The 139,815-nt window shown below is 39.2% G+C and overlaps 4 protein-coding genes, 1 long non-coding RNA gene and 1 pseudogene across 11 annotated transcripts; 4 read left to right on the top strand and 2 right to left on the bottom strand.

Annotated features, from left to right (window-relative positions):
* The first annotated feature begins 5,757 nt into the window (after nt 1-5,757).
* On the top strand, nt 5,758-35,628 carry Pcf11 (PCF11 cleavage and polyadenylation factor subunit). 3 transcript variants are annotated; one of them, XM_070034895.1, is made up of 16 exons: nt 5,758-6,267; nt 10,007-10,132; nt 11,818-12,006; nt 12,300-12,494; nt 14,135-15,255; nt 16,517-16,655; nt 16,764-17,247; nt 17,760-19,318; nt 22,004-22,103; nt 26,115-26,234; nt 26,939-27,044; nt 30,688-30,871; nt 31,683-31,838; nt 32,193-32,285; nt 32,940-32,975; nt 34,563-35,628. In XM_070034895.1, the coding sequence occupies exons 1-16, from the start codon at nt 6,076-6,078 to the stop codon at nt 34,776-34,778; spliced, it is 5,016 nt and encodes a 1,671-aa protein (XP_069890996.1). In that variant the 5' UTR covers nt 5,758-6,075; the 3' UTR covers nt 34,779-35,628. The 3 variants fall into 3 exon arrangements, with proteins under 3 accessions (XP_069890996.1, XP_069890997.1, XP_069890995.1); XM_070034896.1 differs by having other exon boundaries at nt 16,475-16,655; nt 16,764-16,854; XM_070034894.1 differs by having other exon boundaries at nt 16,475-16,655.
* Nucleotides 35,629-39,255: 3,627 nt separating this feature from the next.
* LOC138836153 (uncharacterized) lies at nt 39,256-43,239 on the bottom strand. The gene is made up of 3 exons (XR_011374917.1): nt 42,548-43,239; nt 42,346-42,388; nt 39,256-41,935 (listed from the first exon to the last, which is right to left on the bottom strand). It is a non-coding gene; the product is annotated as an uncharacterized lncRNA (long non-coding RNA).
* Nucleotides 43,240-43,342: 103 nt separating this feature from the next.
* On the top strand, nt 43,343-105,466 carry Ankrd42 (ankyrin repeat domain 42; the record flags this gene model as incomplete). Its single annotated transcript, XM_070035337.1, has 12 exons — nt 43,343-44,459; nt 49,467-49,630; nt 56,174-56,281; nt 61,594-61,713; nt 63,834-63,969; nt 72,017-72,217; nt 77,856-77,981; nt 81,128-81,233; nt 87,387-87,562; nt 97,692-97,818; nt 101,419-101,563; nt 105,337-105,466. Coding segments are annotated over 12 exons (2,613 nt in total), but the record flags the coding sequence as incomplete, so codon positions are not given.
* Nucleotides 49,700-50,474, top strand: LOC138836348 (small ribosomal subunit protein eS1 pseudogene; annotated as a pseudogene).
* Nucleotides 92,409-93,817, top strand: LOC138836341 (lactoylglutathione lyase). Its single transcript, XM_070034859.1, has one exon. The coding sequence runs from the start codon at nt 92,446-92,448 to the stop codon at nt 92,998-93,000; it is 555 nt and encodes a 184-aa protein (XP_069890960.1). The 5' UTR covers nt 92,409-92,445; the 3' UTR covers nt 93,001-93,817.
* An 8,004-nt stretch (nt 105,467-113,470) lies between the features above and the next one.
* On the bottom strand, nt 113,471-132,182 carry Ccdc90b (coiled-coil domain containing 90B). Of its 5 annotated transcripts, none has more exons than XM_070034889.1 (9): nt 132,014-132,171; nt 125,602-125,721; nt 124,907-125,010; nt 122,751-122,852; nt 121,872-121,913; nt 121,717-121,788; nt 121,575-121,628; nt 119,388-119,502; nt 113,471-113,935 (listed from the first exon to the last, which is right to left on the bottom strand). In XM_070034889.1, exons 1-9 carry the CDS (start codon nt 132,111-132,113, stop codon nt 113,874-113,876), a joined length of 771 nt encoding a protein of 256 aa, XP_069890990.1. In that variant the 5' UTR covers nt 132,114-132,171; the 3' UTR covers nt 113,471-113,873. The 5 variants fall into 5 exon arrangements, with proteins under 5 accessions (XP_069890990.1, XP_069890991.1, XP_069890992.1 ...); XM_070034890.1 differs by lacking the exon at nt 132,014-132,171 and adding an exon at nt 131,618-131,738; XM_070034891.1 differs by lacking the exon at nt 122,751-122,852 and having other exon boundaries at nt 132,014-132,182.
* Between the last annotated feature and the right edge of the window lie 7,633 nt (nt 132,183-139,815).

The raw sequence follows: 139,815 nt of genomic DNA, 5'->3' as shown, positions 1-139,815 counted from the left end.
GAGGCAACATTAGTTTTATTTATTTATTTATTTATTTATTTTGGTCGTGGGGCTTGAACTCTGGGCCTGGGCGCTGTCCCTCAGCTCTTCAGCTCAAGGCAAGCGCTCTACCACTTGAGCTACAGCGCCACTTCCAACATTAGTTTTCTTAAGGACACAGAACAGAACACTGATTTGTGTGTGTGTGTGTGTGTGTGTGTGTGTGTGTGTGTATGTATGCACGTGCGTGCGTGCATGTGTGCATGTTTGACAAACCTGGGGCTTGAACTCAGGGCCTGTGCTCTGTCCCTGAGCTTCATTTTTCTCAAAGCTAGTGCTCTAGCACTTGAGCCACACTTCCACTTCTGCCTTTTTCTGAGTAGTTTATTGGAGATGAGTATCATGGACATTCCTGTATGGGCTAACTTTGAACCATGTTCCTCAGATCTCAGCCTTCTGAGTAGATAGGATTACAGGCAGGAGCCACCAGCACCTGGCTTGAACATTGAATATTTTTTAAGAGATGTAAAATAGGGACTGAGGTGTAGTTCAGTGGTAGCACACTTGCCTAACATGCAAGTGTCCCTGGGTTTAGTGCCCAGCATTGCCCTGTACTCTCCAAAAGAAATGTGAATCATTAAACCTGGATATTAGAATTTGTAATTTTTTTTTGGGGGGGGTCTGGTCGTGGGGCCTGAACTCTGGGCCTGGGGGCTGTCCCTCAGCTCTTCAGCTCAAGGCTAGCGCTCTACCACTTGAGCCACAGCACCACTTCCGGCTTTTTTCTTTTTGCTTATGTGGAGCTGAGGATTCGAACCCAGGGCCTCAGGCATGCAAGGCAAGCGCTCTACCACTGAGCCACCTTCCCAGCTCCAGAATTTGTACTTTTTTAAAAATACAAAACATGGCTAATATATCTTACAACTTCTTCCACTGATTCCTATTTTCCATACTATAAACCTCAAAAGAAGTAACCTATGAATGGATCATGGATCATCCTTTTTCATATACTCAAATCTTTTTTGTTGTTGTTGGTTGTGGGGCTTGAACTCTGGGCCTGGGCACTGCTCTTCATCTCTTCAGCTCCAGGCTAGTGCTCTACCGCTTGAGCCACAGCCCCACTTCCTGTTTTCTGAATGGTTTATTGGAGATAAGAGTCTCATGGATTTTCCTGCCCTGGCTGGCTTTGAACTGGGATCCTCAGATCTCAGCCTCCTGAGTAGCTAGGATTACAGGTGTGAGCCACCAGAGCCCAGCTCTCAAATCTTTTTTTTTTTTTTTTTGTACCAGGGATTGAATTTAGGGCCTCATGCCCTCATGCTGGCTTAGCTTTTGCTCAACTATTAGAGCCATGTCTCCAGTGCTGCTTTTCTTTCTGGTTAACTGGAGATGAAGTCTCAGAAATTTTCTGCCTAGGCTGATGTTGAACCTTGATCTTCTCTCAGCCACCTGAACAGCTAGGATTACCAGGGAGAGTCAGCAGTTCCTGGCTCCCATAGACATCTTTTGATCTGTTTTGAAACAATCTTTTTTTGAATATCTTTGAATATAGGTTGTATGTATGTATGTATGTATGTACGTACATACGTATGTATGTATGTATGTATGTACGTATATTGCTGTTTTATTGTGGGCCTTGAACTCAGGGCCTTACGTTATTGACTTAAAAAATTATTGTAAAGATGCTGTACAGAGGGGTTACAGTTACATGAGTAAGGTAATGAGCACATTTCTTGTCAGGCAAGAAATTTGTTGTTCTCCCACTATCCCTTCCCTCCCTGTCTTGCTTGACTTTCTTGCTTATAGTTACAGTAGTCTACCACTTGTGCCACACCAACAGTTCAGCATTTTTCTGCTTAACTGAAGATGGAGTCTCAGATTTTGAACCACTGTCCTCTAGGTTTCAGCTTCCTGAGTAGCTCCGATTACAGGGTTGAACCACTGGTGCCCTGTCCTTTTTTTGTTGTTGTTGTTAGGATTTTGTAGTCCAGGCTGGCCTTGAACTTAGTGTCTTCCTACCTCCACCTTCCGAGTAGTGCCACTATGCCTGGTTTGATTAGGTCTCTGAAGCTGCATATTCACTGTGCAACATCATTTACATATTTACATAAGCCACATCATTTAGTATTTTCAATTTTGTGTTTGGTTTCTTAAAGTTCTTCCATATTGTCTATTTTTCCTTCCCAACAAAATCTAGATCTCTATTTTTTGGGAGGTAGTGGAATTCCCCTTTCTCCTTTTACCTAATTACTCCAAAACTGGCAGTCAACTTTTCAGCAGGTCATCCCTAACCACCTCCAGTCTGATTTAAATGCTTCTTTTCATGCTTCTAGTCCATCCTGCTATCATGACTCTTGTCATACTGTACAGCAATTGTGAGTTTAATTGCTTATCTCTCCCAACAGACTGAGCTCTGGGAGAGTGTGAGACAGTTTTAAGAACAGATAAACAGAAACTTTTACCCAAGAAAATGTCTCTTTCAGTCTCTTCTTTCCAAACATTTCCCACAGAAAATAGTAGAAAATAACATTATAGTTTGATTTAAAATCATATTTTGGAAGTTTTCCATTTGTTTGAGTTTTCTATTCTCTATTTCTATGAGGGAAAAATACATTATTCTATGCTATTTGTTATGAGATCATACTTTGGAAAGTTTGTTTATTCATTTGCTGTGTATTCTTTTGCCTTTAAAAAATTTGTATTTGGAAAGAAATGCCAAATAATTAAAATATTTGAAAGTAAAAAATATTTGAAGGCAAACCTAAGAAATGTTGTCCATTAAATCGTTTTTTTTCTGCAAACAAAAGATGGTTGGCAAAACAATTCTAAAGTCCTATAACTATTAATTTGGTTTTTGGAATGTGTGGCTAATCCAGGATTCCTCCCTGATAATCCATCCCTAAACTCATCAAGTCCTTTAAGCCAGCTACTGCCCCGTGTTCCCAAAGTTTCATTAGCCTATTAGAACTAGTGAGATATAGCAAGATGAAATTGACTGCAGAAGGATTCTTGAAGTATTATTGGCTAATATATATATATATATATATATATATATATATATATATATATGAGCTTCATTACAGCTAACACTAAAAGAACTTAATTCTTGTCAGCTATCCTAATACATCACAAATGTTAAAAACAAATGCATAAAAATGCTTTAAATTATATGTAGCCTTAAGGATGTTCATCAAAGAACATTCAAGTACACGAAAAGAAAGCTACGATATTTTTGACTTAAAAGTTATGGGGGGCTGGGAAGCTGGTTCAGTGGTAGAGTGCTTGCCTTGTATGCATGAGGCCCCAGGTTTGATTCCTCAGCACCACATAAGCAGAAAAAGCCAGATGTGATGTTGTGGCTCAAGTGGTAGGATGCTAGTCTTGAGCTGAAGAGCTGAGGGACAGCGCCCAGGCCCAGAGTGCAGGCCCCATGACCTACCAAAAAAAAAAAAAAGTTATGGACTATATATTTCTGTATTTATCCCATTTTTAATAAAACAAAAAAAGCAGTCCACATTGTTTGTACATTCATTGAAAAAGGCCTAGAAGTATACATGTTAAACTATGTAACCAATGTTAATGGTGGAATTCATTCTTGGAAACAAAGGAAGAACATGTTTTGTTCAAAAACAGTGTTTTCATAGTCTAGAAAAATGCGATAATCAGCCGTTTTGATAATTGAAAATTATCTCTGAGACAATCATTTTATTCCATGAGATTATATTTTCACGTAAGCAGGCCAAGGAGTTATTGTTGTTCACTACCGCACCTAGCAAGGAGACAGGCAGATATCTGGGGCTTGATATTGTTTGAAAAGGAATCAATTGCATATTCTGTTGAAATAATTGGCACAGAAAACCCCTGGGAGAGCTTTCATGCATGCAAGTGTAAACTCAAAAATACTGATTTTTTTGTTGTCCCTAGTAAAGGAAAAATCTTGTGCCATATAGCACAAGATTTTTGATTGCTAGTCACTTGTGTTTTCCAGTTGCCTTGTGGGTATGTAGGTTTGCTAATTTATGTGATAAACTATAAATTGAGTATAGTCTGGGAGGGATGCAGGAGAAGACAAATCAGAGCTTTGGAAACGTCTTGATTTTAGACGTTCATATTGTTCAAAGGGTACGTAAACAATGGAAGGAAAGTATTGCCTGTAGTTCTAAGTTTGATAACTAAACTTGCCTTTAAAATTACAAAACAAACAATCCTTTCAGAGAACTGTTTTACCCTGGCCATTTCCTTCCAGAATACAGCAACTTCCAAAGTTATAACTTGTATGTGGTTATTGAGGTCTTGACTACCTAGCTTCAAATTTGAAGACACGCTTTCTTCCTTAGGTTTTACTTTCTATTTGTGTCTTGCCATGCTAAGAACAAATGAAAAACTTAGCCTTGTTGTACCCATTATGTGTAATTGATGACATCCTAGTTACACCTCAACCAAGCTGCTGAAAGCAAACAAAAGGAGAAATTCTTTCGCAGAACAACTAATTCTCCCTTAGAGCCCAGTGGTCTACCAGGGCCACGGTGAAACAGATTTATGTAATGAATACTCCTTTACGTTTATATTTGTTACCATCGCTAGTGAAAAATTTACATATTGTATTGTGCCCAGCGCCACAGAACTGAATATTCTGTATTTTAAGAACCTAATTCCCAGAGTCTCCCTACAATCTAGAAACCCAAGAACCGAGTCTCAGATATTCACACGCACATACACACCTGTATTCTTTTCCCTCGTGTCCTAAATAGTGGAAGGGAGCTGGGTGTGGCTGCCGTGAGATGCCCTTCCTAGAGACCCGAGCGGGCTCCCCAAAGACCTCCAGCCGCCTAGGAAAAACCTTTCAGGCCCCGCTAAATAAAGGGGATTTTTCTCGGGGGACTCGACTCCCTGGAGCCGGCCAAGGTGTGGGTCGGTGCGGGAAGCGGCGTGGAAGAGGCCGCCCCGCGCAGTGACTTCCCCGGGTTCCCGGCAAATGGGACGCCACCCTCCCTCCTCCCCGGGAGTCAGTTCCCCGGGGCGCGGCGGGGTGGAGTTGGAGGGGGCTGTCCCGCCCAGACTCGCGGGAACACCTGAGACGGGGACGAGGCGGGTGCGGGGGACCCCGAGCCTCGGCTGCCCCGCCCCTCTCCCCTCCGCCCGGGCCCGCGCGCTTCCCGCCCCTCGGCCCCCGCTCCTCTCCCAGCCAGGGCCCGCACGCCCCACCACCCCGCCCCCTCGGTCCGCGTCCCTTTCCTCGCCCCGGCCGGGACGCTCCCGCCCCTCTCTCCTTCCCTCTCCTCACATCTCTTCCCGAGCCCCCCCATACGGTTTCCCTTCCCCGCCGTCCCAGCCCGTACTTCCCCCCGCCCCTCTCCCCTCCGCCCGGGTCGCCGCTGTCTGGGAAGGCGGGAGGCAGGATGATTGACGGAGCCGCTCAGTGGCTGGGAGACTGCAGAGGGAGGGGTGTAAGGTAGACCATGGAGCTTTCTTAAAACTGGTTGGGTTGGTCCTCAGACAGCCTTTTCCCAACCTTATTGGTTTTCCCGATTGGGTTGTTATGGTAACAAATGACGGAACAGTCCCTTATGAACCGGCCAATGAGAAGCGCCCTCTTTTGCGCCGCGCCTCCGAGCTGTCGGCATTGCGAAAGCCCTGGTTGGGGCCGGAAAGAAGGCGGTGCCAGGACGTCCTGCGGAAGGGGCGGGGGCGGGGCCTGTGACGCAGCCGGGTCAGCCAATCGCGCTTGGTTTCACCAACGGCCCCGCCCTTTTACCGCACATCTCCCCTCCCCTAGTTCATTTCGCACGACGCAGCGGTTGGGAACACAGACATTTTCGGAGCTGGAGCCGCCACTGCCGCCGCCATTTTGTGTCTGTGGAGAAAGAAGCTTCTTTGGCGGCTGGAAGCGGACAGAGATCACCCGTGAGACGGCGGCGCTTCATCCCCGAGGTTCCCCTGGTGTCGTCCCCCACCCCCCCCTCCGCGGTCAGCATGTGGTGAAGCCGGAGCCGTGAGAGGCCCGGGGAGAGAGGAAGAGGAGTCGGAAGGGAGGCGGGGTGTCGAGAGCGGCTTCAGCTTCAGCTGCGGCGGACCTCGGAGGGGGGCCGCGGCGCAATGTCAGAGCAGACGCCGGCCGAGGCCGGGGCTGCTGGGGCCCGGGAGGACGCCTGTCGGGATTATCAGTCATCGCTCGAAGACCTGACCTTCAATAGCAAACCGCACATCAATATGCTGACCATTCTAGCCGAGGAGAACCTGCCCTTCGCCAAGGAGATCGTCTCTCTCATCGAGGCCCAAACCGCCAAGGTTTTTATACACCCCGCAGCCTCCTATTCTTCTAATACCCCCCTCCCCCCTGATCTTAGTGTCAGCCTCATCCCAGGTCTCGCTTCCATCCCGAGGGGGACGGTGTTCCTCCTCTCCAACCCCCACCCCACCCCCCCTCCCCTCACTCAGGCTCGGTCTTTGGCCCAGGCTTCGAGCGTGGGCCTCGGGGGAGGGGGGGAGTGGGGAGGATAAAGGGTGGAGCCCCATTTCCGCTCACCAACTCCTTATTTAGGCCACCGCATTGTACGTCCCCACACTCCAAACACTCTTTTGAGCAGAGCCCCTCGGGGTGGGCTGGAGGGGGAGACGAGAACTTAAAAGGCAGTTCCGAGTTTTATTTATTTATTTTTTTTCTCGAGAGGGGGGAGTTAAAGAGTTCAAACCGTTTTGAGCCCGTGGGAAGGTGGGGAGTGGTTACCCCGTTTTTCTCCAGTACCCTTTTTGGGGTATTTGTGCTCTGAGGGTTGGAAGGAGGTGAAGGGGGACCTGGGAGAGAGCTGCTGGTGGGCGGGTGTAGAGAATCGGCTCCCCCCCCTCCCCTCCCGGAGTGGAGCAGCGGCCTGTTAGGAGCCCAACATGGCGCCTGAAAAGCACATGATGCGAAAGGGAAGAGAGGAGAATCCATTCCCTGCCAGCCAGGCAGCTGCTCACACCCGTCAGCCCCATTTTGGGGTGGGGGCGGCTATATCAAACTTTGACTCTCTTCTCGGAGGGTCTAATTTGCCCCCAAATAGGGGAAGCTGGGCCAAGGGTGGGGTTTGGGTGGTGGTGGGGGGAAAGAGATCTTATCCAACCTGTAGGTGGAGATCCGGCCCAAAGGGTAACTTAGCCTTCGTAGTTTCTCTAAAAAGTTGAGTCCCTCCTCCTCTTCCTTTTCTCTTATTTTTTTCCTCCCTTCCCTGATAGTGAAGGCGTGCTTTTCCTTCACCCTTTGACAGAAGTGGCCCTCTGCCACCTTTCATTTATTTCCCTGTAGTTCTTCCTCTTCTGTGGATTCATTTGGGATCGATATGTCATTTAAGTAAAGTTACTGTTAAACTTCATTATAAGTTTCAATAGATTCCCAGTACTACGTTTTAAGTTATTTTTCGAGCTGTACTTGCGGTTTAGTTTTTTCTAGTTGTTAGTGATTGCAATGATCAGGATGAGCCTCCTTTTAGCAGAGTGAACCCCTTTTAAAAGGCCACTATTTAACAACAACCACCAATATATTGTTTAGAGACGGTTTCTGTCTAGTGTAAAACTGAGTGGTCTGACTAATAAATGGTTTTGAAATGTGTGACTGGTATTATAAAATTTGTGAATAAAACATATAAAATATGTATTTGTCTTTTTTATTTACCTTTGTAAGGTGTAGAAGTTGTTTCCAAGACTTATTTTTATCTACGTGGTTGTGTGTTGTAAACAAAAGTCTTTAAGTGACTTGGGTTCATTCTTCTTTAGGTTCCATCCACTGTTTTGGGTAAATCAGTTCACAAGATACACGGTTTCAAGTGGTCCTATCATATCTTAAGAGGAAAAAGAAGTGTTTTTTTTTTCTTTTTAAAGGGCTCAACAAGATTACTGTTTTCATTTTGAAAATACAAGTTTTCATTCACCTTTTCCTGTTGACTGAAACAGCTGTTCTTTATAAAGTATGAGATTTAAGAAGGCCGTGTTCCTCATACTCGACATCCTTTTTGTGAATATCACATATTTGTTGGATGTAAACTTTGTTTTTGTCTTGTTAAAAGCTTAATAGGACACTAAATGCCTTTTGAAAAAGCACACTTGCATTTTTAACAAAATAACATTTAAAAAATCGAATTACTTCGATATATTTTGGGTTAATATTCCACAGCACCAAATGTTTAGCAGCATAGATTATCACTCCAAGAATAGCTTCCTTTACTGGTTTTTAGTGGATCCAGAAGACCTTCCAGAACCGAAAACTAAATGCTGGATACAGTGACCACATAAAACTTGTATTTGTGTATTCACTACACAGAGTGGTGAAACTAGATGGACTGTTTGCTGGCAAAAGACAGCTGAAATTTTGGAGGCACATGCTTCCTGGTTTTTTTGTTTGTTTGTTTTTTTTTTGTAAAGCCAGACTTTGTGGGACTATCTTAATCTGGGTTGGAGTTGAGGGTGAGGGGTGGGAGGGTCTTCTGTCATTTGGTTAGCAAACTGGCTTGGTTTTGTGTTTCTGAGGGTTGTTTGTGTCCTTATTTAGCATCTCAGGCATTGCTGAATTTAAGGATTCACACCTAATTAGAATCATCCCATAAGGTAGCAGTACTGAAAGTATTACATAGAAGTACTTCACCTATGCAATAAAAGATTAATCTGTTGGACAGATTATGGTGTTAAGAGAGAGAGCCTGTTAATCCTCAATTGCTTAAATGGTATAAAACAAGACATGGTAAAGTCTCAGCAATACGATGTTTGACATGTTGGCACTAGTTTACCCACATGCAGTGGCCTTGTGGAAAGCTCACCCCCCCCCCCCTTTTTTAAGATAGCACTTTAAAAGAAACTCTTCATACAAGGTTTTTCAAAGGTTTCTTTAGTCACTTGTAAAGGGTGTTACAGAAAGAAGCAAGAGCATTTCCACACACTTGTATGGGCAATTGGTTTTGTGAAATCTGATGGCATTCTGTTTGCCAGAACTGTGGGCCTGCCCTAGCTACAAGTTATGGGTGTGTTCAGGGTTTAGATTTCTAAACACGTCGTCGTGGGGTGGGTAAGTGGGATAACCTGTTTCCTTTTTTTTTGTTTTTGTTTTTTTAAGTCATGGGTGCTCCTGTGTAGTTAGAGTTAACACTTCGTTTATGTGGTATGTCTTAATTCTCCTGAAGTCTGTGAACCTGCTGATGCTTTCTGGAAGCTTGGTGTGCATCCTAGAAGCCAGTTGTGGGTAGGCATTGCAGTTGAACTTGGGGCAACATTACATTGGAAAGGGCTACTTTTATCAGCATCAGCACAAATTTAGAACCTCTGGTTTGTTTGTGCATGCCAGAGGAAAAATAATCGTCGGAGAATTCATGCTGTGAAGAGAATCTTCAGGACATCCAAGTTTCCAGAGTCAAGTTCAACCTGATTTACATGATTCAGCGGCTGCTCCATCCAGTTTTTCTTGTATCAGTGACAAACTTGCACCTTCCTTCATGTTCATGTGCAAGTATTTTAAGTGTCTTGCCATTGACATCAGATGTGAAGTGTGTTTATAATTACTTTATTCATTGGGGTTATAGAGAAGTGATCCTAATTTTACAGGTAACAAAGCTTCACAGACTTAAACATACAAACACACTTTAGAAACTAGGGTTTCTACTTCATTGACTTAGGCACACTGATAAAGTGGGTCCCAAAGCTGATACTTGGGAAAATAATTGTTCCTCTCCTTTTATAGTTAAAACACAGGTTTTTGTTTGTTTGTTTTTTTTAAACAGCCACATGTGCCTGAAATCTTCAGTGGTAGATGAGTACTAGGGCTTATGGTTTGTTTTCCTCCTGATAATTCTGAGCTGTTGTGTGCCCAACTAAATAAAGATTATTGTAAGAGATGAGAACTTGATGGAACACTTAAGTTTCATAAACATTAATAGATCAATTCAAAAGTATTTAGTGCCAACAAAAAGAGGTCTGTATTGTAGGCTTAAAAACTCACTTTAAAAATAATTATTTGGTGGCAATTCATTATACTAAACTTCTCAGTTTCTTTTTATTACTTCAGGCTCCTTCCTCAGAGAAGCTTCCTGTTATGTACCTTATGGATTCTATCGTGAAAAATGTTGGAAGAGAGTATCTCACTGCCTTTACTAAAAATCTTGTTGCAACATTTATTTGTGTTTTTGAAAAGGTATATATACATTTAGAATTTTTTTTAAAGAAATGTGTTCCTGATTAAATAAATTTTGCCTTGTGTTGGGTTTTCTTGGGTGGTAAAAAGTTTTTTCATTTGGACACTTTAACCAAGTACCTTTTCAAGGAAAGTGGCTACTGCTAATATTTTGTTAAATCCTTAAGACACATCCTAGAGTTTTATATTATACTATATATTTACTATACTGTGCTTTTATTCACTTGAATTGTTCATTTTCAAAAAATTGTGCATTGTTCTTTTTATTGAGGATGTTTTATCTCCAATATGGGTAAAAATAAAACTTGTGTACTTTAAAGTTTATTTAAATTTCTAGTATTAGTGGCAAAAAGCACAGATTTATGTCAATCTGTGCTTTATACCTAAAACACCACCTTCCCCCTTTTTAAGAGAAACATTTCTTGTTACATTGTTCAAAGTATGTTTTATGTGAATGTTGTAGATATGTGTGAATGGTGGGGCCACTTTATTAGCTTTAGGTTAATTTTGAAATGCTTTTATTTTGCATTAGTGCTTAGAAGAAAAAGTTGCTATTTTCCATACCTAGAGATTGTGTTGTAACATTGTATCTCGTAGTTTTGATAATACAGTATTAAGTTGAAAGGGATGGATTTGCTGGGTACTCTGCTAGTTAAACTCTTTCATGTACTTAGGACATGATTACGAATTGTTGCCTAAGTAACATTGATAATTTGTAGGTAGTTTTACATTTTTTAAGATGCACTGGACAACTTGTTAGATTCTTTGTTTTTTTTAGAATTGGAAGCTTTAAAAAATACTAGGTTTTACTTATTTTAAGAGAAAAACAGTATATTTAGAAGAAATTTGGAAAACTATTGAAGTACTAAAAATGGCAATAGTTTCTTTGTCGATATTTGCCAAGTACTGTTTACCTGAGGCTTAATCTGAAAAGAAGCTAACCTCACTAATTTTTTTTTTTGGGGGGGAGGGCTTAACCAACCATCAAGTTTCAGTTTCAGTATGGTTAAATTGTTTGTTAGATTTTACTGGATTTAACTTGGGTTTTACAATATAGTTGGTAAAATGACCTTATAGTAAATATACTCTAAAAATAAGAGTATAGTTAAACCCTAAAGTTAAAAACCTAATTGTGTTCCCAAGTGCTAGGTTACTCTGATGGCTAGTTTTTAAAAATTGTTAGGGCAGTACAAATGAGAATAGTTAAGTTATATAAAGCCCATAAGTGATTAAGATTCTGTGCTTTTTCATATCACAGCTTTTCATAGGGACTTATAATTGCATTACAGATTTGTAATAAATGCAAGACAGATTTGTCTTTAACTTGGTTACTACTAAGTAAATAGGTTTAGCTATCAGGTAAACTATCTTCTAGTTATATATAACAGAGTACTACTAGCATTAATATATCAAGCCCTAAAATGTGGAGACATTTTATACTTTTAAAAATAGTCTTGCCTGGGTATTTTTTTCATGAGTACTAGGTAATAACTAATTGTTCTAAATTTTTAAAGAATAAATACATGTACTCATGTACATTTTATAAATTATTACTGTGATATATGTTTACAAGTGAGCAGTATAGTTCTGTATGTGAAATAGAACAGATTTGCCTAACTTTATATTTAATATATAAAACATTCTATAGTAACTTAACAAGCCATAGAATTGTTCTGTTCTTCTAGGTGGATGAAAATACTAGAAAAAGTTTATTTAAATTACGTTCCACATGGGATGAGATATTCCCTTTGAAGAAACTTTATGCCCTGGATGTCAGAGTCAATTCATTAGATCCTGCTTGGCCTATTAAGCCTCTACCCCCCAATGTGAACACATCTAGCATCCATGTGAATCCCAAGTTTTTAAATAAATCGGTAAGTTTTTAACATGAATGGTAAATACTAGTACTTGATTAGATGCTAACTTCTCTAAATGTTTTTTCCAGAAAGCAAAAACAGAAAACTCAGTGCTAGGTCAGTTCAATTTGGAAAAGTAATGGAAATAACATAGACTTGTATAACTTTGATGGTTTTAAATTTGGGAAAAGCTTACCTGTGTTGAAGAATGATTGGATATTAATAATTACTGATAATTCTTGATTATTTTTAGTTAATTCTTAGCTTGTTTTTAAGCTATGTTTTTCTTAAGAAGTTATTTTTTCTTACAGCCTGAGGAGCCTTCAACACCTGGCACAGTGGTCAGTTCTCCCAGCATCTCTACTCCTCCGATTGTTCCTGATATACAAAAGAATCTTACCCAAGAACAATTAATAAGGCAGCAGTTACTGGCAAAACAAAAACAATTGTTAGAACTTCAGCAGAAAAAGCTGGAGCTTGAGTTAGAGCAAGCTAAGGCACAACTGGTAAGTAGGGAAAACTTGGTTATTTTAAGTATTTTAATGGTATAACAGTAGGAAAGCAATCGTGTTTGAGTTGTTGTAACATTTTATTGATAGTGTCTTTTCCATTGCAAATTATGCTGTATTAGTCTGCCAGCAGTGGGATTTAAATTCAGGGCATGGGTTGTGGTCTCTGAGCTTTTGTGCTCAAAGCTAGCACTCTACCGTTTTAGTTACAACTCCACTTACAGCTTTTTGGTGGCTAATTGGAGATGAGCCTCATGGCTTTTTTTCTGCCTGGGCTGGCTGTGAGTCACCACCCTCAGATCTCAGCATCTTGAATAGTTAGCATTACCTCACAACACCTTAGTTTGACCTATTACATTAATGTGGACTTAATATTTCAGTTCTAAGATGGTAGGTGTGTTGGGAATGTTGTTGCATAATAGTTAATGTTTTATGAGCTTTAAGAACAAAGTTCCTAGAATTCTACAAAGTTAGTTAAACATTAAAAGAGATTCAGAAAAGTGTGTGTTTTTATGCATGGATGACTTTGTAATAAGTTCTTTCTTTATCATTGATATTATTAGATTTCCCCACCCCTTTACTAAGGCTTGAACTCAGGGTCTGGTCACTGTCCCAGAGTTTTTTTTTTTTTTTTTTTGCTTAAGCACTCTACCACTTGAGCCACAATTCTACTTCATGGATTTTCCTGTATGGGTTGGTTACAAACTATGATCTTCAGATCTCTGCCTCCTAAGTAGCTAGGAGTACAGGTGTGAGCTACTGGTGCTCAGCTTCAGAAAGAATTTTTTGAGTTCATAAGTAATGACACTGGAGAAAATGAAATCTCATAACATTGAATTTAACCGGAATAACTGGCTCTTGTACAGTGCAACTGGAGTATAGTGTTGAGCAGTTTCTTAGGTATAATCTGGTATAGAAAATTGAAAGGAAGAAGCAGACTGGGGCTGGGAAGGTGGCTCAGTGGTAGAGTGCTTGCCTTGCATGCATGAGGCCCTGGGTTCAATTCCTCAGAACCACATAAGAAAAAAGAAAAAAGCCGGAAGTGGTGCTGTGCCTCAGGTGGTAGAGCGCTAGCTGAAGAGCCTGAGGGACAGCGCCCAGGCCCAGAGTTCAGGCCCCACGACTGGACCCCCCCCCCCCCCCAAAAAAAAGGAAGAAGCAGACTTCCCCCATTCTATAATGGAAGTAACAGACCAGTTAGGTACATGGATTTTTCTTTTCTTTTTTTGCGGGGGGGGGGGGGGGTGAGGGGGGGAGGGGTGTCCGGTCATGGGGCCTGAACTCTGGGCCTGGGCGCTGTCCCTCAGCTCTTCAGCTCAAGGCCAGCGCTGTACCACTTGAGCCACAGTGCCACTTCTGGCTTTTTTTTTTTTTTTTTTTTTTTTTTGCTTATGTGGTGCTGAGGAATCAAACCCAGGGCCTCATGCATGCAAGGCAAGCACTTTACCACTGAGCCACCTTCCCAGCCCCAGATTTTCTTTTCATTATACTTGTACATTAGAAATGTATATAAGATAAATACAGTATTGAGGAAGTATTATTGAAAACGCTGTTTTCTTTATATAATGCCAAGGAATTGAAATAATAACTATATAATATTTTATAGTATTAATATGAACATATATTTTGTATTTCAGGCAGTTTCTCTTAGTGTTCAGCAGGAGACAGCTAACTTGGGTCCTGGATCAACACCATCTAAATTACATGTTTCTCAAATTCCCCCTATGGCAGTTAAAGCTCCTCCCCATCAGGTTCCTGTTCAACCTGAGAAAAGCCGTCCAGGTCCATCCTTACAAATTCAGGATTTGAAAGGAACTAACAGGGATCCTCGACTTAACAGGATGAGCCAACATTCTTCTCATGGTAAAGATCAGAGTCACAGGAAAGACTTTCTAATAAATACGTTGAACCAATCTGATACTAAGACAAGTAAAACTGTATCCTCTGAAAAACTTAATTCATCCAAGCAAGAAAAAAGTAAATCAGGTGAAAAAATAACTAAGAAAGAACTTGACCAATTAGATTCAAAATCAAAATCAAAATCAAAATCACCATCACCTTTGAAAAACAAAGTATCTCACACAAAAGACTTGAAAAATCAAGAATCTGAAAGTGCAAGGTTATCTGATGTGAACAAGAGAGATCCAAGATTAAAAAAACATCTTCAGGATAAGACTGATAGCAAAGATGATGATGTTAAAGAAAAGAGAAAAACGGCAGAAAAAAAAGATAAAGATGAGCACATGAAATCATCTGAACATAGACTAATTGGAAGTAGAAGTAAAATTATAAATGGCATTGTACAAAAACAGGACACAGTCATAGAAGAATTGGAAAAACAGGGGACAAAACCAGGGAGATCAAGTACAAGAAAACGATCAAGATCTCGATCACCCAAGTCTCGATCACCAATTATACATTCCCCCAAAAGAAGAGATAGGAGGTCGCCCAAACGAAGGCAGAGAAGTATGTCTCCAAGTTCGACACCCAAAGCTGGAAAGATTCGCCAATCAGGAGCTAAGCAGTCACATATGGAAGAGTTTACGCCACCGTCCAGGGAAGAAAGAAATGCTAAGAGAAGCACTAAACAGGATATTCGAGATCCAAGGAGAATGAAAAAGACTGAAGAAGAAAGACCACAGGAAACTGCAAATCAACATTCTATGAAGTCAGGCAATGAACCAAAGGAAAATTTAGAAAATTGGCAAAGTTCCAAGTCTGCTAAGAGGTGGAAGTCTGGTTGGGAAGAAAATAAAAGGTATGATTTTAATATTTATTATAATTATGTAATATTGAAAGGTAGTGTTAAAAGTTAGAAAATGTTGAATGTCACAGTATTTTATCTTTCCATTTAATTCTTTTTCTATTTGTGCTGGTCATGGGGCTTGAACTCAGGGTCTGAATGCTGTCCCTGAGCTATGTTGCTCAAGGCTAGTGTTCTACCACCTGAGCCACAGCTCTACTTCGTTTTTTTGTGGTTATTTGGGAAATAACTGGCTTTTTCTGCCTGGCTTTGAACCCCAGTCCTCAGATCTCAGCTTTCTGACTAGCTAGGATTACAGGCGTGAATCACTGGCACCAGGTACCATTTAATTCATAAATCCCTGAAGGTTAAAGATTACTGTCATTCCTATTATAAAGAAAGAAACGGAAGTTTAGGAAGGTGTCATCTTTTTTTTATCAATTTACTTTCTATTTTCTGGGGGTTTTTTTTGTGATTTTTTTTTTTTTTTGTGTGTGTGTGTGTGTCGGTCGTGGGGCTTGAACTCTGGGCCTGGGCGCTGTCCCTCAGCTCTTCAGCTCAAGGCGAGCGCTCTACAAGGAAGGTGTCATCTTAAGGAAGATGAATTCAGGAAATCAGAATTCTTTTGTGTATGTATGTATGTGTGTGTATTTCTGAGAGACAGAGTGTATGTGAGTGTGCTGGTCCTGGGTCTTAAAACTCAGGGCCTAGGTGCTGTTCCTGAGCTTTTGTACTCAAGACTAGCTCTCTACCACTTGAACCACAGTTCCACTTCCAGCTTTTTGGTGGTTGACTAGATTAAATAGTGTCATGGACTTTTCCTACCTTGGCTGGCTTTAGACTGTGATCCTCAGATCTCAGCCTCCTTAGTAGCTATGATTCTAGGTGTGTGAGCCACTGGCACCTGGTAGAATCAGAATTCTTTTTTTTTTTTTAATTGTGAAAATACTGTACAGACGGTTACAATTATATGGGCAAAGTGTAATGAGTGCATTTCTTACCAAGCATTGTTGTCTCCTCCTCTGTTTCCCCTTACCATCCTTTTCCATTCCCCCTCTCCTCCCCCTGAATTCTTTTTTTTCTTGTTTTTTCATGTAGTCCATATTGCTTTTGGAACTTGCTGTTATGTATTGTAACTAGGTCCTTTGAAAAGGAACCTTAAATGAAAGTTCTTAATATTAAAAAACAACAACAAAGAAACACTTGAAGTAACATACAGCTTTTATGGTTTCAGCTTACAGCAAGGTGATGAACATAACAAATCTCCTCATTTAAGGCATAGGGAGAGCTGGTCAAGCACTAAAGGAATTTTGTCACCTCGAGCTCCAAAGCAGCAGCATCGATTAAGTGTAGATGCCAATCTTCAGATTCCTAAGGAGTTAACTCTTGCAAGCAAGAGAGAGTTAATTCAAAAGGTAATTATTATGATTAATCTCATGTCATTCATTCTCTTTTGCCTAATTTTTTTGTAAGTATATTTTTAATATTTAAAATGCATAATTTCTTTTTATCCCCCTCTGCAGACGAGTGAACGTTTAGCATCTGGTGAAATTACACAGGATGAGTTCCTTGTTGTTGTGCATCAAATTCGACAACTATTTCAGTATCAAGAAGGTAAACATAGATGCAGTGTACGGGATAGTCCTACAGAAGAAAATAAAGGTGGATTAAAAAAGAAACCTCTCTTATCTGATGCTGAATTAACCTACTATGAACATAAAGCAAAACTGAAAAGGACACAGGTTCAGCATTCATTTCCAAGACTTGATCTTTTAGATCCTGATATTTTTGACTACCCTTTGACTGATGCCTTGTTGTCTGGAATAGAATGTGAGCCATCCAAAAGTAAACATGCAAATAGGAATAGTGGAGCACAGTTTGACAGAAAAGAACAATTTAGTGAAAGAGCAAGACGTCTTTCTCCTATATCTGGGAGTCGTTCTTATGCTGAGAATCTTTCACCCCATGAGGGCCGGAGAAGACATGACGAGCAAGTCTCTGCTAAAGGTAGAAAAAGTTAAATCAGATTATGCCTATTGAATCACAGCAGTGAAGGGAAAATGAAGAAGCTAAGTGGGGATGGATTTTATTGTTCAGACTACCTTCTTTTTATTTGCTTGTTTCTTTGTTTTGTATTTTTTCCCATGTGGAAAGTGAAGAGAGCTTTTTACAAGGCCTGTTAGGGACTAGGTCCTTTTTATATGTAATTTGATTTAATCCTCACAATAACCTAATGAAATATCCCTGCTTTAAAGATAGGAATCAGAACTGGAGAGGTTAAGTAACTTGCTCTCAAAGTCAGATACAAGTATCTTGACAGAATGGGGGAATTTTTTTTTAACCCCAGGTGTGTCTGAATCTAGAGGGCATCCTATTATCATCTACTGTTTAATAGTCTCTCTTGCCGATCCTCTAATATAGTGAGATAGTTTATATAAATATGTATATGCACATAGAAAGACTTAAGGTAATTTGATATAAACTCAAACTTATTGAAAATATTTTTTTCTTTTTAAAAGGTGTTCGAGAAGAGCAGAGATCGCCATTCAATGATCGTTTTCCACTTAAACGACCTAGATATGAAGATTCAGATAAACCATTTGTAGACAGCCCAGCATCAAGATTTGCTGGCCTTGATACAAATCAGCGACTTACAGCTTTAGCTGAAGACAGACCATTATTTGATGGACCTAGTAGGCCATCAGTAACAAGAGATGGCCCAACCAAGATGATTTTTGAAGGACCTAATAAATTAAGCCCTAGAGTTGATGGACCTCCTACACCAGGTTCTCTTCGGTTTGATGGGTCACCAGGACAAATGGGGGGAGGAGGCCCTTTGAGATTTGAAGGACCACAAGGTCAGATAGGAGGTGGGTGTCCTTTGAGATTTGAGGGGCCTCCAGGACCAGTAGGGACACCTCTGCGATTTGAGGGGCCAATTGGTCAAGCAGGAGGAGGTGGTTTTCGGTTTGAAGGATCCCCTGGTCTGAGGTTTGAGGGATCTGCAGGTGGTTTGCGATTTGAAGGACCAGGGGGTCAGCCTGTGGGTGGTCTCAGGTTTGAAGGTCATCGTGGTCAACCTGTGGGTGGTCTCAGGTTTGAGGGACCTCATGGTCAGCCCGTGGGTGGTCTTAGATTTGATAATCCACGAGGTCAGCCTGTAGGTGGACTTAGATTTGAAGGGGGTCATGGCCCATCAGGGGCTTCGATGAGGTTTGATGGACCTCATGGTCAGCCAGGAAGTGGGATCAGATTTGAGGGTCCTTTGTTACAGCAAGGAGTTGGAATGAGGTTTGAGGGCCCCCATGGCCAGTCTGTAGCTGGCCTGAGATTTGAAGGACAACATAATCAGCTTGGTGGGAACCTTAGGTTTGAGGGTCCACATGGTCAACCAGGGGTTGGGATCAGATTTGAAGGGCCTTTAGTTCAACAAGGAGGTGGCATGAGGTTTGAGGGTCCTGTACCAGGAGGTGGCCTGAGAATTGAAGGGCCTCTGGGTCAAGGTGGTCCAAGATTTGAAGGTTGTCATGCTTTAAGGTTTGATGGGCAGCCAGGTCAACCATCACTTTTGCCAAGATTTGATGGATTGCATGGTCAGCCAGGTCCTAGATTTGAAAGAACTCCTGGTCAGCCAGGCCCACAGAGGTTTGATGGACCACCTGGACAGCAGGTTCAACCAAGATTTGATGGTGTACCTCAAAGATTTGATGGTCCACAACACCAGCAGGCATCAAGGTTTGATATTCCTCTTGGTCTACAAGGCACACGATTTGACAATCATCCTTCACAAAGGCTTGAATCTTTCAATCAGACTGGCCCATATAATGATCCACCTGGCAGTTCTTTTAATGCTCCATCCCAAGGACTACAGTTCCAGAGACATGAACAAATATTTGACTCACCCCAAGGACCAAACTTTAATGGACCACATGGCCCTGGAAACCAGAGTTTCTCAAATCCCCTTAACAGAGCTTCTGGACACTATTTTGATGAAAAGAATCTTCAGAGTTCTCAGTTTGGAAACTTTGGTAATTTACCTGCTCCAATATCAGTAGGAAATATTCAAGGACCTCAACAGGTAAGTCTTACCATTTCTCTGAAATTATGTGATGTGTAGATAAGTTAGCTATTTTGAATGTTTTAAGTCATAATTTATTGTATAAGGAAAGTTTATTATAAAGATGATATACAGGAGTTACAGGTACATAAGTCAGGTAATGAATAATATAACATTTCTTTTTGGACAGTGTCACTCCTTCCTTTGCATTCTCCCAGTTTTCTCCCCCCCATCCCCACTCACAGGTTGTATAGTTCATTTTCAAAGTAGTGTCTAGTCATATTTGTCGTTGCATTTGTTCACTCTTGGTTCTTCCATTTCTGTGTCTCCCTTCTCAAAGGAAAGATTCTTTATGTACTTCATTCAGAACCTCATGTGCTAGGAAATTGGTGTGACAGTCCTTTGGGGATGATACTAGCAGCTTAAATTTAACTCTTCCAAGAGTCAGGGAAATATCTGTTTCTCTTCTTTCCACCTCTTTATTCCTCTCATTACTGTTGGTTACAGATATACTTTTTTGGGGGGGAGGGGTTTGCTTTTTTAAAGTTTTAAGTACTGAAGTTTTAGACCTTTCCTTCATTGGATAACTGTTGAGGCTTGATATGATTGAAAATAACCATTGGAGATGATTTCTTAGACTTTTTTTTTGGTTCTGGTACTGGGGCTTGAACTCAGGGTCTGGGCTTGGCCTTCGGCTTTTTCACTCAAGGCTGTCACTGTGTTACTTGAACCACAGTTCCACTTCTAACTTTTTGCTGGTTAATTGGAGAGGTCAGAGATTCATAGACTTTCCTGCCTGGGCTGGCTTTGAACTGTGAGCCTCAGATCTCAGCCTCCTGCAGAGCTCAGGTTATAAGGCATAAAGCACTGGTACCCAGATTCTCAGATCAAGAACATCCTTATCCTTGAAATCATCCATGCTTTTACTAGTCTTCAGTTCTTTCTATATTTTCACCAATTTTCTACCACTCTTATCAAGTATAGTTGCTTGATTTAATTTCAGCACAGCATATTTGCTGTCTTCCAGATATACTCTATAGATACTTAAGTATATATATATAATCAACTGTTGGTATGCTGGTTTTTGTTATTTTAGATTTTTATGAGTCAGGGTCTCACTGTGTACTCCAGGCTGGCTTGGACATTGCTGTGTAGATCAAGCTGGTCTGAAGCGTATGATCTTCCTGCTTCAGTATCCCAAGTGCTAGGATTTTAACATGCCCAGCTTTTTGATATTCAGTACTTTGTAAAATATATATTGAATTTTTTTTTTTTTTTTTTTGTCAGTCATGGGGTTTGAACTCTGGTAGGGACTGGGCACTGTTCCTGAGCTTTTTTGCTCAAGGCTAGCACTCAGCCACTTTGAATCATAGCTCTATTTCCAGTTTTCTGGTGGTTAACTGGAGGTAAGACTCTCATGGACTTTTCCTGCCGGGGTTGGCTTTAAACATTGATCCTCAGGTCTCAGCCTCCTCAGCAGCTAGGATTATAGGTGTGAGCCACCAGTGCCCAGCATTTGAACTAATTTTAAAGAGATGTTTTTACAATTTGTGATTCGTCCAGTTGATATTCGAATGACTGCTTTGGTTTATTTGCTGAAAATCTTCTGCAGTGAATTTATTATCTCTAACTATTGACCATTTACGAAGACAAATTATAGTAGCGACTTTATATAGAAGAAAATAGAAAATAAGAAAATTTTGGAAAGCATATTATGAACATTTTTGAAAGTATTCTGTTTATGTCCAATAAGTTGAGGAAGAAAATATTTGTCTTAGATTTAAAGTAAATTATTTTAAAGTTAAGATGCTGTTACTGACATATGCCCTATAATGGGGCTTAGTGGCTACAGTATATATAATTGGCAAATTTTTTATTAGATGTATAGTAAATATCACCAAAAATTCACATGGACACCAAACAGAGCTCATAAATGGACACTTATAATATATAACACTTGTGTAGCAGTCCTGCCTTCTAAACTACAAATACGGTATTTATAGGCCAGTATACTACCTACTTTATAATGGTTATTTATTTTAGTGCTGGGGATGGAAGTTGAGGGCCTTGTGCATGTTAGTCAAGTGATTTGTGACCAGGCCATACTCCCAGCCCTGTGTCTTTTCTTTTTTAAAAACATTCTTCTTGATATCTTTTGCAGTCTACTTTGTTCTGATTATAACTTATCAAAAAATGATGGACAGGAAGAATGAGCCATTGAGTTAGATGACAAATGGCTAATAGAAGCAGATTTTCCTTTATGTTTTTTTTTGGAAACAGTCTTGCTGTGTAACCTGGCTGGATTGTATCCTTTATTCCCTTGACTCAGACCTCTTCTAGTGCTAGGATTATTAGTGTGTATTACTATGTCACTAGCTCCTATGATTATGTATAGGTTTCACCACTAGATACCAGTTCTTATATTTGTAAAATACAGAAAAATGTACCCCAAGGTAAAGTGACTTATATAAAGCCATAAACTTCATTGTTAGTTGTGTTATATTTCCGTGGTACCTTAAATTTTTCAAGGAATTTTGAACCCATTTTCAGTTCCTTATAATGATAATAGAAGATATTATTCCTGTTTGTAGAAGATCTAGAAATTAACAGTAGGCCTTATGACATCTATTAATGTTTCACTGTGATTATAATGTGAAAATTTTACTAATAGAAAAGACATTCTTAAAATCAAGGTTTATCTTAAAGGTTCTGACTGGTGTAGCTCAGCCAGTAGCATTTGGCCAAGGACAACAGTTTTTACCAGTTCATCCACAAAATCCAGGAGCATTTGTACAGAATCCTTCAGGTATGTACTCTTTGAACTTTTTTTTTTTTTCCAAAAGACAAATAATTGCTGGTTTGTTCAATAGCTATGTCACTCTGAAACAAAATTTTGAGATAGCATCTTCAATTTATAGAAATGTAAGCTGGCAGAAATGTTTTGGTTTCTTAGAGTTTATGTTGTTGATGTATATTCATGATGACTAGGTTTATAGCTAATGATGATTAGACTGGGGCATCGTAAAAAAGAGAAGGAATTCTATTGAGCGCAAGCTGGAAGGAGATGCTAGAGGCGGTAAAAATTTGTTAATATAGGATGACGTAAATGACAAACTGCAACAACTTTATTTGATATTTTGAGTGTGAGTGTGTGTGTGTGTTAGTGTTATGATCCAGTAAATATTAAGTGAATACTGGGGCTACTACCTTATAAACAATTCATTCTTAAGTTTTTTATGAGCACACAAGTGGAAGAAATGTGATTTCTTAGCCAAGTCCCCTGATTTTAGTTACTGTAGGATAAGTCATAATGAATAATAAGATTTCAAAACGAATTTTAGTTTTACTATGTGGTAAATCGGAAACATATAAATTACAGTGATTTGTAACACAACCGCAAAATCAAACAAGTTGCTTTAGTTTCTAAGTAATTTACTCACCTAGACAAGGGTAGATCATACCTGTAATCCTAGTTACTCAGGAAGCTGAGATCTGAGGATTGTAGTTTGAAACCAGTTTGAGCCGAAAAGTCTATGATCTCCAATTAACTACTGAAAGTCAGAAGTGGAGCTGTGGCTCAGTGGTAGAGCACCAGCCTTGAGCAAAAAAGCTAAGAGATACAATGCCCAGGTCTTGAGTTCAACTACTTGTAAAAAAAAAAGCTCTTTGTGGAACATGATTTTTAGGACAGTGTTAAGTTACTCACATTATTTTATTATTATATTATTTTTTTTTCGGTTGTGTGGCTTTTTTTTACTCAGATTACTAATTTAGGAAATTTTCCCAAATTGCTGAAGTAATTCAGTAAGTCTTTAGCTTTCTTTTTTTTTTTTTTTTGGTCGGTCATGGGGCTTGAACTCTGGGCTTGGGCGCTGTCCGTGTGCTCTTCAGTTCAAGGTGAGTACTCTACCACTTGAGCCACGGTACCACTTCTGGTTTTCTAGTAGTTTATTGGAGATAAGAGTCTCATGGACTTTCCTGCTGGAGCTGGCTTTGAACCACGATCCTCAGATCTCAGCCTCCTGAGTTAGCTAGGATTACAGGCGTGAGCCACCAGCGCCCGGCCAAGGCTTTAGCTTTCTTTTATGCTTTTGGTTTTTACATTGTGATACAGTGCCCAGGTCTTGTTCAAGTCCAACTACTACTAATAAAAGCTCTTTGAGGAACATGGTTTTTGAGATAGCGTTACGTTACTCACATTACTAATTTGGGAATTTCCCAAAATGTCAGAGGTAATTCAGTAAGTTTTTAGCTCTCTTTTATGCTTTGATTCTTAAATGGTTCTTAAATTGTATCAGCTTGAAATTCATTTAATTAATATGAAATAATTTTGCTACTAATTTAAATTTAATTTTTTTGTTATCTTTTAAGTAGTTGTACAAAGAAGTTCCCATTCTACGAAACCGTACATGAGTACAAAGTGTCTGACAACATTGTCACCCATCTCTTAACTACTACTTTCTAATAGACAAACTACTTTGTGATTTTGTTGTTGTTGTTACTGCAAATAAAAGGTACAGAGGGGCTGGGAAGGTGGCTCAGTGGTAGAGCGCTTGCCTTGCATGCCTGAGGCCATGGGTTCGATTCCTCAGGACCACATAAGCAAAAAGAAAAAAGCCAGAAGTGGCCCTGTGGCTCAAGTGGTAGAGCACTAGCCTTGAGCTGAAGAGCTGAGGGACAGCGCCCAGGTTTATGTGGTACTGTGGAATCGAACCCAGGGCCTCAGGCATGCAAGGCAAGTGTTCTACCACTGAGCCACCTTCTCAGCCCTACAGAAAGGATTTGAGATCTAAAGTTAGGAGAGGTCAGGATTAGAACTTCTACCATTTTACTTGGGTAAGGTATATTTTCCTTGCTGTTCAGTTTCTTTCTATGGAATGAGGAGATTGTAGTGTCAGTATTTGCCTGAATCAAATGAGATAGTGCATAGAAGTACTTTGTAACTTCTGAGTGCTATGTTAACATATTTTCCTTTAGAAACCAGTTTTTCTTGTTAAGTACTGTTGGTTGTATTGGGGTTGGTGGCAGGAGTGTCCCCAGATTTTCTTCTGGCTTTCACAATGTTGGGTTATACATATCATATGAAATCATTTTATTCCCTTGGGTTGGGAGTATTGGATGAGATGTTAGGTTTGTCTTCAAGTTCTACTTGCTCATACAAGAGGTATGAACAATATTCATTGGGCTGCCTTCAGCTTCTCTTAGGTTTCCTTCTCTACCTTGAAAGTGAAAATACCATTCTCCTGTGGTTATACTTTTTCTCATTTATTCATTCAGAAATAAATTGTTAGCCAGGCACCTGTGGCTCACGCCTGTAATCCTAGCTACTCAGGAGGCTGAGATCTGAGGATTGTGGTTCAAAGCCAAACCCAGGCAGGAAAGTCCATTAGACTCTTATCTCCGGTTTGGCTAAAGCAGTAGAACGCTCGCCTTGAGCTGAAGAGCACAGGGACAGTGCCCAAGCCCAGAGTTCAAGCCCCATGACCGACAAAAAAAAAAAAAAAAATTCATTTGAGCATTGTACTAGGAAGAATTTAATAAGGTTGATCCCTCAACTTGCTTTTTAGTGTTTACTATTTGATTTATATTTTGCTTTAAATACTGTACATAGTGCCAGATACCTCAGTGCCTGAAAAATATTAACTCATTTAGGTAGAACTAAGATCTTTACAGGCAGGGGGATATTGAGGCACAGCTTGGCAACTTGAACATGTTTCAGTTACAAAGAGATAGCTGGCACGGTAGTCATGTACCTGAGTTCTAATGGGAGTGTAAATATTAGGCTAATGGGTAAAGTACTATTGTAATTAGTTATTGAGCTTGATTTATTCTTTCATGAATTCAGATATTAGCCTACACTGTATAAGATCTGTGATAAGCAAAAAGACTGTATAAAAATGCTTGAGGGTAGGGATTATGCATATTGGGGATACAAATTAAATTTCTATCCTAAAAGGAATATTTAGTGGTTCATAATTTTTCCTCTAAGGTATAGTATCTGTATAATAGTGATTAAAAATATTTTTATTTATTTTTTGGCAGTAGGATCTTAATCCAGGGCCTTGTGCATACTTGGCAAGCTCTTTTAACCACTGAGTTACCAATCCAGCTTGCTTTTACAATTGACACAATTATTAGAAAGAATACTCCTTCACAAAATACAGTATTAGATTGAGTTAACAGAAGAGATTGTTGTCTCTTTTATTCAGATAATTGAATCTTCAGTCAATCTGACACATTAGCAATAGTTTAAGCTGCTGTGCAAGGGCACTTGTACTTAGCACAGGTTGTAGGTGTAGGTGTACTCTTAAATGGCATGGCTCTTGCCATCAGTTCCATTAGATTTCATGTCAGGAGCTGTGGGTCAATATTTCTATTTGGGTTTGGTCTTTTCTAGCTTCTTTTCCTCCTACAAATCTGTAGAAATTATACTGCTTTATCCGGACAAAACTACTTTTTCCAAGTTAGTTAGAATATGAAGACTAAAGAATTACAAAGGTGGAAAGTTCCACCTAAGTGTGGTGTGCTACATTACATAAAAGGGAGGATGAGGCTTTTTGTCCTCTGTATTCTCCTTTTGTGTGTCATGGGATTATTCGACAAAAGGGGACAATGCTGGCATTTTTTCTGTTTAGATAATAAACAGCTAAAGTATTTCTTCCTGTGTTTTTTCAAATGGTGATCTGTCAGTGTAAATGAAAACTAAGCCTTTGAAATAAACACATCATTAATAAGATTTTATCAAATTTATTGTTGAATTTTGAAAATGCTTTGTATAATCTAAGTTCTTTCAACAATGTTAATCCTTTTTTTTAAGGAGCTCTTCCTAAAGCATATCCTGATAATCATCTCAGTCAGGTGGATGTAAATGAATTGTTTTCAAAACTGCTAAAAACAGGAATTCTCAAATTGTCCCAGCCTGATTCAGCTACAACACGTAAGTATGGCTTTATCCTTCATGTATATCAAGTTTTATAAAGTTAGAGATGCATTATATAAGTTAGGATACAAGTTCTTATTGTAACTAAATTTTTAGGTATAATTTTCTTTTCTTTTTTTTTTTTTGTGTGCCTATATTGGGCTTGAACTCAGAGCCTTGCACATTTGCTTGCTCACAACAGGCACTTTACCATTTGGAGCCAGGCCTCTCATCCATCTTTTTTGCTGGTAATTAGAAATAATGCTGTGGTCATTTCTGTTTGGACTAGCTTTGAACCTAGATCCTTAGTCTCACAAGTAGGTCACCAGTGCCTGGCCTAAATTTTCTCTTTCATTATAAAATAGAATTTTACTGTTATTATTAAGGTGTTTTACAGAGGGGTTAACATTTCAGGTAATGTGTACATTTGGACAATATCACCTGTTTTTTGAAAAATAAAACACATGGTTTATAGTGAAATTATTTTGAGTTCCATAGACATTTGTATCAGTTAATTAGCATTGCTGCAAATGTTGTTTAGTAATTATGTAGTGATTATTCTATGTGGTCCTTTTATGAAAATAATTTGTATATTGAGAAAATAATGTTAAGGTACTGTTAGAGTTCTGTAATCAGTAAATTTCAGATCAGAAGCACTGAATAGTAGTGTAATACTTGGAAGATAATATCGGAAAATCTTGTCTCTTTGTTTTTAATTGCAGAGGTAAATGAAGTTGCTGCTCAGCCTCCCGCTGAAGAGGAGGAAGATCAAAATGAAGATCAAGATGTTCCAGATCTTACTAATTTTACAATTGAAGAATTGAAACAGTATGTAGTCTTAATTTTCATAATAGTAGGCACAATTACTATTAGTACTATTTCATCTTGTTCTTTTACTGTTCTGAAATTTAGGAAACTTTCTGTCTTTCCTGAATATGGTATATATATTTATATGTACTCTATACATTTTGTGTCTCTCTCCATATAGGATATGTGTATTTTGTGCCAGTCATGGGGCTTGAACTCTCATGGGGTCTGTCTCTGAGGTTTTTTGCTTGTTGGTTTGTTTGTTTTTTGACTCAAGGCTAGCTCTCTACCACTAGAGCCACAGCTCCACTTTTTCTGTTTTTTTGTGGTTAATTCTAGGTAAGAGTAGTATGGCCTTTCCTGCATGGGCTGATTTCAAACTGCTATCTTAAGATCTCAGCCTCTTTAGTAGCTTGGTTATAGGTGTTAAACAAGCCTCCAATGCACAACATATGTATTCTTTAAATATGTATGTTGCATAAGTGCATATGCCCTCTACATTTCCATTTTTCTGTCTGGTTGGTGGAGATACAGGGAGTGTATTTAAAAACTGATGCTCTTGGGCTAGGAAGGTGGCTCAGTGGTAGAACGCTTGCCTTGCATGCTTGAGGCCCTGGGTTCCATTCCTTAGCACCACATAAGCAGAAAAAAAAAGCCAGAAGTGGTGCTGTGGCTCAAGTGGTAGAGCACTCGCCTTGAGCTGAAGCGCTGAGGGACAGCACCCAGGCCCAGAGTTCAGGCCCCATGACTGGACCCCCCCAAAAAAAACAAACAAAAAAAACGCATGCTCTTATACTTTTGGAGTTTAGAAAATGTATTTTGGTAGTCCAGCATTTTAAATGGATTGAGAAGTCTTGTTTTCCTAAGTATGCTATATATCTACCTCAAACTGTTCTTGAACTACTTTGTAGTTCAGTCTGATCTATAGTTACCTCAGTCTTCTACATGCTGGAATTATAGGACTGTTAGGTGAAATGTTCAGATTTTTTTTTTCTTGGTCCTGGGGCTTCAAACTGAGATCCTCAAATCTCAGTCTCCTGAGTAGCTAGGATTACAGGTGTGAGCCACAAGTGCCAGGCTCAAATTAGACAAACAGGGAGATTTTTTTTTTTTAATTGATCAGTTGTGGGTCTTGGGTACTGGTTCTGAGCTTTTTTTTTGGTTGAGGTTAGAGTTCTACTACTTGAGCTACAGCCCCACTTCTGGGTTTTTTTGGTAGTTAATTGGAAATACTAGTCTTAGGGACTTTCATGCCTGGGCTGTCTTGAACAACCATCCTAAAATCTCAGCCTCCTGAGTAGCTAGAATTACAGGCATGAGCTACTGACCCCCTGGCTGTTCAGAATTTAAAAAAAAAAAAAAGTAATGGTCATTTTGGAAGCTTAGAAAATACAAATAAGTTAATCCTCAATGTCTGCTGGTTTCCCTTGTGGGTGGAAGTATTTTAAAATTGCATTGGTCTGCTGAGTAAAGCCTTTTTTGTGATTATCTCCTAAATAATACAGTATAACAACTGTTTACATAGTATTAACATATTACATCTATAATCTACAGATAGGATTTATGTGAGTAAATACTTATGTGTATAATCCATATGCAAATATGACATGTGCCTTAAGAGACTTTTGAACATCAGTAGATTCTAGCATCCACAGGGTGCCCTAGAACTCCTTCTGTAGAACTATTAACATTTAGTGTATATCTTAAGTAATTTCCTATTGATGATTGCTTATATTACTTATAAAAACCTAGCCAGGTGTTGGTGGCTCTTGCCTGTAATCCTAGCTACTCAGCAGGCTGAGATCTGAGTTCAAAGCCAGTCCTTTTTCTAGCAGGAAAGCCCCTGGGACTCTCATTTTTGTCCATCATGGGGCTTGAACTCAGGGCCTGGGTGCTGCCACTGGGCTTTTTTCCTCAAGGCTAGTGCTGTATCACTTTGAGCCACAGCTCAACTGTCAGTTTTTGAGAGGTTAATTGGAGATAAGTCTCATGAAGACTTTACTGCTCAGATCTCAGCCTCCTGAGTAGCAAGGATTACAGGTTTGAGCCTCCTGTGCCCAGCCCCTGGGACTCTTTATCTTCAGTCCACCGCCAAAATAAATAAATAAATAAATAACAAGTCCAGCACTATCCTTGAGCAAAAAAGTTCAGGGATAGTACCTAGGACCAACACCAAAATAAAACAAAAAACTTTTACTGTTGTTCTATAGTATATGGATTCATGGTATTTTTGAGTATTTTATAAAACATAAAACAGCTCACAGATTCTACTATTATGATTTTCTTATAGGTAAGTCCTCATAATAAAAATGGTTTCTTAGAGGCAACTTTTCTCCTCATACTCATTGAACTATTTTTCCTGACATGTAGTTTTTCAGATATGTTTTAATTTTTTGCTTCATGTTTAGACTTTCTTTTATTTGGTTTCATTCTTTTTTTTCTTCTTCTTCTTTGATGGTCTTGGGATTGACCTCAAGGCCTGGGTGCTGTCTCTGAGCCTCTCTGTGCTCAAGGCTAGTGCTCTATCACTTGAGCCACCACACCACTTCTGAATTTTTCTGAGTAATTTATTGGAGATAAAGAGAATCACAGACTTTTCTACCTGGGCTGGCTTCAAACTGTGATCCTCAGATCTCAGCCTCCTGAGTAGCTAGGATTATAGGCATGAACCACTGGTTACACAGAGTGGTTACCATTTCATAAGTCAGATATTGAATGCATATCTTTTCTGACAGTGTCATCCCTTTCTTCATTCTCTCCTAGATTTTCCTCTCCTTGGCTTTCTGCTATGTACAGGCTGGCATTTAAGTGATCCTCCTACCTCAGCCTCCCAAGTGTACCTCTCAGTGGTATACATCTAGAACTATAGGTGTGCACCACTTTGCCTAACTAGCTAGCTTATATTTTTCATGAAATCAGTATTATGACTGTTTGTTTGTGGAACACACACTGTGCTAATGAATTGCCTTTGTCATTATTTTAATAACTGCCCAATTAATCATACCTATTTCTTTTTTTTTTTTTTGTTGGTCGTGGGGCTTGAACTCAGGGCTTGGGCGCTATCCCTCAGCTCTTCAGCTCAAGGCGAGCGCTCTTGAGCCACAGCCCCACTAATCATACCTATTTCTTAAGTAGGGAACCCAGAATTTTAAAAATGAGTTATTGCCAACCAGTTACCCCATTTTTTTTTTTTTTTGTGCCAGTCCTGGTGATTGGCCTCAGGGCTTGGGAGCAGCTCCTGAGCCTTTTTCCTCAAGGCTAGTGTTCTACCACTTGAATTACAGTTCTATTTCCTGGTTTTTTAGTAGTTACTTGAAGATACAAGTTTGTTTAACAGCTAAATTAGAACTTCAAAGATTTAGAGAGGTGAAATCTGTTCTGCCACGTCTATCTTGACATTAATTCTAAGCTTGTCTTTTGCTGTTGTCTTGTTAGCTGGCATAAGATATTCCAGTTTTAGCCAAAAGGAGATATACACCTCATATATGCCTACCACTAAGTAAAAGAAGGTTAATGACATATAATACATGTGTCAATATTCATGTTTGGTTATTGTTTCAGTCAGCTTTTCTTTTACTCTTTTGAAAAGATGGAAAAATGGTAAGGTTTTTTTTTTTAAGTCACTAATTTTATCCAAACTAAAATTAATTTTTTTTCAAAATAGACGTTATGACAGTGTTATAAATCGACTGTACACTGGTATTCAGTGTTACTCTTGTGGAATGAGGTTTACAACTTCACAGACAGATGTATATGCAGATCACTTGGACTGGCATTATCGGCAAAATAGAACTGAGAAAGATGTTAGCAGAAAAGTCACTCACAGACGTTGGTACTACAGTTTAACAGTAAGTAATCCATGTGCATCTGAATAAACTTGTGGATTTCATTTATATTACTCTTTGAAATAATTTAAATAATTGCTGAGAGCAAATGAGTTTTGTGAACAAAATTTGATACCTAGATTATAAACAGTTTGAAAACCATTTTGAGAAGTGTTTTTGTTGAAATTAGAATACTATACAAACTTGACCTAACTTAAAAACTGTAAGGTGACTGATTTTTTTTTTTTACACTGGTAAAAAGTTTGAAATTTATCTTAAAGTCTAGAGTTTAGTGGAAAATTAATGTTGAGATGTTTTTGCTTTATTAGTAGTACTGGGGTTTGAACTTCATGGCTTCCTGCTTGCTAATAAGCAGGTACATACTTGTAAGCCCAGCAGTTAAGATTTTAAAACTAGTTGGGCGCTGGTGGCTCACACATGTAATCCTAGATACTGAGGAGGGTGAGATCTGAGGATTACACTTTAAAGCCAGCTTGGACAGGAAAGTCCGTGAGACTTATCTCCAACAGACCACCAGAAAACCCGTGGTGCTGTGGCTCAAGTGGTAGAGCACTTGCCTTGAGCTGAAGAGCTGAGGGACAGTGCCCAGGCTGAGTTCAAGCCCTATAACCAACATAAAAAAAAAAAATTTTAAAAACTGTTTATCAATAAGTTCCTACAACTTCTTTCTATGGGTTATAGGGCTCAGAGAAAGTATAATATTAAACAATCTACAAGTATATTGTAGAACAATATGTATCCTTTTCAAGTGGCATTACGTTGAAGCAGTAAAAGTACAGAAACAAAACTATTCTCAAAATCAATTACTTTTAAGGACTGGATAGAATTTGAGGAAATAGCTGACCTGGAAGAACGTGCAAAGAGTCAGTTTTTTGAAAAGGTGCATGAAGAAGTTGTGCTTAAAACTCAGGAGGCTGCTAAAGAAAAGGAGTTCCAAAGTGTACCTGCTGGGCCAGCTGGAGCAGTTGAGGTAAGAGAACTGGTTTTCATCCTCTGTAGATATGATAAGTATATACTTTATGTCCCCTAAATGATCTTAAAGATTCTTTTTGGTAATCTCTATCCTTCAGTTTTACATATATGATCTTGGCTTTGTTTCATAATCACTGTGTTTAGATAGTATCAGTGTCCAGCAGTAGTGAGATGTTAAATTACTATTGCCTGGAATGTTGGTGGAATCCTTAAAATGATCTGTCATATATTGGACACTGTTTAAGTTTTGAGGGTTCTTAAATTTTGAACCTAACATGTTTTTATATTTTTATTTTAATGTGTTTAAGCGTTCTGTCAATTTCATTTTACATATGATTGTTTTCTATTTTAGAGTTGTGAAATCTGTCAAGAACAATTTGAACAGTACTGGGATGAAGAGGAGGAGGAGTGGCACTTAAAAAATGCTATTAGAGTAGATGGAAAGGTAATTTTCAGATTTTTATAAGAGACATATTTTGGTTGGGGGGTTAGCTGACCATTTTGAGTCAAGGCTCATCATTTATTGACTAAAAAAATACTGGACTGTAGAGTTTAGAGAGATGTTAGTAGTCATCTGGTTTTATACTTAACCTTGTAAAAGCAGGCTGCAAAGTAGGTTAATGCTAGATTCACAAGTAAGTGTTCTTAATCTAGTTCTTTTTTTGCCTAATCATATTATTCTTATATTTCATCAGTAAAGAAATTTTTTATGAGCTGGGTGTTGGTGGCTCATGCCTATAATCCTAGCTACTCAGTAGGCTGATATCTGAGGATCATAGTTTGAAGCCAGTGTGGGCAAACAAGTCCCTGAGACTCTTTACCTCCAATAAACTACTTAGAAAAAGCTGGAAGTGTGCTCAAGTGGTAGAGCACTAGCCTTGAGCATAAAGGGGCCCAGGGACAGCTCTACTGAAAATCACAAAGGAACTTTAGAGAACTCAGTGTTTCAAACTCATTACAAGGACAGTTTTAGTTACATCCATTTTTGTGACCAGTTTTCCCAAAGATGGCCATTTTCTTGGTTTGAATTGTGAAGAAAACATTTCAGAGTAGCCTATTAATGAATGTGCATATGAACAACTTTTTCTTTTTTCTTCAGATTTATCATCCATCATGTTATGAAGATTATCAAAATGTAAGTTCTTTTTGGTTACTGTGTTTGTTCTCATTTACCTTAATAAATCTTACTTGTCAGTTATTTTTTGTATTGGAGCAATATTGTTTCAATATATTTAAATATATTTTTGTATTTTGACACACTAGGCTGTTACTGAATATTGGCATTAGGCATATATAAATATATTACCTTCCATAATACACAACTAAATTTTGAATTAAAGTCATTCCTTGCTTTCTATTCACACGAATCTTGACATTTATTTGTAATAGACCGTTAGGCCCAAAGAAATGGGGTAAACTAAAGATGAGAAGGATATTGATGGGTGTATAGGCTTCCAGGGATGTGGCATTTTTTAAAATCTTTTCTTTTTACATGCTCCATTTAGCCATGTAATTTTGAATTTTTCTTTAGTGATCACATTTAAGGCTGGTCTTAAAACTGGCAGTTTTTGTTGGGCATTGGTGGCTGACACCTGTAATCCAAAGCTACTCAGGAGGCTGAGATCTAAGTATTGTGGTTCAAAGCCAGCCTGGACAGGAAAATCTGTGATGCTCTTATCTCCAGTTAACTACCAAAAAGTAAAAGCAAGTGTAGCTGTGTGGCTCAAGTGATAGACTAGTAGCCTTTAACAGAAAAGGTCAGGGAAGGAGCCTAGGTTCCAAGTTCAAGTCCCACAACCAGCAAGTGGGAGAAAAATAATCACATTTTTGTATTTGTAGCTCCTGATTTTTAAACTGGATAGAGGAATCTATTGATTGACAAAGAATGCTTTTGAAATAGTAGTTTGGGAGATATATTTAGGTCATGCTAGTTTCAAATATTATTCAGAATATTCAGATATTCTTCAGAATATTCTTTGAATATTTGAAATTGGGATAGTCATTAAAACCTTAGAATATCCTGTGTTATTTATATAGGAGTTAAATACAGAAGCCTGTCCAGTCCATTTTTGGCTGTGTATCTTTTGACAGTTCTATTACTTGAGCCATGAATACAAACTCTTTTTGATGTGGGATATCTTTCACATCGAATCTTGGGTTAAAAAAAAAAATCTAGGGTTGGGAAGGTGGCTCAGTGGTAGAGCGCTTGCCTTGCATGCATGAGGCCCTGGGTTTGATTCCTCAGCACCACATAAGCAAAAAGAAAAAAGCTGGAAGTGGCGCTGTGGCTCAAGTGGTAGAGCACTAGCCTTGATCTGAAGAGCTGAGGGACAGTGACCAGGCCCAGAGTTCAAGCCCCACAACCGGATCCCCCCTTCTCCCCCCCCCAAAAAAAAAAATCTAGTTTTGCCCTAATTTTGTTTGGGCTAGCATATCTTATCTGGGATTACAGGTATAAGCCACCGTTGAGTGTCAACAGCTCTGCTGTTATGCAGTTACTTTTAGATACTGGGACTTAAACTCAGGGATTTTTGTACTTTCTACTAATCCCAGTTTTGAATGTTCAGTGTGTACTTTACTAGCTTGCTGCCTTTGTGGCATATCTGTGTGGGAAAGTGATTTGGTATGTTTTCCTTGGACCATACAAAGGTCTTAAAAAGCTGTATCGTTTAAAAATAATCTTGAACTTCCATCAGAACTTATAGGGCTTTTCATTTTGTAGACATCTTCATTTGATTGTACACCATCTCCCAGCAAGACACCAGTTGAAAACCCTTTGAACATTATGTTGAACATTGTCAAAAACGAATTGCAGGAACCCTGTGAAAGTCCCAAAGTTAAGGAAGAACGAATTGATACCCCACCAGCTTGTACCGAGGAAAGTGTAACATCAGCCACTGAAATTAAGACAGAAAATGATACAGTTGAGTCAGTTTAAATAAAATGAGAAAGGTATGTTTTTCTTAAAAAAAAAAAAAAAGAAAAAAGAAAAAAAGCTGCTGTTGGATCTAGGTGAAGAATTTTTTAATGTATATATAGACATATATCTATATAAATTGCCTAGCTGAGGCAGGGCCTTCAGCTATCATTTGGTTAATAAATACATTTTAGTATTTGCATTTCCTACTGCCTGCACAGATTCAGGTGCTTGTTGTGTGAAAGTTCTGTAGATGTGTGCAAATTTAACAAAATGAAATTGTATGTGTAAAAATGTACGATTTTCACTTGTGAAACTGTAAATTATAAATAAAAATATTTTTGCTATCCATGGAGTGTAATATTTATGCACACCATCAAATATAGTGTTTCTGTGCTTTTTATTGGGCAAAATGGAACTAAGATTTTTTTTCCTGATAGCGTCCCATAATTAAAGGTGGAAGTTTCATCCTTCAAAAGGGGACTGTGAGAGCATTTCAGGGCTTTTCTCAAATAGAAAAGCCAGATTTGAAAGATTTATAAAATAGGATATACACACATGTATCTCCATATGGTTCTCTGTAGACACCGTTCAGATGTCCGTTTTTGGAAAGCGTCTAATGAAGCAGCTTTCATTCTTGAGATTGGACACTGATATCAAGCGATTAACATGAGTACTGAAGATGATTTTTTTTAGAAGCTATTTTCAAATTGTCAGAACAATTTAATGCAGATGAACATATTTCTATTTTAAATTACAGGGAAACTGTGTTCATTGAAACTTGGTTAACCTTTTTCTTTTGTTGGCTTTGATTGAATTAGATGGATACCATGAGCTGTTAATATTCATACATGTAATAAATAGAATAATGAAGAAACCTCTGGTTTGTATTTATTTGAGTGACTTTGTCTTGAGTGACTTTTGTCTTTTACCTGTTACTAAAACGAGTATGGAACCTAATATCTGCTATTTAAGAGGTAGGCACTTAAAATACTGAGTCTTCATTTTTTGCACTTACTATGTGGTACGCAACGGCAGACTTTCTATATGGTTTCTTTGGCCCTTATGTTTAAGGCTGTATGGTAGACTGCCAGGTGCCTGTGGCTCACGCCTGTAATCCTAGCTACTCAGGAGGCTGAGATCTGAGGATCACAGTTCAAAGCCAACCCAGGCAGGAAAGTCCATGAGATTCTTACCTCCACTAAACCATCAGAAGAACGGAAGTAGCACTGTGGCTCAAGCGGTAGAGCACTCACCTTGAGCTGAGAGCTGAAGGACAGTGCCCCAGGCCAAGTTCAGACCCCATTACTGACCCTACCCCCCCCCCCCCCCCAAAAAAAAATGACACCAACTTTAAAGATTCAAAAGTACAAGCATGAGCCGGGTGCTGGTGGCTCATGCCTGTAATCCTAGCTACTCAGAAGGCTGAGATTATGGTTCGAAGCCAGCCTAGGCAGACAAAATCAGACAAAAAGCTGGAAGTGGAGTTGTGGCTCAAGTGGTAGAATGCTAGCCCCCACACACAATATAAAAATTAGGTGGGACAAGGAAGACTTGAGAGTGCTAATAGCTTTGGATGAAACCAAGTAGTATATATTGATAGGATATTTTTGAAGAGTTAATGTATTACACTGATGATAGGACAGTCACTGGATAGTTTAAACAGAAATGACACCCTATAACAGCAATTAAATGTAGAAATCAAAAGTCCTTTAAACTTGAACATTATCAATATAACAGCAAAACTATTGAGAGAATTGCTTGGGGGGGGTCGTCTATTGAAAGTGCAAGCAAAATTTCCTGCTGTACATATTCTGAGCCTACCTATAGCTTTCTACAAATGCTTAAAGGTACAAGATGTTAGGAAGGCAACATTTAAGCAAAGTGTATTAACTACCTATAATCAGGGCCAAGAGTGGATCTCTGGGAACAAATAGGTGGGTGAGATGAAAAAAGTAAAATAGGAAAACTATGGGGAAAAAAGGTTAAGGGAAGAGTAGTCACACAAATCATATAAAAAATGGTAAGTACTGGGTGCCGGGTGGCTCACGCCTGTAATCCTAGCTACTCAAGAGGCTGAGATCTGAGGATCCTGCTTTGATGCCAGCTTGGGCAGGAAAAGTCCGTGAGACTTTTTTTTGGTCGGTCGTGGGGCTTGAACTCTGGGCTTGGGCATTGTCCCTGCGCTCTTTTCTTTAGCTCAAGGGGAGCCCTCTACCACTTGAGCCATAGCGCCACTTTAAGTTTTCTAGTGGTTTATTGGAGATAAGAGACTCATGGACTTTCTTGCCTGGGCTGGCTTTGAACCTCGATCCTCAGATCTAAGCCTCCTGAATAGTTAGGATTACAGGCGTGAGCCACCAGTGCCTGGCTCCACAAGTCTTATCTCCAAAAAACCATTCAGAAAACCAGAAGAGGTGCAGAGCTCAAGTGGTAGAGCGCTAGCTTTGAGCTGAAGAGCTGACGGACAGCGTTCAGGCCCAGAGTTCAAGCCCCATGACTGACAAAATAAAAAATGGTAAGATTGGGCAGTATTTCTTGCTAATGTATGAACAACAGAGTATGTGCTAATGCCATGCACAATAGGTGGTGTAAATGGAAGATAATGAAATATTCTTAGGAAGTTCAACCAAGATAGTAAACATGTGAAGTGGGCTGGAAGAGCTGATGGATGAGATCAGCTTTGGAATGGAGGCAGAGTTAAAGGAAGTGCTTTGCTTCAACTGGCCACTTATTTCCACTTAGAAATGAAAGTTTAATTCCTATTTTCTCTTTGACATGGGAGGCCAATATGATAGTGATGTAGAACTGCCCTAAATTTATTTGTTCAGAAAATTACAGTGAGTTTTTAAGATTCTCCATCTCTACAGTCTTCTAGTTGATTCTCAGTTGAACACCTCATATTTAAAAAGCTCCAAAAAAGCTGTTAGTTTATACCCCCTACCCTAACTCCTCAGGACGCTGAGATCTGGACTGCAGTTCAAAGCCAGGCCAGGGAAGACCATGAGACTTTGGCCTTGAGCAAAGGAACTGAGGGATAGCACCCAGGCCATGACTTCAAGCCCCATGATGACACACACACACACACACACACACACACACACGCGCGCGCGCACGCACGCACGCACGCACGCACGCACGCAGGCACCCAGGCCATGACTTCAAGCCCCATGACGACACACGCACGCACGCAGGCCATGACACACACACACACACACACACACACACACACACACACACACACACACACACACACACACACACACACACACACACACACACACACACACACACACACACACACACACACACACACACACACCCTGAGGGATAGCACCCAGGCCATGACTTCAAGCCCCATGACGACACACACACACACACACACACACGCCTAAAAACAACAAATTTGATTCTAATGAACAGCCAGATACAGTAGCTAATGTAGAAAGTAAAAGATGTAGACTTCAAACATGGAGCTAGTAATCTAGTCTGCAAAGTGTACCAAGGAAAGCTAAACGAAAATTCAAGAGAAGATGGAATATCTTTTGAATTATTGAGCATACAATATCTAACCAATCTCTAACCTGAAAAGTATAGAGACTGATGACTTGGCTTTAGAATAATTTTTCAACTTAAAACTTCCTAGCTTTGTCATGGGAGGAGGAAGGGATAATGGGTGGGGATGTTATTATCAAAAGTATTATTATATACACATGAAATAGAACAATGAAGCCCATTAAAAATCCTAAAAAGAAAATACAGCAGAGGGGTTGAGTATGTTCGAAGCACATATGCATATATGAGAATACCACAATGAAATTTTTTTTTAACAATGTATGACAATAAGAAACTTTCTAGCTGGGAACCAGTGGCTCACGCCTATAATCCTAGCTACTCAGGAGGCTGAGATCTGAAAATTCTGGTTCGAAGTCAGCCAGGCAGGAAAGTTCATGAAACACTTATCTCCAATTAACCACCAGAAAACTGGAAGTGCTATGGCTCAAGTGGTAGAGTGCTGACCTTGAGCTGAAGAGCTCAGGGACAGTGCCCAGGCCGAGTTCAAGCTCCATGCCCAACCAAAAAAAACCCCAAAAACTTTCTACTTTGATGTTTTGGAAAAGACAAAATAATCTCTTAGCCCGGTGCTGGTGGCTCACGCCGTAGTCCTACGTACTTAGAAGGCTGAGATCTGAGGATCACAATTCAAAACCATCATGGGCAGGAAAGTAAGACTCATCTCCAATTAACCACTAGAAAATTTGAAGTGGTGCTGTGGCTCAAGTGGTAGAGTTGTAGCCTTGAGCTGAAGAGCTCAGTGACAGCACTGAGGCCAGTTCAAGTCCTACAACCAACAACAACAAAAAAAACCAAAACTCAATTCTGGTAAATATAAAGCTTTGTGGAGAAATAACAACATAATGGAATTTTAATTCTCATGTAATAATGAGTTTTTTATATATATTTATTCTAATTATGTGTTTTGGCTGACTAGCCATAATATACTACAAGCACCTCATTATTAAAAGAGGTTTAATAAAAATATTCACAAGTGGGAGGTGTGGCCTAAATGGTGAAGACTCTGCCTAGTAAGTACAAGGCTGAGTTCAGTCTACAGTACCACCAAAAAAGCCAATTAAAAAATCTTTTCAGGAAAAAACAAGGGAATATGTTAACCATGCCTACAACTGGAAAGATGTAGTTGTCTAAAAATGTAAACTGAAAATGGGATGGAAAATTACGTGACTATCCAGCAAGGTGAGAAATAAATGATTGTTGTGTAAGTCAGCTAGTCTACAGTACTGTTACAGCATCCTAAACAGATGTAGAATGTGTCAGCTGCCTGAGGTAATAGGTACTCTGTTGGAGAGGAAGGAAGAATAAAAAATACTGAGTACTTTTTGTTTCTGAATATTTTTTGTAACCCTCTTAGAGCACTTATTTGAGGCTAAGCAATCTAAGGCCAGCCAGCTAAAACGTGTTTATATATATATTATATATATATAAAGTTACACTATTGTATTAATTTGCTTTCCTCATTTCATCAATTGGATGCTTTGAGGGTGGATGCTGAAAGGAGAGCAAAAATGCCTGGGAGAAACACCTAGGCAGATGTGATGGAGGGCAGCCTGAGTAACAAAGTGAGTCTGTCTCATTAAACAAAAAAATCCAACCAGGCCTAGTAGCTCAAGCCCACAATCCTAACTTGGAAGGCAGAGATAAGGAGCACCATAGTTTAATGCCAGGATGGGCAAAAACAAGACTTCCACCTCACTGAATAAGCCAGTCAGTGATATGTGTTTGTCATCCCAGCTAATCTGGAGGATTGTGGCTCACATCTGTAATCCTAGCAACTCAGGAGGCTGAGATCTGAGCACTGTCATTTGAAGCCAGCTCCAGCAAGAAAGGGCCATGAGACTCTTATCCAATTAACCACCATTAAAACTGGAAGTGGGGCTATTGCTCAAGTGGTAGAGCACTATCTTTGAGCAACAAATCTCAGGGACCGTCAGTGCCTAGGCCCTGAGTTCAAGCTCCACAACGCCCAATAAATAAATAAACAAACAATAGAATAAAAATTTTAAAAAGGAGCGTTGTGATTTAGGTTAGCCTGGGGAAAAACTTGAGCCTATATCCCCAAAATGAAAGCAGTAAGGACTGGGGTATGGCTGGCAGAGAACCTGTCTAGCAAGCACAAACCCAATGTTATACCCTAGTAAGTTTTCAGTTCACTGGCAGAAAAGAGTAGAGAAGGTTATAGAACCCACTTGATTTTTTTTTTACCCACTTGATTTTTTTTTTAAATTTTTGCTCTGCCTAGTGTTGGCTGTTTTCTCCTCCTTTGGAATTAGATTCAAATTGCTGACTTACAAGACTGGGTGGGTAGGTGAAGATTGTGCTTTATCATCTCACTAAGAAAAACAGGTGGAGGTGGGAGACTAGTCTCCTAGACACAAAGGATTCTTACTCTCTGGAATGCTATGTCTACTCTGCTGTATTCTGAATTTTTTTTTCAAATGTGCAATTTCTTTTACGGTTAGTCACTTACCTTAAATCCTGTGCATCTGTTTTATCTTCAATTTTACTTAAATTGTTGTCTTGAATATATCAATGACTCATGACTCTTTGCTACACCAGTTGTATTTTTCTCAGCCATTTAATTTGTCCTGGTTCATTACTCTTCAAAACTGTCTTCTTATGCTTTATATGACAGTACAAAAAGATGTTCTAAGATTGAATTTTTTTTCAAAATATAAAAAATATAAGGACAAAAGGTCAAGCCTGCTTTTCATACTTTCTTGCACTATAACCAGAGTAGTATGAATGGTATAGATCGTTATCAAACTTAAAATTCTTTTACAATATTTAGAAATTAAATAAGACTATATATTTTGTACCTGTTATTTTCCAGTATTATGCATTGGTATTGTTGTGAAATATTTTGTATATAAAGATATTTTTGTTAGATATTATTTTGCTGATGAATAATTCATGTTTGTCTAATTACAACTGCAACTGCTGAAGCAACTACATATAGTACAAATCTGATCACACTATGTGAGGACTTATATACTCACACAGTTGCTGCTACATACATATTTTAAGAGTTGTGACCATTATGCTAGCTTCATAGTTTGGAAACATTCCACCCTCTTTTCTGTGTTTTTCCCGGTGATTTTTTTCATGGATAGACTACTTTTTTAATAAGGTTATCTAACTTAAGCCAGGTTTAAAAAACATTGTATTCTCCTAGAAAATTGTCCAAGTCTTATTTCCAGAGAAGGCTACACAAAATAATTCACATGGGATTTTCAAAGACTCTCCTATATATATCCCCTTGCTTTCCAATATTGTCTTCTCCTTTTCTTTCTTAGGTTGAAGAGTACCCAATACTAGGTATTACCAACTTTGACTATTTGAAAATTTTTTTCTTCTTAGTTTTTAAGTTTTATTTTTAAGGATTCTTGCTATTTTCTTCCTTTTTCTATCTTTTCTGCCTGTGTGTATCCTTTAAGGATTTGGCTTATTTATTCAGTGTTTATTTGCTGTATAGCATTAAAAAAATCCTTTGTCATATAAGTGGCTATAAGAACTGTACTAATTTGGAGTCAATCAATGTAGGTTCCAATTTCTCAACTCTTACTTATGTCATCCTGGTTAAATGTGAACTGTTTCTTCATCTGTAAAAATAAAAGTGATACAAATTAAATTTGAAAATATTGGCAAACCATTTTGTACAGACTAGCCCTCTTAAAGGCCTTGTCTCAGTTTTTAAAAATAAGGGGCCTGGAATGATAAATCCGTATTTCCTTTCAAAAGTGAGTTTTTTCATCTACATGACAACCCACCCACCCACTTACAGAATAGTTTCTAAGTAAACAGATATTAGGAATTCCAAGATGAATAAGGTACCATGTCTACCTTTCAGACGTTCAGAGTCCTTGGATGGTGGGGTGAGAGTCAACGGTTAAATAGGTAATTATAATGTGGTAGGATCTAATAAAGGCTAAAGGAATTCAAATTTTGAGCAGGATGTGCAACAAAATCAAGGACCCAGATAGGAAACCTAATTCTGGCATTTGCTACTTACTGGCTGTGGATCGTGCAATTTAGTTCTGTGCCTTTTTCTCCATCTGTCAAATGGAAAAAAATACCTATTTTAGAAGGCTATAGTAACAAGAAAACTAATATAAGGCACTAACAGTGCCAGGCTGATCATATAAACTCGGTAAATAGCAATTACTAACATCACATGCATGCACACGCGTATGAGGAAAAGTAATTTACTGTACCTTTAGACTGAAGAAAGGGTCAAAGGGAATTTTCCAGGTGTGTCCACGGAAACAAGACCAGTTTCTCTCTTCTCGGTACCTGACACAAAACCTGACCCACATACTTGCAACAAATAGTGAACGGAACGAAGTGTTTCAACCATGAGGTCGCAGAGAAAAGATGTGAAAGTAACATGTTACCGCGAGAGAAATCCTTGGATTTCCAGGAGGCTTGAAACAGTCATTCTCACTGACGTGTTGGGGTTTTCACATTGGCTTTAAGAACTTACCTGCTGTGTGCACTAAGCAAATTCTTGGTATCTTGAGTCCCGACAGGTTGAAGGGAGGAAAGCACCCCAAAGGGAATTCTGAGGACTCAGTGATAGCGGTTGCAGCTGCTACCTTCTCTTTAGACTGTTTTTTTTATATGTATGAAACAACAATAATGTAAGAGATTTTCTTGCAACCAGCACTGGGGGAAAATCCAAAAAAAAAAAAAAAAAAATGGTCCCAGGTTTGCCAAGGACGAAAAGGCCCCGCCCGGCCCGCGCTGACCCAGGTCACCGCCGCCAATTGCCGTCCTGGGGGCCCGCATCCGGGTCGCTAAGCACCCAAGAGGGCGAGATCGAAGTCAGGCTGTCCCAGAGACGGGCCTTGGACAGATCTTGGGGTGGGGGGAGACCGACAGGACTCCCCACGAGAACAAGTTCTACACTAGGGCACGGCCAGCCGCACGGGCGAAGCCCTGGAAGAAAAAAAAAAGGGGGGGGGGTGAAAGGGAGGAAGCAGGAAGTGACGCAGACAGGAAGACCCGGATGTGACCGCCCGCGCCGGAAGTTTACTCGTTTCCATGGCTCCGGCTCCGCCTCCACCTTTCCCTCCTGGTGGCCACCCGTTGAGAGGCTGGACAGAGACCCTGGGGAGAGGCTGTCAGGCGCAGGCGGCTGCCGCCTCCGCGACTCGCGTGCGCCGGTGGACGAGGACGGCGGCCGCCTCCCCGGCCCGCACGCGTGGAAGACCGACGGCCGGCACGGTCTGCGCGGCCACCAGTTCAGGGAAAGAGTTAGCGAGGACCAGGAGTTGGGCCGCTGCGACGGCGGGGAGCGGCACCGCGAAGAGCGCCGTCCCCGGCTTCCCGTGGGCAGGATAAACGACGACGTGGGCTTCTCGTGCCGGGACTCGTGGAGAGTCGGCGGAGACCTCGGCCCCCACCGCCATGTCTGTCGGGAGCGGGTCCCGGGCGACGACGGCTACCGGCCCAGCGGCTCCTGGGCGAGAGTGAGGGGGGACCGAGGCTTCCCCCGGAGCTGCGGGGCGAGGGCTGGCGCCGAAGCGGGGCCGTGGCCCAGCGACGCCGGGGAGGCCGTCCGGGAGGGCCGCGGCGGCGGCGGCGGCGGCGGCGGCCTGGGCCTCGGCCTCGGCCTGGGCCTCAGGGGCTCCTGGGACGGCGTCGGGGAAGGCCCGGGCAACCGGGGCCGCGACCAGCGCGGCCGCCCCACGGGCGGCTCCTGGGAGGGGGTCAGCGCGGACGGCAGCAGCCCCGGCCTCAGTAGCTCCTGGGACGGCGTGAGCGACGACCGCGGTTACGTGGCCAGCGACTCCTCGACGGGGAGCTTGGGCGAAGGCGCCAGGCGCCGCTGCCCGAGCGGCTTCTGGGAGAGAGAAAACGAAGACGACGCCTGGGAGAGAAGCGGGAGGGAGGACGGGCCTGCCCGCGCTGACGACGACGGCGACGACGGCGGCGACGACGACGACGACGGCGACAGCCGCAGCCGAAGCAGTGGTTCATGGGTGAGGGCCAGTGAACACCGCCGCAGCAGCCGGGGCCTGGACTCAACGCCTCCCCAGAGCCCCGGGCCGAGGGCACGCGCCATGCCTGGGGTGGACAACTCGGGGGGCTCCTCCGCCTCGGCTGGAGAGACTCCGAACGCGTGTGAGTCCAGACCCCTCTCTGGCCCCTGTCTCTGCCCCCGCTCCCTTCGCTCCCTTCACTTCTGCCCGCAGCAGCCCCAGCACCCGCTCACCCTGTCGCTCCCCTGCCGTCTTATTTTCATCAGTTCCCAAAGCCATTCGCCCTTCCCGCATCCCCTCTCATTTCAGCGTTCCCCCTTGCTTTTTATGTGCACTGTGCCCTTCAGTCTTCTTGAGCAGTTTGACATGAGCTGTTCAGATTTATAAATCCCGTGTGTGTGTGTGTGTGTGTGTGTGTGTGTGTGTGTGTGTGTGTGTGTGTGTGTGTGTGTGTCGGTGTCGGTGTCGGTAGCTTGAAATCAGGGCCTGTGCAATGTCCCTGACCTTTTTTTCTTCTTCTCCTTCCTCTCAAGGCTAGCTCTCTACTACTTGAACCACAGCTCCACTTCAGCTTAGTGGTGGTTAATTGGAGATGAGAGTCTTAGGGACTTTCCTATCCAGGCTGGCTTCGAACCACAACCCTCAGATCTCAGCTTCCTGAGCAGCTAGATTACAAGTGGGAGGCACTGGTGCGTGCATGCCTAGCCTAGCTTTAGTTGGCCGTTTTTTGTTTTTTACCTCTCTCATTTTTATTTATCTATATATTCAATTGTATTTTATTGTAAAGATGCTGTACAGAGGGGTTATAGTTACATGAGTAAGGCAATGAGTACTTTTCTTGTCAAGCATTGTTACCCTCTCCCACTATCCCTTCCCTCCCCTACGTCATTCATTCCTCCCCCCTCCCCCAAGTTGTAAAGTTCATTTCCAATATACTGTCTTGTGGGTATCATTGTTGCAAAGGGTCATCCTGTGTCCTTGTTTCAGCGTTTTTTTTTTTATTCCTCTTCCCCTCCCCAAATCAGACAGATGTATATACAAGATGCAGGGTACCTTAATCAAGTACAGTGACAACAGGGGATAGGGGAAGAAAATACAAAGGAAACAAAAAAAAAGTCACATTAAAAACAACAACAACAAAGAAAGATCTCTTGAATCCATATCTTGGAGCTCATTTCACTTAGCATCATCTTATATGGTCATATGTACATAGCTTTTGAGCTTTTCTGCTCATCTGATAAAATTATCCTAGATGTATACTAATTATTGCAAATGAGGGAAAGCATGGGACCTATATTTCTTTGGGTCTGGCTTACTTCAATTAATAAGATTTTTTTCCAAGTTTTTCCATTTCCTAACAAAAGGGGCGGTGTCATTCTTTCTGATGGAAGCATAGAATTCATATATGTATATCACATTTTTTTGATCCATCTACTGAGGGGCATCAGGGTTGGTTCCATATCTTAGCTATGGTGAATAATGCTGCAATAAACATAATTATGCTGTTAGCTTTAGTATGGCCTTGTTTATGATCATTTGGGTAGATGCCCAGAAGTGGGATTGCTGGGTCATAGGGGAGATCTATGTGTAGTCTTTTGAGGAACCTCCATAATTCCACAGTGGTTGAACAAGTTTACACTCTCACCAACAGTGCAGTTGAGTTCCCTTTGGCCACATCCCCTCTAGCATCTGTTGTTTTTAGATTTCTTATTACCTGGCTATTTTTGAGAGAGAGTCTTGACAACTTTTCTGCCCAGGATAGCTTCAAATCATGATCTTCTGTATCTCATCCTCTTTACTAGCTAGGACTATAGGTGTGAACAACAGGCACTCAGCTTTCCCCTCTCCCCCCTTGCCCTTCCCTTCCCTGTTTCTTTCCTTTCTTCCTCTCTGTTCTTCCTTTTTTTATTTTTGCCAGCCCCGGGGCTTGAACTAAGGGCCTGGGTTCTGTCCCTGAGCCTCTTGTGCTCAAGGCTAGTGCTTTATCACTTGAGCCACAGTGCCATTTCTGGCCTTTTCTGTACCGATGAATTGAATCCAGGGCTTCATGCATGCTAGGCAAGCACTCTACCACTAAGCCACATTCCCAGCCCTTGTCTTTCTTCCTTTTGATTGTGACTCACTATGTAGCACATACAGGCCACCAAATTTCTCTCCTCCTGCCTCAGCCTCCCTAGTGCTGGGATTATAGGAACGTACCACTACACACAGCTTAGAAAAAGCTAAGACAAATCTAACATTGGCACCTAAAACGTACATCTCTTTTTATTTATACATTTCTGTTCTGGTAATCTTTGAGTACTTCAAGATCAACATTATAAAATGTAGTTTTGTTCATATGTCTTCATTTCCTTTAGTATTTGCTACCTCAGTTTACATCACCATAGCACTCCAGTGACTAAGCTAATACACGTTGGAGTTACACCATGCCTCTTCCCTATTTTCAATCACTATAACCATTAAAATTTAGTTCATATTATTTTCTTCAATATTTGTTGAATCTTCATTTCAGTTCCATTGCCACTATCTTATCTATGAGTTCCTGAGGGTAGAGATCATGTCTTCATCTTTTTATACTTTTACTAATCATCAAATTAATCTTAAATGAAAGGATTGGTGAGTTAAAGAATGAATTGGGATGGAATATGGTGAGAAAAAAGGGTTTAAAATTAAGTGGGGGGTCAAATGATGGGGGAAATGAACTGTCATGTTGAGCATTTGGATTTTGTTCTATAGACTACCTGTGGCCACCAGTCACCACTAGAGAAGAGACTTGAAGTGGCCAAGAATAATATTTCTGTATAAAGTAGATTGGAAATACTATTTATAGTAGTTTAAAGGTAAAGAACAAAGATCTAACCCAGTGGACTAGCATCATTGAACATTTACTAGTGTTTGTGTCTTTCTTGCTCCCTTTCCCAGTTGTATATATTCTTATTGTTCTTCAAGGTCTTGCTCTTGTTTCCTTTTTCTCTATAATGTCATTGATTTGTCCTTTTTTTTGCGTGTTGGTATTGGGGCTTGGTCTGGGTGCTGTCCCTTCTTTGCTCAAGGCTAGTGCTCTGCCACTTTGAGCCACACCTCCACTTCTGGTTTTGGGGTAGGTAAATGGAGATAACAGTCTCATGGATTTTCTTGCTCAGGCTGGCTTTGAACCATAATCCTCAGATCTCAATCTCCTGAGTAGCTAGGATTACAAGTGAGAGCCACCAGCTGATTAGTAGTTCTTAATTATTTTTTGTTGTCTAGGTGAGGTATAGAGGGGTTACAGTTATATAAACAAGGTAATAAGTACATTTTTTGTCAAACTTATTACCCTATTCCTCATTTTTTTCCTGCTTTCCCTCCCCCATTCTTAATTTTACTAATCCTCACTGCTGTTAGCTTTTTTTCCCTCATTACATTTATCCAAAAAGATTCTGAAGTGTTGGAGGAAAGGAAATGTATAAAATCCACATGTATTTTTTATAATACATGTGCTTGGTACATGATAGATAGAAATTTTGAGTATATGTAAATCTTTTGCTAAGGGTTAGTATATGGTATGCTTTTATTGTAAGATATGATTCTAGCCTTTGATTACTGGGCTTGGTAGTATGTGCCTGCAGTCCCAGATGCTTGAGGGACAGAGGTGGGAAGATCAATGAAATCTAGCAGTTTGAGCTTAACCTAAATAACATAAGGGAATCCTATCTCAAAAAGAAATTAACATTCTGCTTGTGAAGAAGAAATCCATACAAGTAAATGCTAGTACAAGTGTACATAGCTTATTTGCGTGAATATTGGCTATTTTCAGCGCAAGTAGAGGTTAGGAATCTTGCTTTTTTGTCTTTTTTTTAAGAGAATGTTTTGATTGAAATATTCCTTTTTCAGTAACTATTAATGCTAAATAATTTTATTGTTGCTGGCTTACAGTGCACATTAAAATACTTCACAGTCCAGTAAACTAGATAATGTCTCAATGTTTATAAAAATAAAAATATTGATAAAATATGTCTGTATATGTGAAATAAAGCTTGATGATTTTTTCACTGGTGAGTTGGCTGTTGTTAAAAAGAATTGATTGAGTATACTTTGTCCAAAGTTGTCATGCTCTATTTGCCCTGCCATGATATGAAGTGATTTGTTCTTGGGTTTTTACACTGATACTCTGTGGGGTTTCTGAAGGTAAAAATATAGGGCCTCTCTAAGAGTGAAGACCCTAGGAGTTTCTTTGTGTGTGTGTGTGTGTGTGTGTGTGTGTGTGTGTGTGTGTGTGTGTGTGTGTGTGTGTGTGTGTGTGTGTGCTTGTGTGCTTGTACTTGGGCTTGAACTCAGGGCCTAGGCTCTGTCCCTTAGCATTTTTGGTCAATGCTAGTGCTCTATCACTTGACCCATACCTCCACTTCTGGCTTTTGGTAGTTAATTGGTGATACGAGAATTGGCGTTAAGTGCCTCATAGGTTTTCCTGCCTGGGCTGGTTTTAAACCTCAATTATCAGATTTCAGCTTCTTGAGTAGCTAGGATTGCAGGCATGAGGCTTGAACTGTAGGTCTGGGTGCTGTTCCTCAGCTTTTCAGCTCAAGGCTAGTACTCTACCACTTGAGCCACAGTGCCACTTCCAGTTTTCTGGTGGTTTATTAGAAATAAGAGTCTCATGGCGTTTCCTGGCCATGCTGGCTTTGAACTGCAATCCTCAGATCTCAGCCCCCTGAGTAGCTAGGATTACAGGCATGAGCCACAGGTGCCTGGCTGTGTTTCCCATTTTTAAGAGAGTCAAATCCTGAGCAAGTCATTAGACTAACTACCCAAGCACTTGTACCAATTTATTACTACAGTAGCTTCTGGTTTAAGTAAGCTGAACTTAGCTACATTTGTCTGTACATGTTTTCTTTTCCATATTTGAAAGGGAATTTAGCTTTGAGGTCTCTGTTCTCAGGTCCAAGGAAAGTTGTTGATTTTCTGTCTGTGTATTCAGTTTTTTTCCTATAAGGATGAAAATGACAGCTTTCATGTCAGAACTAAAATGGGAAGTGGAGTTAAGGTGTTCATCACAAATATCTCTGTAATCAGTTATTTGGAAAGCTGATAAGAGTTTGTGGTTTCTATAGAATGATTGGTTTAGTCCTTTTTTGTGTATGTGGTTCTGAAGCATTTGACTTTTCAATAGATTCCAAGAAGAAAGTGCATTTTGGTAGCATTCATGATGCAATACGGGCTGGAGATGTAAAGCAGCTTTCAGAAATTGTAGAACATGGAACCAACATTAATGAAGCTGATCTTCTTCATAAATTTACCCCTTTACAGTGGGCAGCACATTCTGGAAGTTTGGAGGTAAGAAGCTATATATATATAATTAAACTAAGATAGCTTTCTTTTGGCTTTTTGACTAGCACCATAGTGGTAGGGAAGAACAAGCATCTTACAAAAGGCCAAGGGAGCCAAGAAGAAAATGTTTGATCCATTTTCTAAGAAGGATTGGTATGATGTGAAAGCACTGGCCACGTTCAACAAAAGGAATATTTGTAAAACACTAGTCACAAGGACCCAAGGAACCAAAATGGCATCTGATGGCCTCAAAGGTTGGGTGTTTGAGATGGGCCTTGCTGATCTGCAGAATGATGAAGTTGTATTTAGAAAATTCAAGCTAATTACTGTTCAGGGCAAGAAACTGCCTCACCAACTTCCATGGCATGGATCTCAACTGAGACGAAATGTGTTCTATGGTCAAAAAGTAGCAGACCATAATTGAAGCTCATGTTGATGTGAAGACTAAAGATGGTTATTTGCTTCATCTCTTTTGTGTTGGTTTTACTAAAAACCCAACAATCAGATCTGCAAGACCTCCTATGCTCAGCACCAGCAGGTCTGCCGGATCTGGAAGGAGATGATGGAAATCATGACCCAAGAAGTGAAGACAAATGACTTGAAAGAAGTAGCTAATAACATTTGATTCCAGATGCATTGGGAAAGACATAGAAAAGGTTTGCCAGTCTATGTACTTCATGATGTCTTCATTAGCAAACTGAAAATGCTGAAGAAGATCAAGTTTGAATTGGAAAAACTTATTGAGCCTCATGGTGAAGGTGGTAGTTCTGGAAAAGCTACTGGTTACAAGACTGGTGCTAAAGTTGAGCAAGCTGATGGATAAAAACCACCAGTCCAAGAATCTGTTTAAAGTTCAATTTTAATCGTGACAAAAGGGCTATTTGTGAAAAAAAAAACTACTAAGATAACTTTATAACTCTAGCAGTTTTATATTTGCAGTGAATAGGGCTGGGATCTTACGCTAGGTACTGTAAATAGTTTTTTCAATTCAGCCTAATGTTTGGATGTTATGTTTCTATTCGGACTTTATAACAAATTATCCCCAAACTTAGTGTCATAAAATAGCCACTTATTTATGCTCGTTAGTGAACCAATAACTTGGATCCCAGGAATAGCTTATCTCTGCTCCATAATGTCAGCTGGAAGATTCAAGAGCTGGGGCTAGAATTTTCACAAACCTTGCTAACACAGGTACCTGGTAGTTGGCTGGCTTTTGTGTGCCATTTTGTGAGTTATGGCCACTCAGGCTAGCTTCTTCATAATATGGTACCTAGGTTCTAAAAGCAATCACAAGATGATAATTTATACAGGATAACATAATACCTGTCCTAGCATTTTTTTCTATAATAGCTTCAGATATTTAGAAAAAAATATAACATTGTATCCTAAGAACTCTGATGTGAACACTCCTCATTCTAACTCCAAAGATAAATATTTTGTAGACTGGGTTTATTAGTCCCAGCCATGTTTTTGCTATTATTATGCATGATTTTATAATTCTTTTGGTTAGTGTGATATAAATTATATGTATACTTTTCAGCTTGTTTTATTTGTTCAAGGATATGATTTTGAACTTTAATAATGTAGATTAATATATGTAATCTAGTTAATTTCTTTCAACAACATTGTAATAGTCTATTCCTAGACTGAAAATAGTTTTAATTATTCCTTTTTCTAATGATGGTTTTATTTTTTTAGCTTATACAAACAATGCTTAGTAAATTTTTTTTTGGGGGGGGGTCTGGTCGTGGGGCCTGAACTCTGGGCCTGGGCCCTGTCCCTCAGCTGTTCAGCTCAAGGCTAGCGCTCTACCACTTGAGTCACAGCGCCACTTCCGGCTTTTTTTTTCTTTTTGCTTATGTGGTACTGAGAAATCGAACCCAGGGCCTCAGGCATGTAAGGCAAGTGCTCTACCACTGAGCCACCTTCCCAGCCCCTCCTTAGTAAATATTTTTATGCATGTTATCTTCTATTCTTGGCCTGTGTATAAGGACAATGGGAATTTTTCTCATATATCACGACTTAGTGTGATTGGGGTGCTTATTTTAACTGCTACATTTTTGGGTGCATATGCCACAGGCAATCATAAATGTGTCTTCCTCTTCACACACACACACACACACACACACTCACTCAAATATACACATATACAGATACAGATACACAGACACACAGCTTTCTATGAGCATGACTGTTTGATGTGGTTTTTGTCCTTATTTGGACTTCTGCTTCATATAAGCCAGACTGGCTCAGAGAATCTCCTTCTATTTGTGTGCCTCAATTGAAGTAAACAAGACATTTTTACTTTGCCTGTCAGTAATACATATTATGTGGGAGAAATGGTTCTTTATGTTCTTGTATCCCTTCTGTATATTCTCTGTGTCCCTCCCCCACCAAATCTCTATTTGATCTGTATTCCATTATTACCTGTTTTGGATATTTCACATTATTAACATATGTGACAGTATCATATTGATACAGTCAAAACTGGTCAATAGCTCAGTTGATTCTTCCTCATTTTTGTCTCCTGAATTGTTTGATTCTGTCCACCTATTATCCAACTTTATCTCCTGACATACTTTTTATGCTGAAATGACAACTGTCATTTCCCAAACTAGTCCACTGTTTCATATTATCATATACTGCATATATATATATATATGTGTATATATATATATATATGCTATTTCATTTCCTGGGTGTCTCCTCTTTCCCCAGTTTTTCTGGTTAAAGCATGGATCAAGTAGCATCTACTTGGTCAAGACTTCTGTTTCCTCCTTCAGTAACATCCAACTACTTACTTATTCCTGAGTACTACCCCTAAATCATCTTCATTTTCCAAATTGTAATTATCACATTGAGTCATGCTTTCTGTCAGAATTTGAGTTCTTTGAAGGTAGCATTTAAGTTTATTACGTAGTTTATTTCACAACACCTAGCATAGTGTCTAGTATTTAGGTGTTACATCATAGGTTTCAGTCAATGTTTGTTGCACTGCTGAATTTTTTCAGTTAATTTTATATTTGTATGTTTAATATTGAACATATAGTAATAGAGATGTTTAAGAAAAGTTTATTGAAGAAGTAGAGGTGTAGCTCAAGGGATAGAGTGCCACCCTTGAGAGAAAAAAACAGGCAAGAGTGAAAGGTCCTGAGTTTGAGCTCCAGTACTAACATAGCAAAACAAGCAAAAGAAGTTTGTTGAATCTTAGCTAAAGTAATATAAGCCAAAAAGTTTAGTGGTTTTTTTTACATGCATACTAAAAAATGACCTCCTAAATGTTTACTAGAGCACCTTCACATTTTGTTATTCCTTTGATACTTCATGAGCGTTGGGGTCCTTGAACACTGATAGTATGAAGCAATCACTGACTTAACAACTGATGAAAACTATGCTTTATTACCCTTCATTTTTTTCTTTTGTTAGATGAAATCTATTGAACCGCTGTAGAGAACATTCTATTTCAGATATACTTTTCAACTAACAAACTTACATCTAACTTTAAAAAATAATTGTTCTGGGCTGGGAAGGTGGCTCAGTGGTAGAGTGCTTGCCTTGCATGCCTAAGGCCCTGGGTTCGATTCCTCAGCACCACATAAACAAAAAGAAAAAAGCCGGAAGTGGCGCCATGGCTCAAGTGGTAGAGCACTAGCCTTGAGCTGAAGAGCTGAGGGACAGCGCCCAGGCCCAGAGTACAGGCCCCACGACCGGACCCAAAAAAAAAAAAAATAATTGTTCTGTGTTTATCTACATTCTCTATTTGATGAGTCTTTGGTATACTTCCCTTTAATTCTTAAATACAATTATTGTTCTTGAGTATATTTATTTATTTATTTTGGTCTGGTTGTGGAGCCTGAACTCTGGGCCTGGGCGCTGTCCCTCAGTTCTTTTGCTCAAGGCTTAGCGCTCTACCACTTGAGCCACAGTGCCACTTCCGGCTTTTTTCTTTTTGCTTATGTGGTGCTGAGGAATCGAACCCAGAGCCTCATGCATGCAAGGCAAGCACTCTACCACTGAGCCACCTTCCCAGCCCCTTCAGTATATTTATAATAGCTGCTTTGAAATCTCTCTAACTCTAATACCTTGGTCATTTTTCTTTGTCTCAGAATTTTTAAGGTTTTACTTGACATTTTGAAAACTGGGCATTTTAGAGAATAAAGTAATGCTGACATCAGCTGGGCGCTGGTGGCTCACACCAGTAATCCTAGCTACTCAGGAGGCTGAGATCTGAGGGCCACAGGTTCAAAGCCAGCCCGGACAGGAAAGTCCGTGAGACTTATCTCCAAGAAACCACTCAGAAAACCTGAAGTGGCACTGTAGCTCAAGTGGTAGAGTGCTCACCTTGAGCTGAAGAGCTGAGGGACAGTGCCCAGGCCCAGAGTTCAAGCCTCATGACCGATCCCCCCTCCGCCCCCCAAATGCTGGCATCAGATCCTTCTTCCCTGCCCAATGGTGATTTTTGCTAGTTGTTTGTTGTAAGCTGCTTGGACTAATTGTGTGGAGTCTGTTTCCCCCATAGTGTGTGGCCACTGATGTCTCTGCTCAGACTTTAAAAAAAATAGCTTTTATATTAACTTTATTTGTGCTAGTGGTAAGAGTTAAACTCAGGGCCTTAAGCTCTCATGAATCTTTTTCTACTCACTACTAGATCTCTACCACTTGAGACTCACTTCCAGTTCCTCTTTTTTTCTGGTTAATTGGAGATGAAAATCTGCTGACTTTGGACCATGATCCTCAGATCTCAACCTACTGACTAACTGTGACTTTAGATTCACATTTTTGTGCTCAGTTGTTAAATTGATTTTTGATGAAGATGCAAATTCATTTTAATGGGGAACAGATAATATTTTTATTAAGTGATTCTGGCAGTATTAGATTTTTTTTTGTTAGTCATGGGCTTTGAACTCTGGGCCTGGGCGCTGTCCCTGAGTTCTTCATCTTAAGGCTAGCACTCTACCACTTGAGCCACAGCACCACTTCTGGCTTTTTTCTCTTTATGTGGTGTTGAGGAATCAAATTCAGGGCTTCATGCATGCAAAGCAAGCACTCTACCACTGAGCCACCTTCCCAGCCCAATATTAGATATTTATATGTAAAAAAAAAAAATGAACCTTAGCCAGGCGTCGGTGGCTTAGGCCTGTAATCCTAGCTAATCAGGAGGCTGAGATCTGAGGATCGCAGTTCAAAGCCAGCCCGGACAGGAAAGTCCGTGAAACTCTTATCTCCAATAAAACCACCAGAAGACCGGAAGTGGCGCTATAGCTCAAGTGGTAGAGTGCTAGCCTTGAGCCAAAGAGCTGAGGAATAGCGCCCAGGCCCAGAGTTCAAGCCCCATGACCAACAACAACAAAAAATGAACCTTGGCCCACACAAAGCACCATATCCAAAATTTTTCAAAACAGACAAGAAATAAGTATAAAACTTGCAAAATTGTAATTTGTAAAGCTTATAGAAGAAAACCTAGGAGAAAATATTTACAAATCATATACTAAGAACTGTAGCCAGCTTAAATAAAGTACTCTCAGAACTCAACAGTAAAACAAACAAATCTATAAATGGGCAAAACAGTGAATATCTGAGTGCCAGTGCCTTACTTTTGTAATCCTACCTGCTAAGGAGGCTGAGATCTGAGGATTGCGGTTCAGAGCCACCAGGGCAGACAAGTCTGAGAAACACTTATTTCTAATTGGCCAGCAAAAAGCCAGAAGTGGAGCTATAGCTTAAGTGCTAGAGTGCTAGCCTTGAGTAAAAAAGCTAAATGAGAGCTGGAGGCCCTGAGTTCAAGTCTTAGTACCAGCACACACACACAAAAGTAAAATAGACATTTTCTCTAAGAGAACATATAGATGGCAGTTGAATATTCAATATCATTATCCATTAGTGAAATGCAAATTGAAATTATAATGAGATGCCACTCTGAAGCCACAAGAATGTCAAAAATGAAACAAAACATCCCCCCAAAGATGATACCAAATATTGCTAAGAATATGGGGAATCTGGAATTCTAATTTTTGGCTGCTGAGAATGTAAGATAGCCAATTTGTAAAACAGCTGGGCAGGATTTTTTTAAATAAAGCACACATATATTTTCATATCCTTGCAACCTTGTTTCTACATATGAAGAGCAATGTCAAATCAATGTATGAAAGTTTAAAGTGGATTTATTCTCCAGTATCTGAACAATGCCCATGAATACTTATTGAATAAGTAAATTCCTATGATTATTAGTGAGACTGAGCCTTTTAAAATATTTTGTTGGTTTCTGATTTCTGTGACAGACAAAGCATATCATGTTGCTGTGCTTGTGCTTTTGTTTTCCTATTTTTTTTTCTTCCAGTTTTGGGGTTTGACCTGAGGGCCTTGTGCTAACTAGGCAAGTGCTCTTTACACTTGAGCCATACTTCCAGTCCTTGCTTTTATTTTTCTGGTTTATTCAGTCATTTATGATGTTTTTCGCTGGGAATTTCATTATAGTGGACTAACTTTAAAAGCTAAAAAAAATACTAACAACATTCAATTTGTCTCTTGTTAACATGGTTATTTTCTTAGTGTCTTCATTGGCTGCTCTGGCATGGAGCTGATGTCACACAAAGTACTGCAAGAGGCTGGACAGCAGCTCACATAGCTGCAATCAGGGGTCAGGATGCTTGTATGCAGGTAATAATAACTTAGCTTACTTAAAATTTTTTGTTGTTATTATAAAGATGATATACAGAAGGGGTATAGTTATATGTCAGGTAAAGAGTAAGCTTGGCTTACATTTTAAAAATTCAGTGATTTCAATTACTTTAGCATATAGAAATTAGTTATTTCCAGTGATTGATATGTTGGCAATAATTACCAATTCAGACAAATGATATGAACCAGAGATCCTTTAATCTGTGAAGTATGTGGCTGTTTTGGGTGATTGTTGTGGGAGATTTCACAATATTCTCAGAGTATTATCTACTTTATAGCTTGCTGCTGTAGTCCAAATTACCATGTTCAAATCTTTTTTAAATGTTTTTTATTGTAAAAATGCTGTACAGAGGGGTTACAGTTACACGAGCAAGGTAATGAGTACATTTCCTATTGAGTATTGTTGCCTCCTCCTTTGTTAACATGTTCAAATCTTAACCCTCAAATACTGGGTATCAATTTGAGAAGCTAATGAAAGGAAAGAGAAGACTACAGAAGTTACTTCAGAGGCCATCAGGATCAAATAAAGCTTTACTTAATGCTTTCTTCTGCCAACTGTTACTTCAAGTTATTTCCTGTGCTTTGATTATCTTTTTCTTCCTTCTCAGAGCTTTTGTGGTACTTTTTTTTTTTGTCACTCCTGGTGCTTGAACTCAGGGCATGGGCACTGTCTCTGAGTTTATTTTGCTCAAGGCTAGAGCACTCTACTACTTGAGCCACAGCTCCACTTCCAGCTTTTTCTATGTATGTGGTCCTGAGGAATGGAACTCAGGGCTTCACGCATGTTAGGCAAGCACTCTACCACTAAGCCACATTCCCAACACTGTTGTACTTTTTTTTGGTGTGTGTGTGGGTATAGCGATCCTTTATAGCGATTCTAGCTTTTCCTTATTATGGACTGCTATGTATTGTTGATTATCTTGAACTCTGGGCTTTGAGTTCTCCTTTAGCTTTTTCTGCTCAAGGCTGGTAGGTGCTGCTTTACAGTTAGCTACAACTCCCCTGCTGGTTATTTGCTGATAAATTGGAGATCTCCGGGACTTCCTGCCTGGCCTTGCTTTGAACCAGGATCTTCAGATATCAGCCTCCTGAGTAGTTAGGATTATAGGCGTGAGCCACTAGTGCCAGGCTTTGTTGATTATCTTTATCTATGTTTTCTACATCCTAAGTTTTATATTTTTTCATGATTTTGGAACACAGTACGTGCTCAATATATCAGTTGTTTGTTAGTTTTATCATACAAAAATGTGGAAATCATACTTTCTAAAACCCTTCATAGGAGTTATAGCTGAGGAATCCTTTGTCGAGATAATGATAAATAAAGATTGATTAAAAGAGAGAGGAAGGGTTAGGCTTGGTGATATGCTATTGTAATCCTAGAACTCTGGAAGGGGAGACAGGAGAACCACAAGTTCAAAGCTAGCTTGAGCTATCGAGAGAGTCCAGGCTATCTTGACCTACATAATGAGCCACTGCCTCAACACAAAGATAAAAACACAAAAAAGGAAGACAGAGAAAGAAAGAGGAGAGAAGGGAAGGAAAAATAGTGGGGAGAGGAAAGCTGAGGAAGAAACTAATTTAAAAAATATTAACTAGGGATTGGGCATGAAGCTTTGTGATATAATACATGCTTAGTGTGGTGAAGGCCCTGGATTAAATTCTTAGCATCAAAAAGTAAAAATTTGATAGTTTTTTTTTTTATTAAATGCTTTATTTTTTAAGAACAGTTTTAGTTTGAGCAAAGTTGAGCAGGAGGTACGAGGTACAGGGATTTCTCATTGATGAGTGGAAGAACTGATTTCTTAACTGATAAATCTATACTGATACCTCATCTCATAATCATCCCAAGTCTGTAGATTACATTTGAGTTCACTATTGGTTTTGAGATATGTATTATATATTTATCTTTATCTAGAGATATCTCTACTGTTATAATATCATGTAGAGTAGTTTCACTTTAATAAAATTCGTCTTTACTCCATCTGTTCATCCTTCCCTTTCTCCTAACCCCTGACAACCACTACATTTTTTTTTTTTTTTTTTTTTGGTTTGGTCTCGGGGCTTGAATTCTGGGCTTGGACGCTGTCCTTGCATTCTTCAGCTCAAGGTGAGCACTCTACTTGAGGCACAGCGCCAATTTTCTAGCAACCACTAATTTTTTGATTCTCTTTGTAATTTTGCTTTTTCCAGGATGCTATATAATTAAAATTACATGGAACTTGACCTTTCTAGATTATCTTCATTCACTTAATAAAATACATGTTTTTTCATAGGTTGATAGTTCATCTTTCTCTTTCTCTCTTCCTGTTTTATCAGACAGTGTCTCACTATGTAGCCCAACCTGGCCTTGAACTTGTGATCCTCCTGCTTTATTTTCAAAGTGCTGGGATTATAGACATGCAATAGCATATCTGGTACTCATTTCTTTTAGTACTGAATAATGTTCCATTGTATGAATGTACAACTGCTTGATTTTCATTCACCTATTGAAAATTATCTTTGTTGCTTTCAAGTTCTGGCAGTCATGAATAAGGTTGCAATAAACATTCATATTCAGGTTTTTGTGTAAACATAAATTTTCAACCAAGGAGTATGACTTATGGGTTATCAGATTATGTATAGTTACGTGTGTGTGTGTGTGTGTGTGTGTGTGTGTGTGTGTGTGTGTGTGTGTGTGTGTGTGTGTGTGTGTATCCATGTGTCCAATTGGAGCTCTTGCTTGGGTTTTTTGGTTAGCTGGCCTTCTACTACTTGAGCCATACCTCTAGTTTTCTAGAATTTTACTGCTTAGTTGGAGATTATTTCTCAGATTTGTCTTCCCAAGCTGGCTGTGAACTATGGATCCTCAGGTCTTAGCCTCCTGAGTAACTAGTATTACAGGTGTGCACCACCAACATGAATCCTAATGTGTATTTCTTGTTCAGAAATAATTTTCTTTGCTTATCTCCTCAAAAGCATGGCTTCCTTGAGAAGAAAGAGAATGCCTTTTATCTTTGTTTCCAGGATAGTTGGGCACTCTAAGCAGACACTTAGGATATGGTGGAAGGAAGAAAGCTTTTTCCTGGTTGAGCCAGCAATATCTGGATATATTTAGTTTTTTAAGAAACTGCATTTCTTTTTAACCAAAATAGTACCATTTTTTTAGGCTAGCTCCTAACTTGCAACAAATGAGAGTACTTGTTGTTCCTCGTTTCTGCCAGCATGTGACATTTTTGGTGTTAATAATTTTGGTTTTTCTAATAAGTAGGTAGTGGTATCTTAATGTGAGTTTCCCTGATCATATTTGATATATGGAGCATTTTTTCATATCCTGTGTGCCACACATATATCTTCTTTGGTAAGGTGTCTGGCTCCTCTCTCTCTCTTTCTCTCTCTGTCTCTGTTTCTGTCTGTCTCTGTCTGTCTCTGTCTCTGTCTTTTACTGAATGCAAGGTATCCTTCATGTTAAGCAAGCACTGAGCTACATCCCAAGCCATTTTTGCTTTTATTTTTCAGATAAGGTTTCACACTTTTTGCTTGACACAAGCCTGGGACTTCTTGCCTATACCTCCTGTGTAGTGAAGATTACATGCATGTATCACCACACCTCTTCCCCTGCCCCACTGTTATTTGTTTATTTGTTTTGTTGGTCGAGGGCTTGAACTCTAGCTGTCCCTGAACTCTTCAGCTCAAGGCAACCACTCTACCACTTGAGCCACATTGCCACTTCCAGTTTTCTGGTGATTTATTGGAGATAAGAGTCTCCTGGAGCCAGGTGCTGGTGGCTCACACCTGTAATCCTAGCTACTCAGGAGGCTGAGCTCTGAGGATCACTGCTCAAAGCCAGCCCGGGCAGGAAAGTCTGTGAGACTTTTATCTCCAATAAACCACTAGAAAACCAGAAGTGGTGCTGTGGCTCAAGCGGTAGAGTGCTCGCCTTGAGTTGAAGAGCTGAGGGATAGCTCTCAAGCCCAGAGTTCAAGCCCGATGACTGACAAAAAGAAATAAAAGAGTCTCATGGACTTTCTTGCCCAGGCTTTGAACCTTGATCCTCAGATCTCAGCCTCCTGAGTAGCTAGGATTACAGGTGTGAGCCACCAGCTCTTGGCTTATTTATTCATTTTTATTATAAAAGTTATATACGGAGGGAAGGATTACAGTTATATAAATCCCATAAAGAGTACATTTCTTTTTGGACAGTGTCACTCCTTCCCTCACTCCTGCCCCAATTTTTTTTTGTTTTTGTTTTTGTTTTTTTTGGTTGGTCGTGGGGCTTGAACTCTGGGCCTGGGCGCTGTCCCTGCGCTCTTCAGCTCAAGGCGAGTGCTCTACCGCTTGAGCCACAGCGCCACTTCCCTGCCCCAATTTTTAAACCTAAGGCATTAACAAACTTTTACTACTTTATTAAAATACAAATAATCCTTAATACCACAGTCAGTAGAAGTTAACATGCATCTTTCCCCCCCTCTTTTTGTTATACATAAATAGTCCAAGGGTGGTATGTTGTTTCCATTGTGACAAATCCAGAGATGTCTTTTTATTCTCTTGCCAGTGTCTTTGTAGAGCAGCAGTTTTTAAAAATTTTAATGGTGTTCAGTTTGTCAATTCTTTCTTTCTTTCTTTAATTGTGCCTTTGGTGTTGTATTTCAAAAGTTATAACCTATGCTCTTATACTATCTTCTAGGAGTTTTATAGTTTTTCATTTTGTGTGTGATCCATTTTGAGATAACTTTTTGAAGGATGTAACATCTGTGTTTACATTCATCGTTGGTACATGTGAATATCTGGTTGTTCCAGCAACATTTGTTGAAAGGAAAACCTTTTCACTGTATTATTGCCATAGTTTCTCTGTCCAAGTTATAATTCTTTTAAACTAATTACTCTGTATTTTAAAGTGGTGTGCTGTGTATTACATAACCCATATATAGAAACTGAATTGAAAATTAATATTAAACTTGTTTAGATACTTGATCTGGAGCTGAGAACTAGTTAATTTTTAATAATTAAATCATTTTATTAACTTCAAAGCCCAGTTTATGAAAGAATATACCTTTTAAACAGTAAAACTTTATATTTTATTATCTGTGCTTAAAAACTGCCTTATACATTGTTTGTACATGCTCATACCTGCATGTAAAGTCAGGATTGTATCTCCTTAGGCAGTGTTAAGAATGTCTCACAGTTTGCCTATATAACACATATGTAATGAAATAGTAATTTTTGTTATAGGTTAATAAATTGCTTGCCTTCAATCTGTATTTGCATTTATAATTTAACATCTGTACTCATTAAACTCATTTCTCCAATTTTAGGCTCTTATCATCAATGGAGCAAATCTGGCAGCTCGAGATGATCGTGGGTGCACTCCTGTGCACCTTGCTGCAACCCATGGACATTCCTTCACTTTGCAAGTAATGCTCCGAAGTGGAGTGGTAAGGAATCCTATTTCTATATGAAATTATCCAATCATATAGATTGAATACTGCTTGGTGGTCTGATCATTTTTTCCTGACTATTTAAATTCCTTCTTTGACTTGGAGAAGTAATTTAGTTGTTCCCTTTAGCTTTTGGCCTTTAAGCATGGAAGCAATAATTTATTTAAAAAAATTATTGTAAAGGTGATGTTTAGAGGGGTTACGGTTACATAAGTAAGGTAATGAGTAGATTTCTTTTTCAACAGTGTTACCCCTCCCTTGTTTTCTCTCTCTCCCCCCTACCCTAAGTTCATTTCCACATAGTATCTAGTGAGTATCACTGGTTCACTTTTTATCCCACTGTTTTTATAATTCTCCTTCCCTTCCCCAAATCAGATAAACTTATATATATGACAGAGGGTACAGAAATAAAAAACAGTGACAACAGGGAACAAACCAAAGAAAAAAAAAAGAAAAAAGTAATAATTGCAAACAGTACAATTTAAAAAAACTTTTGGAAATTAATAATTTAGACAAGTATCTTTAGTAGTGCAGAGTATTTCAGAGGCTATGTATTTGTGTGTGTGTGTGTGTGTGTGTGTGTGTGTGTGTGTGTGTGTGTATGTGTATGTATGTATGTATGTGTCAGTTTGAATTTTAAACAAGGAGATAGCTCTTAAACAAATCATAGTCAGGTGATTATAAATCTTTATGAGTGGAGCTGGGAAGGTGGTTCAGTGGTAGAGTGCTTACCTTGCATGCATGAGGCCCTGGGTTCAATTCCTCAGCAGCACATAAGCAGAAAAAGCTGGAAGTGACACTGTGGCTCAAGCAGTTGGGGGCGGTAGCTTTGATCTGAAAAACTGAGCATGTAGGTCCAGAGTTCAGGCCCCGTGACCGGCAAAAAAAAAAAAAATTATTACGAGTTTCTGTGTGTCTGTGTTTCTTTTGAAACTCTTATATACTCATTTAGAAAGTGACTTATTTTCCAGAAATTTCATTTATTGATTGAAAAATCTTTAATATTACCTAGTGGAGGCAAAAAAATAAGTTCTTATTTAAAAAAATCTACGTATATTAAAGACATTGTGGCAACAGCTTTTGTTTTATAGTTAAATTGAAAATCATATTAAATATTTTTATGTTATGCTTTCAGTGATTTAATTTTGTCATTTTAATGTATCAGTTTTTTTGTTTTTTTTGGGGTCTGGTTGTGGGACCTGAACTCTGGGTGTGGGCGCTGTCCCTCAGCTCTTCAGCTCAAGGCTAGCGCTCTACCACTTGAGCCGCAGCGCCACTTCCAGCTTTTTTTCTTTTTGCTTATGTGGTGCTGAGGAATTGAACCCAGAGCCTCAGGCATGCAAGGCAAGCGCTCTACCACTGAGCCACCTTCCCAGCCCCAATGTATCAGTTTTATTGATCAAGAATCTCTGACTAGTAAAATGGATGGTTATTTACTTTTTATTTTTTTTGGGGGGGGTCCGGTCGTGGGGCCTGAACTCTGGGCCTGGGCGCTGTCCCTCAGCTCTTCAGCTCAAGGCTAGCACTCTACCACTTGAGCCACAGCACCACTTCCGGCTTTTTTTTCTGCTTATGTGGTGCTGAGGAATCGAACCCAGGGCCTCATGCATGCAAGGCAAGCTCTCTACCACTGAGCCACCTTCCCAGCCCTGGTTATTTACTTTTTAAGAACTATTTTGTATAATTAGTTGTGTTCTTTTGTTTTTCTGGTACTGGACCTTGAACTCAGGGCCTCAAATTCTCCTGTATCTTTTTTTTGCTCAGGGCTAGTGCTCTACCACTTGAGCCATTCCTCCATTTTTAGCTTTTTTTTGGTTAATTGGAGATAACAGTCTCTTGGACTTTGAGCCATAATTCTCAGATCTCCTGAGTAACTAGGATTGTAAGTGTGAAACACCTGACCAGTTGTGTTCTTTTTAAAGGTTATTTTATAAAACTTAAACTAATATTTTCTTTGCTCATGTGTTCAAATCCATGGTTGCAGTAAAATGTTCTGTTCAACTTAGTGTTTGCCTTATAATTTTAAGAATAGCTTTTTTTTTTTCCAGAATGAAACTGTTAGATGTAATATTTTCCCTCCAAAATAAAAACTGAGTACTTGTGAATGTTACCTTTAGGATCCCAGTGTGACTGACAAGAGAGAATGGAGACCTGTACACTATGCAGCCTTTCACGGTCGGCTTGGCTGTTTGCAACTTCTTGTCAAGTGGGGATGTGGCATAGAAGAGGTAGACTGCAATGGGAACCTCCCGGGTATGCTACCAAAGCAGACATTTCAGTCTTTCATTAATACAAACTTTAATTGTCTGATAGTATTTAAGAAATGTGCTGGATGCCAGAGGCTCACGCCTGTAATCCTAGCTACTCAGGAGGCTGAGATCTGAAGATTGTGTTTTGAAGCCAGCCTAGGCAAGAAAGGCCATGAGACTCTTACCTCCAATTAATCACAGAGAAAGCTGCAAGTGGTGAAGGGGGCACTGTGGCTCAAGTGGTAGAGTGCTAGCCTTGAATAAAAGAAGCCTAAGGACAGCATGTAGGCTGTGCATTCAAGCCCAAGGACCAGCAAAAACTATCATCATTCTTCAATTGCTTGCAAAATTACAATAGTATGTATGTTGGCATGTACTTTTTCTTATTAGTATATTTTAGTTATATAGAAGGATTTTATTATTATTTTTCATACATGTGAATAATATATTATTGAACTCAGGGCCTGAGTACTGTCTCTGAGCCTCTTTGTGCTCAAGGATAGTGCTCTACCACTAGAGCCACAATGCCACTTTCAATGCCACATTGTTTTTCTTTTAATGCCTATCCTGGGGCTTGAACTGAGGGCCTGAACGCTATCCCTGAGTGATTTTTGCTCTAGGCTGGTACTCTACCACTTGAACCACAGTTCCATTTCTGGCTTTTTGGTACTTAACTGGAAATTGAAGTCTCATGGACTTTCCTTCCCTTGCTGATTTTGAACTGCAATCCCCAAATCTCAGTCTCCTAAATAGCTAGGATTATAGGCATGAGCTACTGGTGACCAGCCTGCCCCACTTTTTTTCTTCTTTTTTTCTGCCAGTGCTGGAGTTCAAGCTCAGGGACTTTCTTGCACTCTTGCTCAGCTTTTTAAGTAAACAGCTGGTGAGGGAAAACTACTTGAGCCATACCTCCAGTTCTTGCTTTTTGCTAGTTAATTGAAGATAAGAATCTCACAGATTTGGGGCTGGAAAGGTGGCTCAGTGGTAGAGTGCTTGCTTTGCATGCCTGAAGCCCTGGGTTCCATTCCTCAGCACCACGTAAGTAAAAAAAGAAAAAAGCCGGAAGTGGCGCTGTGGCTCAAGTGGTAGAACGCTAGCCTTGAGCTGAAGAACTGAGGACAGCGCCCAGGCCCAGAGTTCAGGCCCCATGACCAGACCCCCCCAAAAAAAAAAAGAATCTCACAGATTTGTCTGTTGGCTTTGAATCATGATTCTTAGATCTTAGGCTTCTGAGTAGCTAGGATCATAGGAGTAAATAGCTAAAATTTTAAACACTATTGATAATAGTTAAATAATAGTTAATTTCCTACTGCAAATGTCTAACCTGAAATAATCTAATTGAGAACTAGATTCTGAACAGCACCTCTTCTTTTTTTTTTTTTTTAATTTTATTGTAAAGATGCTGTACAGAGGAGTTACAGTTACACGAGTAAGGCAACGAGTACATTATTTATCAATCATTGTTACCCCTTCCTTTGCTGTTGCCCCACTATCCCTTCCCTTCCCACCTCCCACACTCCTTGCACCCCCAACCCTCCCTCCAGCCAAAGTTGTAAAGTTCATTCCCAATATACTATCCTGTGGGTCTCACTGTTGCAATGGGTCATTCTATGTCCTTGTTTCACCATTTTGTTATTCCCCTTCCCCTCCCCAGATTAGACAAATGCATATACAAGATGCAGAGTACCAAAATCAAGTACAGTGACAACAGGGGATATACCATAGGGAAAAGAACATACAAAGGAAACAAAAAAAATCACCAGATCTTTTCATTTACTAACAAAGGGGACAATTCTTTCTGATGGAAACATAGAATTCCATTGTGTATATATACCACATTTTCTTGATCCATTCATCTACTGAGGGGCATCTGGGTTGGTTCCATATCTTCACTATGGTAAATAATGCTGCAATAAACATAGTTGTGCTGGTAGCTTTAGTGTGGTCTTGTTTGTGATCATTTGGGTAAATTCCCAAAAGTGGGATTGCTGGGTCATAGGGGGCTCTATGTGGAGTCTTTTGAGGAACTTCCATACTGCTTTCCAAAGTAGTTGAACAAATTTACACTCCCACCAACAATGCAGTAAGGTTCCCTTCTGTCCACATCCCCTCCAGCATCTGCTGTTATTAGAGTTCTTGATTATAGCCATTCTAACTGGGGTGAAGTGGTATGTCAATGTTGTTTTGATTCAGCACCTCTTCTTTAAGGAGCAGTGTAGAAATTCAGAGGAGGAATAGTTCTCAGTGAGTCAGAGTAAAAATAATACTTGAATTATATCTTAGAATCTTAAGTATGCACATGAAGAATAAGCTAGGCAGAATAATATGAACAGGTCTGATGAAATCACTTTGCTATTTTTAGATGTCTCTGGGTTTCTGTAGAGCATTCACTCCTTAGTTTGGCATTCTGAACCTCTTCTTTTCTCCTTCCTTCATCAATACATTTTTACTGTTATTTGGCATTGCTGTACTTCTTTTTGAAGTATACCTTTGGTGTGTGAACATTTGTTGGTATAGACTCTCATTGTTTTATCTGAAAGGTATTTTATTTTGCTTTCATTCTTTAAACTTTCTATTTTGTTCAGTTAAAGTATTTTTATTTTTTATTGTGAAAATACCGTACAGAGGGGTTACAATTACATGGGTATTTTTATTTTTTATTTATTTTTATTTTATTTTATTTATTTGTTTTTTTTGGGTCCAGTCATGGGGCCTGAACTCTGGGCCTGGGTGCTGTCCCTCAGCTCTTCAGCTCAAGGCTAGCACTCTACCATTAGAGCCACAGTGCCACTTCTGACTTTTTCTTTTTGCTTATGTGGTGCTGAGGAATTGAACCCAGGGCCTCATGCATGCAAGGCAAGCGCTCTACCACTGAGCCACCTTCCCAGCCTGGTATTTTTATTTTTTTGTGCTGGGGGATTGAGCCCACGGATCATGCATGCTAACACTGAGGTACATTTCTAAACAGAATTAAATTAAAATATAATTATGGATTTTGAAAAATGTCCAAATATATATTGCATTGTATTTTCACAAATGAACACTTCTCTGTGCTCCTTATTCAGATCAAGGATAGATCATTTCTAGTGCCCAGAAGTTTCCCTCTTGGCCCCTTCCTGTTACTTCTTGACATAGCTAATATCTATAGCTATAATATATAATTAATATGTAAATTTATTTAATATATAAATTAATTTTTAAAAAAATTCTATGGGATAAAATAATACACTGATATTCTTGTGTGTGGTTTATTTTGCTTTTCCAAACTGATGGTACCAATTTTTATAATCACCAGCTGTATTGAAGATTTTGACTTGCAGCTGGGTATGGCATCAGATGCCTATAGAGGCAAGAATGTCATAAGTTCAGGATAGCCCGAACTACGCACTGAGACTCTGTCTCAAAAACAAAACAACACAAAAACCCAAAATGTTTCATTTGTTTCATTTTCTCATTAACACTAGGCATTAGTAGGTTTTTTTTGAAGTTGTATTCTGATGGATGTATAGTGATATTTCTTTGTGATTTTAATTCTCTACTGAATATATTCAACAGAATTTCATTTGTTTAATAGCTACTTGATTATTTTTTGTGTGGTCCTAGTTCAGATTTCTTGCCTAATTTCTCTTGGGTGTTATCTTTTTCTCACTGAGTTGTGAAAATTTTTCACATAGTGTATATGTAAACCATTTGCTAGCATATGGGTATCTTCTGTATCCAATGATTGCTCTTTAAATTTTCTTTTAAGATATCTTCCTTTATGACTAGTGCTTTTTATATCCTGTTCAAAAAAAATCTTCTATGATCATGGAGACATTCCTTTATAGTATCTTGTTTTTGTTCTTAATATATATTTTTTATTGTAACGATACTGTACAGAGGGGTTACAGTTACATAAGCAAGGTAATGAGTCCATTTCCTCTCGAGCATTGTTACTCCCTCCTTTATTTTTCCCCTACCACCCTTTCCTCCCCACTTTCCTAACCCCCCCACCCCTCCCCTACCTACTCCCACCCCCTGCAAAGTTGTAAAGTTCGTTTTCAATGTATTATATTGTACATCTCATTGTTACAATGGGTCATCCTGTATCCTTATTTTTGTTATTTTCCTTCCTTTCCCCAAATTAGAAAAATGTATATATAAGATGGAGGACACCAGAATCAAATACAGTAAAAACAGGGGTTGTACCATGGGGGAAAAACATACAAAGAAACAAAAAAAAATTTGTTGCTGTTCTTTTTCATGTACTTATAATGTACTATATTATCTTTTATTTAACACTTTAGTATTACATTTAAATCTGCAGCTTACCTAGAACTTTTTCTTTGTGTAATACAAGAAGAAGTTAGTTTCATTCAGATATTCCTGGCCATTTTTTTTGGTCTTTGTTTCTCTAAACATACATAATTACTTTAAAACCGTAAATAGAGCCGGGCACTGGTGGCTCACACCTGTAATCCTAGCTAGTCAGGAGGCTGAGATCTGAGGATCACGGTTCAAAGCCAGCCCGTGCAGGAAAGGCTGTGAGACTCTTATTGCCAATACATCACTCAGAAAACCGCAAGTGGTTCTGTGGCTTAAGTGGTAGAGTGCTAGCCTTGAGCTGAAGAGTTGAGGGACAGTGCTCAGGACTAGAGTTCAAGCCCCAGGACTGACCAAAAACAAACAAACAAACAAACAAACAAACAAAAAACAACTTTACAGTACTATAATGCAAAGGTTCAGAATGTAGCCTTGGTCCTAGACCACTTATATTCAAGTCTCTTTAAAAAATTATTAATGTAACATACTTTATTGAGCTCCTACCATCCTTGCTTTCATGTGGTAAGAAGAGAGATAGGTAGTTATGAAAGTGAGTGAGCCAAGTATATCTAATACCTCACAGGGATATCTGTATATCTGGATAGTGTAATGTAGCAAAGGGTACAGAACTGAAGGAGTTCAAGGAGACTCATAGATGTCATGGGAGAAAAACACTTCAGGAAGAAGTAATGGCAGGAATGTACCTAGTGTGTGTGAGTGTGGTTGGAATAGAAGTGGGAGGGTGAAGCGTAGGAGGAAATAGAAGCTGTTGAAGGATTTTGGCAGAAATAGAAACTGTTGAAGGATTTTGACTATAATTATGTTTAAGACAATCATTTTGACTACCATGTTTATAGTCCACTGCAGTGAGGATATATGTTGTTGGGGTGAGAAGGGTGGCAATACAATAAGTAGGAAGAGCAGCCAGGTGTGGTGTGGTATGGTGTGGTGTGTATGGTCGTATGTGATAGTGCGTGTCTGTCATCCCAGCTACTTTGTTGGAGGCTGCAGTAAGAGGATCGTGAATTTGAGGCCAGTGTTGGCTACACAGCATTGGCTAGCACATACAAGGCCCTGGGTTCAATCCCCAGTACAGTAAGTGAATAAATAGGGGGTGGAGTTAGGAGCCTGATTTATCCTGTTTTTTTGGGTTGAACTAATGGGATATAGTATTCAGGCAGCAGAGTAAGTAAAATAATTGGGTTTTTATGTATAATTTGAAAGAATTGATGGATTTGCTAGTGTATTAGATGGGAGGAGTGGCAGAAAGTATGTCAAGAATGTCCTCAAGATATTTTTTCTTGAAAACATGGATTAGAAAAAGTTTCCACTAAGATACAATATACTGTGTAAGGAAAATGTGTGTGAGGAGGATGAGGAAATTTTTTTTGATGTGCTAAGTTAGAAATCTGGAGATACATATAAGCACACATGGTGGATAAGCAGTGTGTCCTGAAGTTTTGGCAGATGGCTTTTAGTTGGGTTGGGACAGATGATCCATGATTGTGTGATCTTTGACAGCAGCTCAGCTCTGGGCACTAGGACTTCTTTCTCTTGATTTATTCTGGCTGCTTGAGCACTGCCTTGCTTCTCCATAGTCAATATTTGCATGTACATTGGGCTTATTCCAAAGAAATAAGAGGGGTAAAGACTTCATTAGTGGGTTTTTTTTTTTTTTTTTTGCCAGTCCTGGGGCTTGAACTTAGGGCTTGGGCACTGTCGCTGAGCTTGTTTTGCTCAAGGCTAGCACTCTACCACTTGACCTACAGTGCCACATCCAGCTTTTTCTGTGTATGTGGTACTGAGGAATTGAACCCAGGGCTTCACTTCATGCATAGTAGGTAAGCACCCTACCACTAAGCCACATTCGCAGGCCCTTCATTAGTTTTTGAAATTGTTGCTTCATAACAACTTTTTGTTGTAAAAGGTTTGGATTACTCAGTCTGAGCCCATATGCTTTTAGAATTTTTTTTTCTTTTTTTCTTTTTTTGTCAGTCATAGGGCTTGAACTCTGGGCCTGGGTGCTGTACCTGAGCTCTTCAGCTCAAGGCAAGTGCTCTACCACTTGAGCCACAGCACCACTTCTACCACTTCCCGGTTTTCTGAGTGAATTATGGAGGTAAGAGTCTCATGGCCTTTCCTATATGGGCTGGCTTTGAATTGTAATCTTCAGATCTCAGTCTCCTGAGTAGCTTGGATTACAGGCATGAGCCACCACGCCCAGCTAACTTTTAGAATTCTTTAAATTTGTTTGTTCATGTTCTTCTTATTTCATTAGTCCTTCAAAGTCTTAGAAATAACTTAAAATATTATGTTCAGAGACCTATGCCTTGAGTTCAGTGTGTATCTTATTCATTTCCATCCTCAATCCTTCTTCCTGTCTTGTGCTCTGTGTGCTCCCATCATCCCATTTCAGGGCAAGGATCCAAGGGTAGGGTCTGATCCTACTTTATTTTTCTATTCATCCTTGTCCTTCAAAATGGCTGTTGGAGGGCTTGTTCATGAGTTGCATTATTTCAATGAGAATTTCTTAGATTTCTTTGCCCATCCTTTGTACTCCTCAGCTGTCAATAATTTCCTCACTTGCTCTGTTTCCTTAAGGGATTTTTTTTTTTTGCTTCAGGAACAGTATCAGAGTTGGGCCAACACAGGTTCTAGACCTGTGCAAAGGCATGGACAAAGACCTTCCCTTGGAAATGCAAGCAAAAATCAGGAGCACAGCATCCCATAGTTCTTTTTCCTTTAGCAATTTTACAATTTCACTGTGTGATTCACTAATTCTGTCCCTATGACTGCTGTCAAACAAATATAACAGCTTGGGTATTAATGTAATAGTGTTTCCACAATGGTGTTTTCCACAAACATCCCAGATAGTGAAATTTAGATTTTTTGTTTTTTGGGTCCCGTCGTGGGGCCTGAACTCTGGGCCTGGGCGCTGTCCCTCAGCTCTTCAGCTCAAGGCTAGCACTCTACCACTTGAGCCACAGTGCCACTTCCGGCTTTTTTCTTTTTGCTTATGTGGTGCTGAGGAATCGAACCCAGGGCCTCATGCATGCAAGGCAAGTGCTCTACCGCTGAGCCACCTTCCCAGCCTGATTTTTTTATATTCTAGTTTCCACATTAAAACCAGTTGTTGGAATGCATGAACTTATCCTATTTTTTTTTTTTTTTGGTTGGTTATGGGGTTTGAACTCTGGGCCTGAGTGCTGTCCCTCAGCTCTTCAGCTCAAGGCTTGTGCTCTACCACTTGAGCCACAGCACCACTTCAGTTTTCTGGTGGCTTGTTGGAGAGAAGAGTCTCACAGACATTCCTGCCTGGGCTAGCTTTGAACTGCATTCCTCTTCTCTCAGCCTCCTGAGTGGCTAGGATTATGGGTGTGAGCCACTGGCGTGGGGCCTTATACCATTTCAACTTAAACTAAATAGTAGTTTTTCTATCACCATCTAAACTTAATGTAACAACTCGAATTTTCATTTTTGGTCCAGTGTGAATTCCATTGTCCTTTGCAAAAGGTCTCTCTATACTCATGGTAAGTACACCCATTCATCCATGTAGTTTAGTGTTGTCATATCTCTGGAAGACTGGCTGTCTAAGACATGGCGGTAGAGAGAATGCACAGTTCTCTTTTGGGGAAAAGTCCCTTTCATAGGGGCAAGGATAAGAATTATAGCTAATGTATTGTTTGTTTTTTCAAGTTATTTAAATTACAATTTTAAAATTAAAATTTTCTTTTGCCTTTTACCTATAGTTCACCTAACAGCCATGGAAGGCCACCTTCACTGTTTTAAATTCCTAGTCAGTAGAATGAGCAGTGAGAAACAAGCTTTAAAAGCCTTCAATGATAATGGAGAAAATGTATTGGACCTGGCCCAGAGATTCTTTAAACAGAACATTGTACAGTTTATCCAGGGGACTGAGAATGAAGGAAATAATGCAGAAGATCAGGAAAGTAAGTAATTAGCCTGAAATGTGATAATAATAATAATACAAATGAGTAGAATCGATGTACTATAAGGCAACTTATAAGGCAGATATTACATTGACATTTATTATATATTATTATCCACACATTAATCCAGATTCTATTATGAACATTGTAGACAAATGTATATAAATATTAACTAAAGAGTGCTGTTTGTATCACAAAAGAATAAAAAAATTTTTTGGGGGGGTCCGGTCATGGGGCCAGAACTCTGGGCCTGGGCGCTGTCCCTCAGCTCTTCAGCTCAAGGCTAATGCTCTACCATTTGAGCCACAGCCCCACTTCCGGCTTTTTTCTTTTTGCTTATGTGGTGCTGAGGAATGGAACCCAGGGCCTCAGGCATGCAAGGCAAGTGCTCTACCACTGAGCCACCTTCCTAGCCCATGAGAATAAAATATTTTGAAGTTGAAGTTGCCTATTTCTTTTCTTTTTCTTCATCCTGAAGATAAATTATCATTTACCTTGGATTTATTAGTTCATCCTATGTTTATATCTTAGATATATGTATACACACATATATATATTATACTATTAAAACATATATACTATGTATATACATAGTATATAGACATATTCACAATAACATATAGCATTGTTTATTTGTATTTATTAGCAAGTCTAAGCTGTTGTAACAAATCCTAGACTACAATGGCTTAAAAGATACAGAAGTTCGGGGAAAAAAATTAGAATCACTGCAGATCTCTCCACACAAACAATGAATGCAAGAAAAGCCTGGGAAAGCACCATACGAGCCCTGAAAGCCAATAACTGCCAACCCAGACTGATATATCCGGCAAAGCTAGCATTCACATTCGATGGAGAACTGAAAACTTTTAATAGCAAAGAAAAACTAAATGAATACATAAACATTAAGCCAGCATTACAAAGAATTCTAAGAGGGGGGACACAACCTGAAGAAAGCAACCAGGAACTGGGACCTGCCCCAAACAGGCATTACTCAAAGTCTAACTGAGCAAGCACAGGAGGAAAGGAAAGAAGAAAAACTTAGGAAAATGGAATGGCAGGGACAACAATGCATCTCTCTATACTTTCTCTTAATATAAATGGGCTGAATTCACCAATTAAAAGAAAACGAACTGAGGACTGGATCAGAAAATAAAACCCATCCATCTGTTACCTTCAGGAGACCCACCTCTCAGCCAAACATACAAACAAACTCAGAGTGAAGGGGTGAAAAAGGATCTACCAATCAAATGCCCCCAGTAAGAAAGCAGGTGTAGCTATCCTGATATCTGACAAAATAAACTTTTCATTAAAATCAATACAGAAAGACAAGGACGGACACTACATTTTAATACAGGGAACAATCCAAGAGGAGGATATAACCATCATCAACTTATATGCCCCAAATATTGGTGCACCTAGATACGTTAAACAAATGCTCTCAAACTTACAGAATAAAATAGATCCCAATACGATAATACTAGGAGACTTTAACACACCACTCTCACCAAAGGACAGGTCTACCAACCAGAGGATTGGCAAAGAAGCTACCAAATTAAGTGAGGCCATACTTCAAGCGGAATTAACTGACATCTACCGAGTATTTCACCCTAAAACAACACAGTACACATTCTTCTCAGCAGCTCATGGAACTTTCTCCAAAATAGACCATATCATAGTTCATGCAAGGAACTTAAGCAAATACAAAGGGATCGACATAATCCCCTGTATCCTATCTGACCACAGTGGAATCAAGTTAGCTCTCAATAACAAAGCATACCGCAGAAATTTCTCTAATACATGGAAATTGAACAGTACACTCCTTAACAATGTCTGGGTAAAGGAAGAGATAGAGAAGAAATAAAGCATTTCCTACAACTCAATGAAAATGAAAACACCTCACAAAGAAACTTGTGGGACACAGCAAAAGCAGTCCTGAGGGGCAAATTTATTGCCCTCAGTGCCCACATCAAGAGAATGGAGACAGACCAAGTAAATAATCTCATGTTGCAATTAAAACAGCTGGAAAAACAAGAAAAAATGGGACCTAAAGTTACTAGACGAAGCCAGATAACCAAATTAAGAGCAGAGATTAACCAATTAGAAAATCAGAAAACCATAACCAAAATAAACCAAACAAAAAGCTGGTTCTTTGAAAAAATAAACAAAATTGATGGTCCATTGGCTAGATTAATTAAAAAAAGAAGAGAGGAAACCCATATTAATAGGATTAGGGATGCCACGGGAAACATCACAACACGTACCCAAGATATCCAAACAATTCTGACAGACTACTTTCAAAAGCTATACTGTCAAAAGGAAGAAAATCTGGCAGAAATGGATGCATTTTTAGAGAAATACAAGTTGCCCAAACTGAGCAAAGAAGAAGTTAACCAATTAAATAAGCCAATATCCTATAACGAGATACAGGAAGCTATCAAAAGTCTTCCAACAAAAAAAAAAAGCCCAGGACCAGATGGATTTACAGCAGAATTTTATAAGACCTTTAAACAAGAACTAATACCCATATTCCTCAAGCTCTTCAGAGAAACAGAGAAGGAGGGAGCTATCCCAAACTCTTTCTATGAAGCCAATATCACACTCATCCCCAAACCAGGCAAAGACCCAACCAAAAAGGAGAATTACAGGCCAATTTCCTTGATGAACACAGATGCAAAGATCCTTAACAAGATTCTAGCTAACAGAATCCAGAAACACATTAAAAAATTATACATTATGACCAGGTAGGCTTCATCCCAGAGACACAGGGATGGTTTAACATACGTAAGTCAATAAATGTAATCCAACATATCAACAGAGCCAAGGTCAAGAATCACATGATTATCGCCACAGATGCAGAAAAGGCCTTTGATAAAATTCAACATTCATTCATGCTAAAAGCTCTGGAGAAAATAGGAATAGAAGGAACATTTCTAAAAACAATAAAAGCCATTTATGACAGACCAATAGCCAATATTATACTTAATGGGGAAAAGCTACAACCATTTCTCCTAAAATCAGGAACAAGGCAAGGATGCCCACTGTCTCCACTCCTCTTCAATATAGTCCTGGAACCCTTAGCCAGGGCAATAAGGCAAGAAAAAAGACATTAAAGGGATCCGCATAGGGAAAGAAGAAGTTAAACTATCCCTTTTTGCAAAAAAAAAAAAAATCCCAAAAACTCCATCCCCAAACTCTTAGAAATCATAAATCACTTCGGCAAAATAGCAGGATACAAAATAAACCCACAAAAATCAGTTGCCTTCCTGTACACTAACAATGTACAAGAAGAGAGGGAAATAAAGGGAGCAACCCCATTCACAATAACCTCCCCAAAATAAAATATTTAGGAATTAACCTAACCAAAGATGTAAAAGAACTATTTAATGAGAACTATAAAAAGTTAAAGAAAGAAATTGCAGAAGACAGTAGGAAATGGAAAGACCTCCCATGCTCCTGGATAGGCCGACTTAATATAGTAAAGATGGTAATACTTCCAAAACTAATATACAAATTCAATGCAATTCCTATTAAAATCCCAATGATGGGGGCTGGGAAGGTGGCTCAGTGGTAGAGTGCTTGCCTTGCATGCCTGAGGCCCTGGGTTCGATTCCCCAGCACCACATAATAAGAAAAAAGCCGGAAGTGGTGCTGTGGCTCAAGTGGTAGAGTGCTAGCCTTGAGCTCAAGAGCTGAGGGACAGTGCCCAGGCCCAGAGTTCAGGCCCCATGACCGGAACCAAAAAAAAAAAAAATAAATAAAATCCCAATGACGTACATCTCTGAAATACAGAAAACAGTCCAAAAATTCATATGGAACAACAAAAGACCTAGAATAGCCAAAACAATTCTAGGGGATAAAGACAATATGGGAGGGCTATCCATGCCGAACTTCAAACTCTACTACAGAGCTATAATAACAAAGACAGCATGGTACTGGCACAAAAACAGACCCGAAGACCAATGGAACAGAATAGAAGACCCAGAAATAAATCCACAAGCCTACAGCCAGCTGATATTCGATAAAGGAGCCAAAGACATACAATGGAAGAAACACAGCCTCTTCAACCACTGGTGCTGGGAAAACTGGGCAGCCACATGCAGAAAACTAAAAGTGGACCTCAGCCTATCACCATGTACCAACATCAACTCAAAATGGATTAAAGACCTTAACATTAAACCTGAATCTCTGAAACTACTGCAGGACAGAGTAGGAGAGACACTTGAACCAATAGGCACAGGAAGGAACTTCCTGAACAAAGTCCCAGGGTCACAACAAGTTGGAGAGAGACTCCACAAATGGTACTACCTTAAAAAGCTTCTGCACAGCTAAATCTATCGCAACTAAGCTAGAAAGACAACCAACTAATTGGGAAAAAATATTTACCAGCAATATATCAGACAAGGGGTTAACATCCTGTATATACAGGGAGCTCAAGAAACTAATCCCTCCCAAACCTAACAAACCAATTACTAAATGGGCAAGGGAACTAAAGAGGGACTTCTCAAATGAAATAAAAATGGCAAAGAAACACATGAGGAAATGTTCATCATTCCTGGTGGTGAAGGAAATGCAAATAAAGACAACCCTGAGATACCACCTTACCCCAGTCAGAATGTCCCACATCCACAAATCAGCCAACGACAAATGCTGGAGGGGATGTGGAGAAAGAGGAACCCTATTACACTGCTGGTGGGAATGTACACTTATACAACCACTTTGGAAAGCAGTCTGGAGGGTCCTTAGAAAGCTAAAGATTGACCTCCCTTATGACCCAGTCATACCACTTCTAGGCATTTACCCTGAACAACAGGAACCAATATACAAGGACACGTGCACCTCCATGTTTATTGCAGCACTGTTCACAATAGCTAGGATATGGAAACAACCTAGATGCCCCACCACAGATGAATGGATCCAAAAATTGTGGTATCTATACACAATGGAATATTATGCAGCCATTAGAAATGACAAAATAATGGCATTTGCAGGGAAATGGATGGAGCTAGAAGGAATCATGTTGAGCGAGTTAAGCCAAGAAAGAAGAGGCAAAAGGTACATGGTCTCCCTGATAAGCGGATGCTAAATCCAAAATGTTAGGCGATATGACAAAACTAACAGGGCTTAAGAAACAAAGAACTCCCACTCATCTGGTTGAACCACTACTAAATATCCCCATGCTGCTGATCACATATATGGTATATAACATGTGAACACCGTTATATGTTACAGACTGTGATAGACAATTTGCTCCAGGAAAGTTAGAATGAACTTGTGACTTTAAATGAACATCAATACTGTGAAATTCCGGAAATTATGTAATCACTTAATCACAATTAAAAAAAAAAAAAGAACCTTGGGGAAGGGAGGGGGGGGATGGTAGGGGGAAAACAATGGAGGGGGTAACAATGTTCAAGAGGAAGTGTACTCAATACCTCACTCATGTAACTGTAACTCTCTGTATAGTATCTTTACAATAAAAAAAAATATCAAGGTCGAGAAAATTAAAAAAAAAAAAGATACAGAAGTTTATTTCTTGTATTGGGAGCCCAGATTAAAGAGTGAATCTGTTTTGTTAGAGGTTTACCCCCTTCCATGTTCTTTCTGTGTTTGCTGAAATAGTAAATATTTTGATTCATAGGTTTAGCATTTCCAGGTCATGTGGCTGCCTTTAAGGGTGATTTAGCAATGCTGAAGAAATTACTAGAAGATGGAGTGATCAATTTTAATGAGCGTGATGATAATGGATCAACTCCAATGCATAAAGGTGAGTTATTGTAGTCTTAATTGATTTTGAGTTCAGATACAGTAGCTGCTGAATTCACTTTTTTTTTTTTTTTGTCAGTCATGGGGCTTGAACTCTGGGCTTGGGCACTATCCTTCAGCTCTTCAGCTCAAGGCTAGCATTCTACCAGTTGAGCCACAGCACCACTTTTTTCTGGCGGTTTATTGTAGATAAAGGTCTCATGGACTTTCCTGCCTGGGCTGACCTTGATTGAACCACAGTCCTCAGATCCCAGCCTCCTGAGTAGCTAGGGTTACAGGCGTGAGCCACCAGGGGCCAGCTGGAATTTACTTTTAAAGTAACTATTTCATCAAAAACATGCCCTGGTGGACATCAGTCTACATTATATGGTAAACAGATGACTAATTCCAGTTCATTGTCACATGCCTTTTGTGATGCTAGCCAGCTACACACTGATGGTCACATTTGAAGTAATGTCAATAAGATTTCTTTTGTGTCATTGTTATGTTAGGGAAGATGTAAAAATGTCCTTGTAGAATTTTTTTTTTTGGGGGGGGTCTAGTCATGGGGCCTGAACTCTGGGCCTGGGCGCTGTCCCTCAGCTCTTCAGCTCTAGGCTAGCGCTCTACCACTTGAGCCACAGCACCACTCTGGCTTTTTTTTCTTTTTGCTTATGTGGTGCTGAGGAATCGAACCCAGGGCCTCAGGCATGCAAGTCAAGCGCTCTACCACTGAGCCACCTTCCCAGCCCCCCCTTGTAGAAATTTTTTTTGTTGTTGTTTTTTTTCCTGGTGGTTAATTGGAGATAAGAGTCTCATGGACTTTCCTGCCTGGGCTGGCTTTGAACCACAATCATCATATCTCAGCCTCCTTAATAGCTAGGATTACAGATGTGAGCCACCACTGCCCGGATGGGAAACATTTTTTAGATCATGTATTAGCTGGGTATAGTGGTACAAGTCTGTAATCCCAGCATTTAAGAATCTAAGCCCAGGAGGATTATGAGCTCAAAATCAGCTCTGACTGCAGAGCAAGACCTTTTCTCACGATAGCAAAAAACTGGTTGGCTTATACTAAAATATTTGTTTTTTGAAATCATTTTTTAAAAAGTTTTAACAATTTTCTTTTTTCTTGTTATTATAAAGGTGATAAACAGAGTAGTTAGAGTTGAAAAGCTAGGTAATGAGTATATTTCTTTTAGATAATGGCTCCTCCTTCCCTTACTTTCCGCTTTTCCTTCCTATCTTCATCCATAAGTTGTATAGTTCATTTTCACCATGGTGTCTAGTGAGTACCACTAGTGAGATTCATATCTCAGAATTTTCTTCTTTAACTCTTCTGTACAAAAATGATTTTTCACAGAAATATCTATGAATATTATTAGATTTGAGTAAATTTTATTTTTATTTTTTTGAGGTCCCGTCATGGGGCTTGAACTCTGAGCCTGGGCACTGTCCCTCAGCTCTTCAGCTCAAGGCTAGCACTCTACCACTTGAGCCACAGCACCACTTCCGGCTTTTTTTCTTTTTGCTTATGTGGTGCTGAGGAATCAAACCCAGAGCCTCAGGCATGCAAGGCAAGTGCTCTACCACTGAGCCACCTTCCCAGCCCCTGAGTAAGTTTTAAAGATACCTGACACTGTTCTCTCTTTCCCTCCATGTAGAATTCTGTAATAGATATTTGTAATAAATATGACTTATAATGAATATTTAAGGTCAGGAAAGTTTTAAAGTGGGCTATTTCTTTGTTAGTTGGTTCTGAGTAGGAGAACCAGAGGAGTAAAAGTGAGTAAGACATGACATGAGTGAAGGTGGGGGAGAAGTTAAGTAGGGAGAGAGGTGAAGGTAGGGAAAGGAATGGGAGGAAGGGGAGAGACAGAAGATACAGAGTCAAGTCAGTCAGAGAAAGACAAAACAAGAGTTTTTATAGACATTTTCCAGTGTAGCTTTGGGGTTGTCATTGAATATGGCTCAATTAGTATTGGAAGTGAGTTGACTTAATTAACCAATTAATTAATTAATTTAGTATCATCTTGGAGCTTGAATTTAGGGCATGGGTGCTGTGCCTAAATTTGTTGCTGAAGGCTAGTGCTCTACCACTTGATCTATATAGCTCCATGGTCCATTTCCATTGTGCATGTGCATGTGTGTGTGTGTGTGTGTGTGTGTGTGTGTGTGTGTGCTGTTAATTGGAGATATGAGTCTCATGTACCTTCCTGTCTGGGCTGGCTTCAAACCATGACCCTAAGATCCCAGCCCCTGAATAGCTAAGTTTATAGGTATAATAAGCCACAGGTGTGTGGCAGAAGTGAGCTCACTTTTATGACATCAAATTCATAACATTGTTTCAGACTTTTTTTGTCTATAGAGCTTATTAAGAGTGTTCTCCTGGCCTCAAAGTAAATTGTGACTTCTTCCTCTCCGTTTAAGTTAAAATTTTTTGATACATGTTGCAAATTAGCGTTTTTTTTTTTTTTTTGCTAGTCCTGGGGCATAATAAACTCAGGGCTTAGGTGCTATCCCTGAGCTGCTTTTGTTCAAGTCTAGTGCTATCACTTGGGCCACAGCTCTACTTCCACCTTTTTTTTTTTTTTTTTTTGAGATATGAGTCTCATGGATTTTCTTGTCCAGATTGGAGTCAAACCTCAATCCTCAGCTCTCAGCCTCTTTGAGTAGCTATTACAGGCATATGTGTGATTTTTTTTTTAACATCACCATAGTGCTTGCTTGCACTATGGAGACATAATGAGATCTACATCTATTAGACTTTTTTTAAATCGGTTATGGGGCTTGAACTCTGGGCCTTGCCACTGTTCCTGAGCTCTTAAGTTCAAGGCAAGTGCTCTACTACTTGAGCCACAGCATGACTTCTGAAATTTACATCTATTAATGAACTATATACTTCTAACTATGAGTCAAATTGTAATTAATGGCAAAAATTTGATTATTAAAATACATGTGAGGGACAAAAGTTACTGAGGATCAAATTATTGAAGTGTTCATGGGGATTTAGTAATAAAACTTTATGTTTATATGACACTCAACAGGGCTTTATCACATGTAATTTTCATTGCAATTAGAGTTCACTTAATAGTGCTGTCCAAAATTTATAAAATTGTTACTAGTAACAACACTTTTTTGTATTTCTTGTTTTCCTTTTTCAAACAGCTGCTGGACAGGGCCACATAGAGTGTTTGCAGTGGCTAATTAAAATGGGAGCAGACAGTAATATTACTAACAAAGCAGGAGAGAGACCCAGTGATGTGGCCAAGAGGTATAGATTCCTTTATGTTTTGCTCCTTTCTTTTGATTTTAAAGTTCTGCATGTGCTCTTATATACTTAGAAATTTCCAAGAATTTAGTGGAATTTTAGGACTTAATCTAATCCTGATGGAATCACCATTTTAAAACTGAATTTGACATTTGGTTTTGTATCAGCTCTTCTCTAGAAAGCAGCAATTATCAACTGTTAGGAAGGATTATTTAAAAATGAAGGGAAAGATTGTCACATTGACCACATAATATTTAAGGAGGTCAGGATCAGGAATGCTAAACATTCTGCAATGATTAGAATAATGGTTTATAATGAATTATTCCAACCAAAATTAAATGTAATGCTCTGTGAAGGTAAAAAAGAGTAACCCAATAGTGATAACAGAAAAAAAATCACAAGAGTTTTGAAACATATTTAGGGATTTGCGTTTGAATTTAATGTAGTACGTGTTAACCGATAACACCAGTCCATTGAGGTCAGGTTCTCAAAGAATATTTAATCCACATTTATTTGTCCATTTGATGGTTCTTCCATTCAACTTCCTGTCTACTTACCATGGGTTACCATGGTTAGAAATCAGATTACAAAGATGAGAAAAACAGTCTTCTGCCATTTAAGGAGTCATGTAATAGCCATTTTGACTGGAATGAGATAGAATCTCAGTGTAGTTTGGATTTGCATTTTCCTGATGGCAAAAATTCTTGAAGCTTTTTCATGTATTAATTGTCCAGTTGTAACAATTTGAAACAATTTCAGTTTGTAAGCCCATTTTTAAATTGAATTATTTGCTCTTTTTTTGTGGTACTGCAGTTTGAACTCAGAGCCTCATACCTGCTAGGCAAGTAGGGACTCTGTTGCATAACCACACCCACAGCCTGTTTTTGCATTGGTTATTTTTATTATTTTTTACTGAGATCAAGTGATTACATAAATTACACAAATTTCATAGTATTGTGGGATAGTGATACTTAAAGTCACAAACACATTTTAACCTTCACAAGGTGTATTGTCATTATCATGGTCTATAAAGCTTATGGACACTACAAACTTTGACACTGCAGCTGTTTTTCCCAAATCAGGTAATATGTACATTTCTTTCATTTTGCTTAGTGTAAGCTATTCTCTCTTTCTCTCTCATTTCCTCCCTCCCATTGCTGCCCTTGAGTTGCTTAGTTCACTTTCATCAATGTCCAATGTAGCTGATGGCCCCTCTGTTGTATCCTCCCCACCTCCCCACCCCCGTTTCCCTCTGATTCTGTGCCTTCCTCCTAGCTTTCCTCAGATGTGTACATGTACATATCATATGTGAGGTCAAGAACATGGAATTATTTGAAATGGTACAACAAATTAAGAAGAGGTCCTTTGTTTCTTTAGTCCTGTTTACTTTGTCATATCTCCTTGTATTCTGAGTTTAACATTGCATTGGTTATTTTTGAGACAGGGTTTTGCTTCCTTCCTGGGGTGTAGGATGTATGGCTGGACAATAATCCTAGTTCTCACATACCATCATAGTTGGTTACTACTTCCAACTTCTCTTGATATGAAGTCTCACAGACTTCTTTTCTTCATAGGTTGACCTGGAACCTCAGTCTCTGTTTCAACCTCCTACATAGCTAGGATGATAGGAGTGAGCTACAACACATTTCTCATATGGGAAGAGGTCTTTGTGAACTTTTCTGCTGGATTAGCTTCAAATTGCAGTCCTTATCTCAGGCTCTCATGTAGCTAGGATTATAGGTATGAGCTACTGGTACCTGGAGTAGGTAGGTAAAAATGAATAATAAAGTCTTAATGATAAAGAAAAGAGGGAGAATAGGGAAAGGAAAAGAGAAAAGCAAGATAGAAAAAAGAGGAAAAGTATATGGCATGTAGATTTCAGAAATAATATTGAAGAAAACAAAGCAAATACAAACCAAACAACAAGAAACCAGACTAATCAATAGCTCTTTCTTGCTGAGGAGAGGTGGTAGAGTTATGTGGATTTTCCTCCAGCTTTTTCATTTTGAGGGTTTCAAGTGTGTCTCCATTTCTACCAAATGTCTCTGGAGCTCTGAGAGTGGAGAAGGGATCAAAGCACTCTATTCTGGGGGCAGGGTATGAGGTATGGCTACTAAGTGATCTTAACCACATCTTTTTCTGCCCCAGCATATATCCACATACACCTGGTCTCTCATCTTCCCAAATGGAATTTCCAAATGCAAGTACTCTTTACCTCCGTTGCCCCTCAGCCTGCAATGGCTACCATGTAGTTACAAGTGTACAAGTCTTTGAGCCTACATGTAAGTTACAACTAGTATCTTGGAGACCCACACTGACTCTTGCTTTTTAGCTAGTAAAGGGGAGAGGAAGTTGGGACTTGAAAATATAAAAATGCTAGCCCATCCCTGCTCTCCATAAGATTTGATGGTAAGACTCTACTTTAAAATGATTACTCACCACAGCACCAGTAAGCAAGCTAGGCATTGCAGGGAACCCTTTTCCAGTCTTGTTTCCAGTCCTGTGGACAAGATCTTTTGTCTTTATCATATGTTTGTGCCTGTGGAGCTCACTGAGACATTTTTTTGGCTTAACATTAGGCATTGTGTTGCAGAGTGCCCAATATTAGTGTTCTTTTTTTCTTTCCAAATCTAAAGTCTAATATTTATATGGATTTCAGCTGTTTCTTCAGTCTACTGTAAAAAATGTGCTCCAGTGCCTTCCTATACCATTCCACTTCTCCCTATATCCTCACGCCTGATGTTTTTATTTCAAGATGCAGAAATGTGCTGGATACCTAAAATCCAATGTCTTTCTTTGTTCTCTTCCTTTCTCAACTATATAATGTTCTTTATAAGTTTTGTTTGTTTGTTTCTTTTTTTTTTTGTTGGTGTGGGGCTTGAATTCTGGGTGCTATCCCAGAGCTCTTCAGCTCAAGATGATGCTCTACCACTTGAGCCACCATGCACTTCTGGTTTTCTGGTGGTTAATTGGAGATAAGAGCCTCATGGACTTTCCTGCCTGGGCTGGCTTTGAACCTCAATCCTCAGATCTCAGCCTCCTGAGTAACTAGGCTACATAAGTTTCTTTTTTTTTTTTTAAATTTTATTTTATTTTATTTGAGAACATACTGTACAGAGGGGTTACAATTACATTGGCAGGATAATGCATACATTTCTTACCAAGCATTGCAGCCTCCTCCTTTGTTTACCCTTCACCTCCCTTCCCAGCCTCCCCCCTCCCCCCCACCCAATCATACCCCCCTCCCCCCCCCCACACCGACATTGTAAAGCTTGCTTTGACATGACATTTTGTAATTCTCCTTGTTACAACAGGTCCACCTGAATCCTTAAACGACTTGTTTGTCCCCATCTCCTCCACATGTTATACTGACATCAAATAAAGTGAAAGCGGGGGTTACACTGTGGGGGAGGGACATACAAAGCAACAAAGAAATAATCTTATAATTGCTTTAGAAACACATGCATGAAAGAAACGAAAACATTAAAATACATATTTAAGGGTTCGTTTTCCTAACATCACATTATCTGACCTTTTCCTCTTGACTCATACCTATACTAGATATTGCAAATAAGGGAAACCATGGGACCTATGTTTCTTTGGGCCTGGCTTACTTCACTTAATATAATTTTTTCCAAGCCTTTCCATTTCCTAACAAATGGGGAAATGTCATTCTTTCTGATGGAGGCATAGAATTCCATTGTGTATATATACCACATTTTCTTGATCCATTCATCTACTGAGGGGCTTCTGGGTTGGTTCCATATCTTAGCTATGGTAAATAATGCTGCAATAAACATAGTTGTGCTGGTAGCTTTAGTGTGGTCTTGTTTGTATACATTTGGGTAAATGCCCAAAAGTGCGATTGCTGGATCATAGGGGAGGTCTATGTGAATGAAGTCTTTTGAGGAACCTCCATACGGCTTTCCAAAGTGGTTGAACAAGTTTACATTCCCACCAACAATGAAGTAAGGTTCCTTTCTGTCCACATCCCCTCCAGCATCTGTTGTTGTTAGAGTTCTTGATTTTGGCTGTTCTAACTGGAGTGAGGTGATATCTCAATGTTGTTTTGATTTGCATTTCTTTTATGGCTAGGGATGTTGAACATTTCTTCATGTGTCTATTGGCCATCCTTCTTTCTTCTTCAGAGAAGCTTCTCTTTAAGTCTTTCGCCCACTTATTTATTGGGCAGTTGTTTCTTTGAGGATTTGTTGTTGGGTGGTTTAATTTTTTGAGTTCCAAGTATATTTTAGATATGAGACCCTTGTCCGTTGTATGGCTAGTAAAGATCTTCTCCCAATCGGTGGGCTTTCTATTGATCTTGCTAGCTATGTCATTTGCCCTGCAGAAGCTCTGCAACCTTATGCAATCCCATTTGTCCAACCTTTCTTTGATTTGTTGTGTTTCCGGGTCTCTATTCAGAAAATTTCGGCCTGAGCCAAGGAGACCTAGGGTTTCTCCTATTCCATCCTGTAATGTTTTCAGAGTGTCTGCTTTGAGTTCAAGGTCTTTGATCCATTTGGAGTTGATTCTGGTGCAGGGTGATATATAAGGATCTAGCTTTAGTTTTCTACATAGGCTACATAAGTTTCTTAATGAATTTTGTTTGCATAGTGTTGGGAATGCAACCCAGGAATTCAGGCATACTAGGTAAACACTCTAAGCAACTAACCTTTATTACTTTATTTATAATAGATATAATAGATAAATCTAAATATATGTATTATAAATAATATAGATATAAGATATATATAATAGATAAGGATGTGTTAAGTGTGTGATTATATAGTTATGAGGAAAATATTTTTTGTTTATAATTATGTCCCAAGACAGTATTAAATATGCTACATAGCAAAATTGTTGAAAAAAGTTTCATGTAATCATAACAACAAACCTCTTAAACCAAGAATTTATTATTGGAAGGTTCAGAGATACGAGAAAGAAAGAACAAAGAGAATAGAAGATATGGACTAGACAAACCATTACTTTTTCCTTAAATTTCAAACTCTTGCCAAATGCTTTGGGTTGAGTGAGGGATGAAGATTAAAATTCAATGTACATTCTATAAAATTATGAAAATTAAGAGAAGGGGGTGGGTTTGGGGAAGGGATAGGGAGAATAATGAAAAGAGTGACATTGATCAAGAGTCATTGTATTCATATAGTAAGTACTTTGATGAATGGCAACTCCTTTGTACAATTAAAGGTTAAAATAAAATAAAGAGGTTAGATCTATAGTTGGCTCTAAAACTGGAACCAGAGCTAAATATACCGTCTGAACTGGGCCAACCTAAGGCAGAATAAAGTAGGGTAGTTCTGATCCTCAAATCAAGTGAGTAGTGCTATTTGGTGCACACCAACATTCATTTGATAGTGCCTCTCCACTTCCAGTGGATTGTGTGTGTGTGTGCATTCAAATGTGCATACTTGCTTGTGTATGCCAGTACTGGGACTTGAATTCAAGGCTTTGAGATCTTGCTCAGATTTTTAAAAAAATTGCAGCTAGCACTCTTCCACTTAAGCGATGTCTCCAGTTCTGTGTTTTTGCTAATTGGAGAATCTTAACGAGCCAGGTGCCAGTGGCTTATGCCTGTAATCCTATCTACTTAGGAGGCTGAGATCTGAGGATCTCTTCAAAGCCAGCCCCAGCAGGAAAGTCTGTGAGATTCTTAATCTCCAGTTAACCACCAAAAAGCCAGAAATGGATTACTGGCTCAAGTGACTGCTAGCCTTGAGCAAAAATACTCAGGGACAGCACCCAGGTCCTGAGTTCAGGTCCCAGGACTGGCACCAAAAAACAAGTTGTAAGGGTTTGTCTACCTGGACTACCTTTGAACCTTGATTCTCAGATTTCAATCTCCTGAGTAACTAGGATTATATATGTGAGCCACTGGCACCTGGCTTCCAGTGGATTTTACCAGTAAAAATTAGGGAATCAGTTTTTCATATAAATACTAGTAAGTGTCAAGTAACTGAGTTTCCTATATAATAAATATATGTCATATGTCACATTGATACTGACCTTCAGATAGATTTGTTCCTTGGCTGTGAGATGAGTTGATGGAAGAACCTACAGAGTGGAATTGCCTAAGTGTAAACTGCAGTTTTAATGTGAAGAAGATGGTGAATCTGGCTAACTGTTGATTCCTTTCTACAGATTTGCTCATTTGGCAGCAGTGAAGCTATTAGAGGGGTTACAGAAATATGATATCAATGATCTGAATGAAATTGATGACAATGATATGAAATTTTTTATAAGGCATGGTGTTGAGGGAAGCACTGATGCCAAGGATGACTTAAGTCTGAGTGAAGCTGAAAAAACAGATGCCAGAAGTAAGTATGTAATCTTTGTTGTGATTTATCCTCTCAGAAATAATATAGCTACTTTTTTTTTTTTTGGTTGGTCATGGGGCTTGAACTCTGGGCTTGGGCACTGTCCCTCTCTTCAGCTCAAGGTGAGCCACAGTGCCACTTCCAGTTTTCTGGTGGTTAATTGTAGATAAGAGTTTTATGGACTTTATTTGCCTGGGTTGGCTTTGAACCGAGATTCTCATATCTTGACCTGCTGAGTAGCTTGATTACAGGCATGAGCCACTGATGCCTGGCCAACATTACTACTTTTAACTACAAGTTTGAAAAGTACTGTAAGGCAAATAATGTCTGAAAATTATATATGTATAATATATAAAATTAGTTTATATGTACTATACATGCTAATATATGTATGTATTGGTATGTGTTTTTTTCAATTTTGCTATATTGCACTTAAAATTTTTATTTTTCTTTTTTTATATATCTTCCTTTTATTGTAAAGATGCTGTACCAGAGGGGTTACAGTTACATGAGTAAGGTAGTGAGTACATTTCTTGTCAAACATTGGTACCTACTCCTTTGTTTTTCTCCCATTATCCCTTCCTTCCCCACTCATTCTTTGTCCTTGTTTCAGCATTTTGTTATTCCCCTTTCCTTCCCCAAGTTAGATAAATGTATATATAAGACTCAGAGTACTAGAATCAAAGACAGTGATTGCCAGGGAGAACCAATGGAAAAAGAAAAATGAAATAAAATTAAAAGAAGTAGGGCTGGGAAGGTGGCTTAGTGGCAGAGCACTTGCCTTGCATGCCTGAGGCCCTGGGTTCAATTCCTCAGTACCACATAAGAAAAAAGAAAAAAGCCGGAAGTGGGGCTGTGGCTCAAGTGGTAGAGCGCTAGCCTTGAGCTGAAGAGCTGAGGGACAGTGCCCAGGCCCAGAGTTCAGGCTCCACGACCGGACGCCCCCCCCCCCCCCCCCGCAAAAAAAAAGAAGTAAGCAGATACAGTACATTGGCAAGAATAAAGTTAACAACCAAAAAAAGGCCTGTTGTTTCCATGTCTTGTTCATTACAATTAGCATCATTTTGTATGGTCATATGTACATAGCTATTGAGCTATTGTGATTCTCTGCCAGACTATCCTAGACATATACTAATAATGATAATGGCCATTCCAACTGGGGTGAGGTGGAATCTCAATGTTGTTTTGATTTGCATTTCTTTTATGGCCAGTGATGTTGCACTATTGTGTCTATTGGCCATTCTTATTTCCTCTCCAGAGAAGTCTCTTTTTAATTCTTTAGCCCCCTTATTAAGGGGATGGGTTTTTTTTTTTGCATTTGTTATTGGGGTATTATTTTTTTTGAGCTCTAGGTATATTTTTGATATGAGACCCTTGTCTGTTGTATAGATAGTGAAGATCTTGTCCCAGTCTGTGGGCTTTCTATTTATCTTGCTAGCTATGTCCTTTGCACTGCAACTTAATGTGATCCCATTTACCCAGGCTTTCTTTGAGTTTTTTTTGTGTTTCTGGATCTTTATTTAGGAAGTTTTGATCTTTGCTGAGGAGCCCTAGCATATCCCCTATCCATTCCTGTAATATTTTCAGGGTTTCTGCTTTCCCTTGAGTTCTTTGATCCATTTGGAACTGATTCTGGTAGAGGGTGATATATAAGAATCTAACTTCAATTTTCTACATGTGTATAGCCAATACTGCTAGTACCATGTGTCTTGAAGAGGCTGTCTTTTTTCCATCTGATAATTTTGGCTCCCTTATCAAAGATTAGGTGGCCAAAGGTCTGTGGGATCATGTCTGGGTTTTCAACTCTATTCCATTGGTCCTCAGGCCTCTTCCTGTGCCAGTACCAAGCTGTTTTTGTAACTACAGCTTTATAATAGAGTTTGAAGTGTGGTATTGATATTTGTCCAGCACTGTTCCTCCTGATGAGGATTGTTTTTGCTGTTTGGGGCCTTCTATTGTTCCATATGAATTTTTGGATTGCTTCTTCTATTTCATTAAAGAATGTTCTGTGATATTGATACGTATTGCATTGAATTTGAGATAGTTTTGGAAAGGATTGCCATTTTCACGGTGTTAATTCTTCCAATCCAGGAACATGGGAGGTTTTTTTCCACTTCCTATATCTACTTTAATTTCCTATTCTATTTTATTTTATTTTTTGTCAGTTGTGGGGCTTGAACTCTGGGCCTTGGCACTGTCCCTCTTGAGCTCAAGGCTACCACTCTACCACCTGAGCCACAGTGCCACTTCGGTTTTCTGAGTGGTTTATTGGAGATAAGAGTCTCGTGGACTTTCCTTCCCAGGCTGGCTTTGAACCACAATCCTCAGATCTCAGCCTCCTGAATAGCTAAGATTACAGGTGTGAGCCACAGGCGCCCAGCAGTTTTTAAAGTTTTCATCATTAGAGATCCTTGACCTCGGGCTGGGATGTAGCTCAGTGGCAAAGCGCTTGCCTAGCAAGTGCAACGTCCTGGGTTTAATCCCCAGTACCCAAAAAAAAAAGAAGTCCTTGACCTGTTTGGTTAAGTTTTTTCCTAGTTATTTTATTTTATTTTATTTTTTATTTTTTATTGTGAAAATACCATACAAAGGGGTTACAATTACATGGGCAAGATAATGAGTACATTTCTTATCAAGCAAGCATTTTTGCCTCCTCCTTTGTTTCCCCTTCCCATCCCTTCCCATCTTCCCCCCCCCCCCCGCCCCGCACCCCTGCACCCCCCTCAGGTATTTTATTTTATTTATTTTTATACAAAGGGGTTACAATTACATGGGCAAGATAATGAGTACATTTCTTATCAAGCAAGCATTTTTGCCTCCTCCTTTGTTTCCCCTTCCCATCCCTTCCCATCTTCCCCCCCCCCCCGCCCCGCATCCCTGCACCTCCCCTCAGGTATTTTATTTTTTTAGAGCCTATTACAAAAGGAGTGGCTTTCCTGGTGCTGGTGGCTCACACCTGTAATCCTAGTTATTCAGGAAGCTGAGATCTGAGGATCACAGTTCAAAGCCAGCCCTGGCAACAAAGTCCATGAGACTCTTATTTTCAATAAACCACTCAGAAAACCTGGAAATGGCACTGTGGCTCAAGTGGTAGGGCACTAGCCTTGAGCTGAAGAGCTGAGGGACAGCGCCCAGGCCCAGAGTTCAAGCCCCATGACTAAAAAAAAAAAAAAAAAAAGGATTTGCTTTTTGATTTCAGCCTCACTTTTCTTATTGTTGACATGCAGAAAAGCTACTGATTTTTTTGTATGTGTTTTGACAGCAAGAATCAATTCTAAATTTTTGTCTTGGGATTGTTGAAAATATAAAGTGAAAATATAAAGTGTCAGGCACAGTCTCAAGAAGTAGAAGTTACTAAGACAAAATTTTTTTTAATGCATCATATGAAACAGGGAAAAAGAACTCAAGAGATGGGCATAATGGTATATACCTGTAAGCACAGCTTAGGAGACTGCGGCAGGAGGACGACAAGTTTGAGGCTGACTTGTACTCCATAGGAATCAAACTAAACCAACTTGGTTGGTATTTTTTGTTTTTGGTGTACTAGGAGTTACTAAACAAGTGCTTTACCTCATGAGCCATGTCCCAGTGCTTTTGCCTTCCTTTCTTTTCCAAATACAAGATCAAGATTATTCCTCCAAATGTGATCCTCCCAATTTTGAGCGTGAGTAGCTAGGATTATAGGTATGAGGCCCTGGTACCAGGCTATAAACAATTTTTTACAGCTAATAATAGCAACAAATAATTATTGTGTAGTGTTTTCCAGACATTTGTAGTTAGGAGAAACTGAGCAGCACATAGGAACAAACTTACATGCTGGTGGTGATGGGAGGGTGATAAATAATTGATAAGATATATGTGTTAAGAAGATGAGGTAGAGCTGGGTGCTTATGACTCATGCCTGTAATCCTAGTTACTCAGGAGGCTGAGATCTGAGGATCCCGATTCAAAGCCAGCCTGGGCAGGAAAGTCCATGAGATTCTTATCTCCAATTAACCACCAGAAAACCAGAAGTGGTGCTGTGGCTCAAGTGGTAGAGCACTAGCCTTGAGCTAATGGACAACTGAGGGACAGCACCCAGGAGGAGAAAGGGGAGAGGGGGGAGGGGAAGGAAGGGAGAGGTGTAAGGGGAGGGGGAGAAAGAAGAAAAGAAGTCCTCCTATATAGACATACACAGGGACATAGGCATATAAACATGATCAGGTTGACTTAAGTATAATATATTCAAGATTGAAAAATCCATGGAGTAATTCCTTTGAACAATTAACTCTTTAACAAACAATATCAGAAAGCTGAAACAAAGTTTGAATGGAGGAAGCTATCGGGAGGGGGATGAATGGACAAGGAAATGGGGACAAACACAATCTTGGTACATATGTGATAACAGAAGTGGAAAAGGTAGCATGAATCCAGGGGGAGAGGGTGGAAGGGGATGGGAGGGAATGATGGAAGGGGTGCCTGATCAAGTGAACACATAAAAGGACATACTAAATGTAATCCCCTGTACAACCACCCAATTTTTTTTTTAAAGAATAGCTACTGTTACAAGAAAAAAAAAACTGTTGGTGAAGATATGACAAAAAAAAGAAAAATAATGTAGCATTAATAGGTAACTCTGAGGTGATATTTGTGAACAGACCTGAATGATGAGAGTAAACTGTATGAAGGTCTTGAGAGACCATTCCAAGTAGAGAGTGCAATTTATGTAAAAGCTATGAGTGGAGTTGAGCATGGTCATTGTGTCTGCAGAAGAATGACCAAGGGAGAAGTAATAGATAAGGTCACAGAGGAAAGGAGGGGCCCTGTAAGATTATAGGAGGCCAATAAAGATTTTTAGATCCTCTGCTCCTTGGTGCAGCCGTTCCTGACTGTGCAGTTCAGACATGGCAGAATCACAGCCCGCGTCCGGGGGCCTCACTGATGAGGCCGCTCTCAGTTGCTGCTCCGACGCGGACCCCAGCACCAAGGATTTTCTATTACAGCAGACCATGCTACGAATTAAGGATCCTAAGAAGTCACTGGATTTTTATACTAGAGTTCTTGGAATGACCCTACTCCAAAAACTTGATTTTCCTTCTATGAAATTTTCACTCTATTTCTTGGCTTATGAGGATAAAAATGACATCCCCAAAGAGAAAAATGAAAGAATCGCATGGACATTCTCCAGAAAAGCCACACTTGAGTTGACACACAATTGGGGCACGGAAGATGATGAGACCCAAAGTTACCACAATGGCAATTCAGACCCTCGGGGATTTGGTCACATTGGAATTGCTGTTCCTGATGTTCATGGTGCTTGTAAAAGATTTGAAGAACTAGGAGTCAAATTTGTGAAGAAACCTGATGATGGTAAAATGAAAGGTCTGGCATTTATTCAAGATCCTGATGGCTACTGGATTGAAATTTTGAATCCTAACAGTATAGCAACTATTGTGTAGTTGTGTGAGAACACTTCTGTGAGGTGCAGTGAAGACTGAAAGAGAAAGGAAACAGTGAATTGGAGATACTCAGATACTTGGAGCATCTAGGACCGATGGATGGATGGTGTCCTCATTCAAATTATTTAAGTCCATTTTTCTTTCCTGTTTCAGCAATTCCGCTGCCCTTCATAACTGTGTAGTTATTTCTAGTTTTAAAGTAGTACTTTATCAATGACCTTGAATGTAGTTGTATAACTTTACTTTTTAGGTAATAATTAGAACAAGTCTCTTCAGAGGCTGCATTTGCTGCCTTCTGGCTCCCAAGTTACCTTTCTTCAGTATGCCTTTGGATCTTTTTTTTTACTTAACTTTTTTTTTTTTTGGTCATTATCTTCTGGGGTTTCCATTCCTCAGAAATACTTTTCACAGTGCAAAAAAAAGAACACTGAACAAAAATGAAACTTCATATGTACTTCAAACAATACAAAGTGTTTGTTTTACAAAAGAGAAGGAATTCCTGAGAGCAATTCAGAATCATACTGACAAGGATACTAATAGAACAATGAGTATCATTTCTTTTATAAAAGAATTTCAGAGTTCAAGGACTAACCTCATTTACCTGAGAGTGGGGAGGAAGGAGGACACAGTTTTTACTGGATACCCGGCTACTGGACCAGGCTGTAACATGCTCTTTATTACTAACTAATCATCCCATGAGAAAGAAAGCAGGATGTATAGAATAATGTGAATAAATTGAGCACTCAAGTTCTCATCATTTTAATAATTCAGATTATGCCTCACTCTTATACCTTATAATACCTCTTGTATTAGTCTCTTGTAAAAATCTTCCATGAGTTTGTGCACTGTGCTCTTGGCTCTTAGGCCTGAATATCATTTTGATCGAAGTGGTATAGAGGTTGATAGAATAAGAGTGCCTCCAGGAAACCTGGCTGTTCCCATCTTTATGATCCTTATGATCTTTGAGATGCTCTTGAAGAGTCTTCCTTCCAGAAGGTCTTCATGATGCTAGTAGCCATTTATGATCAATTATATCCAACAACAAATGAGATACTAGAAGTAGGCTTAGCAGTCTTCCCTGCAGTGTTCAATGAGTTTCAGAAATTTAAATCTGAAGCTGGGCGCCGGTGGCTCACGCCTGTAATCCTAGCTACTCAGGAGGCTGAGATCTGAGGATCACTGTTCAAAGCCAGCCCAGGCAGGAAAGTCTGTGAGACTCTTATCTCCAATAAACCACTAGAAAATCGGATGTAGCACTGTGGCACTAGTGGTAGAGCGCTTGCCTTGAACTGAAGAGCGCAGGGACAGCGCTCAGGCCCAGAGTTCAAGCCCCACAACCAACCAAAAAAATAAATAAAAAATTTAAATCTGAAAATCTTTTACAGCCTGAAGGATAAAGACATCCAACCTGTGCTTGAACTACAGTTAGATCTTCTGAAGAGACTAGTGGAAGACTTTTGGATAGGCTATACCAACTTGTTCTTTCTTTGGTAGAAGTAATTCACATTTTTCACATTTCTTTTTTGGATTAAACAGGTTTATGTCAGCAATTTAAACTAATTGTACATATAAGCTGAAATAAAATTTTAAGTATTACTTTAAAAAAAAAGATTTTTAGATCAAGGTTTTATTTATTTATTTTGCCAGTCCTGAGGCTTGAACTCTGGGCTTAGGTGCTGTCCTTGAGCTCCTTTTGCTCAAGGGTAGCACTGTCTACCACTTGAGCCACAGCACCATTTACAGCTTTCTGTGTGATTTAATTGTAGTTAAGAATCTCACAGACTTCCTTGTCAGTGCTGATTACAACCATAATCCTCAGATCTCAGCCTCCTGAGTATCTAGGATTATATGCAGGATGAGGCTTTATTTTTAAATAGAAAGCCATAGGTAGTAGAGAATGATATGATTTGCTTGATGTTTAAAAATTAGATCTCTGTAGCTTCTAGGTAAATAGTAGCCCTGAGGGCGGGGAAGAACAAGACATTTCTGATTGGTTATCAATTAGTTGAGAACATACTCAATCACGAGTATGGATGAAATTCCTGGTATGATAAAGTTTCCAAGCATACTTGAGTTCTACAAGAGCAGATGCATAATTGTCTGCACGAGTTTCCTGAGCTCCTAGAATCTCTGACATAGGCATATAATTAACTGTGAAATACTGGTAAGCCTCCATTCTTGTTTTGCTTTAACTTTTTTGTAGTGGAAACTTGCATTGCCATTTTAGGAGTGCTTATATGTACAGTCTATGCATTTCTGTTTTTTTCCTTTTTTTTTCGTTCGGTTGTGGGGTTTCAACTCTGGGCCTGGGCTTTGTCCCTCAGCTCTTCAGGTCAAGGCGAGCACTCTACCACTTGAGCCACAGTGCCACTTGTAGTTTTCTGGTGGTTAATTGGAGATAAAAATCTCATGGATTTTCCTGCACCACTGGCTTTGAACTGTGATCCCCAGATCTTAGCGTGCTGAGTAGCTAGGATTACAGCCACCTGCACCCTGCTATGCATTTCTTTTTTAAGGTAAAATTTTTATATATTTTCTGGTTCTTTAGCTGATCCAGATCGTTAAGATCATGTCTTATCTGGAAATTGGAGGAAATCCAAGCCAGGATCCCATTAGCCTTGACTGTGCATCTGTTATTTCCAGTGGTGTGGAAAGTCCATTTCCCTTCATAGGGAGAGAATGGAAGTTTTCGTTTTCACAGTTTTTCTTTCATATTAACCATATTATGTCTCCATATATGGAAACATATATGCCAAAGTTTCTATTTTCATGATTATCACAGTTAGGATAACTTCAATGTACTTAACTTTGTCTTTGTGTGTCTACTTAAGTGTGTCTTTGTCTTTGATGCCTAAAGAATAGATATTTATTTGCTTACAGTGTGTGAAGTCCCAGGTCAGAATCCAGCAGGATTGTTTTCAGGTGAAAGCTCTCTTTCTCCCTTTGATATGGCCACAGATGGGGAGAGGGGAGTTAGAGGAAGTAGTGACAGGAAGGAAGGGAAGGAGAGAAAGATGACGGGGTGTGGGGGGGGTGGAAGGGTGTTGAGGGAAAGAGATGCTTTCCAGTGTCTTTTCTTTAAATATGGCACTAATCCCATGGGGACTAGGACCCTAGCCTCTTGTCATCTAATGTTAATCAACTTTCAATGATCTTATTGCCACATAATGTTACATTGGTGGTTTGGGCTTCAGCATATGAATTTTGGGAGAAAGACATTCAGCCTATAACAAATAGATTGTCATTTATTCTAAATTAGCTAGTAGGTAAAGGTGGGGTACATTTTTTTCTCAAGGGGTCATCTTATCAGACTGACAGAAATGGGGATCCAGAAGTCAGCAGGACAATGTTATGTTCATTATTGAAATATATGAATTAAATAAAAGTCTAAGAATTGTAGCAAATATTAATTTCTCTATCTTTTCTGCTGATGCCTCAGCTGCTGATAAAATGCTTTCCTTCTAGTGAATTCTTTTTTCTATGTATATTGTATATATGTATATTGTATATTTATGAATTTTAACAAACACACAATCTAGAATGTAATACAGAGAAGTTCCACTACCAAAACCCTCTGAATTTATTCTTCAAGATCCTAACAGTAATTGTTTACACTTCTGTATTATTTGCAATTTAGAGAATCATTTTATCATCTTTGGTTTATATCTCAAGACATACTCATTTACTATAAATCGTTATTTGATAAATAAAGAGCCTGAGATTCAGAGAAGCTGTTCTGTTTAAAGTCATACAGTGACTTAGAGGCAAGGCTTTTAGATTTCCTTCTATAGTGCCTGTGTATCAGACATGGAGTGTTTTAAAATGTTACATAATTTAGTTTCAATTCCCATGATATTTGTTCAGAGAGCTATAATGGTTTGTACTAATGGATGAGATCTATTTCTGTGGCTCTCTTCATAGAAGAATCTGGGAACTGAGAGACAGGCAGTGTAAGTGAGGGGAATATGGGCCATGGATTCAGACATCAGAGCTTCGCCACTTCCTACTATGTTACTCTCAACCTCAGGTAGTTGATCTACGAAAATGAGCATATTAATATCATATTGCCCTGATGGAACTGTTATAATAATTAAAGAAAGGGTAGTGCCTAGTATCTGGTAGAGGGGCAGAAATTTCAGTTGTCTTTTCTGGCAGGAAGACTTAGTTATACTAGAATTTCATTTTCTCAGAAAACAATTGAATTTATGTCTAGGTTTCTTGCTTATTTTTTCTCCCAGAAAGTATTAAGGAATTCTTAGAACTCTTGTCAGGTAGAAACTCATTCTCCAGGGAGAAGAGCTCTATTGAATATAACCAAGGGAGAATTGGAATTGGGAGATGCCAACATTAGTTCTTTCAAATTTCTAACATAAAGTAGATTGTCTATAGTTCTGTAATATACTTGTAGGCCTTGTCAGTTTTTGTGAACCTTTTTGTCTATGAAGTTAACAACTGTCATCATAATCTACTCCAGAGCCTGCTTTTGCAGAGGAAGAATCCTCCATCTTGGCATTTCATTGCTTGCACAGTCACTGCTATTTACTCTTCAGTGTCTGTTAGTGTGTGGGCTCCCCTCCTTTAAACCCTGCTCAAACCATATGGTGGCTCTACAAGAAAGTGAGAAGACCAACACTCTGTGGGTAACAAGAGCTGTTCTCTAAATTGTGTTTTTATTCAATTCTGTCTTATAGTGAGAGCTTATAAGAAAATCGTAGAGTTGAGAAACCTCCTGGAAATTGCTGAGAGCAACTATAGACATTTGGGTGGAATAACAGAAGAGGATCTCAAGCAGAAGAAAGAACAGCTTGAGTCTGAAAAGTAATATCTTTAAAACTCATGGTTTATATTTTTGTTCCTATCAAAAAACCATGTAGATCAGAAACTTGTTCTTTTATGCCAACAAAAGTTCTATCCTGTTTTTCCATTTAAATCCTCAAGATGGAGTTAAGATTTTTAAAGTTATGATAAAAATGCCCCCAAATGTAAAATACCATTTTTAGTGTACATCCCAGTAGTATTACATGTAATCACATTGCTGTACAAAAATCTCCCAAACTGGCATTCTTTAAGACCATGGCCTGTGTGTGTGTGCGCACACGCGTGCATGTGTGTGCACACATGAGCACGTATGTGTGCGTGTATCAGTATTGGGGCTTGAACTCAGGGTCTCATGTATATGTTTGGCTTTCTTGCTCATGGCTACCTCTACCACTTGACTTTTCCCTATAGCCCAGCATTTTGCTGGTTAATTGGAGATGGAGTCTTACAGATTTCTTTCTTTTTTTTTAATTTTTATTTATTTTTTATTGTGAAAATACTGTACAGAGGGGTTACAATTAGATGGGCAAGATAATGAGTACATTGGATTTCTCTACCTGGGCTGGCTTTGAACTGTTATCTTCCAGGTCTCAGCCTCCTAAATAGTGAGGATTACAGTCATAATCTACTAGCACATAACAAGACCCCAGATGGTTTAAGCTGTTCAATCTGTACAGTTACACAGTCTGTAAATATCTCCATCAGATGGGATGGCCCACTCTTACTGCTATGAAACCCACTTTGTTTCACTGATATAGTCCCCATCCAAGAATGCTATTGGTTCTGGAGGCAGTCAGCAGTTGTATAGCTTGCTTCCTGCATCTTATATTGGATCCATGAACATTGGGTACCTCTGTGGTTTATCAATGGTTACTAGAATAGAAGGTGTCTCATGTTTCTTTCCTTCTGCTGCTTCTACTTGTTTGTTCTCTCATGTGAACAGGAAACAGCATGGTCTGTAAAAGAGAACTGTGAGCTGCAGATGGATTTCCTTGTTCCTCCTTTGTGTTCTCTGACTTATCTTTTGGTTTTGTGTTTTTCAACCTGTAGAGCCTCCTATTTCTCTTTCTTCCTCTGCTTTTAAAAGTTGCTTCAGGAAGAGGACTGGTAAAGATATTCACCATAACATCTAAATCTTCAATAAAGACTACCTTGTTACTGTGAGCCATTCTGTTACCTCTTAGTGGGATTTTAGACAATAGGAAGCTATGGTAAAGGTGGTGTATGTTTCTTGGTTTCTCATGAATCACATCATATAAGTTGCTGATCATTGGCCCTAAAACTGCTGTGTTTTGAGAGATGTAGTATATTTTTGGTATTGGTCTTGATCTAAGAGCTTAGCTCAAAGTTCTTAGTTCTTTGTAGCATAGAAAAATATATCACAGTACAGCAATTATTTCCTAGTAATCAGCTTTAAACTTTGATTTCATCTTCTTACTTTCTAAAGCAGTCTACTGCACTATCATTACTGGTGCTTGTATCACTTCTAAGCGCTACTACATGTCAGATGCTAGATAAGCAGCATATCTTATCTCCATGAGCTGTTGTCTCACCATATGGATTAGGAAACTGAGAACTAATATAGAGTCACAAAGTAAGGATCTGGTAGTGGAGTTAGTATTTTATTCTTTTTTTTTTTTTTTTTTGGTCTGGTCGTGGGACCTGAACTCTGGGCCTGGGTGCTGTCCCTCAGCTCTTCAGCTCAAGGCTAGCTCTCTACCACTTGAGCCACAGCGCCATTTCTGGTTTTTTTCTTTTTTGCTTATGTGGTGCTGAGGAATCAAACCCAGGGCCTCATGCATGCACGGCAAGTGCTCTACCACTGAGCCACCTTCCCAGCCCAGTATTTTATTCTTATTCTGTGACTTCAACTCTGTTTAAGCTCCCTACAATTTTAAAAGCCCTCAGGGGTCATAACATAGCTTATTAATGTGAAATAGTTATCATATTGGAATGTGATTTTTGGAAAGAATTTTTTGGGAAAGGATTGCTTTAGCTCTTGTATCAGAATGTAGTTTCCTATTAAGAGTATGGCACTGTTGCTTTGAATTCCACTGACAATTCTTTTCTGACATTTGTGCTCCATTTTATGTTGTGTTTTAAGACATTTGTCTTTGGGATACAGATATAGACATAGTTTGATATATAGGTATTATTGTATAGAGTATATAGCTAGATATAATACAGTTATAGTTAGATATAGTTGTAAAAGAAGTAGATAAATACTGATTTGAGGTATGTTCTTTTGATTATTTTTTCTGTTTCTACTAGGTATATCAAACTGACAACGTACAAAATGTAGCTGGATTATTCTATCCTAGGGATAATTGCCTCTTCTTGCTTGTTGTTCTTTTATGCCACCAAGGTTGACATTATTCTTAGATATTATAATTTTAACCCCACTCATATTTGTAACAGAACTCCTAATGTAACAGAACTCCTGAGGTTTCCTTCCTTGGGACCTGATATCTAGTCCAGTATGACTTGGCATTCTGTTCTCTCTCGTCATCTACCAGAGCTAGAAAACAAAACAAAATGAAAAACAAAATCTGATTCAAGTTACAACATCTCTTTTCTGGATTATTCTAACATCCTCTTTATAGTTCTACCAGATTTCTGTCCCTGTACCCCAATCCTGGCCCTATATCTTGTTCTCATCTGGAGAAATCACATTAAAATAAAAGAGAGGGCTGGCATGATAGCTCATATCTGTAACCCTGACTACTTGGGTGATTAGAGGCCAGCCCAGGCAAAAAGTTAGCAAGACTCCCATGTGCCTTTGATCCCAGCTACACAGGAAGTATAGGTGGGGAGATGATGGTCTGAGGCCCACTCAAGGCATAAGAAGCCCTATTTGAAAAATAAAAAAAAGCAAAAAGGGTTGGGTTATAGCTCAGATGGTAGAGTGCCTGCTTACGAAGCGTAATGTCCTGAGTTCTAACCCCAATTCCAATATCCCGCCCCCCCCCCACACAAAAAAACAAACCTAGATGAGAGTCCTTTGATATTTTGAGCTATTTCTTTGCTTAATCATGAATGGCTTTCCATTTCACTAACAGTAAAAGACAAGGCTTTGACCTCCCATCTGTTCTATTCTCTCTTTTGTTCTTTAAACTACTCCAGCTATACTGGCCTCTGGTTTTCTTTCATTTCTTCAGGCATTTCAACAAGTGCAAAGGCACTTGTTCCCTGTCTGGATGCCCTTCCTCTAATGTTTAAATGGTTCTCTCTATTTTCCTTCAGGACTTTGCCCAAAGAGCCCTGGTCAGTAAGGTCTTCCCTACCCATTGTATGTGAAGTGCTAATTACCCCCTCCACAGCATTGTAAATTAGCATTTCTATGCTAATTTATTTGTTTTCCTCTTAGGACTTGTTGCTTTCTGTCATATCTGTTTTATTACTTCCTGTCTTTATTGGTTTTTTTTTTTCCATTACTAAGTGAAGGACGGCAGATTTGGGCTGTAGTTCACCACTTATTTCCAGTACTTAGAATGTTTGCTGCTCATGGATTCCCGAATACATTAGATGTTCAATAAGTGATTTATTTGCCTTTGCTAGTTGAGAATAGAAGTTGATTGAAAGACATTTTCTTTTTGATAGGACTATCAAAGAGCTGCAGGGGCAGCTGGAGTATGAACGACTCCGTAGAGAAAAGTTAGAATGTCAACTGGATGAATATCGAGCAGAGGTGGATCAACTCAAGGAAAACCTGGAGAAAACTCAGGTCCCCAGCTTCGTGCCTGTGGTTGGTGATCTTAACACATTTACATTTCTTGATTAAAAAGTATACAAGAAGGTCAAGTGCTGGGCTCATGCCTGTAATCCTTGCTGCTCAGGAGGCTGAGATCTGAGTACTGTGATTCAAAGCCAACCTGAGCAAGAAAGTTCATGAGACTCTTATCTCCAATTAACCACCAAAAACTCAAAAGTGGAGCTGTGGCTCAAGTGCTCAGTATTGGCCTTGAGCAAAAAAGCTCAAAAAAGCTGTGACAGAACTCAGCTCTTGAGTTAAAGCCTCAAGACTGGCACCAAAAAAACCAAAACTATAAAACTGGCTAAGGATATGGGTTGGGCTAATTGAGTTTAGTTCTTGACTAAAAACCATTTTTTTTGTCGGTCATGGTGCTTGAACTCTGGGCTTGGGTGCTATCCCTGCACTAAACCATTTTTAATTTGGCTGAGTCATTTAATATCTTTGTACCTCAGTAGTTAACTGCAGATAATATATACTTTGTAGAGCTGAAGTCTGAATTAAAGAAACATCCCAATATCTCTATTTGTAATTATCTGTATACATCTACAACCATGCCCCCCAAAAAACCCCCTCACACCAGCCTAGTTTATATACCATATAATGAAAAGATATTCCTCATAGGCAAAAGAACCAATTATAAGTCTGAGCAGAGAGTATGTATATTTTAATATTCTAAATAACAAAAATCAAGTGCTTTGAATGGAATCCATTTTGGAAAACTTCAGCAGTTTTAAGACTATCAAAAGCATATAAGTTGACATAGCTTTTTTTTTTTTTTTTTTTTTTTTGAGATAAGGTCTTTCTAATTTACTGGTTTGGCCTTAGCCTGGGATTACAGGTATGTGACACCATACCTGGCTAAAATGAGTATCTATTTAAGATCTAGTGTGAAGCAGGAACAAACTCAGAATCTTTGCTTCCATTTATTTTTGTGTGAGAGACTATCAGATTTAGACTTTAGTCATGTATCCTTACCAAGGCACTCTACCTGTATTTTTTATTTTTTTGAATCTGTCCTGGTGCTTGAGCTCAGGGCTTAGAGATTGTTCCTTAGCTTTTTGTGCTTATAGATAGTGCTCTACTACTTGTGACACAGCTACAATTCTAGATTTTTGGTAGTTAATTGGAGCTGAGCGCATCACAGACTTTCCTTGCTAGGTTGGCTTTGAACTACAAAGCTCAGATCACAGCCTGAGTGCTAGGATTCCAAGTGTGAGACACTGGTACTCAGCCCCTACTTGTATTTCTCATTGCCAGCTGGACACTGCTACCTAAAAATCCCTGGGGCCATGTAACTGAAAAATGTTTAGAACTAAACTCAACACCAAGAGCAGATCCCCCATTCTCCAACCCTGCTCTATATTTAAATTAGCAGTATTACTGTTTTCCTATTTACCCAGTTTTGCATTCATAAAGTCTTGGGTAGTTTTGTTTTCTCCTTTAGCCCAGAAAAGTAGGCCATCTCATAGATGGACCACTCATACATGCTTATGGACAGGAGCAGGTACTGCACATTTGTTGCTTCTCTATAGGTGTCTATATCTGCTTCCAGCTATTTTACTCACTGTAGTGAACTTGGTTATCTTGTTTTGGGTTGAAAAATCTTCCTTGTCTGTATAAAGTACTGATTCCTTAGTTTGGCAGTTCTAATCTACCATGCCAATCTTGTTTTTGTTTATTCTTTTATGAACTTAAACTCCACTTTACTACTGCCAAGCCATTGTTCATTTTGTCCTTATACCTGAAGTCTCCTCATCAATGTGGTTTCTTGAAATTGCCTGGGAATCATTTGTCATCCGTTACTGAATACCCCTAATCATATATGTATTTAGTACTGCTTCCATAGTATTTCATTATTTGTACCCTTGGTACTGAAATTTTAAATTTTAAGAGATTACTGATTACTTTCATAATATCTTGGTCATCATTAACAATAGGTATCAAGTACTTACATGCTGTTGTATGAGACTTTATATTCAGGAGATGCTACCCTCATATTATGAAATTAGTGTCAGTTACATAATTTGTAGTTACACAGCTTGTTAGATACATAGCCATGATCTCAACCTAACTGCTTAGCACAAAGTCTGTACTTTTTATATCACTTGTTACTACCAGTAGAAACCTCTACCCTTCTCTATCTTACTGTGTGGATAAGAAAAATGTGACAATTTTGTCTTTAAAAACTTGGATGAGGGGCTGGGAAGGTGGCCCAGTGGTAGAGTGCTTGCCTTGCATGCATGAGGCCCTGGGTTCGATTCCTCAGCACCACATAAGCAAAAAAAAAAAAAGCCGGAAGTGGCACTGTGGCTCAAGTGGTAGAGCGCTAGCCTTGAGCTGAAGAGCTGAGGGACAGCGCCCAGGCCCAGAGTTCAGGCCCCACAACCGGACCCAAAAAAAAAAAAAAAAAAAAAAAAAAAAAAAAAAAAAAAAAAAAAAAAACTTGGATGATAGCAAGGTTGTAGCTAAGGGAAAAAGAAGGAACAGAGGGGCTGGGAAGGTGGCTCAGTGGTAGAGCACTTGCCTTGCATGCTTGAGGCCCTGGGTTCGATTCCTCAGCACCACATAAGCAAAAAGAAAAAAGCCGGAAGTGGTGCTGTGGCTCAAGTGGTAGAGCGCTAGCCTTGAGCTGAAGAGCTGAGGGACAGCGCCCATGCCCAGAGTTCAGGCCCCACGACCGGACCCAAAAAAAAAAAAAAAAAAAAAAAAAAAAAAGAAGGAACAGAGGCATGGCTCTTTTTTCTCCAGGTGGTTTTGATAATGGCACATTATTTCATTTTCACATGCTCTTATATGTGAGTTAAGCTGCCTAAGCTCATCAGCAAAGGGATGAACAGGGGCACTTTCAGGGAAGAACTCTTGCCATGTTTGTGTCTCCCAGAGAGGTGCCTTCTCCTGTCCTTAGAGCCTGTATTCACATCTATCATGCCTTAATAAGTACAGAGAATTTTTGACTACAACATAGTGAATATCCATTGTGTTTCCAGCCCTTCCCTTGATTCTTCCCACAACATTTATTCTTTTGTGCTAGGTCATGAGAATATCAAGAAAATGAGAAATGTTGGTGAACATCAGGGCATGGGAAAAGAAGATAAGACAAAAGAAGTAAAGGGATGTTGCAAAACCATTAAAGAAGGAATAGAGGGCCAGAGCTGTAAATCCCAGTCCTGCGGGGCTTGAAAAGAAGATGGGATTTCTTTTCTTCCTCATTTGTACATTTCAGCTAACAGTATGGCATGAAATATTAGTCTAAGTAGAAGACATACAAGGGTGTGATCTTTTGGGGTATATTAGGTAGACAGGATTGACTGATTTCTCAAGGTACCTTCCTATTTTAAGATTTGGCAGATTTGTGAATTTATTTACACAGATTTCTAAGAGATTTAATCAGAGCTGAAAGTACTTAGCACAGTTCATTTTTCCTTTTAAACAGACAATGAAGAAAAATGAAGGCTGGGCGTGAGTGGCTCATGCCTGTAATCCTAGCTACTCAGGAGGCTGAGATCTGAGGATTGAGGTTCAAAGCCAGCCTGGAAAGGAAAGTCCTTGAGACTCTTAACTCCAATTAACAATGAGAACACCGGAAATGGCACTGTGGCTAAAGTGCTAGTGCGCTCATCTTCAGCTGAAGAGCTCAGGGACTGCACTCAGGCCCAGAATTCAAAGCCCCATGACCAAAAAAAAAAAAAAAAAAGAAAAGAAAAATGAAAAAATGAGTGCTACCATGAAGAACTTAATTTGACCTTCTTTTCCTTTGTTTATAGGAAGAAGAGTCCTGTGAGTCCAGCAAAGAGAAGAGGCGAGTGAAAAAGAAATTGTCTTCTGGGGGAGTGTTTGTGAGACGGTACTAATCAGTGAAGTAATTTTAAATAAACTTTCTTGATTTTTCTCTTTCATTGCAAAAATGGATGTAAATTTATATAAATTTGGAATTCATAAAAGTCTTGGAATTACTTGGACAGGATACCATTCCCATTCTGAAGGAAGAAATGTTAAGATATCAGAGATTTTTAAAGTTACACAGACTCAGTTATACGCTGCCTCCCAATATACTTTTATACATCTATAGAGACAAGTAGAGGTGAGTAATTAACTTTGCACATATTCATATAAACTGTGAAATATGAAATAGTGTTAGTCTAATAATTAAATCTAGAAATCTAGTTCTAGATATTAAAATTATTAAGATTTGATTATGCTGCATAAAAGAATATTTATTTTGCTTTTTAGAGAGTATCTTTTACAATTACTATTGTATATAAGGTTTCAAAAACTGTACTTTTGGACAGGCATAGTAGTACATATCCCATCACTTGAGAGGCTGAGGTAGGAGGGTCATGAATTTGGCAGCCAACTTAGGCTAAATAGTGAGACTCTGAAAGACAACAATAAAAACTAAAACACTCTGCTCTAATTTTATTATTTTCAAATGACTTATTTTAAAAGGCATCTAGATTTGGGAGAAACTATAAGACCATTAAGTTTTAGAAGGAACAACTTTACAGTAGCAGAGTTTTATATAAAATGAAAATCTGCTTAGTAAAAAACCCTACTTTGTGCTTGCTAACAATATCCATTTAAATGCCCATTTAAATTTAAATTTGCTTCAGAATCCAATCTTTGTTCTATTTTGCTTTCAAAGAAAGGCATATAGATAAGAGGCCCACTGGACAGAAAGAGAAACACATGGCTTTATTGTTTTCTTCTCTCCCCACTGAATTTACAGATTAGTAGTTCTTTACTATTTTGGCATTTTAGATTAAATTTAGTTCCTACACTTTCATCTTTCCCTTTCTTCCTGAGCCAGCAAACATCTGTGATTACTGTGGGGCAGTTGTCCTAAATCCTGTCTTCTTACCATCTTTTTTTGTTGGTCATGGGGCTGAACTCTGGGCTTGGGCGCTGTCCTTGCACTCTTCAGCTTAAGGGATGTGCTCTACTGCTTGAACCACAGTGCCACTTCTGGTTTTCTGGTGGTTCATTGGTGATAAGAGTCTTACAGACTTTCCTGCCCGGGCTGGCTTTGACCCGTGATCCTCAGATCTCAGCCTCCTGAGTAGCTAGGATTACAGGCATGAGCCACCTGTGCCTGGCTTCTCTCACCATCTTGATTGCTATTTTTATGGCTTCACTGGCAGCAGCTTCTCCCTATATACAAGAAACTACCTATACTTTGGACTCTTAACTTTTACCTTTCATGGTATTAAAGGCCATTTTAATTTCTTGTCATCAGGACTTGTTTGCCCTGAAAGTACAATTGAGCAGTAGTTTCTGGCTGGTTAAAGGTCTATAAACAAGTATTAATGACTTAGGCCATGCATGGTGGCTCATGTCTGTAATCCCAGCTACTCAGGAAGTAGAGATCAGGAGCATCACAACTGGAAGCCAGCTTCTGCAAAAAGTTAGTGAGGGTGGGAGTGTAAACTTGTTCAACCACTTTGGAAAACAATGTGGAGGTTCCTCAAAAGACTACACATAGAGCCTCCCCTATGACCCAGCAATTCCATTTTTGGGCATTTATTCAAATGACCACAAAACAGCTCGCAAGTACAAGCATGTTCATTGCAACATTATTTACCATAGGCAAGATATGGAATCAACCCAGATGCCCCTCAGTTGATGAGTGGATCAAGAAAATTTTATTTATATAATGGAATTCTATTCCTCCATCAGAAAGAATGACATCACCCCATTTGTTAGGAAATAGAAAGACTTAGAAAAAATTATATTAAGTGAAGTAAGCCAGGCCCAAAGAAACATAAGTCCCATGGTTTCCCTTATTTGCAATAACTAATGTAAGTCTAGGATAAACAGAAAAAGTCAAAAGCTATGTACATATGATCAGATAAGATGATGTTAAGTGAAGTGAACCCCAAGACAGGGACACAAGTGGTTTTTTCTTTCTTGCTATTGTTTTTAACATATTTAAAATGTACTATGTGATTTTTTTGTCTCTCTTTTATGTTTTTCTGCCACGGTACAACCCCTGTTTTCACTGTATTTGATTCCAGTGCCCTGCATCTTGTATATACATTTTTCTAATTTGGGGAGGGAAAGGGAAATAACAAAATGCTGAAATAAGGATACAGATTGACCCACTGTATCATTGAGATGTACAAGACACTATGTTGAAACAAACTTTTCAACTTGGGGGGGGGAGGAGTTAGGGAGGGAAGGGATGGTAGGGGAAAAACAAAGGAGGAGGTAACAATGCTTGATAGGAAATAGACTCATTACCTTACTTATGTAACTGTTACCCTCTGTACTGTTACCCTTTACTGTACAGAGGGTAACAGTTACATAAGTAAGGTAATGAGTCTAATTTCCTATTTTTACAAAAAAATGAGATCCTATCTCAACAAAGTAGAACATTTAAAAAAATTTTTTTTAATTGTGAGAATACCGTACAGAGGAGTTACAATTACATGGGCAAGATAACGAGTACATTTCTTATCAAGCACTGTTGCCTCTTCTTTGTTTCCCCTTCCAATCCCTTCCCGTATTCCCCTCCCCCCCACCAAAGCTGTAAAGTTGTTTTTCGACATAATGACGTGTACATCTCATTGTTGCATTGGGTCCACCTGTATCCCTAGTTAAACGATTTGTTTTTCCCCTTCCACTCCACAAATTATACCAACATCAAATACAGTGAAAACATGGGTTATGCCGTGGGGGAGGGACATACAAAGCAACATAGAAATCATCTTATAAATATGTTAGAAACAATTTCATGAAAGGAAAAAAAACAAAAAAACATTTGTATAATTATCTTGGGGTTCATTCCCCTAACGTCAACTTATCTGACCTTTTCTGCTTGACTTAGACATATATTAGTTATTTCATATAAGGGAAACCATAGGACCTATGTTTCTTTGGGCCTGGTTTATTTCACTTAATATAATTTTTTCCAAGTCTTTCCATTTCCTAACAAATGGGGAAATGTCATTCTTTCTGATGAAGGCATAAATTCCATTGTGTATATATACCACATTTTCTTGATCCATTCATCTACTGAAGGGCATATGGGTTGGTTCCATATCTTAGCTATGGTAAATAATGCTGCAATAAACATAGTTGTGCTGGTAGCTTTAGTATGGTCTTGTTTGTGAGCATTCGGATAAATGCCCAAAAGTGGGATTGCTGGGTCATAGGGGAGCTCTGTGTGGAGGCTTTTGAGGAACCTCCATACTGCTTTCCAAAGTGGTTGAACAAGTTTACACTCCCACCAACATTTTTTAAAAAAAATCCTACCATCCCAGCCTCATAGGATCCCATAGGTAGGAGGATCATGGTCTGAGGCAGGTCCCAGGGGAAAAGCAAGATCCTGCCTATAAATTAACCATACAAAAATAGGGCTGGAGGTAAGATTCAAGTGGTAGTACATTTGCTTAGCAAGAGTTAGGCTAAACCAAAACAAAATGAAGACTTGATCATTATGTAGCCCAGGCTGGCCTTGAATTTGTAGTTCTACTTATCTCCTGGGTGCAGGATTACAGATATACTCCATCACACCCAGTATTAGCTATCCTTTTGACAAAATGTCACTGTGATTTCTAATAGGCTTTCAATGTTTAGTAAAAACATTTATTGGGCACTAAGCTGTGTGTGAGATCTGTATCATCTTTTACTATTTCTTAATTCTTACGAATTTCCAGCTTCTCTTGTAATTAAGAAACCAAGCTGTGATCAATAGGATGTGAGCCCAAATATTGTTTTAAATATTAGCATCATACCCCACCTAAAGGGAAAAGGGCTTTTCACTTCTAGCCCCTTCTGTTGTGAATGAATGTAACAATAAGCACGGGAAAGCAGTAAAATTAGAAGAGTTCTGACTCAGCCCTTAGAATGCTTATTGTCTGAAGAGTAAGCCGATACCTTATTTAACTTATGATTATTCAGTCTTGTTTAACATTAAATTATAATTGCCAAGTCACATACATTATTTATTCACAAATCACATATATTAATGTCATGTTAGGTTAAGGAAAAAGAGTGAAAAGGAGATGGAAAGATGAAAGGTGTTTATATGACTCAGTAGATTGTCCTTTTTTTTTTTTTTGGCAGTACTAGGGGTTTTTTTGTTTTTGTTTTTTGTCAGTCATGGGGCTTGAATTCTGGGCTTGGGCGCTATCCCTGTGCTCTTCAGCTCAAGGCAAGCACTCTACTGCTTGAGCCACAGCATCACTTCCAATTTTCTAGTGGTTAACTGGAGATAAGAGTCTCACAGACTTTTCTGCCTGGGCTGTGATTCTCAGATCTCAGCCTCCTGAGCAGTTAGGTCACCGGCGCCTGGCTCGAGTACTAGGGTTTTGAATTAAGTGTTGCATGCATGCCAGACAGGTATTACCACTTGAACTCCACCTGTAGTCCTTTGATTAAAAAGGTCTTGTGTTTTTACCCAGGCCATAACAATGATCCTCTCATTGTTTCATCCCACACAATTAGATGACGGGCAAGCCAACTTGCCCAGCTTTTTATATGTTGAGATGAGGTCCTGCAAACTTTTTCTTCCTCCCAAATAGCCAGCAATACAAGTATGAACTGTATCAGGTTTGTAGGTTTATGTGTTCGTGTGCATGTGTGCATGGCACTGGAGCTCTACCACTTAGTGCTACTGTATTTGGATTTTGTTGAGATGGCATCTATTTTTTTAAGTTGGCGTAGAATTGCAATTGTTCCACTGTTTGCCTCTCAAGTAAGAAGACTAGGTATGAGCCACACATCTTGTTAGATTGCCTGTTTCTTAAGAGAAAGGACTAAGGTGGGAGACTACAAGTATATCAACTAAGATGTGACCTTTAGAGTTAAGAGATTTGGGCCTATGTAACTTATTTGATGGTGACTGTCAAGTAACTTACTTGACTTCACTAAGCTTGATTTTTGAGGAGTGGAATGAGGGTATCATACCACCTGCCTAAGAAACAACTGTGAAATACAGGTAAGTTGCAATGCATTATGTAGTATATTTGTTACATAGTCAATAATAGCTATTATTCCTCAAAATGACATTGATGGTAGTGACCACAGCCTTTTCCATTGCTTCATTTTCTTTTTCAAGACAGTGTCCCAAACTCATCTTGAACTCACAGACCTCTTGACTCAGTCTCCTGAGTGCTGGAATTATGGATAGGCATACCTATTTTTCCTTTTTATTAATAATATTTTTAAGCCAAGTGCTAGTGGCTCATGCTTGGAATCCTAGCTACACAAGAGACTGAGATCTGAGGATCATGGTTCAAAGCCAGCCCAGGCAGGAAAGTCTGTGACTCTTATCTCCATTTAAACACCACAAAGCCAGAAGTAGAGCTGTAGCTCAAGTGGTAAAGTGCTAGCCTTGAGCACGAAAGTTTAAGGACAATGCCTTGGCCCTGAGTTCCAAACCCCAGGACTAGCACACACTCACACACACAAAAATATATTATACATTACATATATATATTATATAACATTACATATGTAAATTCTTTTTTTCCTACCTTCTTCCTTTCCCCTCTAGATTCTTAATGTTTTACAAAATGAGCAATGTAAGCTTAATGGCAGAGAAAGGTTTTCCTAGGCTGATGACTGGTCCTTGCATAATGTAGCCTGGTCTGTCTTGTCACCATAGTATAAATGGGCAGGTTTGGATTCACGATACCCATATGTCTATGAAGCAAAGTGAGGTTGCATATCCTCTAGGGGGCATCTCACCATTCACAAAAAATGCCCAAAAGGTATTAGTGATTTGAGAAATTCAGTATAATGATATGTTCTCAGCATATTCATAATCAAATGTTTAAAATATTTAAAAGTTTGGACTAAATCCTTGAGTTACGCATGGATAAGATTCCTATTATTCCACAGGAATTTAATAGCTAAAGAGCTTTTAAGAACTCACAGCTTAGGGGCTAGGAAGATGGCTCAGTGGTAGAGCGCTTGCCTTGCATGCCTGAGGCCCTGGGTTCGATTCCTCAGCACCACATAAGTAAAATGAAAAAAGCCGATAGTGGTAGAGCGCTAGCCTTGAGCTGAAGAGCTGAAGGATAGCGCCCAGGCCCAGACTTCAGGCCCCACGACCGGACCCCCCCCCCCCCAAAAAAAAAGAACTCACAGCTTAGTATAGGAAAAAGACATATACAAGAACAGTTATTTCATGCTAGAAAAAAAAGGTATGGTTTTGAGGCACAGAGGAACACAGTCTATTCATTTATTTTAGATATTTCCACCTCCTAAATAAAAATTGATCTGATCCCCCAAACTATCTTATAGGTAATAAAAATGGGTATAGTGTACATACTTTATTCTTGCATTTTACTTGTTAAACTCTACAATAAGATAAAGACAGGGCTGGGAAGGTGGCTCAGTGGTGGAAAGCTTGCCTTGCATGCATGAGGCTCTGAGTTCGATTCCTCAGCACCACATAAGCAAAAAAGAAAAAAAAACCGGAAGTGGTGCTGTGGCTCAAGCGGTAGAGTGATAGCCTTGAGCTGAAGAGCTGAGGGACAGCGCCCAGGTCCAGAGTTCAGGCCCCACGACCGGACCAAAAAAAAAAAAAAGATAAAGACAGACTTATTTTTCTCTTTAGTGGCTGACTGCATGCAAGCTGGGAATGTATATCTTACTTGCTGGGTTTTGAGGAAGTCTAATAAATGGCATAACTTTTCCATCTGGACCATAAATATGACTTGATATGAAGAATTTACTAACTTTATATAGAGGCCTAAATAATACCTCTATTTACTGGTAAACCTGGTGCTGGAGAGTATAGTTTTATCTTTAGTCTAATAAGCCTCCTATCACTGAGGTCCAAAATCACGTGTAACTACTCTGACTCAAGTATTATTGTATTAAGGTAGGCCTCAGACAACAGAAGTGCTGGCCACAAAAGAGCAGAACAGACGGAATGCTCCTTGTAGACAGGCTGATCCTAATCAAGAGTAGCAAGTATTGGGGCTACTTGACCCATTTCTCCTTTAAAATTTACAACTGAATAAATTACTTTGCTTTATGTGGGGCTGGGGCTGGAGGGGTTGAAGAATGAAAAGCTTCCTTTAAATGGAGTTTCTTTCATGTGAAAAAACATATACCCTTAATATTTGAGCATACTTTAAATCGTAATAAACCAGTGATTTATGTACTTATTTAATGTCTCTTTTTTCCACCGGGCTGGTCAGTTCCATGAGAAGGAAATCATGGTCCCCTGTGCACATGTGATCTGCATTTTGTTAGGCATACCACAAGAAGTCATACTGGTTAAGCCAACAAATGCTGTTTGTTATAGTGGAACTCAGTCTATATGGTTCTGATTGGGTAGCCCAATAGAAGTTTATAATGTGCTAAGAAGCCTCTTAAACAAGAAAATTCTGAGATAAAAATGATTCAGAATGCAAATGTACCCAGATAATGTTAAAGCATTTTTTTGTTTTGAAACATTTCAGCCATGAAATGTTTGAAGAGAGTCCTCTTATTTGTCACTCCTGGACCATGTGGCCAATATCTTGAGTTAATGTAAACTGGTTTTTAATAAGAAAACAATTAAAAATATATACAATAATCCAAGCCATTCTATATTTCATACTAGGTATTGAATACTTCCAGTGGAGCACACATTAATTTGAAGTTGACTGTGGCGTTTAACTGTATGTTCATTACAAAAAAGAAAGAAAATCTACTTTCAAGAATCTAAAAAGGGCTGGGAAGGTGTCTCAGTGGTAGAGTGCTTGGCCTTGTATGCATGAGGCCCTGGGTTCGATTCCTCAGCACTACATAAGCAAAAAGAAAAAAGCCAGAAGTGGCACTGTGGCTCAAGTGGTAGAGTGCTAGCCTTGAGCTGAAGAGCTGAAGGACAGCGCCCAGGCCCAGAGTTCAGGCCCCATGACCGGACCCCTCCCTTCCCCCCCAAAAAAAAGAATCTAAAAAAACTTTGTTATAGGTTTTTATTTTTTTTTAAAACATAAATGTGCAATAGTTGTTAGGAAAATGAAACTAGAGGTAATATTTTCAGTTTGCACCAGATTATCAATACAACAAAACCCTTTTTGATTACAAAGCTGTTCAAACACAACACTCTGGTTTAATTTCTGTAACTATCAGGCAACTATGTAGACAAAATACCTTTCTGTCTTATATAAATCAGGTTTTGGATGATAGCTTTTCGACATAACAGCACGTAAAATAAAGACAAAACATCTAAAATACTTCTCAGCAGACCATTCATACTTTGAATAATACTGTAGAAAGTGTTTGCTTAACTGACATTGTTAAAAGACAATCTGTCCTGATGTAGTGCTCTAAGAAGTCAATAGCAGCAGCAGTAGGAACATTAGGAGTCCTTCCAGAATCTATAAACTCCCAATGCTATTGCCAGGCAAGTAAACACTGAAGCTGTGAAAAAAAGAAAGAAAACAAGCTGTATTAAAGGTTAAGTATTTGTAGTTATTTTGCAGAGATTAACAGAATGACGCTACTTCAATTTACATAGACAAAAAAGTAGGAAAGCAGATTTCTACCTTATGCCTAGTGTCCTCTAGAAAATTAGGGATAAAATATTCTCTCTTTCTCTCCTGACCTCTCTCTTTTTCTTTCTGTTAGTATGGGATTATAGGAATTGAACTTAGGGCTTTCCACATACTAGGCAAGCATTCTTCCACTGAGTTACAACCTACCACTTGTTTGTGTGTTTGTCTTTTACACTATTTTAGGCTAATTTTTGTTGTTGTTGTTGGTTCTGGGGCCTGAACTCTGGGCCTGGGCTCTGTCTCTCAGCTCTTCAGCTCAAGGCTAGCGCTCTATACTTGAGCTACAGCACCACTTCAGGCTTTTTTCTGCTTATGTGGTGCTGAGGAATCAAACCCAGGGCCTCATGCATGTAAGGCACACACTCTACAATTGAGCCACCTTCCCAGCTCCTAGGCTACTAAAAACTTTTACTTAAAGTTTATACTGAAATCAAGGTCAAAAGAAGACAACTACTCACAATAATCAAGTTGATTTAAAATAACCTATCAAATATACATAAGAATTGTCAATTTCCAAGCTATACATACTGAACTCCAATACATGTTAACTTTATTGTTACTAAATCATTACTCTGAAAGTTTGCAGGGAGATTCAAGTTTTTGCCCTTTTCTAAAACCATGATTACAAAAGTAAATGAATTGCCTTTATAAGGAATTACCAGGGAAAAGGAAGACCTATACAAAGCCAAACAAAGTGAAGAAAAACAGGCTAAATCCGAAGGACGTCATTAAAACTCCCAAAGAAACTTTACGCTGAATAATATAAAAATCTAGTTTTCTAAATTTGGCATCTTTTTTTTTGGTCTGTCATAGGGCCTGAACTCTGGGCCTGGGCGCTGTCCCTCAGCTCTTCAGCTCAAAGCTAGTGCTGTACTACTTAAGCCACAGCACCACTTCTGGCTTTTTCTGAGGAATCAAACCCAGGACCTCATGCATGTGAGGCAAACACTCTACCACTGAGCCACCTTTCCAGCCCCAAATTTGGCATCTTTTTGATAACTAATAAAACAAAGAGATACATTAATAAAAAATTATGGTCCTCAAATTTTAAAAAAGTCACTGCTTAACCGGGTGCCAGTGGCTTAACACCTGTAATCCTAGCTACCCAGAAGGCTGGGATCAGAGGATTTTACCACTTGGTTTTTGAAGAACTGAGTGTTTCATTAATTTTGAATTCACTATATAGTACAGTGGCCTCAAACCGATGAACCTCTTGCTTCTGTCTCTGAAATGGGATTACAGCTGTGTGCCACAATGCTCAGGCTCTACTTCCTGTTTTCATTAGCATATATTGTGCAAAGTAATGGGAAAACTTTGAAATATTTTTGTATACTTAAGTACAACATGGTTTGATTATATTTAACCTCTCTATTGCCCTCTTTTATTTTTTTATTTTTTTGCCAGTCATGGGGCCTGAACTCTGGGCCTGGGCACTGTCCCTCAGCTATTCAGCTCAAGGCTAGTGCTCTACCACTTGAGCCACAGCTCCACTTCCGGCTTTTTCTGCTTATGTGGTGCTGAGGAATCGAACCCACAGCCTCATGAATGCAAGGCAAGCACTCTACCACTGAGCCACCTTCCCAGCCCCACTGTTGCCCTCTTTTAAAAAGCTACCTTGCCTGAAAACCCTCCACATCTCTAGTAGTCGTCCTAAGGATTGAAGGTATTCTTAAAAGGCAGGATTGGAGCAATTTTTCTTAAAAGCTTCCTATACTTTTAAAAGCAATTCTAAAATGTAGGTTACATGTCTTTTAGAATCTTTAAACAATAAAGTAACATTAAAAACTACTTTTAATAATTATAAACTCAAGTTTCCCAAGACAAATGAGTAATTCTTACCTGCATAAAATGAGCAGTTTTCTTTTTAAGTCTGGGGCATTAAGCATGCTTGGTAAGGCATTCTTCAGCTAACCAGCCCGGGAAAGTCTGAATTGCCTTTTCAGCATGGGTAGAGTTGTATCTGCCCACATTCTGAGCTACGTGGGGCCAACCTTGGCAATATAATGAGAACCTGTCTCTTTAAAAATTTTTTTTACATGAAAATGGTGCTGGCAAAATTGGTTAACTACATGTAGAAAACTAAAGCTAGATCCTTATATATCACCCTGCACCAGAATCAACTCCAAATGGATCAAAGACCTTGAACTCAAAGCAGACACTCTGAAAACATTACAGGATGGAATAGGAGAAACCCTAGGTCTCCTTGGCTCAGGCCGAAATTTTCTGAATAGAGACCCGGAAACACAACAAATCAAAGAAAGGTTGGACAAATGGGATTGCATAAGGTTGCAGAGCTTCTGCAGGGCAAATGACATAGCTAGCAAGATCAATAGAAAGCCCACCGATTGGGAGAAGATCTTTACTAGCCATACAACGGACAAGGGTCTCATATCTAAAATATACTTGGAACTCAAAAAATTAAACCACCCAACAACAAATCCTCAAAGAAACAACTGCCCAATAAATAAGTGGGCGAAAGACTTAAAGAGAAGCTTCTCTGAAGAAGAAAGAAGGATGGCCAATAGACACATGAAGAAATGTTCAACATCCCTAGCCATAAAAGAAATGCAAATCAAAACAACATTGAGATATCACCTCACTCCAGTTAGAACAGCCAAAATCAAGAACTCTAACAACAACAGATGCTGGAGGGGATGTGGACAGAAAGGAACCTTACTTCATTGTTGGTGGGAATGTAAACTTGTTCAACCACTTTGGAAAGCAGTATGGAGGTTCCTCAAAAGACTTCACATAGACCTCCCCTATGATCCAGCAATCGCACTTTTGGGCATTTACCCAAATGTATACAAACAAGACCACACTAAAGCTACCAGCACAACTATGTTTATTGCAGCATTATTTACCATAGCTAAGATATGGAACCAACCCAGAAGCCCCTCAGTAGATGAATGGATCAAGAAAATGTGGTATATATACACAATGGAATTCTATGCCTCCATCAGAAAGAATGACATTTCCCCATTTGTTAGGAAATGGAAAGGCTTGGAAAAAATTATATTAAGTGAAGTAAGCCAGGCCCAAAGAAACATAGGTCCCATGGTTTCCCTTATTTGCAATATCTAGTATAGGTATGAGTCAAGAGGAAAAGGTCAGATAATGTGATGTTAGGAAAACGAACTCTTAAATATGTATTTTAATGTTTTCGTTTCTTTCATGCATGTGTTTCTAATGCATTTATAAGATTATTTCTTTGTTGCTTTGTATGTCCCTCCCCCACAGTGTAACCCCCGCTTTCACTTTATTTGATGTCAGTATAACATGTGGAGGAGATGGGGACAAACAAGTCGTTTAAGGATTCAGGTGGACCTGTTGTAACAAGGAGAATTACAAAATGTCATGTCAAAGCAAGCTTTACAATGTCGGTGTGGGGGGGGAGGGGGGTATGATTGGGTGGGGGGGAGGGGGGAGGCTGGGAAGGGAGGTGAAGGGTAAACAAAGGAGGAGGCTGCAATGCTTGGTAAGAAATGTATGCATTATCCTGCCAATGTAATTGTAACCCCTCTGTACAGTATGTTCTCAAATAAAATAAAATAAAATTAAAAAAAATTTTTTTTACATAACTAAAAAGTGGTATTTTAATGAAAACCATAAAAAATGAAGAGAAAAGGCAGAAAAAGCATAAAGCTTTTCAAAATAAAAATACTACTGTTTTTTATATCATTTTGGACAGAAAACCTTTTATTGAGCTGGGTATGGTAGCATACAGCAAGAATCCCAGATATTCAAGAGGTAGAGGTCGGAGGATTGTGATCAAAGAAAAGATCAGGCCAAAAGCATGAGAACAAACTAAAAGTAAAATGAGTACAAGGATGGCAAGAGTACCTGCCTGGTAAGCACAAGGCCACTTTTTGCTCATTGATCACTAGCTGTGTGTGTGTGTGTGTGTGTGTATGTGTGTTCTCATGGATGTTCTTGCTCCGGTTGGCTTCAAAGCGTGATCTTGAGATCTTAGCCTCCTAAATAGCTATAATTATTGCTGTGAGCCACTGGCATTCAGTGCTATGAAAGTGTTTTTGTTTTGTCAGTCATGTGGCTTGAACTCTGGGCCTAGGCTCTGTCCCTCAGCTCTTCAGCTCTTCAGCTAGTGCTGTACCACTTAAGCCACAGCACCACTTTTCAGCCTTTTCTGCTTATGTGGTGCTGAGGAATCGAACCCAGGGCCTCATGCATGCGAGGCAAGCATTCTACCACTGAGCCACCTTCCCAGCCCCTGAAAGTGTTTTTAAAATAGAGAACTTGAGATGAAGGATAAACATTTCTAACTTAAGACACAAACTGGCCATGCAAAGTAAAGCTATCCCAATTGTATTGTGTAAGTCAAATTATATATTGTCCTATTTGATTCTACTACATACATACTGAAACTTGGTTATGATGACTTCCTCATTTTAAGAAATGGGATTTAGCTTCTCTAAGAAACCTCAGTAAGCTGGACATTTAAATAACATCAAGAGTATCTTGTCAGCTGGGTGCTGGTGGCACATGCCTGTAGTCCTAGCTACTCAGGAGGCTAAGATCTGAGGATTGTGGTTCAAAGCCAGCCTGGGCAGGAAAGACTATAAGACTCTTATTTCCACTTAACTAACAGTAAACCAGAAGTGGAGCTGTGGTTCAAAATGATAGAGCACTAGCCTTGAACAAAAAAAGCTCAGGGACAGCACCCAGGCCCCGAGTTCAAGCCCAATGGTTGACCAAAAAAAAAGGGTGTTGTCTTTATGTCCACGAGCAATTACAAATTTGTTCCTATCTACCATGGGTCAGTAGTATACTAATATGCTGAGCAATCAATTGCATACATTACTTAACCATATATAAAACTTTGAAATTGGTGGTACTGTCTTCATTGTACTAATAAGTGGGGAGCCATGACTCAAAACTAGGTATTTGACTCCAAAGCTGTTTTTATCTTTATTTTTACTGTGACATGAATGACGCTCATCAGGCAATACATAATCTAATTTTCGGGTAGTAACTCTGCTCAAAGACATGCTCAAGACATCTTTGAAAGGATTCTATGGCTAAAACAAGGTAAGAGATTGTTTATGTTCTCCACTTCCCCTTTCCCCTTTGCTAACTGATGTTTAACCACCTGTGTTTACTTTAGTGATCTAACCCAACTCACAACCTTAAAGAAGTGCATAAGCAATAAAAACTTTCATCATTTTATCCTTGCGTTATTTTGTACTTCTTTCTCTTCCTATTATTAAGTCACAGAGTTGTCCATGTCTTAGACCTGGATAACCCTGCAAGCACTATAGACCAAACAATGGCAACAATTCTTTCTCAAACAGTCTTACCTGCGAGATAACGAATGGTCTCAAGTTTGTTAGACTCCATCAATGTTTTTAAGGAAGCAATTTCAGTATCAATTTTATTACTGGTCTCTGAAATAGTACTTTTGATGTGGGTATCCTGTAGTAAGAATAAATAATTAATTTTGTTCCTATATATTACAGACAAAAACATTTCATTAGGGATTTTTACTAATGTGCTAATTATGGGAAAATCCAATAAAAGCAGAGTGGTAATTAAAAACACTGACATAGCCATTAGAAAGAATAATAAATGTCATTTTCAGGGAAATGGACAGACCTAGAACAAATCATGTTAAGTGAGGTAAGACAAGCTCAGAGAAACAAATGCTGCATGTTTCCTCTAACAGGCAGAAGCTAGGTCTAAAATATACCAAGACTTGATAAATTATACAGATCTCTAGGAATTCACACATAGTAAGAACAAAGGAGGATACTCTTGGGGGAGGAATACAAAGGCTCAATGTCTGTACAAATCTGATCATATAAAATATTTATGAACTACAGGAAATGGTAATAAGAAAAAAAATTAAGCACTGCTAACCGACAAATCACATTCTTCATATTTGGAGATCTTAGAACTATCACATTAATGGCATGTTTTACTAAAAACTTCATAAGAGTACCTACCTACCTAAGCTTGTTGGATTACAACTGAGAAACATTTTAATCCCAGAACTTATGGTTTTCAGAGAATTTGCTGATTTTCCTTGTTCCTAAATATCCTTTGGCCAATAAAAAAAGAAAGAATAGGCTGAGAGGACATATATGACCCTTCCTTCTATTAAGTTCTGAGCAAGAGTGGTATTTCTTCTATGAATAAGTCATAAACAGCTTTTAACTTTTAAGAAAAAGATGAGACTGAGTCAGAAAGCTCGAGTTTATACAAACCAGGGAGATTATGTATATGTTATGATTACATTGAGGTTTGAACTCCAGGACCTTTTGTATACCAGGTGAGCAATTTACCACGTAAGCCATACTGCCAGCCCAGAATATAGGTTCTTATCCCACCTCTACAATTTATTAGCTTATTTATTAACCTCTTTGTGTATTATTCCTCAAATTGGCAAGGTGAGAAATAATAGTAACTACTTAACATAAGCTGACATGAATTATTAAATGAACTAAGAGAAAATGAAATATACGAAGTTGTGTCTGGCATGCAATATATATTTACCAACATTTACTATGGTTTTAAAAAATTTTTTTTTCTTTTTTTTGGCTCCAGTCATGGGGCCTGAACTCTGGGCCTGAGAGCTGTCCTTCAGCTCTTCAGCTCAAGGCTAGCGCTCTACCACTTGAGCCACAGCGCCACTTCTGGCTTTTTTCTTTTTGCTTTGTGGTGCTGAGGAATTGAACCCAGGGCCTCTTGCATGCAAGGCAAGCACTCTATCACTGAGCCACCTTCCCAGCCCCTATGGTTAAAAATTTTAAGATAATTATTTAAACCTGGGCATTTAAGTACTACTAGGAAGTCTGTCTTTAAAAGAATATTTACAGCCATGCACGAGTAACTCACACCTATAATCTTAGGAGGCTGAGATCTAAAGATTGTGGTTGGGAGTCAACCCAGGCAGGAAAGTCTGTGAGACTTATCTCCAGATAACCACCAAAAAAGCCAGAAGTAGACTGCTAGCCTTAAACAAAAAGTCTAAAGACAGTGCCCAGGCCCTTAGTTCAAGTCCTAGGACTGGCACACACACAAAAAAGAATATTTACTATCAGTGTTAAAATAGGTTGGAGCTGGGAAAGTGAGTCAGTGGTAGAATGCTTGCCTCGCATGCATGAGGTCCTGAGTTTGATTCCTCAGCACCACATAAACAGAAAAGGCTGGAAGTGGCACTGTGGCTCAAGTGGTAGTGCACTCGTCTTGAGCTGAAGAGCTCAGGGACAGCACCCAGGCCCAGAGTTCAAGACCCATGACCGACAAAAAAAAAAAAAAATTAGGTTAAGAAAAGTATGCTATTCAGAAAGCTTAATTCATGCTCCCAAGTCACAGCTTCTATATACTAGATACCTGGAGCAAAAGTACAGATAAACAATAGCTATATAGAAATCATGTATTCTTCAGGGCTAGCTATTTAAAATCTAAACTTAAAAACAGATACATGTAAGAGCAGTTTTACAAGGCACAGAAAGTATATGAAAAATTTCTATATACTGCCTTACCTTTTTGGTAAATTCTGTGGTTGCTTCCATTAGTTGCTTTTCTTGGTCTGTAAACTAAGGGACACGAAGCAGCAGGAGTTTAAAAGGAAAAAAAAGACTAAAAAAGACTAAGAACCAAGAAAGAACATTGAAAGCATATTACCATATCTGTTACTCGGCTCCTTTCGAGGTTGATATCCAGTTTATTATCTGCTCTGATTCTGCTGGTTTCATGCTTTAAAAATAATAAAAAGAATTTTGGAAATAATCTTGTAATGAGTATTTGTTCTGAAATTAAGTGGAAAATTTTTTACTTACCATCAGTTGCTGCTTAACTTGGTCTAATTCAATTTTCATTTTCTAAACAAAAGAAAATTATATGTAATTAGCATTATACCAAAAGTCACAATATGACTTATTTACAAAATATCAAACAGTAGCAGTTCAAACACTATGTTAGGGTTTGAACTCAAGGCCTTGTGTTTGAAAGGTAGGCTCTCTGCCACTTGAACATTTGAAGAGGACATCTATAGATTTCTAATACAGACTATAATAAAGTTAAAAGGAACAAACAATAGTATTCAGGAAGTAATTCCTATGAGCAAGATATCAATGTATTATGTCTTGGTATTTAATTACTACTTTAAAAAATGTGACTTTATAAATTAAAAAATACTTAGTGACAATTTGAATAACACATTTTTCTCCTTAAGTGACAAATTGTATAGGATCAAAGTGGGAAATATCACATTACTTTTAGCTTTAGGAACATTCTATGATGAGCTGTATTAGAACCTATATTACATAAGTCTCAAAGGTTTTCCCTTTGCTGTATTATTCTTTGGTATGTAAAGAATTGACTTACGCAGATAGGTAATTGTATATTTTTAATCTAAAACTTATTTAATAACTACGTAAAATTAGTTTCATTAAATATCCATCAAGGCACTTATGAGAACAGTTATTTTTATTTTCGCTAATCCTAGGACTTGAACTCAGGGCCTGGGCCCTACTGTCCCTAAGCTTCTTTTGCTCAAGGCTAGTACTCTACCACTTGAGCCACAGTACCACTTCTGGCTTTTTCTGTTTATGTGGTACTGAGGAATCAAACCCTGGGTTTCATGCATACTAGTTAAGCACTCTACCACTCAGCCACATTCCCAGCCCAGCAGTTATTTTTATTAGTAACGGTATCACCTCATTCTCTGCTCTCAGGTTTGCAAATTCACTCTTCTCTAGGATGACCATGTCTTTCCTGATGGAATCTAAATGAGCCATCAGCTGTTGTACTGTTATTTCCTAGAAAACAAGAACAATCCAATGACCTTATATTTGGGTGGTTTTCATTAAACTTTATATGTTAACATGCTACAAGAAATAGTGTTATGGAAGTGGCACTGTGGCTCAAGTGGTAGAGTGCTAGCCTTGAACTGAAGAACTGAGGGACAGCACCCAGGCCAGAGTTGAAGCTCCATGATTGACAAAAAACAAAACCCCCAAACAACAACAAAAGAAATAATGTTGCTTAGTTAAGTACTAAAAATAGGAAAACTACATATCCTGATATCTAGGACATCAAGATATCAAAATAAATACATAAAATAAAAACAAGGACATTGAATAAAGAAAAATGTATTTTCCCTGTGAAGAGAAATGAATATCTAGATCTTTAAATGAAAAGAATTCCAATAAAATGCTTGCTTAGCCCCTTAACAAATATTGGTTTTACATTTGTTAGGATACTTAGCTGGAAAGTACTTTGTTCAATACCAAGGTATTGAATAAGACACACAAGTCAGGGATTGAATAAGACACACATGTGTGTGTCAGACACACAACTAGGTAAGAGAATGGTCAAAAATAACTGCACTTTCGGGGCTGGGAAGGTGGCTCAGAGGTAGAGTGCTTGCCTTGCATGCATGAGGTCCTGGGTTCGATTCCTCAGCACCACATAAGCAGAGAAAGCCGAAAGTGGGGCTGAGGCTCAAGTGGGAGAGCGCTAGTCTACAGCTGAAAAGCTGAGGGACAGCGTCCAGGCCCAGAGTTCAGGCCCCTCGACCGACCAAAAAAAAAAAAAACCCTGCACTTTCTTAGTGTAACATTGTTTTAATTTTTTTGTATCTTTTCTATATATATACTGCAGAGACTCTGAAAGAAAAGATTGCTCCTACCTAATAAATTCATAGCTTTTCCTTTGCTAAGGAGGAACTTGATTTTGGTTTTTAACCCAAACTGTAGATATTCTTGCCTCAACTTCCCCAGTGCTAGGATTACAAATGTATACCACTATGCTTGGCAAGAGGGATTGTGTGTGTGTGTGTCACAACTGCGTGTTGTGTGGCTTAAATTGGGGCCTGGGCACTGGCAAGAGGGATTGTGTGTGTGTGTGTGTGTGTGTGTGTGTGTGTGTGTGTGTGTGTGTGTGTGTGTGTGTGTGTGTGTGTGTGTGTGTGTGTGTGTGTGTGTGTGTGTGTGTGTGTGTGTGTGTGTGTGTGTGTGTGTGTGTGTCACAACTGCGTGTTGTGTGGCTTAAATTGGGGCCTGGGCACTGTCTCTGAGCTTTTTTGTTCAAGGCTAGTGCTCTACTACCTTCAGCCACAGAGCCATTTCCAGTTTTCTAGTAGTTAATTGGAGAGAAGAGTCTGTCAGACTTTCCTGCTCCATCTGGTTTTGAATCACGATCCTCAAATCTCAGTCTCCTGAGCAGCTAGGATTATAGGTATGAGCCACCGGTGCTGGGCTCTAGCTTATTCTTTCATATAAAATTATTACCTTTTGTCTATATCACCACAGTGTGAAAACTCAAACAAATTACTCAAATCTCTGTTGAGCCTGTCATCAGTGATAAAACAGAATTCTACTTTCGGGTTGTTAGGGAGACTAAAATAGTACATGAAAAATACCAAACAGTATGCCTCACGTCTTAAGGCTTAGTAAGGAGTGTAATTTGACTAATAATTTGCATAACAAGTCAATTAAAACGTTTTCTAGGCTTTCAATGAAGTCTTTCCCCATCCTATTAATGCCTTTTCAGTTTGAAAGACTGAAAATTAACCACAACAAATGACAGCAGTAAAATGTATTATACAGAAAGATCAGCTCTTCTACTATAATGAAATTTCCACAGGGAAAGGCTGTTCCACTAACAGTCTACTACCATCTCATGATTCAAATAATATGTATATCTCAAACAAAGACTGAAAAATTCCATTCTTTGGATTACTGTAATCTTGATGGGACTTTAACTCTTTAGACCCTCTAGATACTGACTTTATCAAAGGTCTCCTTACTCCTTCTTCAAGGTCATCTAATGAAATTGTTAGAAATGATCATTTAAAAAATGAGTATATTACCTGTTGAGCTTGAGTGACCATTTCCTTGTAGATAGTATCCAGGCTCACATTTGATAAAGTGCTTAATGCTGATACAATTGTTTCTGCTTGTGCTTTGTCAAATCCTGTAGATATTTTAAAAATATGCATATCCCTATCAGGAGAGTAGAATAATATTCTTCACTCTTAAATTGTTATATTTCAAAATAACTATTACCACTAAAAATGACAAGCCAAATTGTTCCCCAAAAGTACTCTATAGTTTTCTTTTTGTCAGTTGTGGAGCTTGAATTCAGGAACTGGGCAGTGTCCCTGAGCTTTTGTACTCAAGGCTGGTACTCTACAACTTTGAGCCATAGTGCCATTTCTGTGTTTTGTTTTGTTTTGTTTTTCTATTGGTTAACTGTAGATAAGTCTCATGAACTTTCCTGCTTGGACTGGCTTCAAATTGTGATCCTTAGATCTTAGCCTCCTGAGTAGTTTAGTGAGCCACCAGTGGTTGGCCATATTGATTTAAACAGTTCTTTTTAAAATTAGCATATCTTGAGCATTTCCAATATCAGTAAATACTGTTGAAGTAATAATTGTAAAAGATTCCATTGTACGGATGGTACTTCTTATTAGTTACTCTTAATTGTTCATAATAGCAATAACGTCTTGGCAATTTATTTTTTAAGTGCTATTTTCTTCTCACAAGGAGTATTGGTATTTCTTACCATGAGTTTCCAAGTCCTGAACCAGTGCATGAGTATCAAAAGTTAATTTCCTCTGTTCTAAAGGAGTTATATCTACTGGTCTCCTATCATATCCTTCCGTGGTTGTAGTGGTCAAGAAATCTGCACAAAGAAGACAAGGTTGTATTTTTCTTGTATTAACTGATAAATAAATAACATTTTCTCCATTATTTAAATACAGTTCTATCTTTCTGAATGAGTTCTGTAATTAACACAAGTTAATGCTTACATGTTTTTAAACATGTTTCCTACTTACTAGTCTATAAACTAGTGAGGACATCAGTTCTGTCTGGTTTTATTCATTTTATCCCCTGTGCCAGCAATTAACCTGACATTCATAAAAATTTGTTGACTAGAAAGATACTTAAGAAGGAATGCTTCTTAAGAAGAGTTTTGGTGGGGTCCCTCTTTTACCTGAGAAATCTGACATTCTGTACTGAGCAAGCATCCTGTAAATGTTTCTATTTTTCTTATAGTAGAAGTGTTTCGTTAAAATTTGTTCTAAATTGTAATATGGAAAATATCAAATCCTTTGTACATCTGCCTCAACTTTTATATTACTGGAAAGCTGCCTCAACTTTTATATTACTGGAAAGCACAGAAACTGCCTAATTTTTTGTACTCAGAAGCTTATCAGAACTATTTTATATATATTCCTTTCTAAAATAACATTCTATCCTCCCACTCTTCTTACATATCCACACAATCTATTTGCTAGAGTTCTCAGCTCTCCTTGTTTGCTGTTTGTCTCTCTGAATCAGAATGTGAGCTTCATGATGCTTTGAGTTTAATATCACTGTATCTGCAGCACCTACAGTAGCACTTCAGCATATAATCAGATCACAATATTTTACCATAAAATCAATGAATGTGACTTTAAATCCTGGAGCAGTCACTGGTGTCAACCTCCCTAGCAAATATTTCTCACTTTTGAAATAAGCTGCTTGTTCTGTTTCAATAAATTCCCATACTTTAACTTATACTCAGTATAATCCCTGTCTATACAGCTGATATAGTTATAAAAATCTGCTTGGGAGAAAACTCTGCCTAAATATAGTTACTATTATAATGACATGTACAGAAAGTACTATACCAGATACTTTATATACTACCAAGACAAGATGATTTTAGGTACAAAAATTACACTTAGAAAAGGCAAAAATTATTTGCCTAAGGTCACAGAGCCAGTGACAGATTTAGGGTTCAGACTCAGGTCCTTTTGACTCATTCTCTTTCCATTACCTTATACTGTCATTTATCTACCCTTATATCTATGTATTTTAAATGTCTAAGTACATAGCTGCAACATCAAGTATTACTTTCTGTTAATATTTTTCAGGGCACATGTGATTCCTTCTTAAGTATCTTTTTTTAAGTATCTTTTTTTAAAATAAGTTTTTTATTGTGAAAATACTGTACAGAGGGGTTACAATTACATGAGCAAGGTAATGAGTACGTTTCTCATCAAGGATTGTTGCCTCCTCCTTTGTTTTTCCACTACCATCCCATCTCCAGTCCTATACTCCCCTCTTTCACCACCCCACTGAAGTTGTAAAGTTTGTTTTTCGACCTAGCATCTTGTACATCTCATTGTTGCAATGGGTCCACTTGTATCCCTATTTAAACAATGTTTTTTTCTTTCCCTTCCCCAAATTATACCAACATCAAATACAGTGAAAACAGGGGTTATACAATGGGGGAGGGACATACAAGGAACAAAAAAAATCACCTTATAAATACGTTAGAAACAATAGCAAGAAAGAAAAAATCCATTTGTGTCCTCCTCTTGGGGTTCATTTCGCCTAACATCTTTCTAGCCAACAAATATTTACTGAACATCATGCTATATGCTGGATACATAAATAAAACCAGACATAAATGATGTCCTCACTATTTTTTTTTATTGTGAAAATACTGTACAGAGGGGTTACAATTATATGGGCAAGATAATGTGTCTTCACTATTGTAGAGATAGAATTTTTTTTTTTTTTGGTTGTGAGGTTTGAACTCAGGTCTGGGGTCATGTCCCAGAGCTCTTTGGCTCAAGGCTAATGCTCTACCACTTTGAACCACAGTCCCACTTCTGGTTTTCTGTTGGTTAACTGGAGATAGAGTCTCAGAGACTTTCCTGCCCTGGCTGGTTTTGAACTACAATCCTCAGATCTCAGCCTCCTGCATAGCTAGGATTACAGACATGAGCCATCAGCGCAGCTGCAGAAGGTGGAACAACTTTTTACAACATGCAAACACAGCCTTCTTTTTGGCTTGAGTGCCATGTAGAAGGGTTAAGAAATGTGTCTTTGTGTGTTAATGTCTGACCTGAATAAAAGTGAAGAAGAGAAATTACAGGGAAAAGGCGGATTTCAATAGTAGTTACAGTAACAATTGCACTAGGAGTAATGGAGTTAGCACCTTTAATTAGCTATTTCTGATCAGGAGTTCATTCTTTGTTTAGAAAGATGAATCAGTAATTATATTTATGCAACTTCATATGTACTACTGAATCCTTTATTCATTTTATGGATTAGGAAAATTGTAGTTTATTTGGTTTAGTTCCTCTAACTTTAATCAACACATTACCTCAGATTTAGTAGGAAAGCTGATCTTTGGTATAGACTTTAGCCTTGCAACAAATTTTTGCATAACACATCTCATGTCCCACTTTGCTTTGTCTTAATTCTATATATAAAAGCCACATGCTTTCCTTTCTTGGGACCTTTCTCCTTTCTTGAGCTTCTACTCAGAAAAACTCTCCTTTTCTTTGCTGTTCAGAATGCAATCCCAGTGTCTCCCACTGAAAAATGTCAGAATCCAGAGGGAAGCCAAGAGGAGGAACAGAATAAATGGGAACAGCCTGCATTAAGCAAAAGGAAAGAAATGTAAACATCACCTGATGTGGAAAAAATTGTCAAAGCTCATAGAATTCACAAACGGTAGACCATAATGGCATTTGCCTTGTGAAAGTTAAAATGTGTTTGTGACTCTAAGTATCACTATTCCACAATACTGTGAAATATATGAAATTTATGTAATCACCTAATCTCAAAGAAAAAAAGTGAGAAGGGATGGGTTATGAGAGATGGATGACAATGTTGTCAGACACTTTGTACTCATATACAAATGGGAATAGGAACTTCTTTGTACAACTACTTAATTTTAAAAAAAGTGTCAGAATCTAGGTCAGGCATTGTCTTTCACAGTACCCTACAATATTCTGTGCAGTCAATTCTCACAAATTACATGACCACTAATTAGCTTCCTTCACGAGTCCAGGGGTCAGCCAACTGTTGCCCTTAGGCAACCACCATCTGCTGTTTTTCTAAATATTTTTAGTAAACAAAAGTTTAATTTGAACATTGCATATTGATTTGTGGATTTATCTTTGGCTGTTTTCATGAGTAGTTAATAATGTTCATCAAGACATATATATATATATATATATATATATATGTATATATGTATGAATTTTCTTCTTTAAGACAGGATCTGTGTACCCTGACTCCTGAGTACTTGGCATTACAGGAATACTGTTATATTATAGAAACTTTGGTAATCCTAAGCTAAACCATAAAGTCCTTGAGGGTAGAAATCACATCTGTTCTTGCTTATTGTTGAATTTCCTGTGTCTAACAGGATTCTAGACACTTGGAAGGTATTTGTTGAAGGTATTTGTTGACAGGTACTGTGTTTGGCATTGTCTGTACAATGATGAACAAGGCTGTGGGTTATTGTTGCTTTGATTATAAAAAATGGCCTTGCTGTGTTGACTAGACTGGCCTTCAACTCCAGGACTCAAATCATCCGTCTCTGCCTAAGTAGTATATACCTAGCTTTTAAGGCTTGTATGTTTGTTTTTGTTTTGTGATGTTATTAAGATATTAAAGGAATTACACTTGGAAATATTACTAGGGCTATCTTAATATTTAGATAAGATTAGAGCAAAATCCACCAAGGCATAGAATGTCTTTGCTTCTCTATTTACTGTGGGGCTGAGAATATGGAAGGATATGCAGAATATTTATTCATTTTATTGTGCTTAGAAATTCAGGCAGTGGTGGCTCACACCTGTAATCGTAGCTACTCATGAGACTAAGATCTGAGAATCATGGTTCAAAACCAGCCTGGGCAGGAAAGTTCATGAGACTCTTAACTCCAATTAACCACCAAAATGCCAGAAGTTGAGCTCAAGTGGTAGGGTGCTAGCTTTGAGCAAAATCCTCATGGACAACACCAGGCCATGAGTTCAAACCGAGAGAGAGAGGAGAGAGGAGAGAGAAGAGAGGAGAGAGGGGAGAGTGAGTGAGAGAGAGAGAGAGAGAGAGAGAGAGAGAGAGAGAGAGAGAGAGAGACAGAGACAGAGAGACAGAGACAGAGACAGAGACAGAGAGAGAGAGAGAGAGAGAGAGCGCATGCGCACAGACACAGATTATTGTGCTTAATTTTATAATCCTACAAGGTAGGTATTGATACCTTTTTGGCCAGTAGGACTTTAGAGGGTTTGTTCCTCTTTGGAGAGCAAAAGGATTTGGGAAAGCTTTTGGATATTCAGTGTAGTACCACGATCCCTGTCCTGACCATGGCCCATGTAGTCTGACTCATATACATTCTTTAAGGGTAAATATTTGTAGGCATAATAGTAGATTGCCAAGATGAAATGACCAAAATCAGTGTTTCCATCTCAAGGTGGAACAAATAGGTCCTTAATATCTTAGATGTTCCCAAATCTTTCACCTTTCTTTTCACTGTTACTCATTTTGGTTCTTTCACACTTTTTTTTTTTTTTTTTTTTGGTAACTCAGAAACCAACTCAATATTTAAAAACCTAGACAGTATACAGAGCTAAATAATGTCAGATTTAAACCCTGACTTATCTTGTATGAAGCTCTTCTGTGATGGAAAGGGCCAGATTTTACTTTCAAAAATATGTAAAAAAAAATGGTCTCATTAAATTGAAAGATTTATATTTATTGCTAACTTTCTGGTTAAAATATGTTAAGTAAGCTGAATGGTAGTTTTTTTCGTGTGAAGAATTCAAGAAACAGCCATTGTAGTATATATTCCTACTAGGATTAAGTAAACTAAATAACAGTAAGTGAAGCATTTTAGATGTTTTCAGAAACATCTCCAGTGTTTGCTGTTCTGCTGATTAGGAAAAAGTAATGAACTAGGAATACAATACCATGTGCATCAAATACAATCATATCACCTTCCCAAAGCTTCACTGATCCATCTTTAAAAAGGAGTCAGATAACCAGTGTCCTTCCATGGATTAGAGCATGGTTTTCAAATTCTTTGGTCATTATGCAAGCTCAAACTTCTTGTACATAGCAAACATTCAGTATATATCTGCTTACTGAAGAGGGATGTATACTAGTATGTACTAGTTGTGAAGAGACTTAATTTTTGATTCTCTAAGACTATTAAGGCTCAAGATAACAGCTGCATTAAACCATTAACATTTACTTATGTAGGACATGTATTTTTCTTTTTTAAAGTCCATCACAATGTGTACGTATGTATGTATGCTAAAATACTGAAAAAAGACAGGCTAAAGAGCACTCTTACAAAGGTAGGATCAACAAGTGCTGTCTTTAACTCCAACTGTCACTGGTGTGAATCAAAATATGGACAAAATATGGACAAAATGTAGGTGGCAGGGCTGTGTTTGGGTACTGTAGGATTCAGTTAATCTGCAATCAAAGATTCAGGAAGGCAAAAAGAGTATGCGAAGGTGGGTGTGAGATGCCTACTTGGAGACCTAAGTTTCAAATTTGAAAAAAGACCTAAACCCCAGAAAACTCAGGGTTTCCAGAAAACCCTGAAAATATTTCTTGGGAGAAGGCCAAAGGTTCTTCAGGATACACTGGTGAAGGGGATGCTCACTGGCTCGAAACTGTTTCATTGTCGGCTACGTGATTGCGAGAGGCTGAAAAGTAAAGCGAGAATGAAGACGTGCGAGGCGGCTGCTCGTTCAGCATTGTAACAGAGACGCCCAAACCTTGTGCTCTATATAACGGTCTACACGAGGAGGGGCCACAGGAGAAATCAGGACACTCCAAACACATGGCGTGTGTTGGCTCCAAACACACCCTCCGAGCTGACTGGCGTCGTGTGACAGAAAATAAGACCACCAAACACGAACACTGCCAAGGGCTGAGAAGGGCCAGCGGGAAGCACAGACGCGCGGGGCTTGCTGGGAAGAGGGCGGCCCGTCAGTCCCGCTTCCCGGCCGCGGGGGCGCGCGGGGCCGAGGGGCGGCGGGCGGCGGGCGCCAGGCCCGGCCCGGCCCGAGGAGGGCGTGGCCCCTCCGCCCGCCTTCACCGGGACGGCGCACCCGCCCCACCCGGCTCCCCCAGACAGCACTCGGGCACCGGTGGCACAGAGCTCTTCTCACCTCTCCGCAGGGCCGGCAAGAAACGCCCGCGGGGAGTTGAAACCCAGCGGCTCCGGCTGCCTTCAGAGCGCAGGAGCCGCCAAACCCAGGGCCTCCTCATGTTCTCAGAGCGTTCCCGCGGGCAGGCGGAAGTGAAGGCGGATGTTGTTCGCTTGGGCCTTCGGGGAAGGTAGTTTGAGCGCCACTAGGATGCTGGGAAATGTAGTTTTCTGTCAGCGAAAAAAAGCCTACTTCCGGAGACAGACTTCGCTTCTTCCATCGGTGGGGGGAGAGGGGCAGGCGATAAAGAAGGAGAGAGAGAGAGAGACAGAGACAGAGAGAGAGAGAGAGAGAGAGAGAGAGAGAGAGAGAGAGAGAGAGAGAGAGAGAGAGAGAGAGAGAGAGAGAGAGAGAGAGAGAGAGAGAGAGAGAAGAGAGGGGGAGGAGGGGGGAGAGTAGCCGCACAGCATGCTGGGACTTGTAGTCCTGACCGGGCGCTGCACCAAATAGTAGGGATGCGGGGGCCTAACGGTGTCGCGTGGTTGCTGTTCTGCCCTCTGGTGCTCTGGAGGACCACCTGTTTTAGTTGGTGTAGTCCTGCTTCTTATGGCTAATTCTGCCGTTTATCCCTCTTAGACCTCAGCTCCTCCAGACTTGGTTCCTGATGGTAAAATGCTATGCTGTTGTTTTACATCACTTCTGAAATAACACACAGTCTTTAGGTTATTAGTGGCTTGATTAATTGACCTTTGTGAGAGCTGGCTATTTAGCAAGCATCATTTAAGGGCACTGAAGCATATTCAAGGAACAAAACTTGATTCCCACTAGCAAGTGCTTTTACAGGAAAGGCCCGAGCGCGCGCGAGCTTGTGTGTGTGTGCGTGTGCGTGTGCATGCGTGCAGGGAGGATAGGTTATACCATTTTTTAAAAACCTATCATAGGTTTCTTTTCCCTTCCATTATTTCTATTTTCAAACATTTAATAAAGGAATAGTGAAGTCTCACATTATATTTACCTCTTGAAATTGAAGGGTTGGGGGTACAGCTCAAGTAGTGATAGAGCACTTGCCTTCCAGCTTCCCATGCATTACTTTCCAGTAGCCCCACATAAATAAGATGCAAATGGTGGTGCACACTTCCAATCTCAGGTACTTGAGAGGCAGAGGCAGGAAGATAACAAAATTGAGGACAGCTTGGGCCACTAAGGAGACACAAACAAGTCATTATCTCAAAAACAAAAGAGCTAAGGGCATGACAAAAGTAGAGGTCTTGCCTTCATGGGTTCAAAACCCAGTACCATAAAAAGAATACAATGCTGGGCACTGGTGACTTGGGCCTGTAGTCCTAGCTACTCGGAGGCTAGGATCTAAGGATTACAGGTCAAAGCCAACCTGAGCAGACAATTCTGAGAAGTGTTTACCTCCAAGGAACCAACAACAACAAAAAAAGCCAGAACTGGACATGTGGCTCAAATGGTAGAGCTCCAACCTTGAGTGAAAAACTAGCAAGAATGTGCAGGCCCTCAGTTCAAGCTCCAGTCTGGCACCAAAAAATAAAACAAAATGAATAAAATCCTCTAACTTTATTGTTGGAGTTTTCTGTGGGAGGCCATTGCTTTGGATTACTGTGTGGGTGCCTGTGTTGACCTATTCAACACTACTTCAGTTGCATATCCTTCATCCCAAACTTGCTGCATTGGAGACTGAAGCCCATGTATAAATTGCCTAAGGCAGTGATACTAATATGCCAACCATTTTAGCAGGCTTTGCTGCAACTGCAAGAGCTAGGGTTCTTCATGAACGTGAGGAACCTGACTCTGTCTATAAGCAAAAGAGGAGGGCAACTGCTGCCCTAAGATAGATTTCTATGGCTCCCATCTTTTGGCAGCTACTCCTGGATTAGCATCCTCTGTCTGATGATCCTCTGGTTTTTGACATTGCTGCAGCGGACATGGCCAGTTCTGCTGCTGCTTTTGTTCTGTCTTTGTCCTGAATAAGTGATCATAGACATCACCTTTCTGCTCTTCCTGCTGCCATACTTCAGACTCCTAGGAACATAATGCAAAAGGAAGGGACTTTTGTGTTGGCTCCCAATGACCTCAGACTTTCCCTGTCCAAATTCTGCTCAGAAACTGCGGAGGGATGGAGGTGTTTTGCTAGTTGAAGCTCAGGCTTCACACTCTAGAGTGTAGGTTGGGTACTTTTCAGCACTGGAGTCCATCTGCTGGCTGGGTTTCCCTAGTTTCTCCAAGAGGACCCATCCACTCGGCCTGTCTGAGCATTCTGTGTCCTAGGGAAACTCTCCTTGGCATAGTTAGGAGCTACAGCCTGAATATCCTGGTTGTTGAAAGATAAATAGGGTTGGTGTTTCCACATAGTAAATATTCTGTGTCTCTCTTCAGGTGGAAGTTTGGCTTTATTATTTTGGAACCAGTTAGTAATTGCATGCAATGGACAATGGATTGTAAAATCCACTGCTTGTAAAATCAGGGTAAGTTATCTGATGGAATAGCTCATAGAGTTCTTGTAGTTCTTATTTAGTAAATTTGTGTTGGTGTTTTGTGCATCCTTTTCTCTTTGGGTCACTATTGTCATTGGGACTTCTCTTTTCACTGTTGGAAGCCATGGAGAAACTAGTCTCTGGGCTGGAGGCCTAGCTCAAGTGGTAGTGGGCCAGTTGTGTGCAAAAGTCTAGTTCAGGGTCTTTCCTCTTCCTCCTCTTCCTCCTCTTCCTCCTCTTGCTCTTCCTCCTCCTCCTCCTCTTCTCTTTCTTCTTCATATTATTATTATTATTACTAAGTAGCATACAAAGGGGTCACTATTCCATAAGTCAAGTTATTGTAGATTTTTAAATGATAATTTTCAATGAGAGGTATGATATATATATTTTTGTAGGTGGCAGAAATGTGTGTTATTACTATAACATACTTGGAAAGCAATTTATTACTACATGTGAAACTCTTAAAAAGTGAATATCCAGGGTTTCACATCTAAGAAACAACCCTTACAATCACACTTATAACTAACCGTTGTTTTTTTAATTTTTTAAATTATTATAAAGGTGATGTATGAGAGGGGTTACAGTTACATAAGTCAGATAAAATGTTCATTTCTTTTTGGACAATATCACCCTAACCATTTTAAAAAGTGAGTATTATAATGTTTATAGTTATGAAAATTAGAAATAATCTAAATGTTCAGAAGTTATTCAAACAACATGCAGAAATATCCCGTCAGAGTGCTCAATATTTTAATAAAAATCTGAAAGACAGGAAAGTTAAAAATATATGTTCCTCAGTTTCAGGATATATGAGGAGTTAAATCCTGAGAATCCCATTGCAAACTAAAAAAAGCACCAGAAACCCATATCTTTAAAATGCATTTAATACAGTTTCTTATAGTAATTGATTTATGGATTTTGTGCCTTTATGATGGGCTGCGAGTCATACATTCAGAAGAAACATAATACTTCAAATTTGGAAATTTGATGTTTGCTTGAGTTAGCAATGTGAAGGAGAACAATGTGTTTGCTGTGTTGGGCAATGGCAGGGAGGTGCAGCTATGTCAGAAATTTTTGATCTTGTGGCTGTAGCATCCCATCATACAGTACCTAATCTTAATCTAAGGATTCAAAACATTTGTTAGGCCAGTTTGTTTTTAGCTGTGTGGCTTAATGGTGAGGACTCCCACAACCTCTTTATTTTTGGCTTTTCCATATAGTATTCAATAAATTACATGGAGTATTTAACATTTTATTATAAAATAGGTTTTGTAGGTTAGAAGTGTGGGTCAGTTGGCGGAGTGCTAGCCAATGAGCAGAAGTGTGAGGTACTGAGTTTGAGTCTCTGTCACAGACCTAATTAAAGAAAAGTTTTTATGATAGGTGATTTTACCTAACTGTAGGCTAGTGTGAAGTGTTCTTAGCACATTTAAAGTAGGTGAGACTGTTCTGATGTTCAGTGGGTTCTGCATTTTTTTGCTTCAGTATTTTCAATTTATGATATATTTATTGGAATGGAGCTCCATTAATACCAGTCCAGTAGCAATGCTACATGTACCCTACCACATTAGTGTCATAGCTAAGCCTAGCCTACTTTAGCCTACCTTGGAATACTTACATTTATCTGACAACTGGACCAAAACAGCTAACACGAAGCCCATTTTATAGTAAGGCATTGAAATTCTCATGTACTGAAAATGAAGAAAAGAATGGTTGTAAGGGTATGCTTTTGTATTATCACAAAAGTAAAAAAAAAATGTATAAGTTGAACTCTTGTAAATCAGGACCAACAGAGAGTGTGTGTGTGTATGTGTGTGTGTATACACATGCACATGCATGATTGTAATTCTGTAAAATGATTTTTGTGATTTTTCTATGAGGGAGTCATGTGCAGGTAGAAGATACAGACCACCAAATGGGACCACAATATTTTCACTTATTTTAAAGTAATAATTATGAAAAAACAGGACCTGGCACATACATGTATCCAATAGTAATGATTCCTAATGACATTTGTCAGTAATAATTCTCTATGAAGCTCTCATGTTTCTTGCAAGCAGACTTTCTTTGCTTTTTGTTATGGATTTTTTTTTTTTTTGTATCAATCCTGAGTTCTAGGCTTGAACTCAGGACCTGGGCTCTGAACCTGAACTTTTATGCTTAAGGTTAGTGCTTACCACTTGACCCACACCTCCAATTGTGACTTTGTTTTCCATAGTAAATTGGAGATAAGAGTCTCATAGACATTTCTGCACAGACTGGCTTTGAACCATCATCCTCAGATCTCAGGTTCCTGGTAACTATGATTATAGACATAAACCACCAGTGTCTGGCTTTCGGAACTCCTTTTGAAAAGAAGTTTGTGCAATGAACAACCTTGGGAAACAGAATCTCTTACTTTGGAGCAAAAGACACCATATATAATGCATATTAGAAAAGACTTGATTCTCCTAGCTCGGGGTTCTAATCTGTGAGGCATTGCATGCTCTGGAATCTGTATCAAGCTCACAGGATTTGGGGGCTCAGGGAATTGACACAAATATACTGGTGCTTGTACTTTGGGCTGTTGTCATAAGTAACTAAATCTTTTGTTTCTGGCAAGAGTTAACTTCTACCAGCATCTGTGCAAATGTGGCAGGCTTGCTTGGTAGCTTGAAAATAGGACAAAACCTCAAACTTTCCACAGTTTTTATAATCATTACCCTTTTCTGAACTTTAAAGTTTAAAAAAACCTCATTCACAGAAGTGCCAGTTGGCTTAAGGATTCAGTTGGCATAAGGATAAGACATTCTTTTGTTATAGTTGTGAAGGAGAGAGAGGATTTGAATCTATTTTAAATAATTGTTTTTGGTCAGTCATGGGGCCTGAACTCTGGGCCTGGGTTCTGTCCCTCAGCTCTTCAGCTCAAGGCTAGAGCTCTACCACTGGAGCCACAGCACCACTTCCGGCTTTTTCTGCTTATGTGGTGCTGAGGAATTGAACCCAGGACCTCATGAATGTGAGGCAAGCGCTCTACCACTGAGCCACCTTCTTAGCACCTATTTTAAATAATTTTTATAGTTAGAGATTGTAGGGTAGGAGGGCCAGGAGGGACGGTTGAAGTGAGTGAACTTACCTTGCCAACCTTCTTGCTTCTTCCTTCTCCTGTGGTCTTTGTATATGGCACTTCCTTAGCTTGAAGCACTTTTTCCTTTATTTGTAGTCAATTCTTCCTTATTCTTCAGATCCCAGTTAAAAAAATTATCTTTAAGTAGTTATACAAAGGAATTGGCATTTAACAAATCAGTTATGAATACAATGCATCTTGATCAATGTCACCCCTTTCAACATTCTCACCCATCTTCCCAACCGGCTGCTTCCCTCACTTTTCTTAATTTTATAGGTTATATGAATTCTTGACTGCATCCTCCCCTCTTTCTCCTCTTCACTTTCTCCTTGACTCTACTCCTCCTCTTTCAAGTACCTATATCTGGTGTTTATTTTGTTAAATTTTGACTTTGCAAAGGCAAATCCCTTAGAAAGCTAAGGGATTACACTATTTGAATTCTCCCCTGAATCTATTATAGTTCAGTTAATACATTTGTATACATTTGCATACCACCCAATGTATTTACTTAGGAGTTTAGAAGCTAAGTCTAGCGTCCACATGTGAGGGAAAGTATGCAACCTTTCTCTCTCACTTAACCTATATTTTTCCAAATCTTTTTTTTTTTGTTTTTTGTTTTTTGTTTTTTTTTTTTGGGTCCTGTTGTGGGGCCTGAACTCTGGGCCTGGGCACTGTCCCTCAGCTCTTCAGCTCAAGGCTAGCGCTCTACCACTTGAGCCACAGCGCCACTTCCGACTTTTTTCTTATGTGGTGCTGAGGAATAGAACCCAGGGCCTCAGGCATTCAAGGCAAGCGCTCTACCACTGAGCCACCTTCCCAGCCCCCAATTTTTTTTTTTTTAACAAAGCATGAGTAAAATTCCATTGTGAATATACACCACATTTTGTCCATTGTGGAGCATGATTCCATACCTTAGCTCTATTGAATAGTGCTGCAATAATAGTGCTGGTGGCTTTACTGTATCCTGGTTTATAATCTTTTGGATAATTGTCCAGGAATGGAATTGCTAGGCCACAGAGTAGTTCTATGTTTAGATTTTTTATTTCTTTTATTTAATTTTATTTACTTATTTATTGATTTTTTGGCTGGTCATGGGGCTTGAACTCTGGGCCTGGGCACTGTCCCTTAGCTCTTCACCTCAAGGCTAACGCTCTACCACTTGAGCCATAGCATTACTTCCGGCTTTTTTTCTACTTATGTGCTGCTGAGGAATCGAACCCAGGGCCTCATGCAAGCAAGGCAAGTGGTAGAGTTACGACTGAGCCACCTTCCCGGCCTGTATGTTTAGTTTTTTTGAACAACCTCCATACTGCTTTCCAGAGGGGTTGAACAAGTTTACATTCCCACCGGAAGTATAGTAGGGTTCCCTTTTAGCCATACCCTTACCAGCATCTATTATTGTTTGTTTTCTTGATAATGGCCATTCTAACTGGTAGAATCTCATGGCCATCTCTTTAAGCAGCCCCTTCCACAATGTGAAGATTTATTGCTTTTGCTATGGACTCAACTCCATGTCCCTGAGCTAGTTACCTCCCTTGCTGGCATAGGCTCTGTCACTGTGTTTCTAGCAATTAGCGTGCTGACTGCCCCTCACTGGCCTTTGGTAAAACTGTGTTGAATGAATGAGTAAAGGCTCAGAATATGCCCCTGAGTTTGTGTGGGATTGAGGGGAAACAAAATGACAAAACAGTTGAACAAAAAAGCTAAGAAATGTAGCTTTCATACAACAGACTCACATGAGAATTCGGAAAGTTTTGAGCCAAATGGATAAAGTTCAGACTGAATTCTTTTCCAGAAAATAGCTATCTGCCATTCACTAGTATAGATAAATAAATTCCCTCCCTTCCTCCCTCCTCTCTCTCTTTTTCTTTCTTTCTTTCTTCTTCTCTCTCTCTCTCTCTCTCTCTGTCTGTGTGTGTGTGTGTGTGTGTGTGTGTGTGTGTGTGTGTGTGTGTGTGTGTGTGTGTGTGTGTGTGTGTGTGTGTGTGTGTGTGTGTGTGTGTGTGTACTGGTCCTATGGCTTGAACTCAGAGCCTGGCTACTGTCCTTGAGCTTTTTTCCCCTCAAGTCTAGTGCTCTACCACTTGAACCACAGCTCCATTTCTGGCTTTTGGGGAGGTAAGAATCTCACAGACTGTCATGCTCCATTTGGCTTTAAACCGTAATCCTCAGATCTCAGCCTCCTAAGTAGCTAGGATTATAGGAGTGAACCATCAGCA

This window comes from Dipodomys merriami, unplaced genomic scaffold (assembly GCF_024711535.1).
Source record: "Dipodomys merriami isolate MVZ:Mamm:240054 unplaced genomic scaffold, mDipMer1.0.p SCAF_25, whole genome shotgun sequence".
Lineage (NCBI taxonomy): Eukaryota > Metazoa > Chordata > Mammalia > Rodentia > Heteromyidae > Dipodomys > Dipodomys merriami.
The sequence above is the reverse complement of the archived record's forward strand: the minus strand, read 5'-3'. Positions and strand labels throughout refer to the sequence as shown.

Coding starts and splice junctions, on each gene's coding strand:
- Pcf11 (XM_070034894.1), top strand. CDS start 6,076: ATGTCAGAGCAGACGCCGGCCGAGGCCGGGGCTGCTGGGGCCCGGGAG. Junction 19,319..22,003: donor ATATTCAAGGACCTCAACAG/GTAAGTCTTACC, acceptor TTTATCTTAAAG/GTTCTGACTGGTGTAGCTCA. Junction 31,839..32,192: donor GGCCAGCTGGAGCAGTTGAG/GTAAGAGAACTG, acceptor TTTCTATTTTAG/AGTTGTGAAATCTGTCAAGA.
- LOC138836341 (XM_070034859.1), top strand. CDS start 92,446: ATGGCAGAATCACAGCCCGCGTCCGGGGGCCTCACTGATGAGGCCGCT.
- Ccdc90b (XM_070034889.1), bottom strand. CDS start 132,113: ATGAGGAGGCCCTGGGTTTGGCGGCTCCTGCGCTCTGAAGGCAGCCGG. Junction 122,853..124,906: donor TGGTCACTCAAGCTCAACAG/GTAATATACTCA, acceptor CTTGTTTTCTAG/GAAATAACAGTACAACAGCT. Junction 113,936..119,387: donor GACCATTCGTTATCTCGCAG/GTAAGACTGTTT, acceptor TTTTTTTCACAG/CTTCAGTGTTTACTTGCCTG.